A 125,620-nucleotide genomic window follows, 5' to 3' on the forward strand; every position below is an offset into this window, starting at 1 on the left:
AAACACTGGACTGTTCTGACTTGTGGAGAGATCTGAAAACAGCAGTTAGGAGAAGGCACCCTTCAAATATGGGAGGACTGGAGCAGTTTGCACAAGAGGAGAGGGCCAAACTGCCAGTACAGTGGTGGACAAAGCTCATCAATGGCAATAGGTAGCGCTTGATTGCAGTTATTTGACCAAAGGCTGTGCCACCAAATATTAAGTCTAGGGTATCAATAATTCTGTCAATGCCATTTCTGATTTAAATGGATATATTAAGTTCTAAATTAAAAACAATGTTTTTTAAATATTAATACTGAAATAAAGAATTATGGAGACCAAATACTTTGGTCAATTTCAACTTATTTTTAGGGAAAATTGTGAGTTACTTGAAAAAAGTGCAAGGTTGCCAGATCCACAAGAAGGTTCTAGATAGTGTATCCCTCTGTCATTCAACTGTTGATGGATGTGGATGTTCGGTTCAAGTCCAAGGCTCCCAATGACTGTCATGATTTATTTATTTACAAGTTCAATTTGCTCTTTAGCACCATCTGTTCAGTATCTGATAGGACAGCCTCAGAACCAGGGCATTCATTTCAACGACCCAAGACGGTCCATTTACTTAGTGCTAAGAAAACCATGTCATGAAATCCTGCAATCTAATAGCAAGGAATGTATGCTGTAGTTGGCAATGTAGTCCAAGCGCTGGCGGAAGGCCAAAAGCCCGAAGCTGCTGTCTGATAGCGGAGCAGAAGGTAACTGAGCAGCTGTACAGAAATTAACAACAATTCTATGGACATTTTAAACATAATCCTTAAATTATATAATATATTTTGTTGAAAAATATATGTTGACCTTTTTGTTGACCAATCTCAAGCGTGGCACTGCCCCTAATAATACCCTAATGGACGAGCCGCCATTGCTTACAATACAATACGTTAACCACTAGAAAATGTGTGAACACATGGTTTAAAGTTTGCTTGGAGCTAAGGACATTCTCACTCTAAGTTCAGTTTTGCAAACTTTTGCGGGAAAAGTGGCGCACACATGGTTTGGGGTATATTTTGTATTTCCACAATGTTTATAAACGAGACCCTTGATCGTTCATAGTTCAGGTTGTGCCCTTGTTGTTCAATTACTTGCAAAACATAATGGATTTGTAACATGCTGCATAAGAAAGATTCATTTAACCTGAAATTTGGAATGTAGTACTTTGAAATAGTATTAGAAATAACAACTAGCAATAGGAAATGGTCTCATTTTCTTAAAAGCCTGTTATTTTTATAAGCCATTATGAAAATGTTTTATTAAATGCTTTTTCAATTATTATTTTATGTTTAAATTTGCATGTCATTAATTACATTGACTACTGTTACTACATTAGCTCAAGACTGTAAAACAGATGGTTCAGTGAACACATGAGATGAGCTTGTTCTAGCTCCCCAAGCCCAACAGTAAAGCTTATTGTGGTAAGACCAGGATATGAAGCCAGATTTGCAACTGATCTTTTATCAATGTCCTTTTAATTACAAATGGGGAATTCGAGTACATTGACGATTGAACTCACAATAAGTAGTAGGTTTGGTGTTACAACCTTATGTAACCGATGTGAAATGGCTAGTTAGTTAGCGGCAGTGCGCGCTAATAGCGTTTAAATTGGTGATGTCACTCGCTCTGAGACCTGAAGTAGTTGTTCCCCTTGCTCTGCAAAAACAAAGCAATGCTTTTTGATGACATTGTGAATTAATCAAACAGGCCTGGCTATGCTTCGGGCAGCCGCGCGCACAGAGACAGAACCAGCATGGACACAAAGTATGAAATTGTGTGACCATCAAAACAAAGGACACACTGTTTAAACAACCCATGAATCACATTAACACCAATAGCAACAACAACAGTGTCACCTCAAAGGTGACAGGCTCATGGTGCTGAAAAGACAGCGACCGTAATACCTGTGCACTCCATGGCACTGAAGGAGAGAGAGTTTTGGTCAAACACATAGACCGGCCCGAGAAACAGGCGACAGCAGTCACACACAGCATCAAATAATGTTAAAGAATAAGCAGCCCATTCACTCTAGTAGGTCAAAATGAAATGAACAAATCAGCTGTTACTTCCCTTTGCAAATATATTTTATATAATGTTCATTCCACTCAACTGTGATCTAACATTTAAATGCAACAATGTTTCAGTCATTATTTTCAAAGGGATAGCTAATAGCAAGCGAGCTGCAACAAAAAAACAGTGCCACTCACCAGATGATGATCATTTGTAAACTAAATTTGAAAGAAGTTTGAAAGTTAATCTTGAAATGGTGATGCTAACAAATTAGCAACAGCATCCACCTTGAAGTTGATAACAGCTGCTGCAGCCTCCATCACCATTGTTACACTACTACAACACAAGCTAGCTAACATTGTCACACTACAACACAAGCTAGCTAAAGTTACTAGCTCAGGAAATCTACCGCTTGCGCCACTGATCATTTTATCCTGCGCTGTCAGTGTTGAATGGCAGAGGCCTTCTTTCCAGCTTCTGAAGGCCTAGTCAATGGCTGGCTGAGCTAGCTAGATTTTTCTACCCAAAGACCACCAAAGAAAATCCTGATTGGATATTTTTTTCTCTTCACTATTAACCCTTCTCTTTCCAACACAAACTGAATAAATTAAATCAGAAGTTCATTGCAATTATTGTAAAGATGAAATATAAATACTATTTTTTTTTTAAATCCTTAGACCTCTGAAGGCCTAGAAGGCCCTCACGGTTCCTCGCTGGAGAAATATAGTAATGGACAGAGCCTGGGGAAGAACTTGCTAAGGTAATGAGAGTGGAATGTAATAATTGTTTTCTATTATTCACCTGGTTTCTATGGCAATATCTGTACCCAATGATCCCCCATAGTGACTCTCAAGTACCATTTGAAGTGTCTCATTGACCTGGCCGTTGCCCATGACAACCCTCAATTCAACCTGAATTATAAAGTGCTATAGTAGCCTACTGTTATCTTGGGAAGTCATGTCACAGCTCCACAGCAGTAGTTTACAAATCAATTACAAAGTCCAAGTAATGAAACCTTCCTAAAATATCCTTTGGTGTCCAACTGCTATGATGACGATACACCCAAAGCCCTTGTAATGATAGTTACACCCAAAAGCCCTAGATTCTGATAATTACACAATGATAGTGTAACTATCAGAATCCTATCGGAATCCTATTGGACTACATTTTTCTTATTGGAAATCAAAAGTGATCCTATTGGATCCTATAGGATTCTTGCAATCCTATAGGTAGACTTAAGTTATTTGATTCGATTCTTGTTCAGGCAACTTCTTGTCTTTGATTTAGACATTACAATATAACATACAATGCTACATACAATGTTATAATAACACAACATTTTGAATGCACAGTATCTATACAGTGCTTACATGCAAATAAAATCTAGAAGGAAATTACATTTTTAGGTACAGTAACACAAGCATTTCTGTCATGTAATATATAATAGTCAGCTTTGCATACAAAAAACAGAATGTTCCCTTTCCCTTCTTTATGTTGGGATAAGTGGAGGACAAGAAAAAGCTGAAGATAATGAGACCCCCCAACTCCTTCCTCCCAGGGTTGTACCACTCATCTCCCTCCCTCCCTACCTTAATGGATGTTAATGGATCATAATCTCATGGATAAGTCCTACCAGCGTGCTGCTGTAGCGGTCCAAGCTCCCTACTCCGGACCACATGCCCCCTCGGCGACAGGGGTTTGAGCCAAGGCTCGGCTGACTGTCTGTGCCCTTAAGCACTTTCTGTATCTGTCCTGTAAAAAAAACAAAAACTCTCATCTCCTAAAAAAAATATGTTTAAAAAAAAATAACATTTGACCTACAGTATAGGATTCCCCCCTAAAGAAATCTTATCAGATTTTGGAACTAGTCCTATTGTGCTCCTATAGGATTCTAAAATAGAATCCTATCGGTTAGGAGCACACTTTTGTGAATGCATTTGATTTGAATGACTGTACATTTTGGCAGGGGTGGAAAAAGTACCAAATTGTTATATGTCATGACTGTCCTGATCAGGTCAGGTTATAGGAGACCACAACCCTACAGATTATCTCTCAACCCCAACAGAGGAGGAGAGATCTAGGGGTCTGAAGATGTGGGGGGTTTTATGACCCCTCACGTCCCTGTTAAATCTCAGGCCACAGACACATTCCTTTGTCCTGTTACTATGGAGAACCAGCCTCAGAACATTAAATATGAAATAAAGGGACTTTGGAACAGTGGTTTCCATCAGACACAATGGTGGTCATGATGATAGATGGAATATGAAAATGTATGTCATTCTTGTTTTGTTATTAAAGGTTAATAGATGACGTTATTACAAAAACATGTTTAATGTTTGATGTTTATACATTGTACGTTGTATGGAAACTATCCAAATCAAAGAGAATGTTTTGGGGAAGATGAAATGTTAAGTTAGTTGTCTAAAATTGGATTTGAATATTATCTAGACCTTGCCTCATTAACTTGGTAGGCCCAGAGAATTGCCCAAAAGGCAGTTACGCCCACTTCTGACCCAAGGGTATAAAACCTATGAGTATAGAATTTACAGGAAGACTATGTGACCCCAGCTGCAGCAAGGTCTAAAAAGTCAACGAACCCAGAACGCAATGCAAGTTTGGAAACAAAGAAATCCTTTTCTACCCAAGCTACGGATGAGTAGCTGTGTCTAAGCAGGTGAATTCAAGTCAAACCACCTAGCCTCCATCTCCCATCGAATCGTGGTATCTAAAGGGTTTCATTCCTATGCTGTGAGCTCTGAGCTACAGAGCTGTCTGTCCTCAGAAGACCCCTTTCAGAGCAAAGGGTGGGGAACAGACTCCTCAGCCCAAAAGGACAATCAGGACGATCAGGGAGGTGCCCCGGAGTAGTGCGTCATCGAACAGCTGAAGGTCTACGCAGAGAATCCTCGGAGATCATCCCCACGTAATTACATCATTATATTCTGACCCATAAGAGCGGCAGTTTGGGGCAAGGCTAGGGTTAGAATAGCATAGCTGACAAATTAATCTCTTTTGAAATCCTCATTGTGGGTAACACCTGCCATAGTGTGTTGGCCCATTATACTAAGTTCTAATCAACAGCCTATAATGTGTTTTGTCTATGTGTATCTTTTATCATTATTTTAGCTTTTTAGTAAATAAATATTCAACTAAGATTGGTGTGATACGAACTCATTGGTGAGACCCGGGTCCGTGCAGATTCACGGACTATACGACGTTCAGAACGAGATTGGTAGAGGCAACTGGTTAATAAGCGGCTGTTGTAAAATCGATATTCTGATATTCTTTGAGTTCATTTGGGAAATAGAAACTCAATCAAAACTAGTTTTCCCATGTTGCCCCAGGTTAATGAGTTAATAATTGCTTGATTCAGTTAATCACGCAATTAGAAACTTTAATCATTCGATGAACAACAGTCGTCACATTAACTAACACAATGTCACAACATATACTTGAGTAAAAGTAATGATACATTAATAGAAAATGACTCAAGTAAAAGTGAAAGTCACCCAGTAAAATAGTACTTGAGTAAAAGTCTAAAAGTATTTGGTTTTAAATATACTTATGTATCAAAAGTAAATGTAATTGCTCTACGATACTTAAGTATCAAAAGTCAAATTAAAAGTATAAATAATTAAAAATTCCTTATATTAACCCTTGTGTAGTCTTAACATTCTGTATACTCCCCTTGTCCTAAGGGTAAAAAATGACCCACCTTCACTAAACCCCTAAAATAAAGAAGCTTTAAACCCCAAATCTATTTTGCATGAAGAAACAACCTGTCATTCATCCCAAACTTTGTGAATATCTTGGTTTTCCCTCTTCACAATGCAGAAAGACTGTATTTAATCAGTGGACACCACAAATTTGTATTACAGCACACCTGTCATAATTGCTTTCTTTACTCATGTAGAGGTTTATTATTATTATTGCTAAAGGTACTGCATAGGTGTAAACATACATTTTTTTAGCAAGCGATAGCACTTCTATAGCCTAAGAAAGTAGCAGAAATGTTTAAAAAGTAGTTTTGAATGCATTTTATTGAAGGGAAACTAACAGTCTTGAACTTTTTGAGCAACATGTTCTTATATACTGTACAATCAGGAAATCAACTACAAAATACTAGTCTTCTCCCATTTTATCTCCCATTTTATTTATTTTATTAAATTTCCCCCACCGACAAGGTGTATAAACAACAACAATAAATAAGAATAAAATAAGATAATAGATACAAAACTAAAACGTGAAGAACATAAATCAGTCAACTCTAATTAGCACATGTAGGACAGTATGCAGTGTGTGTGCATGGACTTTACAGATGTACAGTGTGGCAAAAATGTATTTAGTCAGCCACCAATTGTGCAAGTTCTCTGACTTAAAAAGATGAGAGAGGCCTGTAATTTTCATCATAGGTACACTTCAACTATGAAAGTCAAAGTGAGAAAATAAAATCCAGAAAATCACATTGTAGGATTTGAATGAATTTATTTGCAAATTATGGTGGAAAATAAGTATTTGGTCACCTACAAACAAGCAAGACTTCTGGCTTTCACAGACCTGTAACATCTTCTTTAAGAGGCTCCTCTGTCTTCCACTCGTTACCTGTATTAATGGCACCTGTTTGAACTTATTATCAGTATAAAAGACACCTGTCCACAACCTCAAACAGTCACACTCCAAACTCCACTATGGCCAAGACCAAAGAGCTGTCAAAGGACACCAGAAACAAAATTGTAGACCTGCACCAGGCTGGGAAGACTGAATCTGCAATAGATAAGCAGCTTGACTGATCCGTGTAAAAGAAAGAATGAATGGGGCCATGTATCGTGAGATTTTGAGTGAAAATCTCCTTCCATCACCAAGGGCATTGAAGATGTAACATAGCTGGGTCTTTCAGCATGACAATGATCCCAAACACACCGCCCAGGCAACAAAGGAGGGGCTTCGTAAGAAGCATTTCAAGGTCCTGGAGTGGCCTAGCCAGTCTCCAGATCTCAACCCCATAGAAAATCTTTGGAGGGAGTTGAAAGTCTGTGTTGCCCAGCAACAGCCCCAAAACATCATTGCTCTAGAGGAGATCTGCATGGAGGAATGGGCCAAAATACCAGCAACAGTGTGTGAAAACCTTGTGAAGACTTACAGAAAACGTTTGACCTCTGTCATTGCCAACAAAGGGTATATAACAAAGTATTGAGATAAACTTTTGTTATGACCAAATACTTATTTTCCACCATAATTTGCAATTAAATTAATTAAAAATCCTACAATGTGATTTTCTGGATTTTCTTTTCTCATTTTATCTGTCATAGTTGAAGTGTACCTATGATGAAAATTACAGGCCTCTCTCATCTTTTTAAGTGGGAGAACTTGCACAGTTGGTGGCTGACGAAATACTTTTTTGCCCCACTGTATTTCTCACATGTGCAGCACATAGTGTTTGTTTTACAGTCCTTCTTTGGGGGCAGAATTGGCATCTCCTCCTCTTGCCTGCCCCAGCTGCAGCCTCAGGTGGATTAGGACAAGATTCAGCCCCCTGAACAGCTTTCACAAGTGCTGCAGAGGCTGCTGTGCGGGGGAGACACTCCCTTCTTTGAATGTGTGGGTTTACAAGTGCCTTTCCCAACTGCTCAAGGAACACCCTCCTCTTGTTCTGCTTATCAGGCATCCAGGTAGGGTTGATTTTGTTCCATATAACAAAGGCATTGTATAAGGATACATCAATGATGTTATGGAAGATGACCAGGGGCCAGCGGGCAGTCATCCTCCTGCAGATGTAAGTTCCAATCACCTTGTCCAGGTTGTCCACGCCTCCTTTGTTGTGGTTGTAGCCCAGGATGATGGCTGGCTTCCTGTCCTCACGATCACTGAACTCAGCCGTTTTGTGCAGTGTGCTCAGGAGGACCACACACTTGTTCCTCTTTGGGAGGTAAGAAACTAGAGTGGTGGTGGGGGTGAAGGCAAACTTTGATGAGAATGCCTCTCTCCCCCTTGTTTCGAGGAGTGCAGAGGGGAGCTCAGGCTTGTTCTTTCTAACTGTGCCAACCATGGTAATCTTCCTCTTCAGGAGCTGCTGGCTGAGTTCATAAGAGGTGAAGAAATTGTCGCATGACATTGTGACCCCTCAGTCTATCTGTCACATCAAGCACAACCCTCATCCTCTGGTTCTTCTCCGGGCCTCCACTGGTCGGCTTCCCTGTGTAGACTTGCATCTTCCAAGCGTAGCTGGATTGTGCGTCACAGGCCACCCATATCTTGATGCCATACTTTACTGGCTTGCTGGGCATATACTGCCGGACAGGACAGCGACCTTTGGACAAAAGAGATTACTATCAGTAATTAGTATCAGTGTCACAGAAAACAATCACATAAATCAAAGATATTACAGCAATACGTATTAACATTTACACGGAAAATCACTTACATTACAGGTATGAAAATAAAAATGTACCTCTGAATGGAACCAGTTTCTCATCCACTGTTACTTCAGGCTCAGGGTTGTAGAGGTATGGCAGACGCTCCACCCACTTCTCCTACACCTCTCTTACGGCCGCCAGTTTGTCTCTCACACGTCTTGCAGGTCTTGACACACGGTTATCAAATCGTAGCATTCTTGAGAGAGTGTGAAAGACTTTCAGTGGCATCTTGGCACGGAAAATCACCCTTCCACTCTCTGTATCCCAGAGACTACATGTAGCCTCGCCTCGGGACCTATACACACCCGCTAAGATTAGCAGCCCTATGTAAGCACGCAGGTCAATCTCTTCCATCCTTTTCCAGTTGTCTCCATGAAACTCTCCAAATATGTCATCTCCAGGATGATTTTTTCGATGGCTGGTGTGATGAACATGTAGAATGTTGAGGCGATGTCCTGGACATGGGCAACTGCATGTCTTGTCGGCCCTGGGGTCGTCCTTATGACATTTTGTGTTGCCATCCTGCCCTGGTTGTCATATGATGACAAGGACCATATTATTTTGCTGTTCTTTGACAAAAATGTCTCTCTTTCAGCTTGGGTGATTTCTTCTTCATCTGAAGATGATGCATCATGCTCTGGGTTGTATTATTCCCCATCTTCTTCTTCATATACCTCCTCCACCTCTTCTAAATCATTGTTCTCTTGTTCCTCCTGGACATCTGAAAAAAATCAGATATATGACCTGTTGGCCACTGAAACGTGCACTCATGGCTTCAGCAGAGAGAACTGGGGGGACTGTCATCTGCAGCACCTTTATCGACCCCCCATTATTAAACAATGCTTTCAAGAAATTATTATTTTGTCTGAAATGTTGTTTATTTTGTCTGAAAATATTTTTACTTTGTCTGTGAGCTTCAGTCATGTGTGGGGTCGTGGAGGGGAGGTGCTGCACATGTGTGTGTGTGTGTGTGTGTGTGTGTGTGTGTGTGTGTGTGTGTGTGTGTGTGTGTGTGTGTGTGTGTGTGTGTGTGTGTGTGTGTGTGTGTGTGTGTGTGTCTTTGTGTCTTTGTGGTGTGTAAATGGTTTTAGAACTACCAGGTCAAAAATGACCCTAAGACAATCTTTGTACCCTGGTGGTGTACAGCTTTCATGGAAATATGGACAAAGGCGATGGTTCACTTTTTCTAATGTTGGGGTCACTCTAGGAAGATTCATCCAATTTCCAGTTGAATTTTTTTTTTTAGGGGTTTCCTCTGCTGTTATACATAGTGGCGGGCCATTGTTTACCCTTAAGAAGGGTTCATCAAACCAGACCGTACCATTTTCTTTGTTTTTTTTCATTTAAGGATAGCCAGGGGCACACTCCAACACTCAGACATCATTTACAAATGAAGCTTGTGTTTAGTGAGTCTGACAAATTAGAGGCAGTTCTCTTAATAAATCTGTGAATTTGACCATTTTCCTGTCCTGCTGAGCGTGCAAAATGTAATAAATACTTTTGGGTGTCAGGGAAAATGTTTGAAGTAAAAAGTGCATTATTTTCTTTAGAAATGAAATGAAGTAAAAGTGAAAGTTGTCAAAAAATATAAATAGTAAAGTAAAGTACAGATACCAGCAAAAACGAGTATTTCAAGTATTTTTACTTAAGTACTTTACACCACTGGATTTTGAAATTCTGAATGTATTGTATCTCCCCTGATTGTACCACACACAAAATAGCATGATCATGCAATTATTTATTTTGGACTTTTACTGTGAGTGTTGAAACCTCTGAAGCACTTTAATGTTGAGAACATCTCCCTAGTCTAAAACTACTATTGGATTCCAATCAAATAAAAACTATTGGAACCAGTACAAATGGACCCCTATAGGATTCGATAGGAATAAAATCCTATAGGATAGGTTCTAAAATCTGATAGGATTTACTTTTGGATTGTAATAGGATTTTTCTATTGGAATCCTTTAGGATTTTTTGACTAGGGAGTTGTTCTCAATAATCAAGTCATACAGAAATAATGATATGTACCACACCCTTTTGTGTCAAGGAATATACATTCAAATTCCAAAATGTACAGGTATACAAATCAAATGCATTAGTCAGACGAATTGTATTGATTATGCATATTTTATCACCTCAAATGACAATACAGTTACAGCACTACCATGACAAAGGTCACAACAATACTAATCACACCTTGTTTGATTGGGCTATATCCTTTTTTCATAGTTGTGGCCTATTGAACAATACATAATGATACAAATAAGGTGCAATATATCAGCCACAAATAGCAGTCAAATACAACATGCATGAAATCACATTTGACTTGACAGACAACAGCAGCATTGCAACTCTGTCATTTAAATGCACCCTGTGACTTTACAGGCATATAAATAAATACATATTCGGACAGTATTGTATTGTCTGAATACAGTATATATTTTTCCGTAGCCTGCAGTAGGCTACTATGAAAAAAATGAAATCTGAGCATGAGCATGTTGTTCTGTATATAAACAACAGATTGCATACATCAGATCTCTCCATTTCTGCCTGTCTCTCTCCCACCTACCACAAGTGTCTCCACCTCCTTTTTCATCCCCACTCTCCCACTCTCTCGGTAATTGGTTCGGTAATATTCCTACTGCCTGGAGTGAACTACCAATAAGGACTCCGACTGTCAACGGAGGATGTCTGTGGCGCAGCGCAGAGAAATTGTCTAAACCTATTCAAGATACCTGTAGCAACTGTAAAAGTGTTGTTGTCGCATCGGTGTAAAGATCTCATCTTTTTTTGTTATAAGCGATTGGAACAGATATAACATTTACACACATTCCCATACAACATCACCGTGGGCTGATGGGCAATTACGCGCAGAAGTTGCGGTGCGTAATCATGATAATTATTGCGGATGGCTGTTTTTCATGTTCTTGGATTATGCGTACAAGCTTGTTATGATACCTGGTCATCGCCTTTCCTTCGTCTACACTGGAGAAGAAAAGTAACAAAGGGACGCACATGATGAGAAGCGCGGGGTTGTTGCTTGGCTACTTTTTGGTGAAAGTTCTTGTATGCGACGCGGAGGGGGAGCCAGGGCAGAAGCTAGACGGCTTTATTATGGTACAAACGGGCACCAACGAGTCAAAATTGAACGGAAAGAATAGCGTTTCGGAGAGTCCGCATACAGAGGACAGGTGCCGAGGTTATTACGATGTGATGGGCCAGTGGGATCCGCCGTTTGTGTGCCAGACGGGCAGTTACCTGTACTGCTGCGGGACCTGTGGCTTCAGATTCTGCTGTGAGTTTACAAGCTCGCGGCTGGACCAGACCACCTGCAAAAACTATGACACCCCGCCGTGGATGATGACAGGCAGACCCCCGCCTAAGAAAAAAGACCCCACTCACGACCCCACAAAGGATAAAACAAACTTAATTGTGTATATAATATGTGGAGTTGTTGCCATAATGGCCCTCGTTGGGATTTTCACAAAACTTGGACTTGAAAAGGCGCACCGTCCACACAGAGAAAACATGTCAAGGTGTGTGTACAGTAAACAACATCAGCAGTCCCTGTGCGCAATGCAGTAACAACTTTGGATAGCCTAAATTAATGCAGGAATTTAACTTTTATTTGGGTGTCAGAAGTTTCTTTAAAATATTTAGATGCATTAAAGATGCTGTTTTGTTAAAATAGGTGTTAACCCACTGGATACAGACGTCAGTTCAACTTCTAGTTTCGATTTACATTTGGTTGAAATCAACAACAAAAATCAACAAAACATTTCGGTGAAAAGTTGGGTGAAATAAATACGAAATTTCCTTACCTTGATGACTTAAAAAAAAAAAGTAAAACCAGTCATTTTTCCCACATCACATAGATTTGTTGGTTGAAATCAAATCAAATTGTATTGGTCACATACACATGGAAACAACATTGATTCATGATCCAATCAGTGTTTGCCTAGTGGGAAGTGTTAAAATATAGAATAAATATACAACATCAGTCAGTTCATCTGACCACAATTTGATTGGCAATCATAGGCAATACCTATGCAGCCTACTATATTTTATTTGTAAGTGACTGTGAATACCTGTCCAATTGCGCTGATGTCTTGAGATTCCATCAAAATGCCATACTTTTCATTCTGAATAATTGAGAACTCTATACTGAATAATAATGAGCTCACCATGTCCTGGTAAAACCAGATACGTTGTAGGTAGTAGTGTGTGATGAGCCATGCTCACTGCGTCCTGGTAAAACCAGATGCGTTGTAGGGAGTAGTGTGTGATGAGCCATGCTCACTGCGTCCTGGTAAAACCAGATGTGTTGTAGGTAGTAGTGTGTGATGAGCCATGCTCACTATGTCCTGGTAAAACCAGATGCGTTGTAGGGAGTAGTGTGTGATGAGCCATGCTCACTGCGTCCTGGTAAAACCAGATGTGTTGTAGGGAGTAGTGTGTGATGAGCCATGCTCACTATGTCCTGGTAAAAGCAGATGCGTTGTAGGGAGTAGTGTGTGAAGAGCCATGCTCACTGCGTCCTGGTAAAACCAGATGTGTTGTAGGGAGTAGTGTGTGATGAGCCATGCTCACTATGTCCTGGTAAAACCAGATGCGTTGTAGGGAGTAGTGTGTGATGAGCCATGCTCACTGCGTCCTGGTAAAACCAGATGTGTTGTAGGTAGTAGTGTGTGATGAGCCATGCTCACTATGTCCTGGTAAAACCAGATGCGTTGTAGGGAGTAGTGTGTGATGAGCCATGCTCACTGCGTCCTGGTAAAACCAGATGTGTTGTAGGTAGTAGTGTGTGATGAGCCATGCTCAATGCGTCCTGGTAAAACCAGATGTGTTGTAGGTAATAGTGTGTGATGAGCCATGGTCACTGCATCCTGGTAAAACCAGATGTGTTGTAGGTAGTAGTGTGTGATGAGCCATGCTCACTATGTCCTGGTAAGAGCAGATGTGTTGTAGGTAGTAGTGTGTGATGAGCCATGCTCAATGCGTCCTGGTAGAACCAGATGTGTTGTAGGTAATAGTGTGTGATGAGCATTGCTCACTACGTCCTGGTAAAACCAAATGTGTTGTAGGTAGTAGTGTGTGATGAGCCATGCTCACTGCGTCCTGGTAAAACCAGATGTGTTGTAGGTAGTAGTGTGTGATGAGCCATGCTCACTGCGTCCTGGTAAAACCAGATGTGTTGTAGGTAGTAGTGTGTGATGAGCCATGCTCACTACGTCCTGGTAAAACCAGATGTGTTGTAGGTAATAGTGTGTGATGAGCCATGCTCTCATCTCCCTTGATGTCATCCACCAACATGGTACCGTTAAAATACACTTTTTTACTCCATTATACCTGCAATTGCTGCCCCCAGGGCGGCAGGGTAGCCTAGTGGTTAAAGCGTTGGACTAGTAATCGAAAGGTTACAAGTTCGAATCCCCAAGCTGACAAGGTACAAATCTGTCGTTCTGCCGCTGAAAAGGCAGTTAACCCACTGTTCCTAGGCCGTCATTGAAAATAAGAATTTGTTCTTAACTGACTTGCCTAGTAAAATTAAAAAAAACATTATTTTTTTGTATCTCACTGCCCTAGATTTCAGCATTTTAATTAGCTTCATTGTTCTTTTTTGGGGGAAGCGAACTTAAGGTTCACTTCCCTCAAAAACTGGTTGATTCGATGTTGTTTCCATGTCATTTCAACAAAAAGATTCAATGTGATGACCTTTAATTTCACGTTGAACTTACGTTAATTGACAACTCAACCAAAAGTAAATCAAAATTAGACGTTGAACTGACGTCTGTGCTCAGTGGGCTGCCTTTGTCTCAACATGCCTTGTGATCCCTATTGTGATTTGTCATATTTCTCAACTATAGTATCAATGCATAAAGGAAGGTGATCCCACTAACTCAATATAGCATAAATGGTACTGTGCATATCAATGAAAACCCTTTGAGCATATGATAATTGGTCATTGGTAGTTCATCTACAAGCATGAGAGTAATTGATTTGATTTAATCTACATTATTCAAACATTAAGACCTGTAAGGATTTCCAATAAATATCAGATACATATTGAGGTTTACAGCGTTTGAGCTGCTGTAATTTTGCTAGTTTTTGTAGCTATTTTGTTTTCCATGTCATGCTTTATTATTGAGTGAACCAGCTGATTGAGGTGTTTGTGTTTTGTCAGGGCTCTAGCCCAGGTGATGCGCCAGCCTGGTCCAGGAGAACACTCAGAAGACATTGGAGTGCATGGACAGCACTATGACAACATGCAAGCCAACAGGGTACCTGCGAACAGTCTCCGTAAGTCGGCCTCTTCCATCCAATGTCTCATTTCATAGAGAAGAGCCACTATAACAATAGTTTGATACACATTGGAAAGTACAACTAATGGTAAGATGCATAGTGTATTATGTGTATCTCTGCAATGAATTGGCTATGGTCATGATTGAGATACAGAGATGGTATAAACAGGATGCCATCTGCAGAAGCCTGAGGGTCTGACTGCTGTGATCAGACAAATCATGCACAGTCTTTACCTCAGTACACACACACACACACACACACACACACACACACACACACACACACACACACACACACACACACACACACACACACACACACACACACACACACACACACACACACACACACACACACACACACACACACACACACACACACACACAAACACATACACATACACACACAATGTTTCAAACAGCCACCACCAGTAAACCTTATCACGCAAGAGAACGTTGACATTTTTATTTTCATCAATTCTATGCTGGAGTCCTATTGGAGTGCCCAACAGTCTCCGATTGGTCTTTGTGGTTGTAGTGAGGCAGCTGTGAAATTCAAAAGGCTTTGTTCACCACCACCCTTTGCCTTCCTGGCTCGTCTGATTTAGCTGCTCCAGATACGAGCGTTGTGAAAGAAGTCCATTTTGGAGAGTCCTGTGAGCTGCTGAAGCAATTACTCACAGCCTCAGTAATCATTTAACACACTGGGATAATTATCATCATCATCCGCCGCTGACTAACAGTAGTATAAGTCTTGCTCTCCATCTCTTACAACTGGCTCTTTCTTTCTCATCCCTCTCTTTTTAGTCTCTCCCAAACAGGCAGGCACACATCTATACACAGACCCGCAAGAATTCACTCTCTCTCACTCACTCACTCACTCACTCACTCACTCACTCACTCACTCACTCACTCACTCACTCACTCACTCACTCACACACACACACACACACACACACACACACACACACACACACACACACACACACACACACACACACACACACACACACACACACACACACACACACACACACACACACACACACACACACACACACACACACACACATGGATGATGCAGGATGTATTATTTTATTATGGATTGCATGTCTCAGGCTGCCAGTTGCAATCACAAAGGCTAGGCTTTAGTCACTAATGGCAATGGACAGACTTTTCCCCATTTGCTTGTTTGGAAGTGATTGTAATGCATGCCGTCTGTTGTTGGAGAGAAGTAAAATGACATGTTTACTTGTGGTAGTGCATTTTTCATGCTGAAAAGGAGTGTCAATGAATGACATGAAAAACAAGCTGTTTGTTTGTGTGAGACGGACAAATTGGACTTGGAGAGAATGATAATGGGAATACTAGTTTTATGTTGACATCATAAGCATATGGCAGCAGTGTGTGTTTTTTGTTTGTTGTCAAAAACTGAAGTGGATGAGGCAGCTCTGGGTCAAGAGCCTCCACTTAGATTCTTGAGTGTAGCTGAATGTAGTTTCCACTGATAATTGAAGCTTGTAGCTTGTATTCACGTGAAGAGCTGGCATATTTCTCTCCCATCCCTTGGGTAGGAATTACCAAAGGGATTGGAGACCCAGTTCTGCAATCAGGTGGGCTGCATGGACACACATTGGCTTTGTCTCTCCTCACAGTATTGGGAAGGATCCATACGTTTTCACACAATAGCACTGTGGATTGGAGAGGGTAGATGAGTGGAGAGGTGGGTTCTGGGTAATCTCTTCCTTTGTCAGTGGCCCTCCCACCTCCTCCTAGCACAACACTATATCTCTTAGTCCATCACAACAAGTTGAAGCAACAAGGACCTCTTCAATCTCCACTGTGTTGGCACACAAAAGGGATGTGTAATTTAGTGTGACAGAGCGTTTCAGGTGTCCTTAGAAGGCCAGGGATTGGGTGAAAGCAGTGTGTGATTCCACTAGAATTCAACACACTGTTTTTTATTGGTTTGGCATAATTGGGCATTATGGAATCAGAAGGAGCAGTTGATCACTATTAAGGTGTGCGCTGTATTGGAACAGAGGTAGTGTTGTTTAGTTATGCTAACTGGAACCCTTATTCAATAAAGTGGGATGACAGCACAGGTTTCTTTGAGCAGCTATTCACACTCGTTCCCACACTGACTGTTCTCTTATTCCGGCGCCGACAGAGATGGCCGCCTCGCTTCGCGTTCCTAGGAAACTATGGAGTCTTATTTCTTACATTAGTACCCCAGTTCATCTTAGGTTTCATTACATACAGTCGAGAAGAACTACTGTATATAAGATCAGCGTCAACTCACCATCAGTACGACCAAGAATATGTTTTTCGCGACGCGGATCCTGTGTTCTGCCTTACTAACAGGACAACGGAATGGATCGCATGCAGCGACCCAAAAAAACGACTCTGAAAAAAGAGGGAAACGAGGCGGTCTTCTGGTCAGACTACGGAGACGGGCACATCGTGCCCCTCTTCCTAGCATTCTTCTTGCCAATGTCCAGTCTATTGACAACAAGGTTGATGAAATCCGAGCAAGGGTTGCATTCCAGAGGGACATCAGAGACTGTAACGTTCTGTGCTTCACGGAAACATGGCTCACTGGAGAGACGCTATCCAAAGCGGTGCAGCCAACGGGTTTCTCCACGCAATTCCTCACAATCAAATGTAGACCGCATTATCTACCAAGAGAATTCTCTTCGATTATAATCACAGCCGTATATATCCCCCCCCCAAGCAGACACATCGATGGCTCTGAACGAACTTTATTTAACTGGAAACCATTTATCCGGAGGCTGCATTCATTGTTGCTGGGGATTTTAACAAGGCTAATCTGAAAACAAGACTCTCTAAATTTTATCAGCATATCGATTGCGTAACCAGGGGTGGAAAAACCTTGGATCACTGTTACTCTAACTTCCGCGACGCATATAAGGCCCTGCCCCGCCCCCCTTTCAGAAAAGCTGACCACGACTCCATTTTGCTGATACCTGCCTACAGACAAAAACTAAGACAGGAAGCTCCAACGCTGAGGTCCGTCCAACGCTGGTCCGACCAAGCTGACTCCACACTCCAAGACTGCTTCCATCACGTGGACTGGGACATGTTTCGTATTGCGTCAGATAACAACATGGACGAATACGCTGATTCCGTATGCGAGTTCATTAGAACGTGCGTTGAAGATGTCGTTCCCATAGCAACGATTAAAACATTCCCTAACCAGAAACCGTGGATTGATGGCAGCATTCGCGTGAAACTGAAAGCGCGAACCACTGCTTTTAATCAGGGCAAGGTGTCTGGTAACATGACTGAATACAAACAGTGCAGCTATTCCCTCCGTAAGGCTATCAAACAAGCTAAGCGTCAGTACAGAGACAAAGTAGAATCTCAATTCAACGGCTCAGACACAAGAGGCATGTGGCAGGGTCTACAGTTAATCACGGACTACAGGAAGAAATCCAGCCCAGTCACGGACCAGGATGTCCTGCTCCCAGGCAGACTAAATAACTTTTTTGCCCGCTTTGAGGACAATACAGTGCCACTGACACGGCCTGCAACGGAAACATGCGGTCTCTCCTTCACTGCAGTCGAGGTGAGTAAAACATTTAAACGTGTTAACCCTCGCAAGGCTGCAGGCCCAGACGGCATCCCCAGCCGCGCCCTCAGAGCATGCGCAGACCAGCTGGCTGGTGTGTTTACGGACATATTCAATCAATCCCTATACCAGTCTGCTGTTCCCACATGCTTCAAGAGGGCCACCATTGTTCCTGTTCCCAAGAAAGCTAAGGTAACTGAGCTAAACGAGTACCGCCCCGTAGCACTCACTTCCGTCATCATGAAGTGCTTTGAGAGACTAGTCAAGGACCATATCACCTCCACCCTACCTGACACCCTAGACCCACTCCAATTTGCTTACCGCCCAAATAGGTCCACAGACGATGCAATCTCAACCACACTGCACACTGCCCTAACCCATCTGGACAAGAGGAATACCTATGTGAGAATGCTGTTCATCGACTACAGCTCGGCATTCAACACCATAGTACCCTCCAAGCTCGTCATCAAGCTCGAGACCCTGGGTCTCGACCCCGCCCTGTGCAACTGGGTACTGGACTTCCTGACGGGCTGCCCCCAGGTGGTGAGGGTAGGTAACAACATCTCCTCCCCGCTGATTCTCAACACTGGGGCCCCACAAGGGTGCGTTCTGAGCCCTCTCCTATACTCCCTGTTCACCCACGACTGGGTGGCCACGCACGCCTCCAACTCAATCATCAAGTTTGCGGACGACACAACAGTGGTAGGCTTGATTACCAACAACGACGAGACGGCCTACAGGGAGGAGGTGAGGGCCCTCGGAGTGTGGTGTCAGGAAAATAACCTCACACTCAACGTCAACAAAACTAAGGAGATGATTGTGGACTTCAGGAAACAGCAGAGGGAACACCCCCCTATCCACATCGATGGAACAGTAGTGGAGAGAGTAGCAAGTTTTAAGTTCCTCGGCATACACATCACAGACAAACTGAATTGGTCCACTCACACAGACAGCATCATGAAGAAGGCGCAGCAGCGCCTCTTCAATCTCAGGAGGCTGAAGAAATTCGGCTTGTCACCAAAAGCACTCACAAACTTCTACAGATGCACAATCGAGAGCATCCTGGCGGGCTGTATCACCGCCTGGTACGGCAACTGCTCAGCCCTCAACCGTAAGGCTCTCCAGAGGGTAGTGAGGTCTGCACAACGCATCATCGGGGGCAAACTACCTGCCCTCCAGGACACCTACACCACCCGATGTTACAGGAAGGCCATAAAGATCATCAAGGACATCAACCACCCGAGCCACTGCCTGTTCACCCCGCTATCATCCAGAAGGCGAGGTCAGTACAGGTGCATCAAAGCTGGGACCGAGAGACTGAAAAACAGCTTCTATCTCAAGGCCATCAGGCTGTTAAACAGCCACCACTAACATTCAGTGGCTGCTGCCAACACACTGACACTGACTCAACTCCAGCCACTTTAATAATGGGAATTGATGGGAAATGATGTAAATATATCACTAGCCACTTTAAACAATGCTACCTTATATAATGTTACTTACCCTACATTATTCATCTCATATGCATACGTATATACTGTACTCTATATCATCGACTGCATCCTTATGTAATACATGTATCACTAGCCACTTTAACTATGCCACTTTGTTTACATACTCATCTCATATGTATATACTGTACTCGATACCATCTACTGTATCTTGCCTATGCTGCTCTGTACCATCACTCATTCATATATCCTTATGTACATATTCTTTATCCCCTTACACTGTGTATAAGACAGTAGTTTAGGAATTGTTAGTTAGATTACTTGTTGGTTATTACTGCATTGTCGGAACTAGATGCACAAGCATTTCGCTACACTCGCATTAACATCTGCTAACCATGTGTATGTGACTAATAAAATTTGATTTGATTTGATCTTGTAAAAAGTCTCACAGGCAGAGCAGTGTCTTGCTGTTTCATGAGAAGATGTGATGGGTTATTGTATCAGTGTGAATAGCCTCAGCCAGTGAGCTCCCTGTTGAAGATGTGAAGAGGCGCAGGGAGGTGTGTGAGGGGAGACAACCAGGTGTTGTGCTGTTAAAGAGCTGACTCCATCTCCATGCAGGCTGAGCGGTAATAACCCAGAGAGTGGGGGGTGTGACTGTGCTGGGAGCAGGGCCATTTCATAGAGCACTGGGACTAAAAAAAACTTTACATTACTGAGGTTCTCCAGTCTGAAATACCATTAAAGTGCTTAAAGTCGCGAGTGCTGAGTCTGACTGGTGGCAGGCACATACTCTCAGGCAGCAACACAGTGTGTGATTGTTTTGAATGAGGTAACCCACTGTGTGCAGCTTAGTAGACAGACATCAAGTCAGGAAATTGACAGAACCTTTTATGGTAGCATGGTATCTCAGCAAGACTAGTAAGAAACCTCATCCACTAGACTAGAGAGCATAATCGGGGTTGCCATAGTGGGGTAAAAAAAATAAAAGATACAATCAGAACAAGGGAAATAATTTAATTCAAATAGATTTTCAAATTTGCCTCATATAGCATCAATACAATCGGAATGGAATAAAACCCTTTGGGCTGAAGCGCCTGAAGAGTGTTATTCTGGTGAATGAATCTCATTATCACACATGTAAAGTAAGCACACTGCGCTAGCCGAAGCTCTCACTTAGACAGGCTATTCCACTGGATGTGAATTATGCAGGGTATCTAATCTAGTCTGAGGCTTATGTCCATACACTGGGCAAAAAGTATTTAGTCAGACACCAATTGTGCAAGTTCTCCCACTTAAAGATGAGAGAGGCCTGTAATTTTCATCATAGGTACACTTCAACTATGACAGATAAAATGAGGAAAATAAATCCAGAAAATCACATTGTAGGATTTTTAATGAATTTATTTGTAAATTATGGTGGAAAAATAAGTATTTGGTCAATAACAAAAGTTTATCTCAATACTTTGTTATATACCCTTTTACCCAATGACAGAGTTCAAACATTTTCTGTAAGTCTTCATAAGGTTTTTACATACTGTTGCTGGTATTTTGGCCCATTCCTCCATGCAGATCTCCTCCAGAGCAGTGATGTTTGGGGCTGTTGCTGGGCAACACGGACTTTCAACTCCCTCCAAAGATGTTCTATGGGGTTGAGATCTGGAGACTGGCTAGGCCACTCCAGGACCTTGAAATGCTTCTTATGAAGCCACTCCTTTGTTGCCCGGGCGGTGTGTTTGGGATCATTGTCATGCTGAAAGACCCAGCCATGTTTCATCTTCAATGCCCTTGCTGATGGAAGGATGGTTTTCATTCTTTCCAAAATCTCAGGTCCCTTTGCAGAAAAACAGCCCCAAAGCATGATGGCCCCATTCATTCTTTCGAGTTGAGTTTTTACCGTTCAATTTTGGGATCATATGACATTCTCCCAATCTTCTTCTGGATCATCAAAATGGTCCCTTTGTAGAAAAACAGCAGGTCATTCACTAGGTCCCCCGTGTGTCTTTTATACTGATAACAAGTTCAAACAGGTGCCATTAATACAGGTAACGAGTGGAGGACAGAGGAGCCTCTTAAAGAAGAAGTTACAGGTCTGTGAGAGCCAGAAATCTTGCTTGTTTGTAGTTGGCCAAATACTTATTTTCCACCATAATTTGCAAATACAGTGCCTTGCGAAAGTATTCAGCCCCCTTGAACTTTGCGACCTTTTGCCACATTTCAGGCTTCAAACATAAAGATATAAAACTGTATTTTCTTGTGAAGAATCAACAACAAGTGAGACACAATCATGAAGTGGAATGACATTTATTGGATATTTCAAACATTTTTAACAAATCAAAAACTGAAAAATTGGGCGTGCAAAATTATTCAGCCCCCTTAAGTTAATACTTTGTAGCGCCACCTTTTGCTGCGATTACAGCTGTAAGTCGCTTGGGGTATGTCTCTATCAGTTTTGCACATCGAGAGACTGAAATGTTTTCACATTCCTCCTTGCAAAACAGCTCAAGCTCAGTGAGGTTGGATGGAGAGCATTTGTGAACAGCAGTTTTCAGTTCTTTCCACAGATTCTCGATTGGATTCAGGTCTGGACTTTGACTTGGCCATTCTAACACCTGGATATGTTTATTTTTGAACCATTCCATTGTAGATTTTGCTTTATGTTTTGGATCATTGTCTTGTTGGAAGACAAATCTCCGTCCCAGTCTCAGCTCTTTTGCAGACTCCATCAGGTTTTCTTCCAGAATGGTCCTGTATTTGGCTCCATCCATCTTCCCATCAATTTTAACCATCTTCCCTGTCACTGCTGAAGAAAAGCAGGCCCAAACCATGATGCTGCCACCACCATGTTTGACAGTGGAGATGGTGTGTTCAGGGTGATGAGCTGTGTTGCTTTTACGCCAAACATAACGTTTTGCATTGATGCCAAAAAGTTCAATTTTGGTTTCATCTGACCAGAGCACCTTCTTCCACATGTTTGGTGTGTCTCCCAGGTGGCTTGTGGCAAACTTTAAACAACACTTTTTATGGATATCTTTAAGAAATGGCTTTCTTCTTGCCACTCTTCCATAAAGGCCAGATTTGTGCAATATACGACTGATTGTTGTCCTATGGACAGAGTCTCCCACCTCAGCTGTAGATCTCTGCAGTTCATCCAGAGTGATCATGGGCCTCTTGGCTGCATCTCTGATCAGTCTTCTCCTTGTATGAGCTGAAAGTTTAGAGGGACGGCCAGGTCTTGGTAGATTTGCAGTGGTCTGATACTCCTTCCATTTCAATATTATCGCTTGCACAGTGCTCCTTGGGATGTTTAAAGTTTGGGAAATCTTTTTGTATCCAAATCCGGCTTTAAACTTCTTCACAACAGTATCTCAGACCTGCCTGGTGTGTTCCTTGTTCTTCATGATGCTCTCTGCGCTTTTAACGGACCTCTGAGACTCACAGTGCAGGTGCATTTATACGGACTACTTGATTACACACAGGTGGATTGTATTTATCATCATTAGTCATTTAGGTCAACATTGGATCATTCAGAGATCCTCACTGAACTTTTGGAGAGAGTTTGCTGCACTGAAAGTAAAGGGGCTGAATAATTTTGCATGCCCAATTTTTCAGTTTTTGATTTGTTAAAAAAGTTTGAAATATCCAATAAATGTCGTTCCACTTCATGATTGTGTCCCACTTGTTGTTGATTCTTCACACAAAAAATACAGTTTTATATCTTTATGTTTGAAGCCTGAAATGTGGCAAAAGGTCACAAAGTTCAAAGGGACCGAATACTTTCGCAAGGCACTGTAAATGCATAAAAAATCCTACAATGTGATTTTCTGGATTTTTTCCCCCTCATTTTGTCTGTCATAGTTGAAGTGTACCTATGATGAAAATTACAGGCACAATTGGTGGCTGACTAAATACTTCTTTGCCCCACGGTATATGTGACACCCCATGGCATGCATTGACTACCAAAGAGAACTGTCTGTGTGTGAACTGTGTCTTGTGAGATAGTAGCACTCTGAAGAGGTGGCAGCACAAGTAATTAGGTTAATGTGAGGCTGCATGTAACATCTCCTCCTAGATTTTCAAGCTGATGTTATAATACACAGAACACTTGCTGCATTGAGGATTCAATTGAAAGAGACTCATTAGCATGGTGAAAGGCTTACTCGTGTCAATATCAAGGTATCATTAAAAATAATAGTTTTTTTCTTGGCCTTTTTATCTGCATATTGTGCTTATTTGTAATTGTACAATATGATTTTAAGCAACCCACTGGGCAAAAACGGGTTGATTCAACGTTGTTTCCAAGTAATTTCAACCCCCAAATTAAAATGTAATGACATTGAATCAACGTGGAAAACTGATTGGATTTGCAAAAAGTCATCAACGTAAGGGAATTTAGTATTTTTTTCACTTAACTTTTAAACTAAATCCAATGTCAGGAGGACATTTTTGGTTGATTTCATGTTGAATTCAAGTTAGTCGATAACTAGACCAAATGTAAATCAAAATTAGACGTTGCACTAATGTCTGTGCCCAGTGGGAAAGCTTTCTCCCATTGTTATGGCCGTAGACTTCAAGTTCATTCAAGTAATGAGGCCTTTGTTTCAAAGACCAATTTTGAAACCTTCATTAACCCTCATCAGACCTTTAATTGATTATGAAAGAGCTGTGTTATAATTAGATCATGGCTATTCATTTTTTTCGAAGGGCTTTGACATTCACAATACAAAGTCCACTCTTTTATACAAGAAGAGACAGTGGTTTCCGGTGCTTCAGATAATTCATGCTATACAGTGCTTTCAGAAAGTATTCGTGCCCCTTGACATATTCCACATTTTGTTGTGTTCCAGCCTAAATTCAAAATTGATAAAATATATTTTTTCTCACACTAATGACAAACTAAAAACATGTTTTTAGACATTGTTGCAAATGTATTTCAAGTAAAATACAGAAATATCTAATTTACATACAGCTGAAGTCTGAAGTTTACATAAACTAGTTTTAATGACTCCAACCTAAGTGTTTCAACCACTCCACAAATTTCTTGTTAACAAACTATAGTTTTGGTCGGTTAGGACATCTACATCTAATTTTTCCAACAATTGTTTACAGATAGATTATTTCACTTATAACTAACTGTTTTACAATTCAAGTGGGTCAGAAGTTTATATGCACTAAGTTGACTGTGCCTTTAAACAGCTTTGAAAATTCCAGAAAATGAATTCATAGCTTTAGAAGCTTTACATCATCTGAGTCAATTGGAGATGTACATGTGGATGTATTTCAAGGCCTACCTTCCAACTCAGTGCCTCTTTGCTTGACATCATGAGAAAGTCAAAAGAAATCAGCCAAGACCTCAGAAACAAAATTGTAGACCTTCACAAGTCTGGTTCATCCTTGGGAGCAATTTCCAAATGCCTGAAGGTACCACATTCATCTGTACAAACAATAGTACGCTAGTATAAACACCATGGGACCACGCATCTGCCATACCGCTCAGGAAGAAGACGCGTTCTGTCTCCTAGAGATGAACATTATTTGGTGAGAAAAGTGCAAATCAATCCCAGAACAACAGCAAAGGACCTTGTGAAGATGCTGGAGGAAACAGGTGCAAAAGTATCTATATCCACAGTAAAACAAGTCCTATATCGACATAACCTGAAAGGCCGCTCAGCAAGGAAGAAGCCACTGCTCCAAAACCTCCATAAAAAAGCCAGACTACAGTTTGCAACTGCACATGGTTACAAATATCGTGCTTTTTGGAGAAATGTCCTCTGGTCTGATGAAACAAAAATAGAACTGTTTGGCCGTAATGACCATCTTTATGTTTCGAGGAAAAGGGGGGAGGCTTGCAAGCCGAAGAACACCATCCCAACCATGAAGCACAGGGGGTGGCAGCATCATGTTGTGGGGGTGCTTTGCTGCAGGAGGGATTGGTGCACTTCACAAAATGGATGGCATCATGAGGTAGGAACATTATGTGGATGTATTGAAGCAACATCTCAAGACATCAGTCAGAAAGTTAAAGCTTGGTCACAAATGGGTCTTCCAAATGGACAATGACCCCAAGCATACTTCCAAAGTTGTGGCAAAATGGCTTAAGGATAACAAAGTCAAGATATTGGAGTGGCCATCACAAAGCCCAGACCTCAATCTTATAGAACATTTGTGGGCAGAACTGAAAAAGCGTGTGCGAGCAAGGAGGCCTACAAATCTGACTCAGTTACACCAGCTCTGTCAGGAGGAATGGGCCAAAATTCACCCAACCTATTGTGGGAAGCTTGAGGAAGGCTACCCAAAACGTTTGACCCAAGTTAAACAACTTAAAGGCAATGCTAACAAATACAAATTGCGTGTATGTAAACTTCTGACACACTGGGAATGTGATCAAATAAATAAAAGCTTAAATAAATCTTTCTCTCTACTATTATTCTGACATTTCACATTCTTAAAATAAAGTGGTGATCCTAACTGACTAGGATTAAATGTCAGGAATTGTGAAAAACTGAGTTTAAATGTATTTGTCTAAGGTGTATGTGTAACGCTTGTCTTCGTCCTCCTCAGACGAGGAGTAAGAAATGTCAGACCAATGCGCAGCATGGTAGGTGTCCATATATTATTTAATACTGAACACTTGAACAAAAACAATAAAACGACAAACACGAACAGTCTTGAACGTTGAAGCAAAACACAGAACAGAAAATAATCACCCACGAAACACAAGTGGGAAAGGCTACCTAAGTATGATTCTCAATCAGAGACGACTAACGACACCTGCCTCTGATTGAGAACCATACCAGGCCAAACACAAAACACAACATAGAAAAGGGAACATAGACAACCCACCCAACTCACGCCCTGACCATACTAAAACAAAGACATAACAAAATAACTAAGGTCAGAACGTGACAGTATGTTAACTTCCAACTTCAACTGTAGGTATTCACACCCCTGACCCAATACATGTTGGAATGACCTTTGGCAGCGATTGCAGCTGTCAGTGTTTCTGGGTCAGTCTCTAAGAACTTTGCACACCAGGATTGTACAATATTTGCACATTATTCTTTTTAATATTCTTCAAGCTCTGTCGAGTTAGTTGTTGATCATGGCTAGACTGCAATTTTCAAGTCTTGCCATAGATTTTCAAGCCGATTAAAGTCAAAACTGTAACTAGGCCTCTAAGGAATATTCAATGTCATATTGGTAAGTAACTCCAGTGTATATTTGGCCTTGCGTTTTAGGCTATTGTCTTGCTGAAGGGTGAATTTGTCTCCCCGTGTCTTTTGGAAAGCAGACTGAACCAGGTTTTCCTCTAGGACTTTGCCTGTGCTTAGTTCAATTCCATTTATTTATTTTTATCTCAAAAACTCGATTGTCTTTACCGATTACAAGCATACCCATAACATAATGCAGCTTTACCATGCTTGAAAATATGAAGAGTGGTACTCAGTGATGTGTTGGATTTCCCCCAAGCATAACATTTTGTATCCAGGACATAAAGTACATTTTTGTGACACATTATTTGCAGTTTTACTTTAGCTCCTTAATGCGAACAGGATGCATGTTTTGGAATATTTGTATTCTGTACAGGCTTCCTTCTTTGTTATTTAGGTTAGCATTGTGGAGTAACTGAAATGTTGTTGATCCATTCTCAGTTTTCTCCAATCACAGCCATTAAACTCTGTTACTGTTATAAAGTCACACTTGGCCTCATAGTGAAATCCCTGAGCGGTTTCTTTCCTCTTCGTCAACTGAGTTTGGAAGGACACCTGTATCTTTATAGTTCCTGGATGTATTGATACACCATACAAAGTGTGATTAATATATCAAATCAAATATGAATTTAATTCAGGCTGTAACACATTAAAACATGGATAAAGTCAAGGGGTCTGAACACTTTCTGAAGGCACTGTATATGGCTCAGGTGGTTTCCATTCTGATTCCCTTATGTCACATGATGGAACTAATACATATGGTGCAAATATGCATGACATCTCCATGGAAACAAAGGTATGACGACCAAATGGCCTGTCCTTGGACTTTTGCTGTTGTGGGTAAAATAGATAGGAGCAGAAAAGTGATTCTTGTTGAATTACACTAACTTAAGATGCAGAATACATTATATCTGACTTTGAATTAATTTCCCCACAGTGGAAAAAGGACCTGATTATACACTTGCAGTTTGCAGTTCCACTGTCAACTCCTATAGGATTGTGCATGCCTGTATCCATGGCAATCTCACACAATTGTGTTGACACTGATTTTCTTCTGCACCTTACAACTTCAGATTGAACTGATAAAAATGAACTTTTATCTAGTGAAATTCCCCTGAGGAGAACTATACATATAGACATTTGAGGCACCCTTAAATATCATAATAATCATGCTTTGAGGGAAATACTAAGAATGAATAAACATTCCTAATAGGCAGCATAGTTCTTCGTTTTCAACACATCAACTCTAGATGAAGCATTTTCTTGGGTTAACGCTTCCACTTTCTCCTCTTACATCTAAACCCGCCAAAGTAGAGTACGGAAATGTGTGGACAAGGTAGTATCTTTCAGAAAACAGCTGCCTGGTTGTCACAGGCATATAGTACCCTGAACATCAAGCCTACTGTACCTCACGGTAAGCCTACCAGATGAGTTTTCTCCTTCAGCTGAAATGATTATTATTCACTTTAATGAATTCAGGCGTTCTTGGTGCTGCCATGTCAGGCGAATAATTAATCATTCTTTAAACAGAGACCCCTTTTTTCCGTCCGTGCCCCCTCCTGGAATAATGATCCGTTCATTACCAGCCAGCTGACATGTTGACAGGTAGGTGGTGGAAATTAGAGGTTCAGGAGCAGCTAGCGATGGGATGGGAGCTTCAGCACTGTGGCCTATGGCTGCCTCACTGATGGGTCACAGTATAGCTATTAGTAAGCTACATTTAAACCTACAACCTAAAATGTCATCAGAAAAAGATTAACATGAATCCCTCCCTGTACAGTACATTAAAACAACACACCACGTTCAACAATGTATTTTAAAAGTAAGTTGTAGGTTTATCATATACCAGGCTGCCGATCAGATACCCAATGCACTCATGTATGACCAATGACAAAGATTTATTTTAGGACTTCCTAATGACATTTTTTAGTAGTTCAATAACATGGGGGGTTACTGCAGATACCTTAGATCACTTGTTCTGAACATCCTCACACCACTCAGGATACTCTGCTTCCATGCTGGCTGGTGATTGGGAAATGACACGGAGGGCCCTGTTGGGTGTTCTAACACATCATAAGTAATGTAATATTAATATTGTCCACTGAGAATGGTCACAGCTTCAAAGGGGTCTTTCTTCACTTACCCTTTAAAGAGGGTTCTTTGGTCATCTTTTCTTTGTTGGTAAGTGCTGGCAAGCCCCTCTTAAGTGGTAAGTGTTTAAGTTCTCTCCCAGCTAAATGATGAATACTGTATCTACATTTATAAACAGATTTAAATGTAGATGAAGCACAGCCCATGTTAGATCATGAGCATTCTTAGTGCATCATTGGCATCATAGTATCCACAATCTACAATACCATAGGAAACACATCCCTCTGAAAAATATATTGCTGTTTTTGACCATACAATGCGTGTCATAGTGTTTTTTGAAAATTACTGTTCTTCCATTACTCTTTTGTAATTGTGACTAGGTCAGCAAAGACAGAGTTAGTTCATGTCAACAGACGACCAGACGTTTCTTGTAACAAATGGATGCTTTGGGAAAGAAATGGTCATTGTCAGAATAGAAACCCAAACAATCACAAACATGAATCTTACAACCTCAAAACCAACCGGACTTTATTAGTCCAGGAGATCATGAGTTCAGGAGCAGCACTTTGAGTTCAGGAGCAGCATAGTAATACCCAGTCAACCTTCAGTCATTGTAGTACACTAGCATTACATCTCTACTGGGTCTGGTAGTTCTCTCTTTGTAAATAATGCCTCAGTTGTACAACAACATACCTCCCATGTTATTTACATTTTCATGCCAGCTTTGAATCTGGTTGCAACAAAATAGGTTGTGCTCTGTTTTCACACACAGGAAAATCTATCACCGTCACTGTCGTTTTGATGTATTTGAGGACATCAAAGTATGGCTTTCATATACATGCACGCATGCGCGCGCACACACACACACACACACACACACACACACACACACACACACACACACACACACACACACACACACACACACACACACACACACACACACACACACACACACACACACACACACGCGCACACACACACAAGGATCTAATTTTGTCAACTGGACATGAGAGGTAAATAATTGCACCGGCAGGAACAGCAGCACTAGCTATGTGACTGAGCCCTCTTCAGTTGGTTGGTAAGCGTTCAGGCGATTAATCCCCTTGTTCAGCTGCAGTAGTATGTGAGATTCAGGAAAGCAGGGCAGCACAGATGGATTTGTAACATTAGATCAACTAGCTACAAAGGACAGATATTACAATAGAACAACAAAGCCTGTTAGCATACAAAGTGTCCTTTCTCCCAATCAACAGAAAAAGCCTTCAGAAACACTTTACAAAATCCTGTACCCTGTATAGAGAATATAGTCCGCTCTATCCCTGAGATTATAGCCTTGAAAATACATTGTCGGGAGGACTGTAGTTATTTTGACTGCACAACAGCTCCACTAAAATGGTTATTTTCTCCCTGACGTTTTGCTTCTGTCTCTTTGACTAACTTCTGGGCAGGGGGTAGAGTAGTGTGTCTATAGGGCACAGTCATGCGCCTGTTCTCCTCCTCGTCCCCTAGCCATGTCTGGCACTGCCAAGTGTACCCATGCCAGGGCTGCCTCCCTAGGATGGATACTGCCTCTATTGTAGGGGTTGTGGGTGCCTGGTTGGCACTGAGTGAAATGGTCCAGAGGGAGTTCTCACACGTGTCAGCCGTCACAGATGCCACAATCCCCTCAGACAGACAGGGCTTTGTTCTAGTTCCCTCTCCTCTAGTGGCCTCTCCTCTGGGTGTGTGGCTGGCTGGCGTCTAGGCTACACTCAACTTCTGTCCTGTGTGCTGCTGGGGTCATCTTGGCCACACGCACTGTCCTGTCTCTCTCCTCCAGGCCTGCCTGTGTGAGCAAGGGGCACCTGTGGCCACTTGGCCTCTTTTCTCTCTAGGCAGCCAGCACGAAGAGAAGAAAGTTCTCCCTTGCTGCCAACACACACGGCCGGACGGTCTGGCAGGCCCTTTCCCCACAAGACGGTGTCACAGGAAACTGTATTTAAATGGGTTACTACTACCTACAACGATGAATGGAAAACGGTTACAAAACATCAGCTTTATATCCAGTTACATACCTGTTTTTTAACAGGGCATTTTGTATCTCCTCTTCCTTTTTATATCTGCTTGCTGAATGCTGTGATCATTTTGAGACACTTTCGTTAAGCTTCCGCCTAAGGGCCAAACCTCCTTTAAAAATATTGGTGCTGCATACCAAAACTGTAGTTCTATATCTTTGTTGGTACCTGACATGAATGATAACACCTTGTCAAGCTCGCAGGCTGAGAAGAGAAGCTTGATACAACAAGGTTGAAAAGTGAGATGAGGGTTTACTTCAACTAATGGAATACAAATGAAGTTCTCTCTTGTCTAAACTAATTTATTTAATGCACCATAAGTAGCACAAGGCAATATGCAAGCACTTGGATGAGCAGATAGTGATTAGCTTTTGCATTGCTATGGGCATATTATTTATTGTGTAGAAGTCACATTTGTGTCTTTTCTATAGACGAATTAAACGCACGCTTCCATGCATGGACAACTTTGACCTAACTGGTGGCATGGAGATTACCATTATCACAAATAGTGCACACAAACCCACCGTCATACAGGGTTTTAAGTAGTTCACCCAGACCACAGCACATACATCTTAATGCACAAAATAGTGAATATGTGTCACGCCCTGGTCTATATTTATTATGTTATCTTCATTTATTGAGTCAGGCCAGGGTGTGACATGGGTTTATTTGTAGTGTGTTTCGTCTTGGGGTTGTGTGGGGTGTATAGATTAGTCTATGGCTGCCTGAGGCGGTTCTCAATCAGAGTCAGGTGATTATCGTTGTCTCTGATTGGGAACCATATTTAGGTAGCCTGGGTTTCACTGTGTGTTTGTGGGTGATTGTTCCTGTCTCTGTGTTTGTTGCACCAGTCAGGGCTGTTTCGGTTTTCGACGTTTGTTGTTTTGTATTGTTCGTGTTCTTCAACAATAAAGATGTATCGAACAAACCACGTTGCATTTTGGTCCGATCCTTGTTCCACCTCTTCGTCAGAGAAGGAGGTGGAAGAAAGCCGTTACAATATGTTTTATCTATATTTAATGTACCTTTTGCAAATCATTATTCTGTGCTTGTATTTTTACCTAACTGTTTACTGAATTATCCATTCATAAAGCACATACAATGGTGTCACTGTAATTAATAAGTTTGACAGAATAACTGTGTTGTCCATCCAATATACTCTTAGCATAGGGGAACGTCAATTTCATTCAGTAATGCAAAAAGACAAAGCTTATGCATTAGATTTACATAGTGCCGGCATATAAATTCATTACATGTTAATTTCATGCAGGCTTTTTGTGAGTGCAGCAGAGCCTGTTCTCCCTCAGCAGATACATAATGGGAGTATGAACTGTTGCTCATGTGGGTGTTGCCAACTGGTTAATGTATGAACTATGGAGACAGGCCATTGTAAGTTGGAGATTCCATTACTTAGTTGGTGTAGTCAAACTTGCCTCTGGAGAGAAACCTGTTCAGCAAGTTTGCCAATCAAGCCATAAACACCAACATTTACAAAGTGAAGTGTCGCCCTCAATAACACTCCGAGTCTGGAAGCGTAGGCTACATTTCAGAGGTGAGCTGATGAATGCGTATGAATTTAAGGTAATGGAAGAGCACAGAGAAGGAGTGAACAATGCTCTAAGAGAGGAGAAGAGAGGAGGCGGTATTGATTCTTCTGCTGCTTTTAACTCACAGTGAGCTCCACCTGTCAGATTGGATTACACAGACAATGGCTTTCCTCAGTCTGTAGGAATTCAGATACTGTTTTTATGCCATCATCTACACCCAGATCAGTTATGTTCCATTCCTGCATATGCCTATTTTATGTAAATTACAACTGAGGAAATTCAACCTATAAAATGACCTGTCAAGTCATGATTTACCCTGGTGAGTCAAATGTTTTTCTCATCAATCTTCAAGGCCTGGCTATTAATCTCTCAGCTTGTCCAACCTTTATGAGTATAAAGAAGAAAAGCCAGGGGCTAGACACACATTTACATGGAATATAGACTTCTTCCATCAGGGCAAATAATAGTGACTGACTGACTTTCTTCTTGCGCACTGTCTAATACCCTGTAAATCCATCTAGCAGAGGTAGGTTTCTGCGAGAGGCTCAATGTTAAATGTCACACTGACTATTCTAGACAAATTAATTTGTGAAAATCAACATCAAATACTGACAAACTGTGCAAAGTATTGAAATCACATTCCTTGCAGTAGGTATATTGGAAGTATGCAAATACTGTATTAGGTTATTTTCTGTACATGCTTATTGAATCTGAAATATTTCAATGCAACAATGCAATGCCAAAACAGCTAATGAAACTACAAGCGTGCATCAAATATGATGAAGTAGTGCTAATAAATGATACTCTATATGTTATTGGAGGTCTTAGGACTAAACCTTATGCAGACTTTCACTCCTCAATTGTAAATAACCTGTGAATGAGAGTGTCCTTCCCATTGTACCATCCATCCCTTTGGGGCATCCAGCTCCCAAAATACGCTCTTGCATTTTTTATGAGTTCTTGAAAGGTATCTGTGTCTGTAGTGTTGATTCACTTACTCCTGCAACAACCTTTGAGTCTTTAACCTTACAAAAGTTTTCACAAATGTACCACTTTTTACCAGTGGCAGACAGATGGAAAGTGAATTGAAGTGGGACTCCAGTAATTTAGAAGAAATCGTGTGTAAAGAGGACCAATGCCTGGCAGATGAAATGGGATTTTATCCATTGTATACAGACAATGAATTGACAGATGTATTACTCCTTAAATTAGCAGCTCAATGCCAAAGTAACAGCTTGTACTTCAGATTTTCAGATTTCCAGAGGTGGGGTAATTTCAGAGAACAATGATTCTTAAAAACCACTCATTGTTTTCACCTAGTCACAGAACCATGCCTGACCCAGTATTAGCAGGTGTAGTGAAAGAGTTGGAAAGCTTCCCTGTATATATCTTTTAATGAGGCAACACGGATCATTTCATGGTCTTTTACAAAGTAATTAGCACAGCACGGAAACATCTATTTGACCGGTGGGAAATTAGCCTCTAATTAGCCTATTTCACTATTATTATATTTTTATTATCATGGAGAGGCTGCACCATGGCATAGTGGACTCTGAACAGCTAAAAGTTTATACTTGTTAAAAAAGTTAGAATGTTATACTTGTACCATCTTTTATTTTTCAGTGGGAGAGGAGAGTACAGTAGTCCTTTTGAAGTGGTGCTGACAGTTGTTTCATGTTTGGTTCACGCCTCCTGTCCCTGACCTTATTCTCCCCACTTTTTAACTCTTGCTACACTATCCTCTTTCATATTAATTGGACTCGCTAAGGAAAATAAACATCTTCCCTATTCTCCATTCAAAAGCATTTTCTCCTCCCTTTAAAGTACATTGTAGTTCTGTGCAATGGTCTCTTCCTCTTTAAACCCTTGTCCTTTTCCACAGAAAACACTGGAACGTTTCAACAATCATCATTCATTCACGCTGGGGTCCCTCCAGACCTCTGTTGAAAGCTCTACTCCCCTGTTGTTCCTGAATGTCTCCTGTTGGGACCACTGAGCAGCAGGAGGAATATTTTTTCCATGAGGCAGTGTAGTATTTCAAAAGAATTTCCAAAGTTTCTGATTATCATAGTCAGTAGCCCTCAGGGAACCTTTAGGTCCAAATCTGGTGGGAAAGTTGCGAGAGTAGTATCTATGAACTTTTCCCATTCTTCATATTTATTCCCCTGTGGATAAGCATGAAATTAAACACAAAGGATCAACTTCATAATTGATTTTTAGTAAACAAAAGTTGATTTCGAACTGCAATTTTTTTGCTGTTGATGCTGTATTTTTCTGGGGATAAATTGAGTTCAAGCCATCCTTTCCTACATTTTGGTTCTGAACATCTGAAAGATCATGAACATTTTTCTTTCCTCTCCAACCAAAATTGATTAGTGCACCTGCTGTTGGCTAAAGCACTCTTGGCCCAGCTGTCAGACTAGTCCAATTAGACATCTTTGCTTACATCGCTGCTGCCTTCAGCCTTTCGGACCTGTAGATCCAGCGATGATTGTGTTCATCATCTGGAGAAGAGAAACCTTCCAGTGGCTGCTGCTGAGTCATGAGCCAGGAAGCATGCGTAACTAAAGCTGGCATATTCATTAAGTAACTGTCTGGGAAAAATAGACTAGAAGAATCCAATCAAATTGCCTGCCAGCCAGGAAGACGAGGAGAACAAAAGCTCTGATGACATTTCAGCGATAGCTGACATCTCTTCCCTGACGAATGGTCATTGCTACCATGACCCTGTTTCAAATCAGAACATCTATTTCAGTCCACTTGGCATCAGTCTTTTCACCGTCAGACAGAACCATTTTAGCCTAGATTTGATTTTCTTTTTATCCATTTCTTTCACGGCTCATTGTCCACTGTCCAAAGCAGATGATAGTGTTCAGCTAAATGTGTAAATGCAAATGTATTTAGTATATTAGCTGTGGAGCTAATTAGAATGGAATATTTTGTACTAGTTGCAGCACTGAAAAACAGGGTTCCACATCCACTGACCTCCTTATCAACTAACTAACATGAAACCGAGCAAAATAGGCTCTTTGCTTTTCACACTGTGGTGTGTGTGCCTGATTAGACGTTGCATGGCAACAATAAAATGAGGTATTATAATGCAACAGATCTTACAGATAAGACATTTTATTTGACTTAGCCTGTATTTTATCATTTCAAACATTACAAACATTGATGTTGTCTACTCAGTGATCGTCATTTCTCCCCTCGTACCATCAGTGCAGCAGAGAGATGCAGGTGTACAGTAGCATACAGTAAAAAACAAGATGTGAGTCCTATTATGCGAACTGCTTGGTAAGATTTGGGGCATAAGTAATGGGGGATTGTATGTCCCTTTCACCTTTCTTTCTCCCAATCTACTGAAGTGTAAACTTGCCAGAGAAATCTGCTCTCAGAAAATGTTGACTTGTTGACTTGCAAAAGGAGTCGTTAAGTTGTTAATTGGCCTCAGTGTTCCTCCGCAAATATGCCATCGATCACGGCCAGTTATTATGTGTAACTTACAAGTTGACAGCCTGTTTTGATCATCATGTCTAGGGAAAGGAGGGTGGTCACACTGCAGATATGATTGAATTCTGGAATCTTTGTTAAGTGTGATATATTGTGATACTATTATACCGCTTTTATCATAAGCACTACTGTATGTTGTTATTGAGGAACCGAGAGCATTGATACTAATTGAGTACTGCGCCTGCACATTAATGCACGGTGCTTGAACTTGAGTTTGAACGATAAAGTCACGTCAACGTTATCGCTCTTTCAAGTATCATTTATTACTGTTTGTGTCGTAGTAAGAACACAACAATTATATATTAAAAAAGCATTCACACTGGAGTAAATGGTGCCAGGTCTTCTACTACTGAACGTTCATATCTGTGAGATGAGTAATGAACTGGAGGTTGTCATCTCTATTTTCTAAAGCAGACGTTTATAGTTCTTCATTTATCTTAGTCTCAAAAGTACAGTCAAGGTAACTCCTTTTCATGTACTCTTTTTAATGAATACTTGTTCACTATAAATAATAATAGAACAACCTATGTCTTTTGATTAATCATAATAATAATAAACAGTTACTTAATATTGCTTCTATATTACTCAGTTACTTATTGATGGTGCTGTGAAAATCAAAACGATTGTAGACAAATGAATATCTAATGTAGGACAGGGCCCATAAGAAGTCAGATCATTATTTTCCCATTTTCTAACAGAATATATTTACAATTTGTAGTAGCCTTCGAATGAATCCAGACCTTCAAGGAGTGCTGGACCATTCTATTTTACTTGTTGAATATGTGGTCATACATAAAAAGCTATTGTTACTAACAGCATTTCATGCCATAGGTTCAATCTGCTTCTCAACAGATTGCTTGTACTTTGAAAACTCATTAGTGTTCTCAACATGCCCAAGCAGCAGTTTATGGTCGCTTACAATGTCTACTACAATGACTCTACTCTCTCAAGGTCCTGGTATTGTTCCTCACAGTGGGCTGTGGACATCAGTAATGGAAGAGACTTATGTTTACATGTGCAACATAAATATGGATACAACAACAATACTTGGCTGAATGGATGTACAGTATTACCTTGACCAATCAGTAACTGCTACAGCCAAACTGGGGGAATGCATTTGATAGAACTCTGCTATTACACACAATATCAATATTGAGCTATTAGTTAACTTTACATTATTGATATTCTACTGTAGATAGCTACTGTAGTATTGCTGGAGTTATTAAGGTGGCATTAACCGTCCCCCAAACTGACACCTGGGTGTGGGTGCAGTCTCCTGTCTTCTGACCTCCTTTGGGTCCTGCGGGGCCAGTTGAAAATGATGCCCACAACATCTGGTTGTTCTGCCATGCCAGCAGGCAGGGGGCCAGTCAATTTGCCATGGTTCCATGCACTCCTCAATTAAGCAGATGTCTGGATGCTGGATGCTGGATTAGTACCATTTTATAAAGAGCAGTCATCACACTCTCTCTTTCCAGCTGAGTCCCCAGGGAGGGCCAACCAGCATGGGGTGCAATGTTACCAAGGATCTGAAGCAATTACCTCTGTCCATTCTTATCCATCTGTCAAATTGATTTCGATCAGGCCTATTGAGAGACATATCAGCTGGGGGCTGAGCTATGCTGCTGTTGGTTTTGGCTGTGGCTTGTTTGGAGGAAACCAAAGAGATTCGATTGGGAGAGGATTAGCACAATAAGCTGGCTAGAGGGGCCATCTAGCTTGGAGCGATGGACGGTTAATGATTTGTATCCCAGGGCTAACATGAAGAGACTATAACAATTGTGTTGGCAGGTCAATGAGATGTAAGCTGTAAGCTGCCTACATGGGGTCTATCAGGTCTCGACTTTCCACAGCTTTCCTGAGAGACACCAGATCTTACATCTCACCACTGACAGGAAGGAAGAATCACTGATTTCAAAAATACTGCTGATATGTCACGTCCTGACCTTAGTTCCTTTTTTTATGTCTCTGTTTTAGTTTGGTCAGGGCGTGAGTTGGGGTGAGCATTCTATATTATGTATTCTAGGTTTTGTATTAAGTCCGAAGCACTGTGTGACCCTGATTTAGCCCACTGCAGTAAAATGTAAAAAATATTGCCTCACATAAGTGGGAAAACAATACAACAGTGCACAATCAAATTTACTCACTTCTAAATACATTGTAGCATTTATATGGGCCTATAATCTCAATCACTCAGATGGAACATCAATATTTAATTAAATGTTTGACTTTTTCTGCCAAACTGACACCTGCCATCTTTCTCTTTCTCTCCCTACAGAGGCTAACCAGATGAACAGTGTGGGTCCAGGATCATCACTAATGCCAGACCTAGGGTCTCCTCCCCACCCCTACCCTTCCCTGGGACAGATCACTAGCCCCTATGAGCAACAGCAACCTGGGAAAGAGCTCAATAAGTACGCCTCCCTCAAGGCTGTCGGTAAGAGACACAGTTATTGCTCATTCTAAGATATGCGGATATGGGAATACAGGAATAAGCGGCGAGCTGCTTCTCTGATTAACTTCACAATCAAAATAGCTAATCAGATTTCATCAGCTAATCAAAAGGGGTAATATATAATTTCATTATAATTTCAAATCTAACTAAATGCATATATTTCACAGTACAATATAAGTACCAGTCAAAAGTTTGGAGACACCTACTGATTTCAGGATTTTTCTTTATTTTTACTATTTTCTATATTGTAGAATATTGAAGACATCAAAACGAGGAAGTTACACATATGGAGTCATGTAGTAACCAAAAAGGTTTTCAACCAATCAAAATATATTTTATATTTGAGATTCTTCAAAGTAGCCACCCTTTGCCTTGATGACAGTTTTTCACACTCTTGGCATTCTCTCAACCAGCTTCATGAGGTAGTCACCTGGAATGCATTTCAATTAACATGTGTGACTTTGTTTAAAGTTAATTTGTGGAATTTCTTTCCTTCTTAATGCGTTTGAGCCAATCAGTTGTGTTGTAACAAGGTAGGGGTGTCACGTATTATCAAGGTGGGTGGAATCAGGCGCAGAGAGCAGATAGTGATACGACAGTTTATTCTCCGGCGCACAAAAAACACGGTCAAGCCAACACACAGGGTGAACAATCCAACACAGGATCAAAGACAGACCGGAGAATAAAAACACAAGCACTACACCAACTGACATGAATACAAATAACAATCCCGCACAAAACAAGGGCGGGACAGCCTACTACATATAAGGACTTAATTAAACTAAAATACACACAGGTGAAACTAATAAGACAAAACCAACAGACAAACGAAAAAGGGATCAGTAGTGGCTAGTAGGACGGTGACGACGACCGCCGAGCACCGCTCGAACAGGCAGGAGAGCCAACTTCGGCAGAAGTCGTGACAAGGGGTGCTATACAGACGATAGCTCTATTGGTAAATACCATATTATGGAAAGAACAGCTCAAGTAAACAAAGAGAAATGACAGTCCATCATTACTTTAAGACATGAAGGTAAGTCAATCCGGAAAATGTCAACAACTTTGAAAGTTTCTTCAAGTGCAGTCGCAAAAACCATCAAGTGGCATGATGAAAATGGCTCGCACATGGACCACCACAGGAAAGGAAGACTCAGAGTTACCTCTGTTGCAGAGCATAAGTTCATTAGACTTAGCTGCACCTCAGATTGCAGCCCAAATAAATGCTTCACAGAGTTCAAGTAACAGACACATCTTAACATCAACTGTTCAGAGGAGACTGTGTGAATCAGGCCTTCATGCTCAAATTGCTGCAAAGGAACCACTACTAAAGGACACCAATAAGAAGAAAATACTTTATTGGGCCAAGAAACACGAGCAATGGACATTAGACCAGTGGAAATCTGTCTTTTGGTCTGATGAGTCCAAATTTGAGATTTTTGGTTCCAACCGCCATGTCTTTGTAAGAGTAGGGTAGGTGATGATCTCCGCCTGTGTGGTTCCCACCGTGAAGCATGGAGGAGGAGGTGTGATGGTGTGGAGTGCTTTGCTGGTGACATTGTCTGTGATTTACAAAAAGATTCAAGGCACACTTAGCCAGCATGGCTACCACAGAATTTGGCAGCGATACGCCATCCCATCTGGTTTGCGCTTAGTGGGACTATCATTTGTTTTTCAACAGGACAATGACCCAAAACAGACCTCCAGCGGTGTAAGGGCTATTTGACCAAGGAGCGTGATGGAGTGTTGCATCAGATGAACTGGCCTCCACAATCACCCGACCTCAGCCCAATTTAGATGGTTTGGGATGACTTGGACCGCAGAGTGAAGGAAAAGCAGACAACAAGTGCTCAGCATATGTGGAAACTTCTTCAAGACTGTTGGAAAACCATTTATTATGAAGCTGGTTGAGAGAATGCCAAGAGTGTGTAAAGCTGTCATCGAGGCAAAGGGTGGATACTTTGAAGAATCTAAAATCTAACATATATTTGGATTTGTTTAACAATTTTCAAATCAAATCCAATTTTATTTGTCACATACGCCGAATACAACAGGTATTGGATTTATCGGTCATCTAACAGTGAATTTTTTTATTTTATTTATTTCACCTTTATTTAACCAGGTAAGCAAGTTCTCATTTACAATTGCGACCAGGCCAAGATAAAGCAAAGCAGTTCGACACATACAACAACACAGAGTTACACATGGAGTAAAACAAACATACAGTCAATAATACAGTAGAAAAATAATCTATATACAATGTGAGCAAATGAGGTGAGATAAGGGAGATAAAGGCAAAAAAAGGCCATGGTGGTGAAGTAAATACAATATAGCATGTAAAACACTGGAATGGTAGATTTGCAGTGGAAGAATGTGCAGAGTAGAGATAAAAATAATGGGGTGTAAAGGAACAAAATAAATACAGCAGGGGGAGAGGTAGTTGTTTGGACTAAATTATAGATGGGCTATGTACAGGTGCAGTAATCTGTGAACTGCTCTGACAGCTGGTGCTTAAAGCTAGTGAGGGAGATAAGTGTCTCCAGTTTCAGAGATTTTTGTAGTTCGTTCCAGTCATTGGCAGCAGAGAACTGGAAGGAGAGGCGGCCATTGGAAGAATTGGTTTTGGGTGTGACCAGAAAGATATACCTGCTGGAGCGCGTGCTACAGGTGGGTGCTGCTATGGTGACCTGTGAGCTGTGATAAGGGGGGACTTTCCCGAGCAGGGTCTTGTAGATGACCTAGATCCAGTGGGTTTGGCGACGAGTATGAAGCGAGGGCCAACCAACGAGAGTGTACAGGTTGCAGTGGTGGGTAGTATATGGGGCTTTGGTGACAAAATGGATAGCACTGTGATAGACTGCATCCAATTATTGAGTAGGGTATTGGAGGCTATTTTCAAATGACATCGCCGATGTTGAGGATCGGTAGGATGGTCAGTTTTACAAGGGTATGTTTGGCAGCATGAGTGAAGGATGCTTTGTTGCGAAATAGGAAGCCAATTCTAGATTTAACTTTGGATTGGAGATGTTTGATGTGAGTCTGGAAGGAGAGTTTACAGTCTAACCAGACACCTAGGTATTTGTAGTTGTCCACATATTCTAATTCAGAACCGTCCAGCGTGGTGATGTTGGATGGGCGGGAAGGTGCAGGCAGCGATCAGTTGAAGAGCATGCATTTAATTTTACTTGTATTTAAGAGCAATTGGAGGCCACGGAAGGAGAGTTGTATAGCATTGAAGCTCACCTGGAGGGTTGTTAACACAGTGTCTTAAGAAGGGCCAGAAGTATACAGAATGGTGTCGTCTGTGTAGAGGTGGATCAGAGACTCACCAGCAGCAAGCGACATCATTGATGTATACAGAGAAGAGAGTCGGTCCAAGAATTGAACCCTGTGGCACCCCCATAGAGACTGCCAGAGGCCCGGACAACAGCCCCTCCGATTTGACACACTGAACTCTATCAGAGAAGTTGTTGGTGAACCAGGCGAGGCAATCATTTGAGAAACCAAGGCTGTCGAGTCTGCCGATGAGTATGTGGAGATTGACAGAGTCAAAAGCCTTAGCCAGGTCAATGAATACGTTTGCACAGTATTGTTTCTTATCGATGGCGGTTAAGATATAGTTTAGGACCTTGAGCGTGGCTGAGGTGCACCCATGACCAGCTCTGAAACCAGATTGCATAGCGGAGAAGGTATGGTGGGATTCGAAATGGTCGGTAATCTGTTTGTTGACTTGGCTTTTGAAGACCTTAGAAAGGCAGGGTAGGATAGATATAGGTCAAGAGTGTCCCCCCTTTGAAGAGGGGGATGACCGCAGCTGCTTTCCAATCTTTGGGAATCTCAGATGACACGAAAGAGAGGTTAAACAGGCTAGTAATAGGGGTTGCAACAATTTCGGCAGGTAGTTTTAGAAAGAAAGGGTCCAGATTGTCTAGCCCGCCTGATTTGTAGGCGTCCAGATTTTGCAACTCTTTCAGAACATCAGCTGACTGGATTTGGGAGAAGGAGAAATGGGGAAGGCTTGGGCGAGTTGCTGTTGGGGGTGCAGTGCTGTTGACCGGGGTAGGGGTAGCCAGGTGGAAAGCATGGCCAGCCGTAGAAAAATGCTTCTTGAAATTCTCAATTATAGTGGATTTATCGGTGGTGACAGTGTTTCCTATCCTCAGTGCAGTGGGAAGCTGGGAGAAGGTGTTCTTATTCTCCATGGACTTTACAGTGTCCCAGAACGTTTTTGAGTTTGTGTTGCAGGAAGAAAATTTCTGCTTGAAAAAGCTAGCCTTGGCTTTTCTAACTGCCTGTGTATATTGGTGTCTAGCTTCCCTGAAAGGTTGCATATCACGGGGGCTGTTCGATGCTAATGCAGAACGCCATAGGATGTTTTTGTGTTGGTTAAGGGCAGTCAGATCTGGAAATAACCCAGGGCTATATCTCAAATCAAATCAAATTTTATTTGTCACATACACATGGTTAGCAGATGTTAATGCGAGTGTAGCGAAATGCTTGTGCTTGTGCTAGTTCCGACAATGCAGTAATAACCAACAAGTAATCCAACTAAGAATTCCAAAACTACTGTCTTATACACACAAGTGTAAGGGGATAAAGAATATGTACATAAATATATTTGAATGAGTGATGGTACAGAGCAGCATAGGCAAGATACAGTAGATGGTATCGAGTACAGTATATACATATGAGATGAGTATGTAAACAAAGTGGCATAGTTAAAGTGGCTAGTGATACATGTATTACATAAAGATGCAGTAGATGATATAGAGTACAGTTTATACGTATACATATGAGATGAATAATGTAGGGTATGTAAACATTATATTAGGTAGCATTGTTTAAAGTGGCTAGTGATATATTTTGCATCATTTCCCATCAATTCCCATTATTAAAGTGGCTGGAGTTGAGTCAGTGTGTTGGCAGCAGCCACTCAATGTTAGTGGTGGCTGTTTAACAGCCTGATGGCCTTGAGATAGAAGCTGTTTTTCAGTCTCTCGGTCCCAGCTTTGATGCACCTGTACTGACCTCGCCTTCTGGATGATAGCGGGGTGAACAGGCAGTGGCTCGGGTGGTTGTTGTCCTTGATGATCTTTATGGCCTTCCTGTAACATCGGGTGGTGTAGGTGTCCTGGAGGGCAGGTAGTTTGCCCCCGATGATGCGTTGTGCAGACCTCACTACCCTCTGGAGAGCCTTACGGTTGTGGGCGGAGCAGTTGCCGTACCAGGCGGTGATACAGCCCCGAGATGTTGTGAGTGCCAACCCTCACCACCTGGGCCTTCTTCACAATGCTGTCTGTGTGGGTGGACCCCGTCAGGAAGTCCAGTACCCAGTTGCATCTCCTTAGTTTTGTTGCGTTGGGTGTGAGACCCAGGGTCTCGAGCTTGGATGCCTACCACTGTTGTGTCGTCCGTAAACTTGATTGAGGGTACTCGTGGGTGGTGTTAAATGCCGAGCTGTAGTGTTGAGGATCGGAACAGCATTCTCACATAGGTATTCCTCTTGTCCAGATGGGTTAAATGGGCAGTGTGCAGTGTGGTTGTCCAGATGGGTTAGGGCAGATTGAGATTGCATCGTCTGTGGACCTATTTGGGCGGTAAGCAAATTGGAGTGGGTCTAGGGTGTCAGGTAGGGTGGAGGTGATATGGTCCTTGAATAGTCTCTCAAAGCACTTCATGATGACGGAAGTGAGTGCTACGGGGCGTTAGGTGTTTAGCTCAGTTACCTTAGCTTTCTTGGGAACAGGAACAATGGTGGCCCTCTTGAAGCATGTGGGAACAGCAGACTGGGATAGGGATTGATTGAATATCTCCGTAAACACACATATCTGTTCCTGGTTCTAAATTTCTTGAATGGGGCAAGCTTAAGATGGTGAGGAAGGCATTTCTTTTTAAATAACCAGGCATCCTCTACTGACGGGACGAGATCAATATCCTTCCAGGATACCCCGGCCAGGTCGATTAGAAAGGCCTGCTCACTGAAGTGTTTCAGGGAGCGTTTGATAGTGATGAGTGGAGGTCTTTTGACCTCTGACCCATTACAGATGCAGGCAATGAGGCAGTGATCGCTGAGATTTTGGTTGAAAACAGCAGAGGTGTATTTAGAAGGCAAGTTGGTTAGGATGATATCTATGAGGATGCCCATGTTTATGGTTTTGGGGTGGTACCTGGTAGGTTCATTGATCATTTGTGTGAGATTGAGGGCATCAAGCTTAGATTGTAGGATGGCTGGGGTGTTAAGCATGTTCCAGTTTAGGTCACCTAGCAGCACGAGCTCTGAAGATAGATGGGGGGCAATCAGTTCACATATGGTGTCCGCAGTAAAGCTGGGGCCAGAGGGTGGTCTATAGCAGGCGGGAACGGTGAGAGACTTGTTTTTAGAGAGGTGGATTTTTAAAAGTAGAAGTTCAAATTGTTTGGGTACAGATCTGGATCTGAACTCTGCAGGCTATCTTTGCAGTAGATTGCAACACCGCCCCCTTTGGCAGTTCTATCTTGTCTGAAAATGTTGTAGTTAGGGATGGAGATTTCAGAATTTTTGGTGGTCTTCCTAAGCCAGGATTCAGACACGGCTAGAACATCCGGGTTGGCAGAGTGTGCTAAAGCAGTGAATAAAACAAACTTAGGGAGGAGGCTTCTAATGGTAACATGCAATAAACCAAGGCTATTACGGTTACAGAAGTCATCAAAAGAGAGCGCCTGGGGAATAAGAGTGGAGCTAAGCACTGCAGGGCCTGGATTCACCTCTACATCACCAGAGGAACAGAGGAAGAGTAGGATAAGGGTACGGCTAAAAGCTATGAGAATTGGTTGCCTAGAACGTCCGGAACAGAGAGTAAAAGGAGCAGGTTTCTGGGGACGATAAAATAGCTTCAAGGTATAATGTACAATCCTCCCGGGTGGCGCAGTGGTTAAGGGCGCTGTTAGGGAGGGTTTGGCTTGTAGGGAAATCCTTGTCTCATCGCGCACCAGCGACTCCTGTGGCGGGCCGGGCACAGTGCGCGCTAACCAAGGTTGCCAGGTGTATGGTGTTTCCTCCGACACATTGGTGCGGCTGGATTCCGGGTTGGATGGCGCTGTGTTAAGAAGCAGTGCGGCTTGGTTGGGTTGTGTATCGGAGGACGCATGACTTTCAACCTTCGTCTCTCCCGAGCCCGTACGGGAGTTGTAGCGATGAGACAAGATAGTAGCTACTAAACAATTGGATACCACAAAATTGGGGAGACAAAAAAGGGCTAAAATTAAAAATTAAATAAAAAAAACAGACAAAGGTATGGTAGGATGTGAATACAGTATTGAATGATGATGAGAGAGATATCGTCTCTAGAAACATCATTGAAACCAGGTGATGTCATCTCATGTGTGGGTGGTGGAACTGAAAGGTTGGATAAGGTATAATGAGCAGGGCTAGAGGCTCTACAGTGAAATAAGCCAATAAACACTATCCAGAACAGCAATGGACAAGGCATATTGACATTAAGGAGAAGCATGCTTAGCCGAGTGATCATAAGGGTCCAGTGAGTAGTGAGGTTGGTTGGGGTAAAGGCGATTCAGACAGCTAGCCGGTCCATTGGTAGCAAGCTAGCATAGGATGAACGTCTGTTTTTAGCCACCTCGTGTGTTTCCGTCGGTAGATTAGTGGGGTTCCGTGTGTTAGAGGGGATCAATCCAATTGGCAAAATAGATATAGTTATAGTGACCCAAGAAAAATTGTCCGATAGACCTATTCAGATAGCAGCCGATAAGACAGCTAACGATTAGCGGGCCGCAGATGGGCGTTCAGGTAACGTCACGACGGAGGGGCCAGTTTGCTTAAAAACAAACAAAATAGCACGGTTGGTTAAGAGCCAATAAAAAGGCAGCCATCCTCCCCTGTGCCATTCTTATTTTTTTGGTTACTACATGATTCCATATGTGTTATTTCATAGTTTTGATGAATTCACTAATATTCTACAATGTAGAAAATAGTAAAAACTGTTACTGCACATGCCATGCAATATCAATATCAACCATTCATACGTACGTATAGCATGTGAGAAAGGGAAACCATTCCACTGAAATGGATGGGAATGGTACAGTATTTATTTGGCCATCTGTTAAATTGAAGGCCTCTCTTCTCATAAAAGAGGACGTGAGGATTGGAATATCAGCCGAGATCACAAATGTGCATAAGCCTCTGAAGTGTCGAACTTCTATGTAATCACACTCAAATGACATGATTAAATGTGGGCTAATTAACACAATGGAGATCTCGAATGACGAGCAAAAACACCAAGCAGCTAGTGTAGATATGTTCTGCTGCCTGCTGTAATTATCAGTTAGCCTGGTCTCCGTCTCCATCCTAGCATGCTGTATGGTTACTTACTGAGAGACACTATGTTTATGTGACATTTTGCGTTTAAAGAAAAAAAAACAAAGAAAGAGAGGCTCTCAACAAAAATATTTACACTGATAAATGTGTAAACGGTTCATTTCAGATTAGACAGGATAACAGATGTAGAATTTTTCCTTTCAGAAAGGGAGGAAAATAGCCTAGCTTTTAGGAAAATTACTGTAATTGATTTGTCTTTCAAATTTCATGTCTCACGGCTATCCATTGTTTTTCCTTTGTTGCTCTTAGGTGTAAATTAAAAAAAAACATTCTATATCACCTATAGTTTTGCTGCTGCACATCATATATGAAGAACCCTGTGAAATGTTGGACAGTCACTGTAACAGTACCTAAATCAGCTATTAAAGATCTACATTGAGAGTCAGCTCTTATTGACCACAGAACCAATATTAGGATCAGGAAACCATGTCTCTTCAATTATCCTTCAACAATATATTGTAAAATACATTTTCTATAACATTTTGAGAGAGCAAGTATAATAAATGAAACATCCCAGCTTGACCCATTATTTACTGCAATGTGTCTTATGCCTCACCTCTAAATTCCCTGAGTGCTAAATCCAAGGTTTGGGAAATGATAAACCAAACTCTAGCAATCAATTATTCTCTCCCGCTGTCCACCCAGTGATTTTTTAAGGTCACAGAACTGGATTTCTCACAGACATTTAAAATCTGAACTGGCTAATTTATAAAGGAGCGGGAGCCCCATCGGGGAGTGGTCTGAATATATTTTGGATCTGCCTGCCGCTCTTCTGCCTGTAAACACTAGGCTAATTATTTCTCATGCCATTCTCCAAAAAGCTGTAATTATAATTGAGATGAACATGACAATTCTGCAAGCAGCCTTCTCTTTGATACATTCATTTAGGAGTCCACATGAAGATCTCTGCATTTTCAGTATTTTGTGTATGCCATAGACAGCGAATTAGATTGGGATTCTAATTTATATATGGCTGTCATGTGTCAGGGGATATTGCTGATTTCCTCGTCATGTAGTTATGTCAGAGACTTTCCCTGTTATCTTCGCCTCTCCATTTGAAGCAAAATGTCATGGTGCTGAACTAATGCCTCTGAAATTTAGAAAAAGGGAATGATTAATTAGGCTCACAGGAAAGCAATGTCTAAGCATGTTGACTTTATCTCTAAGTTGTTGTTTTTTTACACTGATTGATGCTCAAACAGTCAGTCGTTTTCCACATAGACCAATAGGAGAAACAGGAAAGTGAGCTAGCAGAGCTGATAAACGCTCTGATTAATAAACCAGAGAGACAGTCATCAGAAACCAGCTCTGCTTCTGATGGGGAATTAAAAGAAGTGAAGGAGACATATTTGATAGCGTTTATCACCCTAATTAAACAGGGTTCTCTTTATGGATTCTGCCTGATTCAACTAAAGGAACTTCAAAGCCCATCACCATAAATGGGTCTAGATGAGATTGCAGCCGTCAGATTTGCAGAGGCACAATCCCACAGAGGATGATGTGGCGACGGGCATGTGGAACATTCACCAGATTCTCTCTGTGACATCATAGACAATCAGATGAAACCTCTTTGACTGCTGCTAATCTAGTGAAGAGGCGTCAAGCTGCAGATTGATCATTACGGGATATGAAGACTGGGGGGAAACGCACTCTACCATTCAAAAGTTTGGGGTCACTCAGAAATGTCCTTGTTTTTGTTTTTTGTCCATTAAAATAACATCAAATCGATCAGAAATACAGTGTAGACATTGTTAATGTTGTAAATGACTATTGTAGCTGGAACCGGGCAGATCTTTTATGGAATATTTACATAGGCGTACAGAGGCCCATTATCAGCAACCATCACTCCTGTGTTCCAATGTCACGTTGTGTTAACTAATCCAAGTATATTATTTTAAAAGGTTAATTGATCATTAAATAGTACCCGCAAAACACCAATCTCAGCGTCAACAGTGAAGAGGCGACTCTGGGATGCTGGCCTTATAGACAGAGTTGCAAAGAAAAGGCCATATCTCAGACTGGCCTATAAAAATAAAAGATTAAGATCGGCAAAAGAACAGACACTGGACAGAGGAACTCTGCCTAGAAGGCCAGCATCCAGGAGTCGCCTCTTCACTGTTGACGTTGAGACTGGTGGTTTGCGGGTACTATTTAATGAAGCTACCAGTTGAGAACTTGTGAGGCGTCTGTTTCTCAAACTAGACACTCTACTGTACTTGTCCTCTTGCTCAGTGGTGCCCCGGGGTATCCCACTCCTCTTTCAATTCTTGTTAGAGCCAGTTTGCTCTGTTCTGTGAAGGGAGTAGTACACAGCGTTGTACGAGATCTTCAGTTTCTTGGCAATTTCTCGCATGGGATAGCCTTCATTTCTCAGAACAAGAATAGACAGATGAGTTTCAGAAGAAAGTTCTTTGTTTCTGGCCATTTTGAGCCTGTGATCGAACCCACAAATGCTGATGCTCCAGATACTCAACTAGTCTAAAAATGGCAGTTTTATTGGTTCTTTAATCAGGACAACAGTTTTCAGCTGTGCTAACATAATTGCAAAAGGGTTTTCTAATGATCAATTATCCTTTTAAAATGATAAACTTGGATTAGCTAACACACTTGTATTAGCTACTCCCATGCAGATATTCCATAAAAAAATCTACCCGCTTCCAGCTATAATAGTCATTTAAAACATTAACAATGTCTACACTGTATTTCTGATCAATTTTATGTTATTTTAATGGACAAAAATGTGCTTTTCTTTCAAAAACAAGGACATTTCTAAGTGACCCCAAACTTTTGAACGGTAGTGTATCTAATAAGAGCTGCCCGGTGACTAGGGGATGGGAGGGAGAACAGAGGGATGAGTGCCGGTGGGGAAACTTATCAAACTGTTTGAGTTGAGTCTATGTGAACCAATGTGGTCCCCTCCCTCCTCTCTGATTCTATGATATGTATTAAGCTGTGGGCCATTGATGTGTATGCTATGAAAGCACATTGTTCAGAGGGAGCTCTGTACTGCTCCTCCCTTGTTTGAGACGAGTCTCACTCTAATGTGGCGGTGTCTGATCCAGAACATTGAGGCTGAGGCCGTCTGCCTCTGCCGCGTCCGGGGTATCATAACAGATTAAAGGTCAACGGCAGAACATGTAATTAGAATGTCTGGAATGTCACACAGGGAAATGACTAATGCTGTAGAGTATGGTGTTGCTCCACAATTAGTGAGGGGATAATGTTTTCAGAACAGGTCTGCACCAGATTGGACATGTCAAATGACACCATGTAACAATGTCAGTGGCTGTTATGGGTAAATGATGTCCGATAGTTCAATTATATATCATACACATAGCATAAAATATACTATAGCAATCAAGTAAACATTCCAGAATGCTCAGGGACATATTCATTTGCATATTACAATACAACTGTGCACACAACCAGATTTGAAAAGAGCAAACTCTCCAACCAATCTGGAGGGGGTTGTTTACTATTAGCTAAATCCTGCATGTTTCCAGATGATAATGGCAATGTTGGGAAAATCATTTACATTTATATTCGCATGGCTTGATGATATACAGTCCATATCAACAACATTCAACACGGCTCAGGCAAAATGTATTATTCACCTCTGTATCCTTTAAAAAACCTGTAGCTACCATTTTCTCAACTGTTCCTCACTCCACATGCCAATATGTAATCTACCCCGGTTTAGGGTTAATATGGCATTAATATTGCATTTACATAAATATAGATTTGGAAACAGTCCAAAATCCTCAAATACTTCAATATCTCAACTAATCTAAATAAATCTCACCAAAGCAAAGACTGGAACATTTGCTATTGTCTGTGCATGACATTAACAAAATGGCTGTCATTCCAATATTTGTTAATTTATGTTTTTTTTGCTCTTGTGTATGTGTGTATGTCTGTTTCCAGCGGAGAAGGTTAATGACAACTTCTACACCAACCGGCGGCACATGGTAGAGATGGCAGCCAAGGGCAGTCTCCCTATGCACCCGATGCATCGCATAGAGCAGGAGCCCAGCAACCCCTACAGCCCTCCCTTACAGCCTTCCCTAAAGCAGAACGGACACAAGTCCAAAATCAACAAGGGCCACAGCAGCCACAGCAGCAGCTCCCATACCCTGGCCTATGGCTCCAATACAATCACTAACCCGGGGATGCAGAAGAACTGGGACGGCTCAGAGACGGTGGGCCGCCGGCAGAGCCATGGCACTAAGAAACACTGCACCATAGAGCAGGTGAACGAGATGCACAGCACCTCGCGCAGCCAGCACTACATGCCTCCGCAGCCCTACTTTGTCAGCAACAGCAAGACAGAAGTGACTGTCTGATCTGAGAACCCACCCCACCACCATAACCACTATAACCCCAGCTGTAAGAAAGAGAGAGCGAGAGAGAGAGCGAGAGAGAGAGAGAGAGAGAGAGAGAGAGGGGCTGAAGTAGGACAGCGGTCCTAGATTGAGTGCACCTCTATGGGTGCTGTGTGTCTACTAATGCGTGTGGCTGACTGTGCATGTGACAGGCATGTGTGGGACTCCTGCCAGTCGGAGGAGAGTGACCCGAACAACATACTCCAAACCTCCCAAGTTTTCGGTCATCACTGTATTGATGATTATATTGCAACTAATACAAACTAATCATATACTGCAAGTCAGACTAACATCAATGAGCAGAACATAGCATTGATTGACCTCTGATGGACAGATTAGCCAGGATGAGTCTGGAGCATTGCAGTGGTGGAAGAGACTGGAACTGGACAAAAGCCCAGTGGCAATAGACTTTTCCTATTGTCAGTATTAACTGAGATCTCAAAGGGCCTGAAAATGTGTATCATCTCATGTAGTTTCCACTGAATCCGCCTTGGATAAGCCAGTGGGTTTGAACTAGACGCAGTGGAGCAGATGAGTGGAGCAGCCGATAGTAAAGGGATACATTGTTCTCCTCAACATTGATTGACATTTCCTCAGATGTTGTGTAGTGTATATACTGTGCGGGGACTTGTTGGTAATGCTCATGCTCGGGAACCTCAGGCTCATGATTACATCTATAGGGAAACAGTAACCATTTCAGATATGGACCGTATATTCTCCTTCATTGCCTACAGAGCATGAGGTGGATGAGACTGCACCAAACCAGTTCTGTAGCCACAACGTTACACACACCCTACTCTGCTCTCTTTGGTGTTAGGGCTGTGCCTTTCTCTGAGGAAACTATGAAATACTGTTCAAATCAAAGAGCTCGTCTTATAAACCACTGCATAAGTTGTGGAATTTATTTAAATGTCTTAATCTTGCAAACAGGTCCACAGCTGTCAGTTGAAAACGTTGAGTTGCATTTGTCACTTAAACATTCTTTATTTCTGTTTCCATTCATTGTGTGTGTGTTTACCTTGGTACATTAGAACAATGATAGAGAAAACACAGAAGGAATTTTGTCCTTTCCATACATGTAACGTCACTGCCAATAAATGAGTGAATATATTGCCTATAATTCCAAAATTGATTAGTATGGGATTAATATTGTGCAGTGGTACCTGTTTCTCACCCATCTCCATCAATACTACCAAATCATTACATGGCCTAGAGCCAGGCCCCAAGCTCAGACTGTTGTGGCAGAAGAAAACTACTGAGGGCTCCTTTACGGCTACCCAGAGAGTTGATAAAGGGTAGTAGATGTTCCTGAAACAGCCATGAAAGGTAAATCCTGGGTAAATAGAGTGGATGGATTTCATTTAGTATGAGATCAACCCCTGGATGAAGACAGACAAGGTCCTTTGAAATCACCTTGAGTTGATGTCATTGCATGCACAAATCAAACTTTAACTATCTGTAAAAGAGAAATTGCAATACGTTATGTACTAATTATTGATTAAAAAAAAACATTATTTGTTTCTTATTTTTCTTATTATTATTTAAAAAAGAAAATCTAATTTTTCATCAACTTTATAAGATATACTCATAAAAATAAAATGTGTTCATTTTGAATATCTGGAGTAGCCTACTAAAACATCTGAGAGTACGCATGTACAACCACACAGGTCAAGATGTGCCTGTCTTTTCCATTGGGCTAGTTGTGCGTCATCAGATGAAAAATAGTACATTTTTCTCACCAACACTCCATTCTTGGAAGCCCACACAAGCAACACAGTGCATTAGCATGCCACACTTACCAAAAAAAGCTTTTTAAATAAAGGGCTTCTGATGCAATTTGCCATGTGTTGCGTTTGTCACTGCCCACTGATTCAAGAGCAGCCCACACTTTGTCCGTATGTCTTAATCATGTCTCTCAACTTTCCATGGCTTTCCACTGTCCATTTGTCTGTCTACTAGTGACAAAGTGGCTCTAATGGCTGGAGGAGTGACAGCCAGCAGCTTGACGTTCATTCTCTTACTCACCACATGAGATCTGGTCAGAATAGACGTGAGTCACATTCCCTACTCTTAGAACTTTTGAAAGCATTAGAGGGGGACAAAATGTTTTTCATTTGTGGTTGGTACAGGATGAAAAAACACAAGTCGACATTTTTCGATTAGACTAAGGGAACAATCCTCAATACTGATTTGCTGAGGCCTACTATACAATAAGTGCTTGTATTTTTAACCACATTTGAACCAGATATGTATTGTATAGTCAGGCACACAACTATATGTTTTGAGTGTGTTATCACATTGTCAGTGAAACGTAATGCACCAATACTATAGATTGCTGCTATATGCTAACAGCCAAGGCACCATCTCCCATTTCTCATAATGAATGTTCAAATCGTTATTTTGCTATTGCTTGACGTAACTCACAGTCACACAAACTGCAACACGTTGTATTGTTGTTTCATCACACAAGCCACTTGTATGTAGAATTGTCTAGACTAGACTCGTCATATGTGCCATTTTTGGCATATATGCAACGCATATCAGTTCAACATTTGCACCAATAAGACAGAAGACTTCAGAATACCAATGTGTGTGAAGTGATGCAAAAAAAAGGTACACGTATGTATTTGGGTATGTATTTGTCTATACAAAACAATGTCCGACAATACAAATGGCAAGGAAAAGTACTGCAAATTTGCATTGACTGCAAAAGGGCTGATTCTTTAGGTCATAAATATAGAGACATATTTAGTATGGCTGTCCAGTACATAGTTATGGTGATGTTTTGGTAGGGCCATAGAATAAGTCTGTGCCTTGTGTCCAAATTAAATGTGCACCTGATTTAATTGTCCAAATACTGACTGGTCTATGAACAGATTGATGCATAATATTATACTGTATAGCATGATATGAAATCACTGTTCCACTTCAGAGGACCCTCTCAATAACAATATCATATCCAACAAGAGTTCATTTTTTAAACTATAATCACCAGATAATGTATCTTGTTTCTCAGTGTTTAAACATGTGCAGAAGTCCACAGCTCCATTGATTGTAGATAGAGTGCACCTATTATACTGTATGCATCCACAGTGCATTGAATAAGATATTTTGTCATAATTTTAGTCATGGAGGGAACCTACAGTAACACTTGTATGTGTAGTAGTGAAGTTTAAATCCCTCACTCAAATAGCTTCCTCTGATATAATAGCATAAAACATGTACATGACGTGTAGATGAACATTCCAGCTGACTGATCATCATGCTCCATAATGGCATACTGTAAAGTAATAACACAATGGCCATTGATTCTAAATCATGCCCTATGAAATTATTGAACTATTTACATTCAAACTTTGCTCATTTCTCAATCTAAATAAAAACATTATTTACCTAATCCGCATTGAACTCAATTGTGCCCTTGGCTGAGGCTGAATTGCATTCATGATGCAGCTAGTGGTCTTGGTTCCACCCTTTAGGAGTGGGAAGACGATGGTGCTCTTTGTCAGTGGATCATGTTATTCGTGAAGCACAACTGATTTTGTATTCTAACAAAATGAAATATTACTTGTCATATATGTATGTGCAAGTTGGGAAGAGGAAACTCCATTGTATTGTACACATCTAAAATCATATTTACAATAAATCTGTTTCTTCTCAAGATTTTTGTGGTGAGTTACAGTATATCCATGGTTGCATTATTTGAATGTTGCATTTCTCTTGATCTTACTATGATTAGGCTTTAGCTTAGAGGGCTAACACTTAGAACCCAATCGGTCATTCATCCAGTTAACGTTTCTAGAGAACATACAGGAGGCTGCATAGATCATCGTAAACTTGCAGAAATTCCTTTGAACAGCATCCACTTGCAGCCATTCAGTGTAGACTGATTGTGTTCCCATGCATTCAACTTAGCTAATAAAACCCCAGTCGTCCTACGCCACGCCTTGTTCCCTGTAGTGAGAGTTAACCTGGCTGTCTAGCGTGATCATTTAGCAGCCCTGTTAGCTCATCTATCAGCAGGAGAAGAGCCATGCCTTTCTCTTTATGTTGAGATGGCTCTTCATTAAAGCCCAATCTGTCCCTGGACGTTTTTATTAACACACAAAACTCTGCTGACCTTTCTATGGAGATTGTTCTCCTTCGACACCATCCATCAGCAGCGAGGCGATGGTGTCAGCGCCACATTAAATGTTTGCTCAAACAGAAGGTCTTTACAGGTACTTTAGAGGTACTATTAGGACACTCAGCTTCATTCTTTTCCATCTTCAAATTGGCCATTGAGTGGGGTAAGTTTAGAATTGTTTTTCTTCTACCGATTTTAAGCCAGTTTATCTAGCGAATCAGATTAAATTGGACATTTTACAATAAAGTTATTTGGAGTAAAGTTTTGATTTTAAAAAATGTTCTAAGACAGTGGGCAACATTTTGAGACGTTTAACTGATGATTTCCGAAACAGTTGCAGATTTAACTCCCCTGACTGAGTCATTACCATTGGCTAAAACTGTAGGAGCCTCTTAAATTCTCCACCATCCAGCCAGTCGTATAGGAGATTAGCCAATATTGACGTGCTGACAGCAGTCTTATTACAGATGGAGATGGCAGCTGTTGAAGTGCCTATGTCACTCTCATGTGAAGTGGTCAGTACGAGCTAATCTCCTGCTTCAGCTTGGATAAATATAGAACTGGAATCGTTCCTGTGGCTCCCAGCAGACAATGAGCCTGTGGATGTCACAATGTAGTTGTTTAAATGGCTAGATCCGAGTGTGACTGACTAGAGCAAGTGAACTTCAGTCTTGAGTAGTCGGCACCTGGACGGCAATTAGTCAAATTAGTCAAAGAAAATCTTTCCATGTCTTATCTTTAACGGGATGCCATTGTGAAGGAAAGGACTCCCAGTAACTATTAGCAGTTGGTGGCAGTGGCTAGGTAAACAAACCCAGAGCGTGGATTCTTTTGCAGTCTCTCTTTGTCTGTAGACTGCTTTCAAAGTAAGGAAACAAATATGAAATGTCATTATTTGGCTGAAACATCCCTTTAACACCCATATGTTGGAAGAGGCTTGCTGAGACTAGCAAGTGGTTGCACAGTCATTCTAATGCTATGAGTGGTTGTGTTCTGAGACCATCTGGAATACCTTGTTTTGCTATCTGTGCTTATGAAACAAGGACATCTGCTCAAGAACCATTATCTGGTCTCAGCAAGACCACAGATGCTGCCAACAGAGACCCGACTCAGACTAATCCAGACGGCTCATCTGATTAATCATGTCGCAATGAAACTTCACTGTTCACAGAACTACTTTGGCATCCGTGACTCATGTCCACACATCTATGCTCAATTTTAGGATTTGGCACATTTGTCATCCCTTTTACTTGAATTGTCTGCTGCTGACAAACGTCCCACTAAGGTCAAGTGTAATTCACTGAGAGGTGTTAAGGGTCATAAAGGGTAATGAGGCTGTGTCATTGATTCTTATTAGGTGAAACTGATTTATCGTGGAACTACATTCAAAGAACCGACCTCGCTCAAAAGCTAAGCAAATGAAACAGAGCTGGATGTCTCTCTTTCCTCAAATATGATTTTCCATATGTAAAGGATGTTTTTGTTCTAAAGCCATGCTATTTTTGTTTCATTTTGCAGAACACTTGAGTATTAACCTAGAAACCCAGTAAGACATTGTATATCAACAGTGTGACAGCCTGTTATCATTTTTTAAACAAACCCTCTTTACTGACAATGACAATGACGCGACACCAGACAACCTTCCAACTGCCCCTGTCTCACCTGCTGTGGGCTTGGCCTAATTACTACAGTTAGTGTTCTAGTAATTAAGGCCACACTGAAGCAGGTGTTACTGTATTATAATGTACCGCTTCAGTTGTGATGCTGACACCCAGGCTTCCCATTGTATTTCATATCTTCTAGCCTCGGAGTGAAGATACTGGGAAAAAACTGGTTGAATCAACGTTATGTCCACGTCATTTCAAACAAAAAAGTCAATGTGATAACGCTGAATCAACATGGAAAACTAATTGGATTTGAAAAAAGTCATGAACATAAGGGAATTTTGTATTTTTTTTCACTCAACGTTTAACCTATATCCAATGACATGGTGATTTTATGGTTGTTGATTTCACGTTGAATTCAACAACTCAACCAAATGTAAATAAAAACTAGAAGTTGAACTGACGTCTGTGTATAGTGGGTAGGTTATAGGTTCACTGACCAAAACTGAGGTTCCAACTTTGGATTAAACTTCATAGAGTTTAAAATATCTTCTGCTATATAACATTCCAACAACAACCTTAGCACACACATCTTATTATTAATCTTGGTAAAGTATTCAACTTTTTCTGCTAGAACTATCTGCTCCAAAGAATAAAAATATGTTGTTTTGGAAAAAGAAAGGAAGTGCATCTCTGTGGTTGTTTGTTCATTGATCTCAGGCTCTGCAGGTGCAGGATAACCTTCATGACATCTCACGTCAGAAGTGGAAGAAAAACTGACGTGTTTCATTTGACTGCAGAGAGAAAGAGAGAGAGAGAGAGAGAGAGAGAGAGAGAGAGAAAGAACAGATGAAAGGCATGTGTTTCCAATAAAAAATATTCTTGAAATAATATAGTGACCCAGCACAAACGTGTGTGTGTGTGTGTGTGTGTGTGTGTGTGTGTGTGTGTGTGTGTGTGTGTGTGTGTGTGTGTGTGTGTGTGTGTGTGTGTGTGTGTGTGTGTGTGTGTGTATGCTTGAATGTGCTGTATGTAGGCCAAAGCAGAATTCCAGATCTGAACGTCCAGTCTAATAAAAGGACAACCTTTCAGTGAGAGGAAGTGGGCCACTCACTATTTTGAACAGAAAAATGTTCAAACAAAAGCACCTAAGTGCTGATGGATTAAACAGAAAGTTCATTTAAATAGGCCAATGTAATTCATAACAGCTAACGGTCTAAGGTTTGCACTCCCAGTAGGCTGTCAAAGAAAAGCAATTTACTCCACTTTCCAACATTTAACATAATTTCCATTGTATGGCAAAAATTAGTCCGCAGAGGGAAAGTCCAAGTGGATGCTACACTGCAACTCATTCTCCATCATGAGTTTTATTATGTTATGTTTTAAGATTACAGACTTCAAAGTCAAATCCCTGTTTGCTCTTAGAAAGATGGCGCCGGAGAGAATGGCTGCCGTTTTATTTGCACTAAACCAACTGTGGTAGTTTTTTTGCATTGTTTGTAACTTACTTTGTACATAATGTTGCTGCTACCGTCTCTTATGACCGAAAAGAGCTCTGGACATCAGAACAGCGATTACTCACCTCGAATTGGACAAATAATATTTCTTTAATGAGTTGGACGGGAAGGACATACTCCAAACACACGAACAGGCCCTCATCCACGTCATTCGCTGGAGAAAGAAATTGAGATTTCGCAGAAGGAGATCGGGGTGCCTTGTGAGGATCAGGCGACGAGTGGCTAATCTCTCTGTGCCATCCGTACTTTTAGCTAATGCTCAATCGCTGGAAAATAAATGGCACGAACTGAAAGCATGTATATCCTATCAGCGGGACATTAAAAACTGTAATATCTTGTGTTTCACCGAGTCGTGGCTGAACGATGACGTTAATAACATACAGCTGGCGGGTTAAACACTATTTCGGCAGGATAGAACAGCAGCCTCTGGTAAGACACGGGGCGGGGGCCTATGTATATTTGTAAACAACAGCTGGTGCACGATATCTAAGGAAGTCTCAAGGTTTTGCTCGCCTGAGAGTATGAAATGATAAGCTGTAGACCACACTATCTACCTAGAGAGTTTTCATCTGTATTTTCCGTAGCTGTCTATATACCACCACAGACCGACGCTTGCACTAAAACCGCACTCAAGGAGCTGTATACCGCCATAAGCAAACAGGAAAATGCTTATCCAGTGTCGGCTCTCCTAGTGGCCGGGGACTTTAATGCAGGGAATCTTAAATCAGTTTTGCCTAATTTCTGTCAGCATGTTAAATGTGCAACCAAAGGGAAAAAAACTCTAGACCACCTTGTGGCGAAATCTGCACGGAGCCTTCACCGTGCACTGCCACTTTAAGAGCACATGAGCAGTAAGGAAGGAGGAAATAAAAAGAGCTCATTCAGCTCTTTGGGGAGGGGCTCTTGGGTGGCGCGACAGTTTCATTGTGTGTGCTGTGCTGCAGAAGTTTTGTTTGTTTTCAGCGTTTGTAGTTTATAAAGTATTTAACTCAATCATCGGTGTGATCGCTTTAGATCGTGGTTGTTTTTGTTTGGGACCGCGCCCGTTATGGATCGCATGGATTAGTAGCAACATTGTTGCGAAGCTTTAACATACAAAAAAAATACCATCGGACAGTCAGACCATACACCGGCAGGCCTGAAGACCACAGCTAAGATTTCTCTTTTTCTCTCTCTTTCTCTTCCCTCTCGTTCCAGTGCTTTACCCTGCAACAGACTCTATTTTTTGAAATGCACTTCCCATTGAAGTTCATTAGTGCTGGACTATTATTGCCCTGCCAGAAGTATTTTGATGGACATTTTAGTTAAAAGGGAGGTTGCTTGCAAGTTGTGTATTGTTATGTGAACTGTATTGAGGTGAGGTGTACTAATGACATGTGGCCGAGAAGACATTTTTAAGGCCTTTGTTGTGTCGATGAACACCCCCCACATTCATACCCTCTGCACTCATCCACTAGAAAATGATACAGATTATTGCAAATCCTCTGTTGATGACTGGGTTGGTTCTTGTATGAAGTTGCTGTTTAATTGCTCTGCCATTATTAGTATTAGTATTATTGTATGAGGTATTCTTGTTGGGGTTACCCCTGTGCTGTGATGTGGGTTTTATATGGTGTGTATTCTCTTTTCTCTCCACTGGCTATCTGGTAAACAGGCTACACTCTAGGCAGTCTCTTCTGCTGATGTGTGTGGGTCTGGTAGTGGTACTCTCTCTATTCTACTATTTTCCTTTCGAAATGGTTAATACCTGCCTGGCGCCCGAACAAAATCTTTCTTTACCCCTCTCTAATAAATATCGCTACAACATGTACTCCACACACAGAGACTCGAACGCAGCTCTCCCTCGCTCTCCATTTGGCAAATCTGACCAGAATTCTATCATCCTGATTTCTGCTTACAAGCAAAAATTAAAGCAGGAAGTATCAGTGTCTGTAGGTCTATAAATAATTGGTCAGATGAAGCAGATGCCAAGCTGCAGGACTGTTTTGCTTGCACAGACTGGAACATGTTCCGGGATTCTTTTCCGATGGCATTGAGGAGTACACCACATCAGTCACTGGCTTCATCAATAAGTGCATTGATGACGTTGTCCCCACAGTGACTGTACGTACATACCCCAACCAGAAGCCATGGATTACAGGCAACATTCGCACTGAGCTAAAGGGTAGAGCTGCCGCTTTCAAGGAGCGGGACTCTAGCCCGGAAGCTTATAAGAAATCCCACGATGCCCTCCAACGAACCAGCAAACAGGCAAAGTGTCAATACAGGACTAAGATCGTACTACACCGGTTCCGACGCTTGTCGTATGTGGCAGGACTTGCAAACTATTACAGACTACAATGGGAAGCACAGCTGAGAGCTGCCAAGTGACACGAGCCTACCAGACGAGCTAAATAACTTCTATCCTCGCTTCGAGGCAAGTAACACTGAAACATACATGAGCACATCAGCTGTTCAGCTGTGTGATCACGCTCTCCACAGCCGATGTGAGTAAGACCTTTAAACAGATCAACATTCACAGGCCCGCAGGGCCAGACAGACTACCAGGACATGTACTCCGAACATGCGCTGACCAACTGGCAAGTGTCTAGACTGACAATTTTAATCTCTCCCTGTCTGAGTCTGTAATACCAACATGTTTCAAGCAGACCACCATAGTCCCTGTGCCCAAGAACAGTAAGGTAACCTGCCTAAATGACTACCAACCCGTAGCACTCATTTCTGTAGCCATAAAAATGCTTTGAGAGGCTGGTCATGGCTCACATCAACACCATTATCCCAGAAACCCTAGACCCACACCAATTTGCATATCGCCCCAACAGATCCACAGATGATGCAATATCTATTGCACTCCACACTGCCCTTTCACACCTGGACAAAAGGAACACCTACAGTGGGGAGAACAAGTATTTGATACACTGCCGATTTTGCAGGTTTTCCTACCGACAAAGCATGTAGAGGTCTGTCATTTTTAATCATAGGTACACTTCAACTGTGAGAGACAGAATCTAAAACAAAAATCCAAAAAATCACATTGTATGATTTTTAAGTAATTAATTAGCATTTTATTGTATGACATAAGTATTTGATACATCAGAAAAGCAGAACTTAATATTTGGTACAGAAACAATTACAATTACAGAGATCATATGTTTCCTGTAGTTCTTGCACACACTGCAACAGGGATTTTGGCCCACTCCTCCATACTGACCTTCTCCAGATCCTTCAGGTTTCGGGACTGTCGCTGGGCAATACGGACTTTCAGCTCCCTCCAAAGATTTTCTATTGGGTTCAGGTCTGGAGATTGGCTAGGCCACTCCTTAGTTGCCCTGGCTGTGTGTTTCGGGTCATTGTCATGCTGGAAGACCCAGCCACGACCCATCTTCAATGCTCTTACTGAGGGTAGGAGGTTGTTGGCCAAGATCTCGCGATACATGGCCCCACGCATCCTCCCCTCAATACGATGCAGTCGTCCTGTCCCCTTTGCAGAAAAGCATCCCCAAAGAATGATGTTTCCACCTCCATGCTTCACGGTTGGGATGGTGTTGTTGGGGTTGTACTCATCCTTCTTCTTCCTCTAAACATGACGGCTTAGTGTGTTACTAATGGTTTTCTTTGAGACTGTGAACCCAGCTCTCTTCAGGTCATTGACCAGGTCCTGCCGTGTAGTTCTGGGCTGATCCCTCACCTTCCTCATGATCATTGATGCCCCACGAGGTGAGATCTTGCATGGAGCTCCAGACCGAGGGTGATTGACCATCATCTTGGAACTTCTTCAATTTTCTAATAATTGAACCAACAGTTGTTGCCTTCTCACCAAGCTGCTTGCCTATTGTCCTGTAGCCCATCCCAGCCTTGTGCAGGTCTACAATTTTATCCCTGATGTCCTTACACAGCCCTCTGGTCTTGGCCATTGTGGAGAGGTTGGAGTCTTTTGATTGAGTGTGTGGACAGGTGTCTTTTATACAGGTAACGAGTTCAAACAGGTTCAGTTAATACAGGTAATGAGTTAAGAACAGGAGGGCTTCTTAAAGAAAAACTAACAGGTCTGTGAGAGCCGGAATTCTTACTGATTGGTAGGTGATCAAACACTTATGTCATGCAATAAAATGCTAATTAATGACTTAAAAATCATACCAGGGCGGCAGGGTAGCCTAGTGGTTAGAGCGTTGGACTAGTAACCAGAAGGTTGCAAGTTCAAACCCCTGCGCTGACAAGTTACAAATCTGTCATTCTGCCCCTGAACAGGCAGTTAACCCACTGTTCCTAGGCCGTCATTGAAAATAAGAATTTGTTCTTAACTGACTTGCCTAGTTAAATAAAGGTATAAAAATACAATGTGATTTTCTGGATTTTTGTTTTAGATTCCGTCTCTCACAGTTGAAGTGTACCTATGATAAAAATGACAGACCACTACATGCTTTGTAAGTAGGAAAACTTGCAAAATCGGCAGTGTATCAAATACTTGTTCTCCCCACTGTATGTGAGAATGCTATTCATTGACTACAGCTCAGCGTTCAACACCATAGTGCCCTCAAAGCTCATCAATAAGCTAAAGAGCCTGGGACTAAACACCTCCCTCTGCAACTGAATCCTGGACTTCCTGACGGGCCGTCCCCAGGTGGTAAGGGTAGGTAACAACACGTCCACCACGCTGATCCTCAACAGGGGGCCCCTCAGTGGTGCATGCTCAGTCCCCTCCTCTACTCCCTGTTCACTCATGACTGCACAGCAAGGCACAACTCCAAGACCATCATTAAGTTTGCAGATGACACAACAGTGGTTGGCCTGATCACTGACAACGATGAGACAGCCTATAGGGAGGAGGTCAAAGACCTGACCGTTTGGTGCAAGGACAACAACCTCTCCCTCAACGTGATCAAGACAAAGGAGATAATTGTGGACTACAGGAAAAGGAGGACCGAGCACACCCCCATTCTCATCGACGGGGCTGTAATGGAGCAGGTTGAGAGTTTCAAGTTCCTTGGTGTCCACATCACCAACAAATGAACATTGTCCGAGGGTCCTCGAATCCTCAAATGTTTTTACAGTTGCACCATCGAGAGCATCCTGACAGGTTGCATCACTGCCTGGTATGGCAACTGCTTGGCCTCCACCCGCAAGGCACTCGGCCTCCGACCGCAAGGTACTGTGCCGTAGTGCGTACGGCTCAGTACATCACAGGGGCCAAGCTTCCTGCATCCAGGACTTCCATACCAGGCGGTGTCAGAGGAAGGCCCTAAAAATTGTCAAAGACTCCAGCCACCCTAGTCATAGACTGTTCTCTCTGCTACTGCACGGCAAGTGGTACCGGAGTGCCAAGTCTAGGTCCAAGAGGCTTCTAAATAGCTTCTACCCCAAGCCATAAGACTCCTGAACATCTAATCAAATGGCTACCCAGACTATATGCATTGCCCCCCCCCCCTCTTCTAAAATGCTGCTACTCTCTATTAATATCTATGCATAGTCACTTTAATAACTCTACCTACATGCACATATTACCTTAATTACCTCGACACCAGTGCCCCCACATATTGACTCTGCACCCGCACCCTCTTTATATAGCCCTGCTATTGTTATTTACTGCTGCTCTTGAATTATTTGTTATTATTATCTCGTACTTTTTTTTAGGTATTTTCTTAAAACTGCATTGTTGGTTAAGGACTTGAAAGTAAGCATTTCACTGTATAAGGTTGTATTCGGCGCATGTGACAAATACAATCTGATTTGATGTGCTATAATATAGATGACTGAGATATGATATTGTTGAATAGCAGCAGAATAAAGATGCAGATGAATGTGTGACACCTCCTTGTGGGATGTACTGTGCGGTTTACATGAAGTAGAGGTCTTCTCGAGTCCAAAAAGTTGGATCTGGACTCGAACAGACCCGAGAATAATTAGACCCAGATCTGACCCGTACTCAATGGAAAAATGTACATTTCAGACCCGAACCTGTGAAGAACTCTACTGGGGAGCCATTTTGAAATTATATAATTTCTATTGTCTCACTAACACACAGGGCCTTTGGAGATTTCATTTGATTGGAACATCCTAATTCCTGAAATGAGACGCAATTTCTTCTGCGGATCAGGATGATGTACAGAAAAAGACTGCGTGGAAATGGATTTCCTGAAATTGACTAAAATTGGCAGTTTCCTGCCTTCCGAAAGTCACTTTCTCATCCATCTATTTTTTAACCAATATTTTCTGCAGTTGCACAATTAGAGCTAAATCCAGACTAATGAAGTAAAATGGAAGATGTACTGTATCTGAGAGGAACAAAAAGGTATTTTGAGGGAGAATGCAGGTCAGGTTATATGTAGAATTGCTTTCAGATTGAGAGCATGATCCCCCTGGCAAGCTAGTTCTGTCCAATCATGTACACTGAGAAATAATGGTGCTTTGGACTTGGTGAACATCGGAGTGTGATCCTTTTGTCTGTCTGAATGGCAGCGGTTGTAGTAATATCTACTATGTTAACATTGGACAATGTGCTCACAAGCTGATGCTCTGACAGCAGGTGCTTGAATTTAAACCTGAGTGACTTCAAAATGATTATTGTATGTGTAGGTGTATGTGTAGGTGCACTTGATTGAGATAAGCCATTACAGTTCCGGGATGGGTGGAATTTGCACCTCAGGATCAATGGAATTGAAGCTCATCAGGGTTTGATTTGCTGACCTTCCATTAAACAAGCAAACATCCTGGTGGATGCCAGTCTTCTTTGATCATCCTACTTTCATGAAATGTCAGTATGCATGCATTATTGACAAGATTTTTTTCCCTCTCATTTTGTAAGATGTCTCAGCCACACATTAGATGTCTCAGCCACACATTAGATGTCTCAGCCACACATTAGATGTCTCAGCCACACATTAGATGTCTCAGCCACACATTAGATGAGTAACTATACTCTTGTACATTTAGTTGGGAATGTTCTGAAAGTTATAGTTAGTAACAGAAAGTCTGTCCAAAAGAATGGAATTTACTGTATACACTGGATTCAACTGATATTCTGGTTCTGATCTGATTGCTCTTAAGTTAGTCAAAACTTTACAACACAACTAGGAAACATACAGAATAGAACAACACAAAACATTTAAGAAGCCAGGCCTGTTATTCATAGCAGATTTTGAAAAGGCCTTTGATGCAGTAAGATTGGACTTCTTATATAAATACATTTTGGTGAGTCTCTTATTCAATGGTGAAAAGTAATGTACAGCAACCCCAGGTGTAAAATAGTAAATAGCGGCTACTTCTCAGAGTTTTGAACTGTCAATAGGAGTAAAACGAGGGTATCCGCTGTCACCATATCTATTCGTAATGGCCATCGAAATGCTAGCTATTAACATTTGATCAAATAACAACATTAGAGGATTAGAAATCCAAGGCTCAAAAACAAAGGCGTCCATGTATGCCAATGACTCAAGTTTTATATTAAGTCTGCAAGCTAGATCCATGCAATGTCTCTCAACTGAAACATAACATATGATATAAATATGAAATAAAGATATAAAACTGTATTTTTTTGTGAAGAATCAACAACAAGTGGGACACAATCATGAAGTGGAACGACATTTATTGGATATTTCAAACTTTTTTAACAAATCAAAAACTGAAAAATTGGGCGTGCAAAATTATTCAGCCCCTTTACTTTCAGTGCAGCAAACTCTCTCCAGAAGTTCAGTGAGGATCTCTGAATGATCCAATGTTGACCTAAATGACTAATGATGATAAATACAATCCACCAATGTGTAATCAAGTCTCCGTATAAATGCACCTGCACTGTGATAGTCTCAGAGGTCCGTTAAAAGCGCAGAGAGCATCATGAAGAACAAGGAACACACCAGGCAGGTCCGAGATACTGATGTGAGGAAGTTTAAAGCCGGATTTGGATACAAAAATATTTCCCAAGCTTTAAACATCCCAAGGAGCACTGTGCAAGCGATAATATTGAAATGGAAGGAGTATCAGACCACTGCAAATCTACCAAGACCTGGCCGTCCCTCTAAACTTTCAGCTCATACAAGGAGAAGACTGATCAGAGATGCAGCCAAGAGGCCCATGATCACTCTGGATGAACTGCAGAGATCTACAGCTGAGGTGGGGGACTCTGTCCAAAGGACAACAATCAGTCGTATATTGCACAAATCTGGCCTTTATGGAAGAGTGGCCAGAAGAAAGCCATTTCTTAAAGATATCCATAAAAAGTGTTGTTTAAAGTTTGCCACAAGCCACCTGGGAGACACACCAAACATGTGGAAGAAGGTGCTCTGGTCAGATGAAACCAAAATTGAACTTTTTGGCAACAATGCAAAACGTTATGTTTGGCGTAAAAGCAACACAGCTCATCACCCTGAACACACCATCTCCACTGTCAAACATGGTGGTGGCAGCATCATGGTTTGGGCCTGCTTTTCTTCAGCAGGGACAGGGAAGATGGTTAAAATTGATGGGAAGATGGATGGAGCCAAATACAGGACCATTCTGGAAGAAAACCTGATGGAGTCTGCAAAAGACCTGAGACTGGGACGGAGATTTGTCTTCCAACAAGACAATGATCCAAAACATAAAGCAAAATCTCCAATGGAATGGTTCAAAAATAAACATATCCAGGTGTTAGAATGGCCAAGTCAAAGTCCAGACCTGAATCCAATCGAGAATCTGTGGAAAGAACTGCTGTTCACAAATGCTCTCCATCCAACCTCACTGAGCTCGAGCTGTTTTGCAAGGAGGAATGGGAAAAAATTTCAGTCTCTCGATGTGCAAAACTGATAGAGACATACCCCAAGCGACTTACAGCTGTAATCGCAGCAAAAGGTGGCGCTACAAAGTATTAACTTAAGGGGGCTGAATAATTTTGCACGCCCAATTTTTCAGTTTTTGATTTGTTAAAAAAGTTTGAAATATCCAATAAATGTCGTTCCACTTCATGATTGTGTCCCACTTGTTGTTGATTCTTCACAAAAAAATACAGTTTTATATCTTTATGTTTGAAGCCTGAAATGTGGCAAAAGGTCGCAAAGTTCAAGGGGGCCGAATACTTTCGCAAGGCACTGTATATATCTTTAAAAAACACAACTTTTACAGTACCCTGCAGTTTACCTATAAAATGGTTTGACGGTGAAGTAGACATACTTGGTATTCATGTCACAAAATATATAAATGAGCTCTCCACAATGAATTCCAATAGAATACTAGTAAAAATTTGACAAGATCCAGCACCCATGGAGAGGTAAATACCTGTCTATTTATGGAAAAATTACACTGGTTTAACTCCATATTTCAGTTTACTCACTTACTTATGGCGTTGCCTACTCCTGATGTTTCACTTTTCAAATCATATGAGCAAAAAATATTTTGCTTTATCTGGGATGCTAAACCAGACAAGATTAAGCATGCCTATCTATTTAGTGATATGAACTGGTTGGACTGAGATTATTAAATATCAAAGCACTAAACCGCTCTCTAAAAGTTTCACGAATATAAAAGCTTTACTTGAACCCAAAATGGTTCTCAAGTAGATTACTAAGAAAAGCTCATCCTTTGTTAAAAATTGCATTTTTGCCTTTGTGCAGATTGCCATGTCTCATTTTCAATTAATTGAAAATGAAACCTTGTTCAAAGTATCTCTCTTTTCAAAAAGCATTGCAGAGCTGGTTACAATTGCAATTTCATCCCCCAGAAAATATATTACAACAAATATTATGGTTGAACTCAAATGTGCTGGTTGATAAAAGACTGGAATTTATGTAAAAGAAAGGGGTATTTTGTTTTAAAATTATATTGTAAATTGGAATGGTAATGGTATGTCCTTTATGGAGCTATTGGAATTGTATGGGAAGGTCTATCCAATCCAATATTACAACCAATTGATTACAGCATTACCCCAAAAATGGAGGAGGCAGGTGGCAGTGGGAGGAGGAAGGGAACTGGTCTGTCTGCCCAATATAAAGGACCAAAACTGGCAGAGGTACAAAAATAGCATAAATAGGAACGTATACCAGTTTCATTTAAGGACCAGGAGGTTGACAGCTGTGCAGCTGTGCAAAAATAGCTGGTAAGGGATTTTTGATGTACTGATTCCATGGCACAGGGTGTTTGAGCTGATATATAAAATGACACAAGATTCAAGACTTCGTGCCTTTCAGCTAAAATTATTGTACAGAATTCTTGCCACCAAAACAATATTGAATATCAGTGGTATAAAATCATCGCAGCTCTGCAGATTTTATTGTGAGTATACAGAATGAATAGATCATGTCTTCTGTTATTGCCCTCAGGTAGCCTGTTTCTGGTCTCAGGTTCAGGAATGGCTGAAATAGCATAACATTCATCTAAAATGTACCCTAGAAATAGCATTGTTGGGAGATTTGAAGAGACCTGGTCAGTCAATTACTAATATACTAATACTCTTAGTAAAATAATTTATCTTCCACTCACAATGTGTGGATTCTATTCGATTAGATAGATGCAAATTGTATGTTAAACATCACAGCATTAATTGAAAGATATATGGCGCATAAAAAAAACAGGTCGCTGGTCCGGGTTCCCAATTTGATTTGGGCGGAGAGTGGGCGGGGAGAGTGGGCGGGGATCCAGGTTGCTCCTGCGGGTTGCTCGGGATGGGAGTGTCTGCTAGATGACTGAATGTAATGTAAATGTTGAGCAGGTAGACTGTATGTTTTAATATTAAATAAAAAATCTATATCTATTTTTTTTAAATGCTTGGAGCAACAGTTTCCTCATCCTCAGTGAAGACCCCTTGGGAGTTCACCACCACCATAGAGTGCCTGTATGTACAGTGACATCAAGAGAACAGCATGACATCAAGAGAACAGTATACATCACGTCAATGTAAAGCTAGTGTTTCAGTGAGAAGGAACACAGTGTAGTGTTGTGGACCTGCCTGGTCGAGCTGGTCCTGCTGTCTGCCTGGAGGAGCGGGCCGGTGGCCAGCACACAGATGGCAGGGTGGGAGGACAAGCTGCTACTTCTGGGTTAAATGAATTAAAAATGTGCTCACAGCCCTTTAGCCATGTTTTGCTAGGCTCACATTTATTTTGGAAACTTGTTGACTGGACATTCTGGATTCAGGATTCACCCCCATTACTAGGAAAAATAGTTTCATCATCGACTGAAGAACTTTTGGGGAATATAAGCTCCATGTTGTCATTAAAGATTGGTGGCGGAGAGAGTGGTATGATTGAATAGGACATTATAATAACAGACATTACTCGGGTCATTATTTGATCACATTCATATAAGGTATTCCTGTAATGGACTTGAGATGAAACCCTCCCGTTAATGCTCCCATTGAGGCATCCCAAGTTGAGGTTGCCTGAACTGTTAGGTCTACCCACAAGTCTTATGTATTGTATTTTAATATTTGCTTCCCCCTCTAGTACTCTTCATCATCCTCTTCCTCCAGAGAGCCATTGAGATGGAGTGTAATAAATAGCTGCAGCCAGCAAGGAGGACCTGCGTTTCTGCTGTCCCTCTCCAAGGAGCTCCCATAATGGCGCTATCATCAGTGTGAACACTGTTCATTTTTCAGGCCAACTGACTACCCAGCCATGCAGAAACACATTTCACAAATGTACAGCACTTTACAGAAAAAAAAAAAAAAATATGTTTTAGTGTCACATACGCTGGATATGTGCAGTTAAATGTGTTGTTATATAGGGTCACATATAGCAGTAGCTTTGCATAATCCAAAGCCCTTTAAAATATCAATTTATCGCCCAGGTGTGTGTGTGTGTGTGTGACATGTCATTATGTATATTTTCTTTTAATGGCTAGAATTGCTTAAGGTGTTCGCACACAGCAGGTAGCCTAGCGGTTAAGAGAGTTGGGCCAGTGACCGATTAGGTGAAAAATCTGTCCATGTGCCCTTGAGCAAGACACTCCAGTACTTCGCTCTGGATAAGAGCGTCTGCTAAATGACTGACGTGAAACATACCGTAAGTCACTTTTCCATCATATGTTATTTTATATACAGTATATATATATATATATATATATATATATACAGTTGAAGTCGGAAGTTTACATACACTTAGGTTGAAGTCATTAAAACTAATTTTTCAACCACTCCACAAATTTCTTGTTAACAAACTATCGTTTTGGCAAGTCGGTTAGGATATCTACTTTGTGCATGACACAAGTAATTTTCCAACAATTGTTTATATACAGATTATTTCACATATAAATCACTGTATCACACTTCCAGTGGGTCAGAAGTTTACATACACTAAGTTGACTGTGCCTTTAAACAGCTTGGAAAATTCCAGAAAATTATGTCATGGCTTTAGAAGCTTCTGATAGGCGAATTGACATAATTTGAGTCAATTGGATGTGTACCTGTGGATGTATTTCAAGGCCTACCTTCAAACTCAGTGCCTCTTTGCTTGACATCATCGAAAAATCAAAAGAAATCAGACAATATCTCAATAAAAAATTGTAGACCTCCACAAGTCTGGTTCATCCTTGGGAGCAATTTACAAATGCCTGAAGGTACCACATTCATCTGTAAAAACAATAGTACGCAAGTACAAAAACTATAGGACCATGAAGCAGTCATACCGCTCAGGAAGGAGACGCGTTCTGTCTCCTAGAGATTAACGTACTTTGGCGTGACAAGTGCAAATCAATCCCAGAACAACAGCTAAGGACCTTGTGAAGATGCAGGAGGGACTGGTCCACTTCACATAATAGATGGCATCATGAGGTAGGAAAATTATGTGGATATATTGAAGCAACATCTCAAGGCATCAGTCAGGAAGTTAAATCTTGGTCGCAAATGGGTCTTCCAAATGGACAATGACCCCAAGCATACTTCCAAAGTTGTGGCAAAATAGCCTAAGGACAACAAAGTGAAGGTATTGGAGTGGCCATCAGAAAGCCCAGACCTTAATCCTATAGAATATTTGTGAGCAGAATTGAAAAAGCTTGTGAAAGCAAAAGAGGCCTACAAATCTGACTCAGTTACAGCAGCTCTGTCAGGAGGAATGGGCCAAAATTCACCCAACTTATTGTGGGAAGCTTGTGGAAGGCTAAGGTGTATGTTAACTTCCGACTTCAACTGTATATATATATATATATATATATATAAGTCGGATATTCGGTCGCGGCCGGCTGAAACACAGCCTGGTATCGTACCCAGATCTGTAGTGACCCTGCTAACACTGCAAAATAAATATGCTTTGTCTTTGCCCACTGAAAGACATTGTAATACAGTCAAATTATAAAAAGACTGTGGGTTGTTATGTGCCAAAACAAGTACAAACATGGGGGGTGGGGGTTCTCCAATGCATAACAGTGCAAGACCCTGTGAAATCCAAAATTACTGCTACCTAATGGGGTGACAACATGTGAAGAAATGTTAAGACGTGGCAGGGCTGGGGGTCAGAATATTCTTTCAAAGTCCTTATTATTAATTGACCCCCCCGCCCAAGGGAGGCAGTAACCTTTCTCCCCACACCCCATTCATTACAGGCTAGCTCATTCCATCTGGGCAGGGGGGTCTCTCTGGACCTTCAATCAGACCACTCAGCATTTCACCAGTCCTCTCAGACACGGGACAGCAGGTCAGCGAACGGGAGCTAAACTGCACATCAGGAATAGTACAACACGAAGCCCTTGTCTTTACTGAATCAACTGCAGGTGAATGTAAGGGTCGTCACCACGGAGATTTGTTTCACGGTCATATCATCACAGAACAATAGATAGCACAATACAACTTCAAAAAATACAAAACAGAGAATATGTTCAGTTTTATTAGAGGAATGCATGTCCAGACATGCAAACAGTATTGGCAAGGGCTGGTCACTTCAGCATCTCATTCGTCAGATGTAATATAAATCTTCCACTCTACCCAAAGACATGCAACGAGTGCTGCAACATTATTTAGGAAAGTCACAGGTTTTTACTAACATCCAGAAAGAAGAAATAGTTAAATTTCCCCCCAAAAAGTGGTAAAACGACATAATTCGAGATCCATATAATTTTTGTTGCTCAGTTAAATATAGGCCAATAGCAATGATGCCGGTAAGATAGACTGCAAATAGAAAGGGAGAGTCAATCCTCCATTGAACATATACATATGGTAATGTGATTTTGGGGGAACGGGATAAAGCCATCACTGACAGTAGGAGACCGTATCAGCATTTTGAATACAAAGAACATAATTGGCTTTCTGCCTGAAATAAGCACTCTCTGTCCAGGTACAGAACAAATTGAGGCTCAGAAAATACTGTTGCACAATTACTGTTGCAGAAAAGGGAAGAGAAACAGCTATTTCACTGGTCAAGGCTCCTAAATTAACTTTCACAAAAGCCTTTTTGTAATGCTCTTTGCTGTAGCCTAACATGCTGTACAAGTAACCAAAATGTCATTGGCTATTTGATCAGTAGTCTCTGCAGTAGTCAGATGTTCTTGGGGAATATCATTCAATAATTACCACAGCAATTTCAATTAACTGAGAGATAATGATGCTCACTATATGAATAACACATGTATGGGTACATGGGTACAAATCTTTCCCTTCAAGTGAATGGGAAATTCAGCTACACAGCTTGTAACATTATAGCTACGTTTTTCGCTTTGTTCAGTACCAGTCAAAGGTTTGGACACACTTACTCATTCCAGGATTTTTCTTTATTTGTACTATTTTCTACATTGTAGAATAATAGTGAAGAAATCAAAACTATGAAAAAGCACATATAAAACACATATACGTAGTAACCAAAAAAGTGTTAAACAAATCAAAATCTGTTTTATATTTGAGATTCTTCAAAGTAGCCACCCTTCGCCATGATGACAGCTTTGCACACTCTTGGAATTATCTCAACCAGCTTCAACTGGAATGCTTTTCCAATAGTCTTGAAGGAGTCCCAACATATGCTGAGCAATTATTGGCTATTTTTCCTTCACTTTGCGGTCCAACTAATCCCAGCTAATTCCTGTGGTAGCCATGCTGGTTAAGTGTGCTTTCAATTCTAAATAAATCAGACAGTGTCACCAGCAAAGCAGCCCCACACAATCACACCTCCTCCTCCATGCTTCATGGTGGGAACCACCACACATGAGGAGATCATCCATTCAGCTGCTCTGCGTCTCACAAAGACATTGCGATTGGAACCAAAAATCTCAAATATGGACTCATCAGACCAAAGGACAGATTTCCACCAGTCTAATATCCATTGCTTGATTTTCTTGGCCCACGTAAGTCTCTTCTTCTTACTAGTGTCCTTTAGTAATGGTTTCTTTGCAGCAATTTGATCATGAAGGCCTGATTGAGGCAGTCTCCTCTGAACAGTTGATGTTGAGATGTGTCTGTTACTTGAACTCTGTGAAGCATTTATTTGGGCTGCAATCTGAGGTGCAGTTAACTCTGATGAACTTATCTTCTGTAGCAGACGTAACTCTGAGTCTTCCTTTCCTGTGGCTGTCCTCATGAGAGCCAGTTTCATCATAGCAATTGATGGTTTTTGTAACTGCACTTTAAGAAAATGTCAAAGAAGAGTGATGTGAGTGCTGCATCAAATGACCTGGCCTCCACAATCACCCGACTTCAACCCAATTTAGATGGTTTGGGATTAGTTGGACCGCAAAGTGAAGGAAAAGCAGTAAAACAAATGCTCAGCATATGTGGGGACTCCTTCAAGACTGTTGTTAAAGCATTCCAGGTGAAGCTGGTTGAGAGAATGCTAAGGGTGTGCAAATCTGTCATCATGGCAAAGGGTGGCTACTTTGAAAAATCTCCAATATAAAATATATTGTGATTTGTTTAACACTTTTTCAGTAACTACATGATTCCATATGTGTTATTTCTTAATTTTGATGTCTTCACTATTATTCTACAATGTAGAAATAGTAAAAATAAAGAAGAACCCTTGAATGAGTAGATGTGTCCAAATTTTGACTGGTACTGACTGTATGTTGTTCTTCAGAACACTGATTAGGTCAAATCAACTTTTCTGCTCTCTGGGCCCTACAGCAGCAACAGAAGGCAATTGAAAAACGGACATGTACAAGACAAGACAGGAGCTGTGAAAGCACGTTTTGCTCAAGTCTCCCTCTCATTTCCCACATCCCAACCATGTAAAACATGCACAATTTGGTTTTACTCTCTCTTATAGAAACACATACACACACATTTACATACGCGAGCACACACACACACACACACACACACACACACACACACACTAAAATTTCACACTAACACACGAACTCTGTGCTGGCATACAGCTGGGACCTGCAGACCATAAGCTCTGTGATGGAGCCAGGCAGATGTGTCAGCAAAATACATTAGCTCTCCATTCAAAACCCAAACCATATTTTTTTAATCAGTTTCCCCTTGCCTGATTAAAATGGCCCCCCATTTCAGATGACCCCAAACTACAAAAATACACACATAAAATTGATGTTCAAACATATTTTGCTATAAGCATAGCTACTTGGTATTCCACTCATGGTTGTATGCAGAGATTACTAATTATCTTCCGCGTAAGTTTTTTTTAGATTACTTGTCATCTTTCTGATTTTCCACTTGTCAAAGCTTCCTCACTGTGTTGCAGGGGTTTGAATGGCACATCATTAGTGCCGCTGACAGCCGGGAAATAATGTACTTTGTTTACCATCCTGTTCTGCATAACTACAGACGTTTATTAAAAAGATCTGGTTCAATATTTGTATTTAATCTTTATTTAACTAGGCAAGTCAGGTAAGAACAAATTCTTATTTCCAATGATGGCCTACTTTATGCACTTGATAGTTCAATAATTCATCATCATCATTCCCCTTAAATTCTGTATTTGGTTTGATTTCAAAGCAAATAGTGCTTATTCTGATTATTGTAATATCCTCGTTTGTCTATTTCATTGTAATTATGAACTGATCATATTAGTGTGATATACAGTATTAGTACTGTATGTACAGGTTAACCTACTGTGGTCTTTATCAAATAGACAACAGCTGTACATAAACACAACGCTGGAGAAACTAATGAGCATAGAACAACTAACTTTCTGTATTTTCCACTGAGTTCACTCATGATTATGGACATGCTCTGTGCCTTCATTTAAACCTCTAGCTTTAAAAAGCTATTGCAGTTATTGTAATGTCCCCGAAAAGGACAGGAGAGATTATTGTTAATTGGCAAATCATGTTATTTTTTCCACTGGGGTGGTTCCCTCTGGAAATTAAATCAGCTCAATAACCTAATTCTGTCATACTTTAGTAAATTACTATGCCCCCACTGTGTATGATAAATCATATTGCTGACAGAATGGCATATTCAGATGAAGCATCATGAATGCATTTTTGAATAAATCACAAATATGATGGTATTTGCAGTCAAGTCCTGTAGGTTGCTAAGCGCCAGATTTCTCAAGTGTACTGTCTCTGGATGATTTTTCTGCTTGGCATTTGATTGATGAACGACCAGAAAAACAAGTGCATCTGGGCTGAAAATCGCTGCTGGAGTAGAATTACATTTGTAGACTAGGCTGGAGAGAAGCGATGAACATTTTTCACTGACTCACAGGCCTGTCTTGAGAATCCACAGGAGACTGTAGGCTGCATCAGATGAGACCACTTCATGTCAAGTTCATGTCACTTCCCACTGGGCATCTTTACGACACTCTTTTGTTTTCAATGTGGTCCACAGATAGGAGCTAGCGATGCTATCTCTCTTCCTGGGTAGTTATAGAGGAGTACCTGGCCACAGACTGCACCAGAGACCCATTATCCCTGTGTCACATGAAGACTTGGAATTGATAGAGCTCTAGTGAGACCAAAATGTAAATGAGACAATGGATTGAGAGGAGTCTGGGTTTCTCTAGTGGAGGAGTCTGGGTTTCTCTAGTGGAGGACTCTGGGTTTCTCTAGTGGAGGACTCTGGGTCTCTCTAGTGGAGGACTCTGGGTTTCTCTAGTGGAGGACTCTGGGTTTCTCTAGTGGAGGACTCTGGGTTTCTCTAGTGGAGGACTCTGGGTTTCTCTAGTGGAGGACTCTGGGTTTCTCTAGTGGAGGACTCTGGGTTTCTCTAGTGGAGGACTCTGGGTTTCTCTAGTGGAGGACTCTGGGTTTCTCTAGTGGAGGAGTCTGGGCTTCTCTGCTGATTTCTTTTTATAGAATATTTTACTATGAAACTACCCATTGCATTACTGACCTTATCTGGCACAGACATATTATGGAGTATTGAAGATTAATACATCCTCATATCTTAGTTTAATGTGGGATACAAGTTGTTCAGTGATGCCAGTGTTTGGCTGATGCAGTAGTGCTGGAACCTCGCAATGAGTTTCACACCCTAAACCCATTGCTTATCCGTGTCCCTCAGAGATGGGTATGGTAGGCCTACATACTTATATGAGTGACACAGAGAGACACAGAGAGACACTGAGAGTGACACTGACATAGATGAGCTATGGGATAGGTGGGTCTTTGGCTGGGTCCCAAGTGGCCACTCTCTCCCTGGCCGCCATGTGGCTCATCGGCTCTGCCGTGGTACACTCGGGATGAACTTTCTGCTCCATTTAACACATATGCTGAGGATCCACACTCCTGTAATTGGCATTCCTGACTGACATCTATCATCCCATCTAAAGCTCCCACACTTTCTGCTGCCTACAACCCTCAAGGAACTTAAGCCTAAAGATGTACTCAAACAGGGACAACTGTTTTTGCATTGGCAACTTAAAATCTCACTATGTAAGATTTGGTTTGTGGAACCAATGCAAAGATTTGTAAATACACAACTATAGACTGAGTCGCATGGGAATGCATATGGATGAATTACCAATGTGTTTTCGGTATGTAGAAATGTGGAGTAAAGTGGCAATGACAGGTGAATGGTTTAGGCCAGTGGTTCCCAAACTTTTTATAGTCCCATACCCCTTCAAAAATTAAACCTCCCGCTGTGTATCCCCTCTAGCACCAGGGTCAGCGCACTCTCAAATTTAGTTTTTTTGCCATCATTGTAAGCCTGCATAAGAACATAAGTATGAGTGTGAGATTTTGTCACAACCTGGCTCATGGGAAGTGACAAAGAGCTCTTATAGGACCAGGGCATAAATGATAATATAATAATAAACAATAATTTTACTCTTTACTTAGCCATCTTACATATAATACCTTATTTGTTCATCAAAAATGGTGAATAACTCACAACAGGTTCATGAGAAGGGTGTGCTTGAAAGGATGCACATAACTCTGCAATGTTGGGTTGTATTGGAGAGAGTCTCAGTATTCAATCATTTTCCACACACAGGCTATGCTAGTGAGGGCCGAGAATCCACTCTCACATAGGTACGTGGTTGCAAAGGGCATCAGTGTCTTAACAGCGCGATTTGCCAAGGTAAGAAACTCTGAGCGCAGCCCTATCCAGAAATCTGGCAGTGGCTTCTGGTTAAATTAAATTTTCACGGAACCGCTTGTTTACAATTTCAATGAGGCTCTCTTGTTCAGATATCAGTAAGTGGACTGGAAAGGGAAAGTGATATGGATATGAAAGGGATAATGAATCCAGTTGTTTGTGTCGTCCATTTCGGGAAAGTACCTCTGTAATTACGCACCCAGCTCACGCAGGTGCTTCGCTATACCACACTTGACATTGTCCGTAAGCTTGAGTTCATTTGCACACAAAAAAATCATACAATGATGGAAAGACCTGTGTGTTGTCCAACTTCCAACTTCTTAATCATAGACATTTTGTCCCGCACATTGAATGTAGTTGTGGAGAGTCCCTGTAATCCTAGATTCAGATCATTCAGGCAAGAAAAAACATCAGCCAGATAGGACAGTCGTGTGAGAAACTCATCATCATGCAAGCGGTCAGACAAGGGAAAATAATGGTCAGTAAATAATTTTTGTAAAGTGTCAATAATTTACCCCTTGATAACCAATGCACTTCTGTATGTTGTAAAAGCGTTACATGGTTGCTGCCCATATCATTGCATAATGCAGAAAATACACAAGTTCAGGGCCCTTGTTTTAACAAAGTTAACCATGTTCACTGTAGTGTCCAACACATCTTTCAAGCTGTCAGGCATTCCCTTGGCAGCAAGAGCCTCTCGGTGGATGCTGCAGTGTACCCAAGTGGTGTCGGGAGCAACTGCTTGCACACACGTAACCACTCCACTATGTCTCCCTGTCATGGCTTTTGCCCCATCAGTACAGATACCAACACATCTTGACCACCAATGTCCATTTGATGTCACACATTTGATGTCCAGTACTTTAAAAATATCCTCTCGTGCTGTCCTGGTTTCCAGAAGGTTTGCAGAAGAGGATAAATTCCTTGATTGACCCCCCATAAACGTAATGGACATATACCAGGAGGTGAACCAGGCCCACCACGTCTGTTGACTCATCCAGCTGTAAAGCATCTAATTCACTGGCTTGTATGCGAAGCAGTAATTGATTCAAAACATCTCCTGCTATGTCACTGATGCGTTGTGAAGCAGTGTTGTTTGATGAAGACATTATCTGTATAGTTTTTTGGCCTTTTCCCCCAGCATTGCCCCAGCCATATCTGCGGCAGCAGGAATAGTTAATTCCTTCACAATAGTACGGGGCTTGCCTGTCCTAGCCACTCAGTAGCTCACCATATAAGACACATCTAGTCCCTTCTTAGTAATGGTATCTGTTGCTTTTATAAATGTCTTACTACTCGAAAGTCAACTTTATTCTTGCTCAAAAAACACCTGTGGCTTATTTTTCTAATTGTCATGTTTCGTTTCTAAATGTCTGTGCAAGAGTGAAGGTTTCCTGCGAGACAGTAATGGTAAATGTAAATGTTAATGTGATTGGATGTTAATTATTTGACTAGGCTACCTGTATTTGACAATGTGTTGTTATTTCACTGAACACTAGATGGTTTAATTTCATTCTTCACCCAAATGTATAGCCCCGTTGGAAAATACAAATGTACTGTTTGAAAATGTAAACATAAAAAATTACAATTAAATGTAAAAAAAAAATGTTAACACACACACACACACACACATATATATATATATAATAATATAATATATATATATGTATATATATATATATATATATATATATATATATGTATACATATATATATATACATATATACATATATATGTATACATATATATATATACATATATATAAATGTATGAATCACATTTTTATTTGGATATATATATATATATATATATATATATATATATATATATATACAAACATATATATATACACACACATATACATATATTTTATACACATATTAGTATATAAAATGAATCACATTTTTAGGGCAAAATAGAACTTTAATGGCCAGGTAATATTATCATAAATCAATGCATTGCCATTCAGTTGTAACAAATAAGACCTTTTATTGAATTTCAGTTAACTTTCATGGAGATAAAGTGATTAATTTAATTTCTGCTTTTTGTGACCCCTCTCTTTGGCTGGAAAAATGGCTGTGTTTTTAAGTGACTAGGACCCACATAATCGCACTTTTGGCGTAAAGCCTTTTTGAAATCGGACACTGTACAGGAAAAGGTGATTAAAGAAGTCTATAGTGGAGCCCTAACAATCTGTGGTGAGATTAACAAGAAGTCTATCTTTAAAATGGTGTAAAATACTTGTATGTTTGAGGAATTTTAATTGGGGGATTTCTGTTGTTTTGAATTTGGTGCCCTGCACTCACCCAGAGAGGAGAGACACTTTTTGTTACAAATGTCAGATATAGTTTCTTGAGCAAGACAAATGAGCTGATCATGGACTACAGGACAGCAACCTTAAAGAAGAAAGGGTCTAAACCATCTGATCAGATGTTTTTTTGTGGTCAAGTTTAGGACCAAAGGCTCCTTTAGCACCTCGGTCTCAGTGACAGCCTAATGAAATGCCATTGGGAGAACCTGCCCCCTCCATTTGTTTTGCACACTGCTGCTACTCACTGGCAGTCACTTCCCTTATCTACATGTACAAATTACCTTAACTATCCTGAAGGAGGTATATAGCATCACAGATTTTAGTCACATTAGAAGTTTGTTTGGTAACTCTTCTTGTAGATGAGGAAATGTTTGGATGGGCAAGGAGGCATGGCAGAGTGAAAAAAAGTTTGAATAACCTAGCTTAATGAAGTGATGATTAACTTTTAGGAAACTCCCCATCTCCAGGATCCGGGGATCTTTCCATCTAGCCACTGAGCTAGCAAAAGCCTAGCAGGCTGGATATAATGTATTAAACACATTATAGATTTATTATAATTATACTTAACGATTTCTGAAACCCCATCGGGGGTGCAAATTTTTAAAAATTAAAATAATGCGTTTGCTCGGTATAAATGGTATATCACCCAAACCTAGAATGAATGCCTTCCAGGGACCATTTCCCTTTCTTAATCAACACTGTCATCTCAGATTTTCAAAATGGCAACTCCCACCTCCACCCATATATAAAAAATATTTAACCTTTATTTAACTAGGCAAGTCAAATGCTTTTGAACCATAGAAATTGACTAATTTGTGTAAGAGTATGCAAAGCTAGCATAAGCATTTTGTGTAGCATGTAGTGCACCCAACATTTTCACAAAAACCAGATAACCAAATAAATAAAATCATTTACCTTTGAAGAGCCTTGCGGGGACGGGGACTGGGATTAAAATGTTTAAATTCAAATGAGGACAAAACACTCATGACAGACAACACAACATACCAAATAGACGCAAGTGTTTCCTGAAAAACAGCATGTAGCAACACATGACAACAACATGGTAGGACAACATAGCAGTTCCGACATTTCAGCACAAAACATGGTAAAAACATTATTGGGCACAGACAACAGCACAAAGGGCAAGAAGGTGACAACAGTCATCCATGAAGCAGCCACAACTGTCAAAAGTCTTTGAATGAAGAGATGGAGATAAAACTGTCCAGGATTAAGTCGCTACATAATATCGACAGGGATGTGTGTGCTTTGGGGGCCTTTAACAAAACGTGACTGGCAGAACGGGTGTTGTTTGGAATCAGATATCTCAGGTAGGGGGGTGCCTTTTTTCACATATCTCTTCATTGACATGACCAGTTTCCTGTGAGAAGCATTTGCAAATCTGATTTACTCTCTGTACGTCTCGTAATCGAGCATGGATGGTAAAATCAGGGTTAGGCAGGAAAATGACTTTTGAGGAAACCAAGTCTAGATTTAACTTTAGCCTGCGCTTTGATATGTGCTGGACAGGACAGTGCACCGGCGGACACGTGGTAGGGCAGAGAAAGCTTGTTGAACACTAAGAAAAGAGCATTTAACACAAAATCTGCGGAGGGGCCAGTTGAATAAAAGATTTATCATCTGCATATATATGGATAAGAGCTAATGTGGCCTTAGGGTACTCCCTTGGTGACCGGCAGTGGCTGAGACAGCAGATGTTCTCTTATGGTCAATCTTCCAATGATCTGCCTACAAATGGACGTCACAATGCGTGCAGACACCTTGGGGAACCGACAGAAAGGTTCAGACTTACTGCCTCTCGCGTTCACAGCCATATAATGGAATGGACCATGGAAAACAGAGCACCATTCTTAGAAAATCCTTGTCATTTAGGACCTGGATGCCATCTCATCTGCATGACAGTTTTGCCTGATTATTGCAGTTTTTCACTTTATGAACAGGGCAAAATAGAAATGTGCCTATAACAGTTAGGAAGATCCCTTTGTATTTCTGGACTCCCCAGAGAGGAGAGTGTTACAAATGTCAGATATAGGCTTGGCGATGAAAGGGGCAGCAATTATATGCAAACCATCTGATCAGATCTTTTTGTGTCAAAATATCTTGTTTCAGTGAAGCCTTCAGGGAGAAACTTTTTTCATCCATTAGAAAAATGAAATGGGCAAGGAGGCATGGCAGAGTCCCCTAATGAAGTGATGTTAAAGAGCTCAGCCATGTTCTCCTTGTCAGTAACAACCAAATCATCAACATTAAAAGACATGGGCAGCTGTGAAGAGGGTTTATTCTCCAGGTCTTTTCCCAGAACCTCTTGGGGATAGACTCACAGAGAGAGAACTGCTCCTTAAAGTAACTAACATTGGCCTTATGGATAGCCTGAGTGCACTTATTTCTAATTTGCCTGAACGAGAGTGAGTCAGCCTGAGTATGTGTGTGCCGAGCGATTTGCCAAATGGTATTCTTGAGGTGAAATAACTCTGCCAGATCATGGTCGAACCAGGGGCTGAACCTGTTTTTAATTATATATTTTTTTAATGGGTGCGTATTTGCAAACAATACCACTGAAAATATCAAAACAGAAGGTCCAAGTATATTCGACAGAGGGGATCAAGCTGATTCTATACCAATTTACAGAGGCCAGATCATGAAGGGAGGCTTGCTCATTAAAGTTTTTAAGTAAGTGTCTATAAGAAATCAGGACGGGTTGTTTCACATAGGAGCCATTAAGAACACAGGCTGTAAAACAGTGATCATTACAGAAAACACCAGACTGATACCCATCAGGATTATTTGTAACGATAACATCAAGGAGAGTAGCCTTTTCTGGGTGTTTGGAGTCATGCCTTGTGGGATTGGTAATAATCTGAGAAAGATTTAGGGAGTCACATAGCTTTAGGACTTGGTCAGGTGGTTTAAGCACATCCCAATTTAGGTGACCAAGGTCACCACACTTAATGTAAGGGGTCATGAGAGAGCAGGTAGGGTACTGGCTGGTGTTGATTGTGGGTGATAACACCCAGCAACAGTCAACAAAGAGTTCTTTGAAATGTAATGCGTAAAACCAGCAAATCAAATTGTTTGGGGACAGACTTGGTGGAGACAACCGAGCACTGAAGGTGTTCCTTGGTAAAGATTTCCATTCCACCTTTGGAAGATACTGTATGTCTTGCTGGAAAAGGTTATAACCAGATAGAGTTTTTTGAATACTTTTGTTAGCCTTTCTTAACCACGTCTCATTAATGACCAACATCTGGATTGGAGTTGTGAACCCACACATTAAATTGATTAACTGTAGGTAATACGTTTTTAGTGTTAACTTGCAGAAAACCCATGCTTTTACGAGAACAGAAATGAGTGAAGCAGATATCAGAGCACAAATCAGAATTGGGGCTAGCAACAGTAGACGGTGTATATGCATATTAATATGTATTCATTGAACTGCACACATACATTTGGAATGTACTTGCTATAGGCCTAGATCTTCAATGTGTCAATTGGTTGATTAATAGATAAAGTGCTAATTAATAGGCAAAACAACACTTGCTAAATGAGAGAACTGCTTAATCAAATTTTAAAAAGTGCTAAAAGCCTTTTGTGTTTGAAATGATTAGCAGCGTCAGTCATTGGATACTGTGTCGGGAAGTGGTCTGGTTCTCTGTCACCGGATGCGAGTCTCACTCTCCAGAACTTGTCGCACTAATTACGGCTGTGAAGAAAGGAGAACCTTTTAATGACATTGATATCCCAAGAGAGGGCTCATGAGGAAATCACTTGCACTGTAATGCAAAACTCTTACTGCATACATGACCTAGGTCTGGGAACTGTTATAGAGGCAAACTTTGATGAGATGGCGTATAGGGAGTGATACAGCATCTGGGTTATGATTCCTCCTAGATCAGAAATTAATCTGTAAACATAGCACACCTCTGCCAATAAATCTACATAAGAAAGCTGTCCTATGTGTTGCATTTGTTACAAAGATTCCAACTGAACCAGCAATTCAGTGTCTATCAATGAAGTCTCTGAGAGTCCCTTCCACATTGCAAAAGCATTTTGACTTTCAACAGTTCAGTATCTCTAATGAAAAGTTGAGAGTCCCAACATAATGGCAAATGGGATCCTTTATAGCAAAGATCCACCCCCCCTAGACGACATGACAATCCACAGGTCCCAGAAACTTACACAAAGAAAGACTTTACTTCAGAGAGGAATATCCCCTAGCCAGACAGAGTTGGCTATAAATTATCGTTCAGTTTGGTCTCCTAAACAAAGCTCTTATTTTGTCCTTGGTAAAAAATGGTACCAAGAAATTACCCCCACCCTATGATATATAACAAATTGTCATTTAGATACAACCAATTCTAAATACAACCAATCCTGGACAAGCTCACGGAGAGTGAGGCTATAGGTTAAGATAGAGGGAGCATAGAATGATTCCAGACACTGCCATCCTCCTCTCCCCGATGGGAAAAGTAGGGAGTGACTGGCACACAGACACAGTGGAGCAAAAGATATGTTTACACATGATGACACCTTGACCTCTCCCCTCTGTGCGGCCCAAGAAACTTAGTCCTGACAGAGAACAGATAACTGCCAATGGCCACCACTATAGTACAACAAAATACATTCTTATGAGAAATAACTCATAAGCATATCATGAAAATAAAACATCCTATCTATGTTACCCAACTAATTCTGATTATTCCCCAACAGTTATTATCCCACAGAGGAGGTGGACATGGCAGACTGATTCTAGATACAGGTCCCATCCCATCGCCACATCCCAGCTCCTTGGAAGGATTTGTCTGTTAAGCATCCCAGAATGTTCCTTTAATAGAACTAGAGAGGTCAGATTACACTGATATCAATCTCCACAGCCTGCCAAGTCCCTGGTCCCTCTGGTCTGGGGGGGGGGGTGATACATGTCAATATGCTGTGGAGAGGCAGATTAAGTGTTTCTTCCATTCTATATGCATCAGAACACTTTAAAGTGGTGGTATGGTGTTGAGCTGAGTCCCTGGTTCTTGATTGAGTTCTGCACTATGTGTCTAATCACTCTGGCCAATGCAGTCAGATCACGTAGCACAGTGAAGTGCATGGTTTATTTGTTTGTAGTATTCCTCAATACAGATCAGGGAGGGGATGAAACTTTCAGTTTTTCCACACTTTTTAAGTCTGAACATCTTAAGAGTCAAACTACAGACAGCTTCACACCCTGTAGGGCTCTGCAAGACTAGCAGTGAAGTACGATGCCAGGTATAGTTTCAGAGTGGCTGCTGTCCAGGGTCCTGAGATCGTGCAGACCAGGGATTTCCATGGGGTGTTTGTTCAGTAGTGGTAATTTTGAGGCTTAGGATTTTTCAGTTTTATGTCTGTACTGCATTAAACATTAATGTAAGAGGAATGCATGGTCACTTTTCTCTTGCATCTCAGTCTGATATTACCTTCTTTTTTTAACACAGCAATCTTAAACTGATCAACTGTTTGTTATTTATATTCTACATTCACATTCGGTAGTCATATAACTTCATAAAAGCATTGTTGATAAAATTCAGAGAAAGAAAGGAAATGTGTTTTCACAGTAGAAACCTTCCAACGGCAGGTTGTCTTTGATTAGATTTAAGTCCATCTGACAGGAAAAATATGCATTTGTGAAAGCAGTGGTTACGAAGGAGGCAAACCCCCCGTCATGTGCTGCTGCCTATTAAAGAAACAGTAGTAATGTTGCATTGTGAATGTCTTGGAGAGGAGGGGAGAAGGGAAAATGGCACCACTCTGCCAGAAGAAAACTGTGCAGGGGAGTTTATGGATTTAGGGTTGCCGTGGTAACACCAGCATCAGCGCTGAAGGCAGTTAAGATGTTCTTTAAGATAGATTTTTAAAGAAGTGCATATTAAAAGAGGAAGTGCAACTAGTTAGTGAATTAAATCTATGTTTCTTTGATAATAAAAAAACTATTGATTTAAATACTTGCGGCAAAATATGTAGTATTTGGTCAAATATTAGTAAAATACCTAATTCTACATTATCAAAATATACCATAGCCTACCCATTGTATATCCCCAACAATGTATATGCTTACACAACAAATTAATACAAAATTCATGCATACAAAATAGCAAATGTAAGACAAGTCCTTGAATCCCGTCATGCCCTGACCATAGTAAGCTGTTCATTCTCTGTGTTGGTTGGGGCGTGATCGTGACTTGGGTGGGTCATCGAGGTGAAATGTATTTCTATGGTGGCCTGATATGGTTCCCAATCAGAGGCAGCTGTTTATCGTTGTTTCTGATTGGGGATCATATTTAGGTAGCCATTTCCCCATTTAGTTGCCCGAGTGCACCAGTAGTGTCATGTTTAATTTGTGCTTGTTTGTTTTGTTGAGTTTCGGGTTTATTAAAAATATGTGGAACTCTACTCACGCTGCACCTTGGTCCATCCCTTATAACCATCCTGACAAATCCTCAGTATTCTTCACAGACATGTTTAATGTGTTAGGCTGTCACCCCTACATAAAGAAAGGGCTTGGTGTTTCAGTCGGGAAGCCGAGCCCACAGAAAACATCACACAGTTACGCTGTAGCAGGTCAAGTGGATGGCTGTCAAACATATGCAATGGAAGAGGGAGCAATTGACATTCGGTTAGGAAGACACAGACAGGGCCAAATCGGTGGCTGCCAAGCAGGCTCTGAATGCACCAAATACCCATGCCAGTGGACAAGAGACACAGCCCAGCACAACAGCAAGCCATAGCAAGACACAGCAGCCTACCAAAATCTGTGGAGATCTGAACATATGCAGCCACATAGGGATTACTGCTGATGCAGAGCTTGAGAGAGAGAGAGAGAGAGAGCGAGAGAGAGAGAGAGAGAGAGAGAGAGAGAGAGAGAGAGAGAGAGAGAGAGAGAGAGAGAGAGAGAGAGAGAGAGAGAGAGAGAGAGAGAGAGAGAGAGAGAGAGAGAGAGAGAGAGAGAGAGAGAGAGAGAGAGAGAGAGAGAGAGAGAGAGAGAGAGAGAGAGAGAGAGAGAGAGAGAGAGAGAGAGAGAGAGAGAGAGAGAGAGAGACCCCTCCTATCGTCTCAAACAGACAAAGGCTGGGGAAATCAAAGAGGCTTGAGGCAGAGAAAAGAGGGTCTCGCTCTGGCTTTTGGATATGTAGATGGTTTGAGTGGTTGACGATCTGTGCGGCTGCGATGATCTTCACAGCGGTATAATCAATGTAAAGTCGCTTTCTCAAAGGGTTCAAATTCCCACAGGTGTAGTCAGACTATCACCAGACTAGTTCTGCTCTGTGAGAGTGGTTAGCACAAGTCCTTGTTATGGATTTATCAGTACTGATAAACCCTGAATATTATATTTACAAACATGCCTTGGTTTTGTATCAATACCATTAAACTAGATAGTGTGGGATGCACAGACAGCTGCTGTGTAAGCTTGTTAGCTCCTCTGTGAGCTCCACCATATCTATTTGGTATGGTATCAATGATACTTGGACTATTTCAGTGGAATTTGTTTCTTTGTGTCATGAATGACCTTCACAGTCATGGCACAGAAAGGTCATTGTGATGCAGAGTAAATGAAGACTTTAGCTCTGTCTGTGCTATTTTCTCTTTACCCATGTGGCTTCTTGAAAATGCCCTTCACTGTCCAGTACAGTTCATTTCTCCCCCTCTGTAGCTCTCCCATTATGGGAATACTGGCTTCACAATAAGTCAAGGCATTTAATTGCCCTACCAATCTAACAGCCACACATTATGTCCCCATTTTCCCATGCAGATTTTTATTCTGTCCAAATTTGACTTCATGTTTCATTCTAGCCCATGTTTTCTGAGTATGAACAAACCAAATGACACATTTCTGGAATAGAGGGAAGTAAATGTTAGAGTTCCACAGGGACTCCCCTCCCCTAGCTTGAAGGTTCTCTGGTTGCCGAAAAGGTTACAGAAAATAATATTTTTTTTGTATGTCTCCTTCTCAATCTGTGTGTGTGTAAGTGAAAAAAAAAGAATGACAGGGAGGTAGAGATTGAGAGAGAGAAGGAGGGAGGGAGAGAGTGATGGGGGTGTGTGTAATGGATTCAATGTCACTGTCTAAAAGTTTCCTGCTGTTCAGCATGCTGTATGAGGTGGTCTTACTCTTTAGGTCATATCTCCTCACAGCGTGACGGCGGATGGCTCCCTCTCAGCGGCTGCTGGCACAGGCAGCCTGGTTTGTAGAGCACGTAGCACTCACAGAACAGTGGCAAAGAAAGCCAACCTGGACCAGTCCCGCAAATCTTCATATGCCCTTGAAAGAATGAGACTAATTTGAAATACCTCTCTTGATGTTTTCAGTTATGAGCTTTCTTTCCTTAATTTAAATAAAATGTAGTGTCGTTGGGATACGAAGGCTGATTATTAAATGTGTCTGTTGTTAGTTTGAATATTATTTATGTTTTATCTGATCGGAGAATGACCTAGAATTGTGAATCAGAAATCTTGCATCGAATGAAGCCTTATGATAAACGTCACAAAGCACTAGTTTGAATGCATCTGGTACGTACGTATCTAGGCCAGCAGCCTAGCCTACTGTACCAATGATATTTCTTGACTCTGTCCTCCTATGGGGCTTTAGTTCCCACCACCAGCAGACATCAGCAGACGTGATTAAGTTTCCAATTAGGTTGTATGCCTGGCTGTCTGACTTCAGCATAGCTACAATGGAACAGGTCCCTCAGTCCATCAGAGGCTGCAGGCTGGGGACATACAGACGCCATGCTGGGAATCTGAACAGTGAGGAATCTTGACAAAGAGGAGGGATCAGTATGACTGTTAAGTTACCTGATTGGACCATTTAAACAGAGGAGTCACTCTCTAGGGATGTTCAACTGGTAAGACATCCATTCAGACCAGCTGCAGTTAGGCTGTGCTAAACTGTGATATGTGTGTGCATTCAAGTGTGCATATGCTGATGGAGATATGATATAATATTTCTGGTTTCATTACATAATGGTGATGGTGAGAAAAAAATGTGTATTTTTTATTTTATTTTTATATGAAAATATGAATAATAATCTTGTACCTCTGCAGCAGACATGGCAATATGTTTGGAACATCAAATCGCAATAAAATCTCAGTATTGAATCGCAATACATATAGAATCGAGAGAATCACAATACACATCGTATCGGTACCTAGGCGAAGTATCATGATGAACTCATATCGTGAGATCACTGGCAATTCCCAGCCCTATTACATAACATAGACTAGAATATATTCACAAAAGTGAATATTAATAATACATAATGCAGTGTGAATGCTCAAGCTTCAAGCTATTACAGTAATGTGCGGATATTGAAATACTGTAATTGTCAAAGCTACAGAGGTAATTTCAATCAAAATGGCTATGAGATAGAAAAAGCAATTTTCTCCACCAAGCCTCTTCCATGATGGCACGGAATACTTTGTGCTATGATCAGGGTAAGATTGAGAAATGTGGAACAGGTGTTTGAAGCAGACTCTGTGAACTGTTTTAGGCATATGGTATGCACACTCTAATCAAGGAACGTGACAGTACAGGGGGAGGTGGCCAGCTGGTGAAATATGACATCAACTGGGGGTTAATGAGTCTCTAACTTAAATCAAAGTAGACTGGAAAGTCACCTTCCATGGCAACAACAGGAACCTGGTGGAATGACAACCAATAGTCAGGCTGACAAAAACAACAACAACATCATTCTAATGAATGTGGCTTAGAGAGCAGCTGAGACCCTTTTACAGCCATAAGGATTCTCTTAGAATGCAACAAAGAGATCCAGAATGCTAATATCAACAATGGCAAACAGAAGCTTTCAAAGGCAGTTGACATAGTCATACGAGTAAATTGTGAGTCTATCATCATGTTTTAGGCCATTTCAAATGAATGAAGAGGAAAAATAAAGTGGATTTACAATATGCCTAATAAAATTTCTATAAGATGGTAAAGCGATTGCATTTGACATTGACAATAACCGCCATCCTTTGCCCAGTGCCAAAGTAATCCCCCCTAAATCAACAGCTACATGTAAATAACCAGTGAAGATTAGATTGCTTGGCTTGGAATAACATGATACATCATTTTAATTAGGACTGATTCCCACTTCTAAGCACTACAGCTGTCTGTAGATTAGAACCACCATCAGACAGCATCACCCTGTCTATGTTCCAACGCCTCTCAATTTTTCATTTTTACAGTAATTGGCTTTTGTTTATGTTCTATTGAGTCCGTTAGAAAAGCATGATCAGCATTGCCAACACATGTATTTATCTTGTCTTAAAATGTGGGAAATATTATTTTTTAATCATGGTTGTGTAAACCACAGCCGTCCCAGAGGGCAAAACAGCTCTCCTTCCAAAATAAACCAATAGAAATATGAGACTTCTCAGCAAATATTTTGCTGGCTTAAGAGCAGTACAACATCTATTCATCCTGCTTTATTACGGCCATTTCCATGTTCATGTCTAGGGGGGTGCCTGCAGAATGACTGGACATAATGATTCAAGAGGGAGACAGACCGGTCTTTCTCTCAGTGCCCAAGCCTTCACACATGGTGCGGAAATCCTTCCTTCACAGTTTCTTTCACTCCCTCTCCATCAGTGGCCCCTCACCTTTGCTTTGCCAGACTCTTAGAGAGGACCAGAGTGTGAATGGGGCTCCTCAACAATCAGCCCTGTTCCTGGATCAGGGACACACAAGCTTGCGCGCGCACGCACGCACGCACGCACACACACACATACACACACACACATACACACACCAAAGTCACATCACTAGACGCTGACCTATATTAGACAAGTAAATATAGTTTTTTAGAACAGAGCTCCACAGGCTCACCTCTGGCCCAGTAAAACACTACCAAACTAGAGCATTCAGAAGGACATCAACATGGGGAGACATTAGTCTGACATCTACAGAAACATAATATCAGCTGGATAACCGTGTGATTCATTAAAGGGGAATTCCACAGAGACATGGTGCTTTCCCACTGCCATCACAACCAATGTATTCCCTCCTATAGAAAATGAAATGACTCACGGATTGTGAGTAGGAAGTAGGTGTAACGAGATTCGTCTTCCTCTGACGAGGAGTATGAAGGATCGGACCAATATGCAGTGTGGTACGTGTCCATGTTGATATTTATTAACACTGAACACAAAAAACAAAATAACAAGGAGAACAAACAAAAACGAAACATTTCTGTCTGGTGAAGACACAGAGAAAGAAAACAATCACCCACAACTAAAATGGGGAAAACAGGCTACCTAAGTATGATTCTCAATCAGAGACAACGAACGACACCTGCCTCTGATTGAGGACCATACCAGGCCAAACACATAAATACTACATAGAAAAAAGAACATAGACTACCCACCCCAACTCACACCCTGACCAAACTAACACAAATACATAACAAAGGAACTAAGGTCAGAACGTGACAGTACCCCCCCCCCCCCAAAGGTGCGGCCGCAAAACCTGAACCTATAGGGGAGGGTCTGGGTGGGTGTCTGTCCGCGGTGGGGGCTCTGGCGCGAGACGTGGACCCCACTCCACCATAATCTCGGCCCACTTAAGTGGCGCCTTTGGAGCGGCGACCCTCGCCGACGACCTCGGACTGGGGACCCTTACAGCGGGCCCCGAATAGACGGGAGATTCCGGCAGCGCCGGACAGGCAGGAGACTCCGGCAGCGCCGGCGTGAAGGGCGATTCCGGCAGCGCCGGAGTGAAGGGCGGCTCTGGCAGTTCCTGACTGAGGGAGACTATGGCAGCGCTGGACAGGAGGGAGACTCTGGCAGCGCTGGACAGGAGGGAGCACCTGGAGGGAGGAGACAGAGAGACAGCCTGGTGCGTGGGGCTGACACCGGAGGCCTGGTGCGTGGAGGAGGCACCGGATGGACCGGACCGTGGAGGCGCACTGGAGGTCTCGAGCACCGAGCCTGCACAACCGGTCCTGGCTGGATACTCCCCGTAGCCAGTGCGGCGGGGTGGAACAGACCGCACCGAGCTGTGCTGGCGAACCGGGAACACTGTGCGTAGGGCTGATGCCATATACCCCGGGCTGAGGAGATGCACTAGAGACCAGATGCGCTGAGCCAGCTTCATAGCACCTGGCTCGATGCCCATTCTAGCTCGGCCGATACGAGGAGCTGCGATGTAGTGCACCGGTGTTATGCATGCGCCTCACGGCATAAAACGGTGCTTGCCCGGTCCACCTCTCTCCACGGTAAGCATGGGGAGTTGGCTCAGGTCTCCTACCTGACTTAGCCACACTCCCCGTGTGCCCCCCCCATACATTGGGGCTGCCTCTCGTCCCTGTTCCGCTGCCGTGCTAGCTCCTCATAATGCCGCCGCTCGGCTTTGACTGCCTCCAGCTCTTCCCAGGGGCGGCGATATTCCCCAGCCTGTGCCCATGGTCCCCTACCGTCCAAAATCTCCTCCCATGTCCAGGAGTACAGAACCCTCTGCTCCTGGTTACCACGCTGCTTGGTCCGGTTGTGGTGGGTGATTCTGTAACGAGATTTGTCTTCCTCTGACAAGGAGTATGAAGGATCGGACCAATATGCAGTGTGGTACGTGTCCATGTTGATATTTATTAACACTGAACACAAAAAACAAACTAACAAGGAGAACGAACGAAAACGAAACAGGTCTGTCTGGTGAAGACACAGAGACAGAAAACAATCACCCACAACTAAAATGGGGAAAACAGGCTGCCTAAGTATGATTCTCAATCAGAGACAACGAACGACACCTGCCTTTGATTGAGAACCATACTAGGCCAAACAAATAAACACAACATAGAAAAAAATAACAGACTACTCACCCCAACTCACGCCCTGACCAAACTAACACAAAGACATAACAAAGGAACTAATAAAGGTCAGACATGACAGTAGGACTAATTGGATGATTTGTAAGCCTAATTACTGTCAATACAGTGTGTTTGCACTGTGAAGTTGCCCATACATTCTGTGTGGTGAAGTCTCAAGTGGTGTCATTATGTTTAACATGGCCAGGGGCTGGAGGGAGAGAGAGAAGGGGGGTAGTCACCATGCAGGATTGAGAAAACCATAATGAGTGCTCTTACCATCCAATCCTTCAGTGCCAGTAAAGTGATCTCTCTCAAGACACTGCTGAGTAGTTGTTTCCAGCTGAATAATGTACATAATATTCATAGACATTCTAAGAGCATCAAAATACATCTTGAAATGTATCATGTAAAATCTCAGAGAAGCCAAAGAGAACACCAGTAGTTTCTAGCTGCTGTTTATCAGTGGTTCAGCAAATGGGCTGTGAGAGGAGGTTACCAGGCAGGCCTGTTGCACAATGAACCCCTGTCAGCAGCAACCCAAGTCTCACCACAGTGAGCTACAGTAAACCACCCTTATTAGAGTTCCAATGAGAGACAGAGCACAGGGTCGACCCAAAGCTGTGGGGGAATTCTGCCCAGAGAAATCAGATGTAATGAAAGGGGCCTGCAACTCTCCAGGGGACAAGCAGAGCTGTTGCCCACTGTTTGAAATGCAAAGAGAGAGAGAGAGAGAGGAGGGAGACAGCTACTGTAGGGCCCATGCAGCCTGATCTGCCATGATGATGAGGAGGGTGATGAGTATTGTGGCAGCAGAAGTACTGTGGGCCTATTTCATAATTCATACCTCAATTTCTACTGAGTGTGTGTGTGAGTGGTGTGTGTGTGAGTGAAAAGTCACGAAGCAAGTCCTCCAAACGCCTCCTGCCTGAATCTACACTAGTAATGATTTCTCCTGGATTTTCCCAGAGTCAGACTAGGGCAGACCTAAAACTGAGATCTAGTAATGAGGCGAGGTTCTCTGTAAATGACTACTGTGCACTTCATTTGTCCATCTCACAATGCAAACATTGTTTGTTTTGGCTTTAACAAGTCTTTCCTCTGTCGTGTACTGCAACAAACAGGCCCAGCCAGAGGGAACAGAAATGGTAAGTGTTTGTCATGTGGGTTGAAGGAACTGATGCGTGCAACTGTTCACTAAGGGACCTCCTCAAACGTCTCCTTTGGTTGGAGAGCTGGAGAACACATTTAGTCAGATCCGCTTGAAGTAACACAGATCTAAAACTTGAGTTTGTAAGGATAGGCTGGATCCAATGTTCCATTTCATCCCAGCAAGGGTCCACTTTGTGAGGCTTTCCTTCCTCCTTCCTGCTGCATCCTGGTACTTCAGATGAAGGAAGAGGAGGCACCTGCCTGAGCTCACTTACTTCCGTATGGGCCTGAATCTATTTTCCCTGTTACACACTTGTGACATGGAAATGTGTTTCTAGCATATCCCAACTCCCCCTAAGACACCTGCAGGGAGTGGGTTCACAGCCAGGGTTACCATTGTCAAATCAAACCAAATCCAATTGTATTTGTAACTGTCACGCCCTGGTCTTAGTATTTTGTGTTTTCTTTATTATTTTGGTTAGGCCAGGGTGTGACATGGGTTATTTATGTGGTGTGTTTTGTCTAGGGTTTTTTTGTAGGTTATGGGATTGTGGTTAGTGGGGTTGTCTAGAAAAGTCTATGGTTGTCTGGAGTGGTTCTCAATCAGAGGCAGGTGTTTATCGTTGTCTCTGATTGGGAACCATATTTAGGCAGCCATATTCTTTGAGTGTTTCGTGGGTGATTGTTCCTGTTTCTGTCTTTGTTTAGCACCAGATAAGGCTGTTTAGGTTTTCACGTTACGTTTATTGTTTTTGTATTGTTTGTTATCATCTTTATTAAAGATGTTTAATAATAACCGCGCTGCATTTTGGTCCTCCTCTCTTTCATCGGAAGAAAACCTTAACAGAATTACCCACCACAACAGGACCAAGCGGCGTGGTGACAGGCAGCGGCAGCAGGAGCAGCGAAATCCAGATTTCTGGACATGGGAGGAAATCTTGGATGGTAAAGGACCCTGGGCTCAGCCTGGAGAATATCGCCACCCCAAAGAAGAGCTGGAGGCGATGAAGGCGGAGAGGCGCTGGTATGAGGAGGCAGCACGGAGACGTGGATGGAAGCCCGAGAGTCAGCCCCAAAAATTTCTTGGGGGGAGGCACAGGGAGAGTGTGGCAGAGTCAGGAGTCAGACCTGAGCCAACTCCCCCTGTTTATCGTAAGGAGCCAAGGAGGAAACCAGAACCAGAGCCGGTGTTGGGTGTGAGCGAAGCAGAGACTGTGAAGGAGTTAATGGGAAATTGGAGGAGAGAGTTATGAGGGAGTTGCTGTGTTGGTGCATGAGGCACGGAATTCGCCCAACGGAGCGTGTCGGGGATTTGATGGCACCTGGGTCAGCTTCCATACTCGTCCTGAGGTGCATGCTAGTCGGCTGGTGAAGATGGTACCAGCCTCATGCACCAGGCCTCCTGTGCACCTCCCTAGGCTTGCATGTCCTGTGCCAGCTCAGCGCTCAGTGCGCCTAGCAGTGCTAACCGTGGCGGGCGTGGTACTGGTCAGGCACCGTGTTATGCGGTGGAACGCACGGTGTCCCCAGTACGCGTGCTTAGCCCGGTACGCTACATCTCAGCTCCTCACATCTGCCGTGCTAGGGTGAAGATCCAGCAAGGGCGGTTGGGGCCAGCCCTACTCTCAAGATCTCCAGTACGCCTTCACGGTCCGTTCCATCCAGTGCCACCTCCACACACCAGCCCTCCGGTGGCAGCTCCCCGCACCAGGCTTCCTGTGCGTGTCCTCGGCCCAGTACCACCAGTGCCAGCACCTCGCACCAGGCCTACAGTGCGCTTCGCCTGTCCAGCGCTGCCAGAGCCTTCCTCCTCTCCAGCGCTGCCGGAGTCCCCCACCTGTCCAACGCTGCCAGAGCTGCTAGTCTGCAAGGAGCCGCCAGAGCTGCCAGTCTGCAAGGAGCCGTCAGTCTGCAAGGAGCCGCCAGAGCTGCCAGTCTGCAAAGAGCCGCCAGTCTGCAAGGAGCCGCCAGTCTGCAAGGAGCCGCCAGTCTGCAAGGAGCCGCCAGTCTGCAAGGAGCCGCCAGAGCCTCCAGTCTGCAAGGAGCCGCCAGAGCCTCCAGTCTGCAAGGAGCCGCCAGAGCCGGCAGTCTGCAAGGAGCCGCCAGAGCCGGCAGTCTGCAAGGAGCCGCCAGAGCCGGCAGTCTGCAAGGAGCCGCCAGAGCCGGCAGTCTGCAAGGAGCCGCCAGAGCCGGCAGTCTGCAAGGAGCCGCCAGAGCCGGCAGTCTGCAAGGAGCAGCCAGAGCCGCCAGTCAGCCAGGATCTTCCAGATCCGCCAGTCAGCCAGGATCTGCCAGACCCGCCAGCCAGCCAGGATCTGCCAGAGCCGCCAGCCAGCCAGGATCTGCCAGAGCCGCCAGCCAGCCAGGATCTGCCAGAGCCGCCAGCCAGCCAGGATCTGCCAGAGCCGCCAGCCAGCCAGGATCTTCCAGATCCGCCAGTCAGCCCGAGCTTCCTCTCAGTCCCGAGCTTCCTCTCAGTCCCGAGCTGCCCCTCAGTCCCGAGCTGCCCCTCAGTCCCGAGCTGCCCCTCAGTCCGGTGGGGCCCTTTGTTAGGATTACTCGGCCAAGGTCGGCGGCGAGGGTCTGCCAATCTAAGGACGTGATGCAAGCGGACTAAGACTATGTTGGAGTGGGGTCCATGTCCCCGGAGCCTCCACCATGGACAGACGCCCACCCGGACCCTCCCCTATGGGTTTAGGTGTGCGGCCGGGAGTCCGCACCTTGGGGGTGGGGGTTTCTGTCACGCCCTGGTCTTAGTATTTTGTGTTTTCTTTATTATTTTGGTTAGGCCAGGGTGTGACATGGGTTATTTATGTGGTGTGTTTTGTCTAGGGTTTTTTTGTAGGTTATGAGATTGTGCTTAGTGGGGTTGTCTAGAAATATCTATAGTTGCCTGGAGTGGTTCTCAATCAGCGGCAGGTGTTTATCGTTGTCTCTGATTAGGAACCATATTTAGGCAGCCATATTCTTTGAGTGTTTCGTGGGTGATTGTTCCTGTCTCTGTGTTTGTTTTGCACCAGATAAGGCTGTTTAGGTTTTTCACGTTACGTTTATTGTTTTTGTATTGTTTGTTATCATCTTTATTAACCTCTTACACTTATGGTGGCGCTATTTCATTTTTGGAAGAAAAACGTTCCCGTTTTAAACAAGATATTTTGTCACAAAAAGATGCTCGACTATGCATATAATTGCTACTGTTCGAAAGACAACACTCTGACGTGTCCAGAAATACAAATATCTTCTCTGTGCGTGCCCTTTAACGTGAGCTTCAGGCAAAACCAAGATGACTTGGCATCCAGGAAATGACAAGGATTTTTGAGGCTCTGTCTTTCATGATCTCCTTATATGGCTGTGAACGCAAGAGGAATGAGTCTGCCCTTTCTGTCGTTTCCCCAAGGTGTCTGCAGCATTGTGACGTATTTGTAGGCAGATCGTTGGAAGATTGACCATAAGAGACCACATTTACCACGTGTCCGCCCGGTGTCCTGCGCCGAAATTTTGTCACCTGCCAGTATTTTTCCATGGGGCACAGAGAGAGAAGCAAGCTTCCAAGAACTGCATGTCAATGAAGAGATATGTGAAAAAACACCTTGAGGATTGATTCCAAACAACGTTTGCCATGTTTCGGTCGATATTATGTAGTTAATCCGGAAAAAGTTTCACGTTGTAGGTGACTGCATTTCGGTTCGTTTCGGTAGCCAGGCGCAATGTAGAAAACGGAACGATTTCTCCTACACACAGACGCTTTCAGGAAACACTGCACATTTGGTATGTGGCTGGGAGTCTCCTCATTGAAAACATCAGAAGCTCTTCAAAGGTAAATGATTTTATTTATTTGGTTATCTGGCTTTTGTGAAAATGTTGTTACATGCTACACAAAATGCTATGCTAGCTTTGCATACTCTTACACAAATTAGTCAATTTCTATGGTTCAAAAGCATATTTTGAAAATCTGAGATGACAGTGTTGTTAAGAAAAGGTTTGAGAGCAAACGCATTATTTTAATTTTATTTGCGATTTTCAGAAATCGTTAACGTTGCGTTATGCTAATGAGCCTGAGGCTTAGTCACAATCCCAGATCCGGGATGGGGAGTTTCAAGAGGTTAAAGATGTTTAATAATAACCATGCTGCATTTTGGTCCTCCTCTCTTTCATCGGAAGAAAACCTTAACAGTAACATGCGCCGAATGCAACAGGTGTAGACCTTACAGTGATTACTTACAAGCCCTTAACCAACAATGCAGTTTAAAAAAATACCCTCACAAATAAGAAATAAAAGTAACAAATAATTAAAGTGCAGCAGTAAAATAACAATAGCGAGGCTATACACAGAGGGTACCAGGGTACAGAGTCAATGTGCGGGGGGCACAGGTTAGGCAAGGTAATTGACGTAATATATGTGGGTATTAAAGTGACTTATGCATCGATAAAATCAGAGAGTAGCAGCAGCATAAGGGGAGGGCAATGCAAATAATCTGGGTAACCATTTGATTAGATGTTCAGGAGTCTTATGGCTTGGGGGTAGAAGCTGTTTTGAAGCTTCTTGGACCTAGACTTGGCGCTCTGGTACCGCTTGCCGTGCGGTCTATGACTAGGGTGGCTGGAGTTTGACAATTTTTAGGGCCTTCCTCTGACACCGCCTGGTATAGAGGTCCTGGATGGCAGGAAGCTTGGCCCCAGTGATGTGCGTACAGCCCAGTACTACCCAGCGACCTTTCGTATATTGACTGTTAAGAAAATTTGATTTGGGTTACTGGCCCAATGCTCTAACCTCAAGGATAGCTGTGTTCATATTGATATGATCATGACTGAGCGGATCGGGAGGTGGAAATTGTCCCTAACGCGGTCTGTCTCAATCTAAAACCATTACACAGCTGGGCACATTGAACAGTCATCGAAGTGTACACGATTCGTTTGCGTTGGATGCCAAAGGTTTTGGCCATCAAAATGCTTTTAACTCAATTGAAAGTTAAAGAGGTATCATAGATAATTGATACATTGTTAGACAACTGTAAAGGTGTCATCGCTACATGATCCCTTTATCAGTCACCCTCCTATTGATATAAGGCTATACTGTATGCAGGTTGCACACATTCCATAATGTCCAGCAAATTCAGAGTGTAGAGTCACAGTCATTTACTGAAGGAAGTGTTCTATTCTAGTGAGAATAGGAGTTAAATAATTAAAAAAGGTCCAGGTTATTCATATTTGAAATAGCCCAGTTCCTTCTGGATTTGAAAAAAGCTATTTTCCTCCCACAGGCACTACAATATCATTTTACCCAGTACCTACATATCGGCAGGTAGCCTAGTGGTTGGAGCGATGGACTAGCAACTGAAAGGTTGCAAGATCGAATCCCCGAGCTGACAAGGTAATAATCTGTTGTTCTACCCCTGAAGAAGGCAGTTAACACACTATTCTAAGGCTGTCATTGAAAATAAGAAAATGTTCGTAACTGACTTGCCTAGTTAAATAAAAAAAATATCCCAATCAGTTTACCTGCATGTTGGTGATGGGATTGGCAAACTATATGCTGAATTACTAATAATCATTCTCTTACAAAGAAGATTGCTTAAAATATTGTATTTCATGACTCAAACTGGAAAAATAAAGGTGGCCAGTTTCTCCACTCTGTCCTTACCTGTATATTGATATGCTGGTCAAAATTCTCTCTTCCTCCAAGGTATTCTTGGGAACACATCAGAATTGTTGCTCTGTTCCAAGCATTGCACTTCTTCTCCCTCCCAGATTTACTATATGATGAAGGGATTTTTCTCAGCTCACTTTCTGCTGACAGCTCACAAGGAGAGCAGTGGTAAATAGCAAACAGATTAGAAATACAGAAAGGTAAGAAAGTTTTATGAAGAGTTGAGAGAAAAAAGGGTATTGTCAGGGAAGAGCACAAGTATCCAGGGATTTGTTAAGGATTACCACAATATATTTGTGAAAGATGTGCATTTCTTTTGCTCAGCACAAAATGAAAAGGAATGCAGTCTCTGGATTAAGGATAATCTTCATGTTTTCTATTCTAATCCTTTTTATACTGCACCAGCATGTAGCCTACTCTACTAACATCCTATTGTCCTCAAAGAAAGGATCATTACACATGGCTTAATATATTCATGAGAGAGAGAGAGAGATGCAGAGCAGAATTAGGCCGATACCCACTAATTATCAAAATCCAGAAAAGAGCCGTTAAATTCTATAACCACCTAAAAGGAAGCGATTCCCAAACCTTCCATAACAAAGCCATCACCTACAGAGAGATGAACCAGGAGAAGAGTCCCCTAAGCAAGCTGGTCCTGGGGCTCTGTTCACAAACACATGATACAGAGCTCCAGGACAGCAGCACAATTTGACCCAACCAAATCATGAGAAAACAAAAAGATAATTACTTGACACATTGGAAAGAATTAACAAAAAAACAGAGCAAACTAGAATGCTATTTGGCCCTAAACAGAGAGTACACCGCGGCAGAATACCTGACCACTGTGACTGACCAAAATGAAGGAAAGCTTTGACTATGTACAGACTCAGTGAGCATAGCCTTGCTATTGAGAAAGGCCGCCGTAGGCAGACATGGCTCTCAAGAGAAGACAGGCTATGTGCTCACTGCCCACAAAATGAGGTGAAAACTGAGCTGCACTTCCTAACCTCCTGCCCAATGCGTTAGAGATACATATTTCCCTCAGATTACACAGATCCACAAAGAATTCAAAAACAAATCCAATTTTGATAAACTCCCATATCTACTGGGTGAAATTCCACAGTGTGCCATCACAGCAGCAAGATTTGTGACCTGTAGCCACGAGAAAAGGGCAACCAGTGAAGAACAAACAACATTGTAAATACAACCCATATTTATGTTTATTTATTTACTTTAATCATTTGTACATTGTTAAAACACTGTATATATATATATATATATATATGACATTGGTAATGTCTTTATTGTTTTGAAACTTCTGTATGTGTAATGTTTACTGTTAATTTTAATAGTTTATTTCACTTTTGTATATTATCTACCTCACTTGCTTTGGCAATGTTAACACATGTTTCCCATGCCAATAAAGCCCCTTGTATTGAATTGAGAGAGAGAGACAATGAGAGAGAGAGAGACAGAGAGAGATCCTCCTCCCATTTGTGCTTTGGTCTTTCTCACCAATATTTGCCCTTACTTTTTTAATCCATAGGCTAGGCAGAGAAGCGAGCGGAAGCAAAATGATTGTTTCATTTGAAGAGATAAGTGTCTCAACCTTCTTCATCTCTCTCCCTCTTCCCTCTTTCTCTCGCTCCTATCATCACCACTCCACTACTGCTGGAGAAATATCGTAGTAGAGGAAACTGAAATAATTGGATCAGAATTCGGATGGAACATTGAAGGTATACGTGCAGAATGATTTCACATACCATAGACACTGTTTAGAAGCAGTGTTGTAGTTGTAGTTTCCATCAGGATTGATCCCTCATTATAACACCAGCTCTCCATATACAGTATATTGACTATTAAGAAATACTTTTGTTATGGTCTCAAAGCAGATTTACACAGTTGCCACAGCCATTAAATTTGTCATGGCACATGCAGATCTCCCATGTAAAACTGGTCTGACAAGCCACTTGAGACGTTTCTACGCAGTATATTACACTGGTTATTGTGATACATTTTGAGAACTAATGATAGGCCTATTATAATTCCAATTCTATTCCTCATACATACAGTTATACATATTGTGTAGAAATGACAATAGCCATTGTCCATTGGAAATGGCACCTGACTACATTCTTCACCAAGGTGGCCGATGCAGCTGACATGGAGAGTGACAGAGGGTGACACTCAGTTACTCCACTCTAGTCGATCAGACGTGACTCTGAGGGCTTTGATCTTCAATCCACCAGAGAGGCACAAGGATTCACAAACCTCTCCCCATGACACCTCCATAATCTCCTGGCCTGCAACCAGACCCGCCAAGCTGTCTCAATCACCAGCCTTGTCCCCTATGCCTCCCTAATTAACACTGCACTCCACCTCACTCCTAAATGCAATAACAAGAAAAACGAAGTTGTCCAATACTGGATATCTTATTATAGTAGTTTGATGTTGTGTGTTGTCATTATTTGAATCCATTTAGAGTGTTCTTACATGTAGCAAAAAAACATTTGATTAAAAGAAAGCATATTGGTAAAAACCAAAAAGGACAAAAAGACAAAGAGAGAGAGAAACTAGAGTGATTGTCAGGCTATCCAGGCATTTCCTCTGAAACCTACAATAATCAGCATGGCTCAATAGTAATCAGAAACAAGTATCCATCTGTGCCTTGCATTCTAGGAATGGAACACCTAGAAAACCATGTATAATTCAGAGAGTACCGCAGTTAAATATACATCAGTAGAACTAGGTCAAAGACATGGAAAACCCCAAAAATATGTATGAATCAAAATTAGTCTGATGTGACTGTGTGATATCCCACAAAAACAGAAAATGACACTCCTCTTCTTTCAACTTCGCATAGAGCCTGGTGTTCTGAGATAGAGCATTTAGTATATTAGAAGAGTATTACTTTAAGTCCTGTCTTTGGTAATGTTCCTCTGTAAATGCTTCATGGCACACAGTCAAAAATACACCCCAAAAATATGAGCTGAAGCAGAGCTAGAATGTGGTCTCCCTCCAGCGATATCTCATCTGGTATGGAGCGAGCATAGGTAGTAGTCATTTCCACAGTGCCAGCAGCTAGGTCTGGTGTAATAGGGTTGCTTTTAAACTCTGTGTGAGATTGAATTACCTTCCTTTACCTTCCTCATTGCTAGTAACAAGTCTATTTCACAGGCTGCAGCCCAGGCTCTGCTACTGCCAAGCTTATTAACCTCTCTGGCACAGCGGAGCAATCTAATCCCCACTATAACCAGACTGCACACATGCAGGAGCATATAGCCAGAGACCCCCCCCCCCCCCCACACACACACACAGTATATAGACTTTCTTTTTTCTACTATGTCATTGACTTGTTTATTGTGTTATTGGCTTGTTTATTGTTTACTCCATGTGTAACTCTGTGTTGTTGTCTGTGTCACACTGCTTTGCTTTATCTTGGCCAGGTCGCAGTTGAAAATGAGAACTTGTTCTCAACTAGCCTACCTGGTTAAATAAAGGTGAAATAAAAAAATAAAAAACAAGTGGGGACCTAAACATGTATTCCCATTCACAATCCTATTTTCCCTACCCTTACCCCAAACCCCTAACCCTAGAACTAAACCTAACCCTAAAACTAACCCTAACCCTAACCCAAAGTCTAACCCTAAACCTAACCCCGAAGCTTAAAATAGCGTTTTTCCTTTTGGGGACCGACGAAATGACCCCCCCTTTTTTCTTTCTTGTTTTACTATCCCTGTGAGGACTAGTAAAGTTAGACCACACACACACACACACACACAAAACATCAAGTGCTACCGTATACTGTACTGTTAAATAAAATCAAATGTGCCTCTTTGTGGCCCACAACAGATTGGGAAAAGCATTTACTTATCAACAGTTATGTCATCTGTTAGGTGCCCATACAGTGCCTTGCGAAAGTATTCGGCCCCCTTGAACTTTGCAACCTTTTGCCACATTTCAGGCTTCAAACATAAAGATATAAAACTGTATTTTTTTGTGAAGAATCAACAACAAGTGGGACACAATCATGAAGTGGAACGACATTTATTGGATATTTCAAACTTTTTTAACAAATCAAAAACTGAAAAATTGGGCATGCAAAATTATTCAGCCCCTTTACTTTCAGTGCAGCAAACTCTCTCCAGAAGTTCAGTGAGGATCTCTGAATGATCCAATGTTGACCTAAATGACTAATGATGATAAATACAATCCACCTGTGTGTAATCAAGTCTCCGTATAAATGCACCTGCACTGTGATAGTCTCAGAGGTCCGTTAAAAGCGTAGAGAGCATCATGAAGAACAAGGAACACACCAGGCAGGTCCGAGATACTGTTGTGAAGAAGTTTAAAGCCGGATTTGGATACAAAAATATTTCCCAAGCTTTAAACATCCCAAGGAGCACTGTGCAAGCGATAATATTGAAATGGAAGGAGTATCAGACCACTGCAAATCTACCAAGACCTGGCCGTTCCTCTAAACTTTCAGCTCATACAAGGAGAAGACTGATCAGAGATGCAGCCAAGAGGCCCATGATCACTCTGGATGAACTGCAGAGATCTACAGCTGAGGTGGGAGACTCTGTCCATAGGACAACAATCAGTTGTATATTGCACAAATCAGGCCTTTATGGAAGAGTGGCAAGAAGAAAGCCATTTCTTAAAGATATCCATAAAAAGTGTTGTTTAAAGTTTGCCACAAGCCACCTGGGAGACACACCAAACATGTGGAAGAAGGTGCTCTGGTCAGATGAAACCAAAATTGAACTTTTTGGCAACAATGCAAAACGTTATGTTTGGTGTAAAAGCAACACAGCTTATCATCCTGAACACACCATCCCCACTGTCAAACATGGTGGTGGCAGCATCATGGTTTGGGCCTGCTTTTCTTCAGCAGGGACAGGGAAGATGGTTAAAATTGATGGGAAGATGGATGGAGCCAAATACAGGACCATTCTGGAAGAAAACCTGATGGAGTCTGCAAAAGAGCTGAGACTGGGACGGAGATTTGTCTTCCAACAAGACAATGATCCAAAACATAAAGCAAAATCTACAATGGAATGGTTCAAAAATAAGCATATCCAGGTGTTAGAATGGCCAAGTCAAAGTCCAGACCTGAATCCAATCGAGAATCTGTGGAAAGAACTGAGAACTGCTGTTCACAAATGCTCTCCATCCAACCTCACTGAGCTCGAGCTGTTTTGCAAGGAGGAATGGGAAAAAATTTCATTCTCTCGATGTGCAAAACTGATAGAGACATACCCCAAGCGACTTACAGCTGTAATCGCAGCAAAAGGTGGCGCTACAAAGTATTAACTTAAGGGGGCTGAATAATTTTGCACGCCCAATTTTTCAGTTTTTGATTTGTTAAAAAAGTTTGAAATATCCAATAAATGTCGTTCCACTTCATGATTGTGTCCCACTTGTTGTTGATTCTTCACAAAGAAATACAGTTTTATATCTTTATGTTTGAAGCCTGAAATGTGGCAAAAGGTCGCAAAGTTCAAGGGGGCCGAATACTTTCGCAAGGCACTGTATGTTGGACATAGAACACATTGTGTATGCAATGTACTGTGCGCACAACATGCAGGAAAAGCTGCATTATTCATTGTGTGCATAATGTTCCAAAGGTGTGGATTGGGACGGCAGTTTAGTTGAAACAGAGCTGGGATGAAAGACCCTGGGGAACCCGCCATGTTTAATGTCTGTGGCTAAAGCACAGAAGACTGCTCACTCACAGTGGAATATATCTGCTTCTACATTAAAGCCTAAAACCTCTCATTTCTGCTCTTCTGTTGAAGGCAAACATTAGAAAATGACTGGTAAATGTCAGGATTTATCTTTTTCATAGGGCCACTGCTTTGTACTCTGAAAAAGAAAGCATGTTGTGGAATGGCAGAGGCCCAGGCGGGAGCCCGGCAGGGGTGTCCGTTTTCAGCTCCCAGTTCCAAGTACAAGATGAGAGACTAAATCGATTAAATGCCTTTGACAGGAAAACTTTTGGATGAGCAAAAGTTGCAATTAATGACGCATAGTGAAATTATAGGACGAATAGAGGGTAAAACTCAAATGTCCTTCCTTCAACATGTCCATATAAATAGCCCTGAGAGGAGAGAAATAAGCCTGGGACACCAAACAAGAGCACTGGGTAAGGGTACACTGTCAGCACATTTTCTTCTATCCAGAAACTAAAATGTTTATTCGGCTGTGTCCGTAGAAGAACCGATAGAGTAATAACAACCCCACTCATTACCTCACTTACTACACACTTTTAGATTTTTATTCACTGCTAAAATGCACTTAAAAGCTAGTTTGTTATTTTCTCACGAATGTATGGTTAGGGGAGGGGTGAGAGAAAGAGGCATTTCTCGCTTTTCAACTTTTGTAGGTCAGCAATATGAATCATGAATAGTTATTACAAATCATTTGTGTGGAAAAAAAGGAAATGTGAGTCCTTTTCAATTCACTCGCAGGCTCTGTAATATACTTTGCGCTGCCTGAAATTCTATTTCTGTTGGATAATTTAGCCCTCAAAATTGAAGAGGAAAAAATAAACTATTGTGCTGTTGTTCTTCACTCTGCCGGAAATCCTTGTGGACTAAATTATGATTAATTATGAATACATTCATTATAATGACAACAGTTGAGATATCTACGAGGAGGAATAAGAGAAACAAATCATCTCAGCCCGCTGAAGATGATAGCTCTGCTGAATAATAGCTACTGTAAATTAAATGCTGGATCATTGCTACATTGCAAAACTAAACCCCCCTGCAGCTACTGAACTAGATAGGCCTGTCTTTTTCATCAGATAGATAGAGAGCTCACGGTGCCCTCTGGATGAAATGGATAGGGGATAGGCCTGTCTTTTTCATCAGATAGATAGAGAGCTCACGGTGCCCTCTGGATGAAATGGATAGGGGATAGGCCTGTCTTTTTCATCAGACAGATAGAGAGCTCACGGTGCCCTCTGGATGAAATGGATAAGGGATAGGCCTGTCTTTTTCATCAGACAGATAGAGAGCTCACGGTGCCCTCTGGATGAAATGGATAGGGGATAGGCCTGTCTTTTTCAACAGACAGATAGAGAGCCCACGGTGCCCTCTGGATGAAATGGATAGGGGATAGGACTGACCTGGATCACCGTGGGTGACTGTGCTAATTTGACTGCAATGTGAAAAGAACTACAGTAATGTAGTGATTAGTATCAATCACATAATGCATTCATATGATTCACTTCCTTTGGTGGGCAAAGGAGGACTAATTTCCGTACATGAGTGCTACTTCCAATTACTGAGTGGTACTTTCAATTACTTGGTTCAAAATAACATTTTGAACCAAGCCCTCTAACTCAATACTAGTCTCCTGTCTCCTGTGACTGACGAAAACATTTGGTTCAGATTAACCTAATTGTTATGACTTGAATGTCACTGCATTAACACAGTTCTTTCATCAGATTATAAAAGACAAATACCGACACCATGATGTCATCAACCATGTCATCCTGTTGGTGCTCTCCTAGGCCCACAATGACTGGTATCAGGGCAGGGCAGAGTGATCAACTGCTGCCATAATAAAGATACCTTAATAGAAAATTACTTAAGTTTAAGACACTCAGTAAAATACTTCTAAAAGTATGATTGTTTTAAATATACTTAAGTATCAAAAGTAAATGTAATTGCAAACATATACTTAAATATCAAAAGTAAAAGTATAAATAATTTCAAATTCTGTGTATAAAGCAATCCAGACTGCATCATTTTCTTGTATTTTTTAATTTACTGTACATGCGGATAGCCAGGGACATGCTCCATGTGTTTAGTGAGTCTGTTAGATCAGGGCCAGTAGGAATAACCAGGGATGTTTTCTTGATAAGTGTGGGCATTAGGTAATTTTCCTGTCCTGCTAAGCATTCAAAATGTGATGAGTACTTTTGGGTGTCAGGGAAAATGTATGAAATAAAATGTACATGATCTTCTTTAGGAATGTAGTGAAGTAAAAGTAGTAAAAAATATTAATAGTAAAGTAAAGCAGAGATACCCCAAATAACTACTTAACTAGTACTTTACACCACTGTACTGCAGTCTCACACACCAGAAATCCCCCCAAATTATCCTCAATACAGACAGTCTAATCCTAGATTATTTTTACAGAAACTCTGGCATTTAATCAATGATCTGGGTTCACAATGGTTTAACCCCCATTACTGTAATTTCACACAAAGCATATTTAAACGGCCAAACATGACTATGGAATCTACTTAGCCAGCAGTGGAATTCGTTAGTCTTGGTACGTTTGGTTTTGCAAATCTGTTTAGAGAGGTCCCTGAACACCTGTTTCAAGCCGTAAATAGAGTATATGCATTTTTTTTAAAGACAAGGTCTAACATAAGGTGTGAGTGATGAGGGCAGTTTGGATCCTCTGCTGTCTGGAGGATGACATTTCAGGACATTTTGTGCACAGAGGCCCTCAGACCAGTGGTGGCAAACACTAAAAAGCCCAAAGTGCCACATATTCAACCTCCTGCCTGCAAAGACACGTACTACAGTAAAGAGATGTAATGCTCAGCGCTACGATAAATAATTGATTCACAATCAGGATCTGTCTGGCCCAATCATGAATCGGGTCCTTGGTGTGCAATTGCGGCAGCTGTGGATTGTCAATGGAGTGGAGGAGGGCAGGAATCAATGTGTTACTGTCTAGGACACAGACAAATAGAGAGACAGACAAGCAGACAGACAAACAGACATCTCAGCTAGCCATGGAACCGCTGGGACACTATGTGATTGATATAAGTGGTGATGTGATAAACCACACCCCCTTGTAGAACAGCAAATGGCATGAAAAGGCTTTAACCCCAAAATAGAATCCAAATAACAGTGAGACCACCGGGCTATGCACAGGACAGAGACAAATAATGAATCTAAAATGAAGGATGTAACAGGATAAACATCTAGCATAATTCATGTTTTAAGGTTGCCAATCTGTTGTACTGTATCTAATCAATTATTAACGTATCTTATTAAAATACCAACTACTGACCATCAAGCATCAGGTTAGGTATTTACAACAATCACATTTATTTACAATAACAACAAAAATGGTAACACACTCAAGGTCGTGGTATATTGTGGATATTCGGCTTGAGGGAGTTGAATATTGGCACAGAAACCCATGGATAAGCCATGACAATATCTATAATATAGCATGGCATTGAGGGCATTATCAGTTCTATAAAACAGACCCACTGTCACATCCTGACCTTAGTTCCTTTTTTATGTCTCTATATTAGTTTTGTCAGGGTGTGAGTTGGGGTGGGAATTCTATGTTTTGTATTTCTGGTTTTGGCCTGGTATGGTTCCCAATCAGAGGCAGCTGTCGATCGTTGTCTCTGATTGAGAACCATACTTAGGCAGCCTGTTTTCCCACTATGGGTTGTGGGTTGTTGTTTTCTGTTTTGTGTTGCTGCACCTTACAGGACTGTTTTGTTTTCGTTTCACTCTCTTTGTTATTTTGTTTAGTGTTTCTGTTCCAATAAAATAACATGAACACTTACCACGCTGTGCATTGGTCTGATCCTTCATACTCCTCGTCAGAAGAGGAAGAAAACCGTTACACCCACCAATACTTTTTGTTTCTAATTACATATTAATCGTGCCAATTTATTCCATTTATTTTTTTTTTTTATGTTTGCAAATTTATTGAAAATTAAATACAAAAATATCTAATTTACATACACTACCACTCACAAGTTTGGGGTCACTTAGAAATGTCCTTGTTTTTTTGTCTATTAAAATAACATGAAATTGATCAGAAATACAGTGTAGACATTGTTAATGTTGTAAATGACTATTGTAGCTGGAAACGGCTGATTTTTAAAGGAATGCTTACATAGGAGTACAAAGGCCCATTATCAGCAACCATCACTCCTGTGTTCCAATGGCACATTGTGTTAGCTAATCCAAGTTTATAATTTCAAAAGGTTAATTGATCATTAGAAAACCCTTTTGCAATTATTAGCACAGCTGAAAAATGTTGTACTGATTAAAGAAGCAATAAAACAAGTCTTCTTTAGACTAGTTGAGTATCTGGAGCATCAGCATTTGTGGGTTTGATTACAGGCTCAAAATGGCCAGAAACAAAGAACTTTCTTCTGAAACTCGTCTGTCTATTCTTATTCTGAGAAATGAAGGCTATTCCATGCAAGAAATTGCCAAGAAACTAAAGATCTCGTACAACGCTGTGTACTACTCCCTTCACAGAACAGATCAAACTAGAATAGAAAGAGGAGTGGGAGGCCCTAGTACACAACTGAGCAAGAGGACAAGTACATTAGAGTGTCTAGTTTGAGAAACAAGTCCTCAACTGGCAGTTTCATTAAATAGTACCCGCAAAACACCAGTCTCAACGTCAACAGTGAAGAGGCGACACCGGGATGCTGAGAGTTCCTCTGTCCAGTGTCTGTGTTCTTTTGCCCATCTTAATCTTTTCTTTTTATAAGCTAGTCTGAGATATGTCTTTTTCTTTGCAACTTTGCCTGGAGTTAAATTGTTTGGAAATGATTTAGAAAGAAACACACCTGTTTATATAAGGCCCTACAGTTGAGAGTACATGTCAGAGCAGAAACTATACCATGAAGTCCAAGGAACTGTCCATAGATCGAGATTGAATTGTGATGAGGCATATACTGTATTTGAGGAAGGGTATACATTTTTTGTTAGTGTTGAAAGTTTCCAGGAGCACAATGGTCTCCATCATTGGGAAATTGAAAAAATATGGAACTACCTAGACATGACCATCCGACCAAACTGAGCAACCTGGCAAGAAGGACCTTGGTCAGGGAGGTGACCAAAAACCCAATGACTGACTGAACTACAGAGTTCCTTAGCTGAGATGGGAGAACCTGCCAGAATGACAACAGTCTCTACAGCATATTACCAATCTGGACTTTAGTGAAGAGTGGCCAGATGGAAGCCACTCATGAGAAAAAGGCACATGACAGCACACCTGGAGTTGGCAAAAAGGCACATGAAAGACTCAAGAGCATAAGGACAAAAATGTACTCTTTGGCCTGAATGCAAAGAGCTGTGTCTAGAAAAAAACATGAATGGAACTAAATGCAGGCAAATCCTTGATGCGAATCTCCTTCAAGTGCAAACGACCTTAGACTGGGGGGCGAAGATTTACGTTCCAACAGGACAATGACCCCAAGCAAACAGCCAAAGCAAGGTGGCAATTGCTTCAGAACAAGAATGTGAAAGTCCTTGAGTGTCCCCAGCAAAAGCCCAGACTTGAATCCCATTAAAAATCTGTGGAAAGACTTGAAGATTGCTGTTGACCACCGCTTCCCATCTAACTTAAGAGCTTGAGAATATCTGCAAAGAAGAATGGAGAAAATCCCCAAATCCCGATGTGCAAAGCTGATACAGACATACCCAGGATGACTCAAAGCTGTAATCGCCGCCAAAGGTGCTTCTACATAGTATTGACTCAGGGGTGTGAATACCTATTTAAATGACATATTACAATTTTAATACATAAAAAAAAAATCTAAACATGTTTTCACTTTGTCATTATGGGGTATTCTGTGTAGATGGTTGAGAAAAAAAACATATTTAACCCATTTTGAATACAGGCTGTAACACAACAAAATGTGGAATTAGTCAAAGGGTATGAATACTTTCTGAAGGCACTGTGTATGAAGAGACTAGTATTACCAAATCCTGGAGAGGAGTAGAGAAGAAGAAGACAGAACAAACACAGGAAACAGCATCACACTTCACCTGAGAGAGACAGAGAGAAACAAGTCAGATACATCTCCATAACATGGCAATCACAACCCTCTGAAAAAAGCAAAAATGGAGGGAAAGATTTAAAAGCGACATGACAGTTAGTCTCAAAGGCCCGAGCGATTATCAGCAAAAGGCCCATTGTCGACAGCCAGACTCAGACAGACAGAGCTAGTCCTCCTCATTTGAGCTCACAGACACTTTCTTCTGTGCTCAGTGCTCGTGTCTCTTCATTGCTCTCAGGACTTTTGTGTTTGAAGCCATTTTGCATTGTCAAAGTCATTACATTCTGCAACTTCTGCGCCCTGTACATTATGACTAGGCTCCATGCTCATCTAGGTGGTTCTTAAATAACCCCAAATCAAACTAATCCCAATTGATGGATAAAACAAGTCCTGTTACAAATGTAACCTTGTTTCTCTGAAGGAATGGATGCCATGTAATCCACAGCTTGTTCAACAGGAAGGCCCTCTAGTCATTCAATATACTGTTTTTATAAGTAGTGGGGATCTACTGTTCACAAACAAAGTCACATTTGGAATGAAAGACAAAAGTGTTGGACTGTGTTGCACAGCTACATCATGTGGGAATCAGAGAGCTGATTCATGAGCTAGTTTGCAACACAACACCCTGTCTGAATCTGTGAAGCCCAGTGCTTTATATAGGACACAGCTCGCACACAACGCCCACCGCAATCCTACATGCTCCATGGTTTCTCATGAGCTCAGCACGCCAGGTGACATCTTAGCTTTTCTGTTAATATAGAGGGATTTCCTGCTGTATCACATTTACCAGTTAATTTGTCTTACAATAACATGGAACCTGGAGAAGAAAACATCTATACAACAGTTTAGCCTAATGCAGCCCTGGAGTATGCATGGACATTTTATGGTAAATAGGTTTGCTTAATTTAGCTCTCTGGGTTTCTATCGAAATAGCAACTAGGTTAATGAGTGTGCGCTGTTTTGTATGGTCAAGGTGAAGCTTCATTCAGGTTTATCGTCAAGAGGAACAGAGCAGGCCTTCTAGAATAGGCTGACATTCCATAATCAACCTGCTCAGGATAACCCTCTGTCGAAGCTGTGAATCGGGTAACTTCCACATGAAAGAGTGCAGAGGGTAATTTTCACATGAAAGAAAATGAAAAAGTGGACGGAGTACAGCATCAAATCAAAGGTCAATCAAAAGGATGTCTGTCAGTGGCTGAATAGCTCTTGACAAGTTCAACTGACAATAGCTTGGAATCATGGGATATCATAACAACTGTCCTGTTTTTGAAAAGTCAGGACTGAAATCAGGTGGTAGCTACCACTCATGGACTATTTAGGACATACATAAACATGGTAACTCGTACACACACAGACAGGCGAGACAGACAGGCACACACCATATCACTTTCATGCTCTAAAAAGCTGTCTTTGAAGGTTGAGGCGTTATATAGGTTTCTCCTCATGCATTTCAATATCACTGATAGTAGAAAGGGCCCGGGGCAAATTACATTAGTCTTGAAAGAAGAAAGGATGAAGTGTGGGGAAGTCATTAAATATTCAGGCCAATAGGCAGGAGAAGATCAGAACCTGCTGCACACCTCTCTGTACCCCATATTTTCTTGGTATTGGTACGACCGTGAAAATATGACCCTGTTGTTTTTTAACCACATGAGACCCCTGATGTGAAACCAGTTGAACTGAGCACGGAGAAGAGCATGAAAGGAGAGAATCAATCTAACTATTCAGAAGGAGACACCCGGGCATTGATATTATTAGGTTCAGGTCCAGATTGTGAAGTTGAAGCTTTAAAAAAAAACAGGTTTTTCACTACTCCCTAGCTCAGACAAAAAGAATGCAGGTGCTCAGTTGTGAAAAGTTGTAACGCTTTTCTTTACTTGAAGGAGAGGCGGACCAAAATTCAGCGTGGTGGTTATTCATGTTTTAATTTATAAAGACACTATACATAAATAAACTAACAAAACAAGAAATGTGAAGAAGAAAAAACTGCCCTATCTGGTGCAAACACAGAGACAGGAACAATCACCCACAAACACAGTGAAACCCAGGCTACCTAAGCATGATTCTCAATCAGAGACAACTAATGACACCTGCCTCTGATTGAGAACCATACTAGGCCGAAACATAGAAATACCCAAATCATAGAAAAACAAACAGACTGCCCACCCCAACTCACGCCCTGACCATACTAAATAATGACAAAACATAAGGAAATAAAGGTCAGAACGTGACAGTACCCCCCCAAAGGTGCGGACTCCGGCTGCAAAACCTTAACCTATAGGGGAGGGTCTGGGTGGGCGTCTGTCCACGGTGGCGGCTCTGGCGCAGGACGCGGACCCCACTTCACCAACGTCTTAGTCCACCTTCTTGTCCACTTCCGTGGACTCCTAACCACGGTAACCCTACTAAATGACCCCACTGTACTGAGGGGCGGAAGCTCTGGACAGAGGGGCGGAAGCTCTGGACAGAGGGGCAGGGGCTCTGGACAGAAGGGCAGGGGCTCTGGGCTGAGGGGCGGCACTGGCGGCCCCTGGCTGACTGGCGGCATTGGCGGCCCCTGGCTGACTGGCAGCCTGGCGGCGCTGGGCAGACTGGCGGCGCTGGCGGCGCCGGGCAGACTGGCGGCGCCGGGCAGCCTGGCGGCGCTGGGCAGACTGGCGGCACTGGCGGCGCTGGGCAGACGGGTGGCTCAGGCGGCGCTGGGCAGACGGGTGGCTCAGGCGGCGCTGGGCAGACGGGTGGCTCAGGCGGCGCTGGGCAGACGGGTGGCTCAGGCGGCGCTGGGCAGACGGGTGGCTCAGGCGGCGCTGGGCAGACGGGTGGCTCCGGCAACGCTGGAACGGAAGGCTCTGGCAGCGCTGGACTGAGTAGCTCTGGCTCCTCTGGAATGAGGGGCTCTAGCGCCTCTGGACTGAGGGGCGGGAGCTCTGGCAGCGCCGAACAGGTGGGAGACTCCAGCGGCGCTGAGAGGAGGAAGGCTCTGGCAGCGCTGGACAGGCGGGAGACTCCGGCAGCGCTGGAGAGGAGGAAGGCTCTAGTAGCGCTGGACAGGCGGGAGACTCCGGCAGCGCTGGACAGGCGGGAGCATCTGTAGGGATGAGATGGAGAGACAGTCTAGTGCGGGGGGCTGCCACTGGAGGGCTGGTGCGTGGAGGTGGTACCGCATAGACCGGACCGTGCAGGCGCACTGGAGCTCTTGAGCACCGAGCCTGCCCAACCTTACCCGTTGAATGCTCCTGGTCGCCCTGCCAGTGCGTCGTGGTGGAATAGCCCACACTGGGCTATGCAGACGAACCGGGGACACCGTGCGCAAGGCTGGTGCCATGTAAGCCGGCCCAAGGAGACGCACTGGGGACCAGATGCGTAGAGCCAGCTTCATGGCACTTGGCTCGATGCTCACTATAGCCCGGCCGATACGCGGAGCTGGTATGTACCGCACCGGGCTATGCACCTGCACTGGGGACACCGTGCGCTCCACCGCATAACACGGTGCCTGCCCGGTCTCTCTCGCCCCACGGTAAGCACAGGAAGGGCGCAGGTCTCCTACCTGGCTTCGCCACACTTCCTGTGTTCCCCCCCCCCCCAAGACATTTTTGGGGCTGACTCTCGGGCTTCCTACCGCGCCACCGTGCTTGTCTCTCCAACTCCCTTCTCCTATACCCCTCTTCGCACTGCTCCAGCGAATCCCAGGCGGGCTCCGGCACTCTTCCTGGGTCGACCGCCCACCTGTCTATTTCCTCCCAAGTAGTATAGTCCATACTCTTGCCGTCCAAAACGTCCTCTCATGTCCATTCCTCTTTTCGCTGCTCCTGCTGCCTGGCACCACGCCGCTTGGTCCTGTTGTGATGTGTGATTCTGTAACGGTTTTCTTTACTTGAAGGAGAGGCGGACCAAAACGCAGCGTGGTGGTTATTCATGTTTTAATTTATAAAGACACTATACATGAATAAACTAACAAAACAAGAAATGTGAAAAAAACCACAGAGTGCAAACACAGAGACAGGAACAATCACCCACAAACACACAGTGAAACCCAGGCTACCTAAGTATGATTCTCAATCAGAGACAACTAATGACACCTGCCTCTGATTGAGAACCATACTAGGCCGTAACATAGAAATACCCAAATCATAGAAAAACAAACATAGACTGCCCACCCCAACTCACGCCCTGACCATACTAAATAATGACAAAACAAAGGAAATAAAGGTCATAACGTGACAAAAGTAGCCTCCTCCCAGCTACCTGAAACGCTGCTACAAAAATACAGCCACTTCCTTCGGGGAGTCATTTTATTTTAAAACTCCGATTTTTTTACTGCCCGTCTCCTCCTGACAAGTTAAAAAAAGACAGGCGCACCGGGAAAAAGCCACGGTGAAGAACTGTTGCTTGTTAATAAAACCAGATGCAAGTGTGTCAAAGGCACAAAAGAAAATGACAGTTCATAGCACAGCTATTTCTGGAGCCATATGTGCCCAGCTATAACAGGTATTTTTCTAGAACCCAGTGTCATCCTTAATTGTTGTGAACTGTGTGAATGTATAGCTATCTACACAATAAGAAACATCATACTGCTGCTGGAATACTGGTTGAATCATGTACTGTATGCCTATGCTATTTCAACACCTTACCTTGAGCTGTCATAACTCATGGGCCTCATGCTAATTTTGACATCCATGAAAATCATCTTTGTAACCCAAGATGTACACAAGAGTATTCATCATAAACATAAGCGTTACTCCGACGAATTTAATGGTGTTTTGATGATTGGGATTTATTTTGCAAAAGGAGTGTCATATAAACATGACAAAACTGAAAAACTTAAATCAGATACCTTGATGTAGAACTACAAAAATGCAATATTATCCAGGAATTATAGGGATCTACCAATAGCTGACTTGTGAAGCTCAAGCAGCAGATAAAAACCTTCACCACAGTTGTTTTTCAGATGTCATGTGAAGCAAATGTGTAAGAGAAGGCCTCCTGCTATACTCTTAGATCCCTGTGCTGTCCCATCTCCCAGTGTGTGTCCCACTGCGAGTCAAATAGCACTGTGTGAGTCTCTGTGACACCAGGCCTGACAGTAGGCCTGACACCAGGCCTCCCAGGGTGCATTTGGGCAGGAATCAGAGGGCATGGAGCCTTTGAAGGGCTCCGGCTGGCTGGGCCGGCCGTTGTGCAGCCCATCGGCAGTCATGCAGAGCTGGTCCCCTTTATCTCATTATCTGAGCTCCTGCTGTGCACCTGAAGGGAGGTCAGATCAAAAACCCAAAAGCGTGGAGCCAAGCCTCTTTGCTGCACAGCTATACACTGCTTTAATAACCTCAACCAATGACAGTATAGACATTCACACAGCATACAGGCTTGGACTTAAATAATACCCTGGGTAACATTGGACAAATTATAATAGGAAGAGCTGGAAGCAGGTAGAAATTCAAAGACGGAAGGAGCACAGAAGTATTCTTCCATTGTAATCCCATTGCTGAGACACATTTGTTGCTCGGGGGTCTCTAAGGTGTATGTCTCACGTCCTGACCTTAGAGAGCCTTTTTTATTCTCTATTTGGTTAGGTCAGGGTGTGACGTGTGTGGTCAAATCTATGTTTCTATTTCTTTGTTGGCCAAGTATGGTTCCCAATCAGAGGCAGCTGTTTATCGTCGTCTCTGATTGGGGATCATACTTAGGCAGCCTTTTTTCCCACCTTAGATTGTGGGATCTTGTTTGTGTGTAGTTGCTTTCTGCACTGCATGAAGAGTTCCGGGCGTTTTTGTAATTTGTTGTTTTTCAGTGTCATTTTAATAAAAGTAAAATGTACGCCAACCACGCTGCACCTTGTTCCAATCTCTCTCTAAACCATCGTGGCAGTAACAGACATGATCAGAATAAAAGATAATGTTGCTGCTACAAATGCATAATCCAGAAAATGCAGTTATTAAGAATCGTTGGAATAGAGAGGGTATGCAAGAGAGATTATATGATCATGTGCAATGTTTTTATTCCATCAACATCAGCTAAAATGTACACCCAGTATGACACTGGTGACAGTGTCAGTCTCGCTCAGTGTCTCAGGTTGCTTGGCAAATGCTGTAGCCTGTAATGTAAGGTGTCTTTCACACATCCTACATGTTGTGAGACAATGTGGAGAGACAGACTGTAAGAAACCCCTGAATTAGAGCTCCATGTGTTAGTGAATCAGTTTCCATTGCTCTGCAATGAGTCTGGATCTGAGTCCTTCCCTGACGATTTCTAGAACGCAAACACATTCTAACCGTTCTGATTGGTCCCCGAAACCAAAGGGTTAGGTCAGACATCAACACAAACGACTTCAGCAATGGCAGTCTCAGACTGAAGTATGTAGCGAACATAGAGCTGCGGAAGAATTCAGTTTGAGTAGTCAGGCAACTACTCCACATCAGACAGCGCAATCATCTTTCTTATTTCCTGTCGCTGAGCCCAAACACAAGTCCAAAACAACCACAAGCCACTCTTTGAAGAGTCACATTAGTGCTTCTGAAATTCCAGGGAATCTTCATTTAATGTTCTTACATGTTGCTCTAGGCACGCTCAAAAACGTAGAAAGTACTCACTAACTCCTTTGCAAAAGCCCTATGGCTGAAATGCCTACTGTTACATTTAAGAATGCACTTTTATGTGAAGGGGGGGGCTCAAACTGCATGTGTTTTTTGCACAGCCTAAGGTGAACAAAATACTGTATCACAATGTCTCGTAATTATTCCAGTTTTCAAAGTGAGAAACAAATAGGTTTCCATCAGCAGAACAGCAGCATTGAAGCCCTGGACCAGTTAGCCTGGCTGGGTCTTGATCAAAGAGCCAGATGAAAAGGGTAGAGGGGGTGGACGTGGGGTCCCCGGAGTTCTGTAACCATCTGAAAGCACATTAAAGTCCTATTCATTGATAATGAGCAGACAGAACCCAGAGAATCCCTCTGTGGAAACGTGATACCAGCCTGACCTGTGATCTTTCTTGCTCTCGCAGATAATACACATATTCTGTTGACATGCACAACTAAAGGTTACAGCACACACTTGAACCCACCCACCCACTCACTCACACAAACGCATGCACAGACACACGCACAATTAAAAGTACCCTGTAAAAAGTAGTTTTGGCAGTTGCATGTCTTGGATGATGGGGTAAAGGCTTTATGCCTAAACAGAGAAAAGCTTACCATGTGTCCATAGGAAGATTAGGTTTTTTTCTGGGGGACAGACGACTGATTCCAAGACTGAATCCCACAGCATCTGTTCTGTTCCCCCTTAGAAACACTGCAGTACAACTTATTTAGTTACAATGCCAGTGCATTCGTCATCATTTAGGTTTTAAGCATTCTTACCATTTTGAGTTGAATGATCTCTAAAACGTAGACCTACCCTGCTAAAAATGGTAACGCCTTTTCTTTAGCTTCTCCAAAAAAAGATGAACGGAGAGCTGTAAAATCACAAAGGACAGGTAGGTAGGTGTGTTGAGTCATTAGGCATTAGGCAGTCTAATTTAGGCTTAATATTTTGTACATCCTATAACAGAGTGAGACAGCCAGGTGCCTCTTGTGACGCTCTGTTGACAGTCTTTCTTATTTTCCATTTTGCTTGTCAAGTTGGGCAGAGTCTAAACTGATGCAGCTTATAACAAATTTGACCCTCTTAAGAGCTACATTCACTCAGTCAATGCGTTCACAGCTCTGAAGTTCTTACCTCGACCACTTTCACACACCACACGGCTTTCTTTAGGTGAAGGAGAGTCGGACCAAAATGTGGCGTGGCTATTGAGAATCATGTTTAATAAAACAAATGAAACACGACTCAATACAAAACCAATAAACGTAACGCGAAAACTGAAACAGCCTAAACTGGTGCAAACTGGAACAGGAACAATCACCCACAAAACCCAACACCAAACAGGCTACCTAAATATGGTTAGACATGAAACATAGAATGCCCACTCATATCACACCCTGACCAAACAAAACATACAAACATACAAAGCAAACTATGGCCAGGGTGTGACAGTACCCCCCCCCCCCAAGGTGTGGACTCCGGCCGCAAAACCTGAACCGTTTGGGGAGGGTCTGGGTGGGCATCTGTCCGCGGTGGCGGCTCTGGTGCTGGACGTGGCCCCCACTTCACCATAGTTTTAGGCCCCCACCTTGTCCGCTTCCGTGGTCTCCGAACCACGGCGACCCTACTTAATGACCCCCCTGGACTGAGGGGCAGCTGCTCGGGACAGAGGGGCAGCTGCTCGGGACAGAGGGGCAGCTGCTCGGGACAGAGGGGCAGCTGCTCGGGACAGAGGGGCAGCTGCTCGGGACAGAGGGGCAGCTGCTCGGGACAGAGGGGCTCTGGCGCCTCTGGGCAGAGGGGCTCTGGCGCCTCTGGGCAGAGGGGCTCTTCAGACTCCGACAGCAGCGCCGGAGAGGCGGGAAACTCCGACAGCAGCGCCGGAGAGGCGGGAGACTCCGACAGCAGCGCCGGACAGGTGGGAGACTCCGACAGCAGCGCCGGACAGGCGGGAGACTCCGACAGCAGCGCCGGACAGGCGGGAGACTCCGACAGCAGCGCCGGACAGGCGGGAGACTCCGACAGCAGCGCCGGACAGGCGGGAGACTCCGACAGCAGCGCCGGACAGGCGGGAGACTCCGACAGCAATGCGCCGGACAGGCGGGAGACTCCGACAGCAATGCGCCGGACAGGCGGGAGACTTCGACAGCAATGCGACGGACAGGCGGGAGACTCCGACAGCAATGACAGACAGGCGGGAGACTCCGACAGCAGCGCCGGACAGGCGGGAGACTCCGACAGCAGCGCCGGACAGGCGGGAGACTCCGACAGCAGCGCCGGACAGACGGGAGACTCCGACAGCAGCGCCGGACAGGCGGTAGACTCCGGCAGCACTGGAGAGGAGGAAGGCTCCGGCAGCACTGGACAGATGGGAGCACCTGTAAGGATGAGCCGGAGAGACAGCCTGGTGCGGGAGGCTGCCACCGGAGGGCTGGTGGGTGGAGGTGGTTACGGATAGACCGGACCGTGCAGGCGCATTGGAGCTCTTGAGCACCGAGCCTGCCCAACCTTACCTGGTTGAATGGTCCCGGTCGCCCTGCCAGTGCGGCGAGGTGGAATAGCTCGCACTGGGCTATGCAGGCGAACCGGGGACACCATGCGCAAGGCTGGTGCCATGTAAGCCGGCCCAAGGAGACGCACTGGAGACCAGATGCGTAGAGCCGGCTTCATGGCACTTGGCTCAATGCCCACTATAGCCCAGCCGATACGCGGAGCTGGAATCTATCGCACCGGGCTATGCACCCGCACTGGGGACACCGTACGCTTCACAGCATAACACGGTACCTGCCCGGTTTCTCTTGCCCCCCGGTAACCACAGGAAGTTGACGCAGGTCTCCTACCTGGCTTCGCCATACTTCCTGTGAGCCTCCCCCCAATGAATTTTTGGGGCTGACTCTCAGGCTTCCATCCACGTCGCCGTGCATGTCCAACTGCATTCTCCTGTAACCCTCTTCGCACTGCTCCAGCGAATACCAGGCGGGCTCCGGCACTCTCACTGGGTCGACCGCCCACCTGTCTATTTCCTCCCAAGTCGTATACTCCAGACTTCATCGCTCCTGCTGCCGCTGCCTGTCACCACACCGCTTGGTCCTGTTGTGGTGGGTGATTCTGTAACGGCTTTCTTTAGGTGAAGGAGAGTCGGACCAAAATGTGGCGTGGCTATTGAGATTCATGTTTAATAAAACAAATGAAACACGAATCAATACAAGACCAATAGACGTAACACGAAAACCGAAACAGCCTAAACTGGTGCAAACTAACACAGGAACAGGAACACCCACAAAACCCAACACCAAACAGGCTACCTAAATATGGTTCCCAATCAGAGACAATGACTCACACCTGCCTCTGATTGAGAACCATATCAGGCCAAACATAGAACTAGACAAACTAGACATGAAACATAGAATGCCCACTCATATCACACCCTGACCAAACAAAACATAGAAACATACAATGCAAACTATGGTCAGGGTGTGACACACCTACCTTGAGCAAAAATCCTTACATGCATTTTCCCACACACTCAACTGGGCAGGGAAAGTTTTGAGATTGGTATTTGTTTACATCTAGGGACAGAATCAAAGAAAACACTAACATAGAACTTGATGATTAAAGTAGAAACAATCCTCTCTCTTTCTGGTAACAACCAACACAGAAGCAGAGCACACACAGTCTTCCAGTTCTTCCACTGGCAACGTACACTAACTATTACCCCATCTTTGTTTTTTAAATTGAAAGCATCCAATTAATCCATGCCATCTGAACTCAACCATCCATGCCATCTGAATGTACTGTGCAGACTCTACATGGCAAGCTTCTAGCTCTATCGTGGATCTCATGGCCCACGTTGCGTTCTGTGTGTTTATTTTCACCCCGTTCCTCTCAGCTTATCTCTCAGCAGATGGGTGCTAGGCGGATGAGGAGATTTGCTCCCACACTGACTCATCCCACCTGCCGCCCGGCGAGGCGCCTGCCTGATACACACAGATGACACCATACGTTGTACCATGGGCGTCTCCCACCCTAGCTGGGGGTATGACTCTCCTGGCTCCACGTCCATAATAACATACAGAACATATAGAATTAGGCCTATTCATAGGTTGCACCTCCGTCACACGGTCGCGTCATGCCATTGTTCTGAACGTTCTCAAGCCGCCCTAAAGTCGTGACAAGACCAGTCATTCTGGACGGAAGCTAACTACTGTTTAGTCTAAATTACACTATAGTGCTTGGAAATACAATGACATTGATAAAGTAGTCGAATGTTTAATACGAAAAACTTTTCCATCATTATCATGTTGTCAAATTTACTTTAGACAGATGGCAATGTTGTCATTAGCTAGCGAAGTTCGTCAAAAATAGCTACCAAGGCTAAAGGTAGCTAGCTAAAATTCGGTGTCCTCCCCTCAAACTTAGCTAACACTATACTCGATCTAAAGTCAATCTGGCAACATCAAAATGACAAAAGGTTTTCCTTCTAATTATTTGCCTCCTTTGAATGGAATTGCATTTCCAAGCCACTGTAATGCACTTTTGATGAAATCTTCATCAGCGCTCATTGATGATGCATTGTGTAGAATGCTCAGTTGGGCATCAGTCCAAAATGAATATTCAAAACAATATTGTGACAAAGCATGCAACCCATGAATAGGATCTCTGTGACCACACCTCCCTCTTGTCCCAGAACTTTCTGGAACTCCGACCTAAAAGACACAACCCAGGATCTACAGGTTAAGGGCTCACACACCAATATCGTTTGCTGGCCGAGAGTACTTAACACATCTGAATGTAATTTGCCAACCAAGTGTGCACAGATTTCTATATGTAGAATCGCATCAAAAATGTCGGCAGTCAGACATCTACAGTGGGTGGTCCTTAAAGCACAGCGTGCTGAACGATCGGCAGACGAACACTAGATCCACATTCGGTGAGGTGTGTGAGCCTTAAGAGAATTTTGAGATTAGTTTGGGATCCAAACTGACATATTTAATCTTGTCTAAAATGACTAGATAACATCAAAGACCACTCTTCTCATGTCTCTCTCACAATTGTTGTCCATGTCATATATCACCCTTTGATCTTACAGTTGTAGGATCTTAATTTGAGCCAGTTTTCTACAGCAGGAAAATAATCATGCAGCAACAGGAAATGTGGACAATGGTGTAGGGTTTGATACATTTTTCGTAAGGGAAACGAAGTCTGAAATGTCAAAGGGGTAATTACAAACTTCAGAAGCCTTTTTAAACTTCAAATACACTACTGCATTGCAGGAAAGTTCTCCTGCAACACGCTGATCAAATTAAAATCCTACATCTGTATGAAGATCAAAGCCAGCTGGCAAAAAAATGTCTGCGTTGGTGCACAATTTTGAAAATATGCAAATATGTTCCTAGAAATGTTCTCTACACCATTTGAAAGCCCCGAGCCTGCAATGTTCTTCAAGGTAGTGAGAGTTGGGGACCGTATGAAACTGTCTGACTGAATCTGTTCCCCACAGCATACAAACCAGTCATAACCACTGACTCTTGCTTAACATCACAATCTCTATCCATCAGGGATATCCACCAGTAGGTAGAGGGAAAGATGGTGACCCTGACAAGTGGTCCCCTTAGGGGTGTGATTGGCTAATATCCCCTGATAAGCACTTGTAGCCACGGGGGGGCTTAGTGGGTGCAAGTGGCTCCAGTCTGGCTGCAGATCCCCAGGTGAACTCTGATTGGAGAGTGGAGACCACAAGCTGCCAGCCCTGGGAAGAAAAGTCTCTCTGCTCATTAAATGGAATGACTAATGAGACTCACAGCTAGACAGTGACAGAGTAGCAGCTATCGCCTGCCACTCTCAATTTCTCTCTCTTTCTTGCCTCCTAGTGCCAGAGAATGAGCCTGATAAACAATCCTTGACTTCAGCCTGGCAAGTAGTCTAAACAAGGCCCCCAACCTGCATTTGACACTGACAGTGAATTGTGTATGTGTGTCTGTGTGTGTGTGTGTCAGCAGAGAGAGATACACAACAAAGAGATAAAATGTTTCTTCACTCAACAATTATACAGTATCGCTGTTGAATCATTTCCCCACCTGTTCCTCTCCATCACTACTTTGATGATTGTTGGATTAAGTTCAATCGTGAGTCACAGTGATTACATACTTCAATTCACAAGTGTTTTCATACACTGGCGCTGTGGTTGACTCCAATAATACAAATGTCAAGAGCAACCTTTTGAAATAAGGGATGTATTCATGACCTGTAATCTCCCCCCAAGTAGAAAACAGCTTTCCTGACAATGCCACCATGGTAACCGACATGTGTTATCATCTAGCTCGACTGATGGGGCTTTTTGATTATCAGTAGCAAACTCAGTGAGTGGACATCTGCTGTTGCTGGCTGCTCGGTGGGTGACATATCACGTCTCCTGCTCCTCCTACACACACCCTCCTTAATGGCACTACGACAACATCTGCTTACCTCACACTCACACACTGATGCATACACTGAGACAACACTGAGACAAATCAAATCAAATTTTATTTGTCACATACACATGGTTAGCAGATGTTAATGCGAGTGTAGCGAAATGCTTGTGCTTCTAGTTCCGACAATGCAGTAATAACCAACAAGTAATCTAACTAACAATTCCAAAACTACTGTCTTATACACACAAGTGTAAGGGGATAAAGAATATGTACATAAAGATATGAATGAGTGATGGTACAGAGCAGCATAGGCAAGATACAGTAGATGGTATCGAGTACAGTATATACATATGAGATGAGTATGTAAACAAAGTGGTATAGTTAAAGTGGCTAGTGATACATGTATTACATAAAGATGCAGTAGATGATATAGAGTACAGTATATACGTATACATATGAGATGAATAATGTAGGGTATGTAAACATTATATTAGGTAGCATTGTTTAAAGTGGCTAGTGATATATTTTACATCATTTCCCATCAATTCCCATTATTAAAGTGGCTGGAGTTGAGTCAGTGTGTTGGCAGCAGCCACTCAATGTTAGTGGTTGCTGTTTAACAGTCTGATGGCCTTCAGATAGAAGCTATTTTTCAGTCTCTCGGTCCCAGCTTTGATGCACCTGTACTGACCTCGCCTTCTGGATGATAGTGGGGTGAACAGGCAGTGGCTCGGGTGGTTGTTGTCCTTGATGATCTTTATGGCCTTCCTGTAACATCAGGTGGTGTAGGTGTCCTGGAGGGCAGGTAGTTTGCCCCCGATGATGCGTTGTGCAGACCTCA

The 125,620-nt window shown here is 42.4% G+C and overlaps 1 protein-coding gene and 1 long non-coding RNA gene across 2 annotated transcripts in view; one reads left to right on the forward strand and one right to left on the reverse strand.

The window, feature by feature from the left end:
• The first annotated feature begins 11,176 nt into the window (after positions 1 to 11,176).
• Positions 11,177 to 55,079, forward strand: LOC135555648 (protein shisa-9B-like). Its single transcript, XM_064988270.1, has 4 exons — positions 11,177 to 11,986; positions 14,635 to 14,750; positions 38,490 to 38,648; positions 50,959 to 55,079. The coding sequence occupies exons 1-4, from the start codon at positions 11,466 to 11,468 to the stop codon at positions 51,375 to 51,377; spliced, it is 1,215 nt and encodes a 404-aa protein (XP_064844342.1). The 5' UTR covers positions 11,177 to 11,465; the 3' UTR covers positions 51,378 to 55,079.
• Positions 55,080 to 125,101: 70,022 nt separating this feature from the next.
• The window catches only part of LOC135554990 (uncharacterized), a 5,034-nt gene continuing 4,515 nt past the window's right edge, over positions 125,102 to 125,620 (reverse strand). Inside the window, exon 3 of the long non-coding RNA XR_010457799.1 lies at positions 125,102 to 125,620. This exon is cut by the window's right edge and continues 2,808 nt beyond it. This is a non-coding gene — a long non-coding RNA (uncharacterized LOC135554990).

This window comes from Oncorhynchus masou, chromosome 15 (genome assembly GCF_036934945.1).
Source record: "Oncorhynchus masou masou isolate Uvic2021 chromosome 15, UVic_Omas_1.1, whole genome shotgun sequence".
Lineage (NCBI taxonomy): Eukaryota > Metazoa > Chordata > Actinopteri > Salmoniformes > Salmonidae > Oncorhynchus > Oncorhynchus masou.

Excerpts from the sequence above, each read along its gene's own strand:
- LOC135555648 (XM_064988270.1), top strand. The coding sequence starts at position 11,466 with ATGATGAGAAGCGCGGGGTTGTTGCTTGGCTACTTTTTGGTGAAAGTT. Across the intron at positions 14,751-38,489 it reads GGTACCTGCGAACAGTCTCC|AGGCTAACCAGATGAACAGT; the intron begins GTAAGTCGGCCT and ends CTCTCCCTACAG. Across the intron at positions 38,649-50,958 it reads CGCCTCCCTCAAGGCTGTCG|CGGAGAAGGTTAATGACAAC; the intron begins GTAAGAGACACA and ends GTCTGTTTCCAG.